At 41.8% G+C, this 112,946-nt stretch overlaps 7 protein-coding genes across 11 annotated transcripts; 2 read left to right on the top strand and 5 right to left on the bottom strand.

Moving 5' to 3' along the window:
* Window positions 1–20,499: 20,499 nt before the first annotated feature.
* On the bottom strand, window positions 20,500–27,363 carry c12h15orf40 (chromosome 12 C15orf40 homolog). The gene is made up of 4 exons (XM_055939916.1): window positions 27,013–27,363; window positions 21,307–21,436; window positions 21,007–21,134; window positions 20,500–20,915 (listed from the first exon to the last, which is right to left on the bottom strand). The coding sequence occupies exons 1-4, from the start codon at window positions 27,208–27,210 to the stop codon at window positions 20,823–20,825; spliced, it is 549 nt and encodes a 182-aa protein (XP_055795891.1). The 5' UTR covers window positions 27,211–27,363; the 3' UTR covers window positions 20,500–20,822.
* A 16,326-nt stretch (window positions 27,364–43,689) lies between these two features.
* Window positions 43,690–60,086, top strand: LOC129866896 (protein NEDD1-like). Its single transcript, XM_055939914.1, has 16 exons — window positions 43,690–43,879; window positions 44,816–44,959; window positions 45,181–45,275; window positions 45,386–45,502; window positions 45,703–45,843; window positions 46,053–46,282; window positions 46,552–46,756; window positions 47,384–47,558; window positions 47,729–47,839; window positions 47,974–48,027; window positions 48,393–48,494; window positions 48,795–49,027; window positions 53,971–54,160; window positions 56,079–56,214; window positions 56,325–56,391; window positions 57,667–60,086. The coding sequence occupies exons 2-16, from the start codon at window positions 44,824–44,826 to the stop codon at window positions 57,769–57,771; spliced, it is 2,097 nt and encodes a 698-aa protein (XP_055795889.1). The 5' UTR covers window positions 43,690–43,879; window positions 44,816–44,823; the 3' UTR covers window positions 57,772–60,086.
* A 464-nt stretch (window positions 60,087–60,550) lies between these two features.
* Window positions 60,551–63,198, bottom strand: LOC129866897 (zinc finger MYM-type protein 1-like). Its single transcript, XM_055939915.1, has 2 exons — window positions 60,937–63,198; window positions 60,551–60,798 (listed from the first exon to the last, which is right to left on the bottom strand). Exon 1 carries the CDS (start codon window positions 63,102–63,104, stop codon window positions 61,272–61,274), a length of 1,833 nt encoding a protein of 610 aa, XP_055795890.1. The 5' UTR covers window positions 63,105–63,198; the 3' UTR covers window positions 60,551–60,798; window positions 60,937–61,271.
* Window positions 63,199–70,631: 7,433 nt separating this feature from the next.
* On the top strand, window positions 70,632–73,481 carry LOC129866894 (LYR motif-containing protein 5A-like). Of its 3 annotated transcripts, none has more exons than XM_055939913.1 (3): window positions 70,632–71,636; window positions 72,217–72,308; window positions 72,771–73,481. In XM_055939913.1, the coding sequence occupies exons 2-3, from the start codon at window positions 72,264–72,266 to the stop codon at window positions 72,981–72,983; spliced, it is 258 nt and encodes an 85-aa protein (XP_055795888.1). In that variant the 5' UTR covers window positions 70,632–71,636; window positions 72,217–72,263; the 3' UTR covers window positions 72,984–73,481. The 3 variants fall into 3 exon arrangements, with proteins under 3 accessions (XP_055795888.1, XP_055795886.1, XP_055795887.1); XM_055939911.1 differs by having other exon boundaries at window positions 70,641–71,641; XM_055939912.1 differs by lacking the exon at window positions 70,632–71,636 and adding an exon at window positions 71,656–71,882.
* On the bottom strand, window positions 72,399–90,261 carry si:ch211-59o9.10 (uncharacterized protein LOC561841 homolog). Of its 2 annotated transcripts, none has more exons than XM_055939909.1 (11): window positions 90,090–90,261; window positions 83,637–83,866; window positions 83,428–83,482; window positions 82,751–83,297; window positions 82,371–82,495; window positions 82,078–82,167; window positions 81,862–81,955; window positions 81,627–81,736; window positions 81,311–81,432; window positions 73,917–74,016; window positions 72,399–73,691 (listed from the first exon to the last, which is right to left on the bottom strand). In XM_055939909.1, exons 2-11 carry the CDS (start codon window positions 83,813–83,815, stop codon window positions 73,635–73,637), a joined length of 1,479 nt encoding a protein of 492 aa, XP_055795884.1. In that variant the 5' UTR covers window positions 83,816–83,866; window positions 90,090–90,261; the 3' UTR covers window positions 72,399–73,634. The 2 variants fall into 2 exon arrangements, with proteins under 2 accessions (XP_055795884.1, XP_055795883.1); XM_055939908.1 differs by having other exon boundaries at window positions 90,095–90,260.
* Window positions 90,262–90,433: 172 nt separating this feature from the next.
* LOC129866893 (ADP-ribosylation factor-like protein 1) lies at window positions 90,434–94,657 on the bottom strand. Its single transcript, XM_055939910.1, has 6 exons — window positions 94,549–94,657; window positions 92,884–93,021; window positions 92,604–92,685; window positions 92,339–92,450; window positions 91,966–92,144; window positions 90,434–91,742 (listed from the first exon to the last, which is right to left on the bottom strand). The coding sequence occupies exons 1-6, from the start codon at window positions 94,550–94,552 to the stop codon at window positions 91,712–91,714; spliced, it is 546 nt and encodes a 181-aa protein (XP_055795885.1). The 5' UTR covers window positions 94,553–94,657; the 3' UTR covers window positions 90,434–91,711.
* A 5,690-nt stretch (window positions 94,658–100,347) lies between these two features.
* On the bottom strand, window positions 100,348–112,011 carry LOC129866891 (uncharacterized). Of its 2 annotated transcripts, XM_055939906.1 has the most exons (13): window positions 111,448–112,011; window positions 109,992–110,085; window positions 109,816–109,903; window positions 109,145–109,496; window positions 108,847–108,940; window positions 108,469–108,556; window positions 107,953–108,277; window positions 102,713–102,806; window positions 102,523–102,610; window positions 102,028–102,352; window positions 101,777–101,870; window positions 101,596–101,683; window positions 100,348–101,413 (listed from the first exon to the last, which is right to left on the bottom strand). In XM_055939906.1, exons 1-13 carry the CDS (start codon window positions 111,497–111,499, stop codon window positions 100,805–100,807), a joined length of 2,391 nt encoding a protein of 796 aa, XP_055795881.1. In that variant the 5' UTR covers window positions 111,500–112,011; the 3' UTR covers window positions 100,348–100,804. The 2 variants fall into 2 exon arrangements, with proteins under 2 accessions (XP_055795881.1, XP_055795882.1); XM_055939907.1 differs by lacking the exon at window positions 109,992–110,085 and having other exon boundaries at window positions 111,448–112,010.
* Window positions 112,012–112,946: the final 935 nt, after the last annotated feature.

Genomic DNA, 112,946 nt, shown 5'->3' with positions numbered 1-112,946 from the left:
TCGGTTCCCTCTATGATCAAATGGCACCTTTACATTTTGCACTTCCACTTATGTGAACATTGAAAGACATGATTAAATTCCATTATTTACAATTATTTGAAAAACATGACTAAGTAGTTTTAGATCAATGAAGTTTGTGAACCTTACACTTTCACTTAGTTCTTCAGCTTGCACCCAGCCTGAGGACTTTGCTTTAATCAGCCATATTTTGAACATATACTTTTTTATATATCATGACAGAAAACCATGACAATAAATTAAAGGCCCAGTGGTTTGAGGTATGGTTGTTGAAATGCTCCAAAAGATCTTATCACAAGAACAGCATAATGTAAAGACATTTCCTATTTCTATATTACTTTGCCTTTATAACATAGGCTTCATGATGCATTTATAAATACATATAATATTTAGCAAAAATCAAAAGTTTTAATGAGAAACGGAGAATTCAGAGACCAAGAAGAGACGAAAGAAGTTATGACACTTTAATGCACAATATGTAGAGTTTGTTTACGTTTAGGTGACACTAAAATGTTTCTTTAAACTCAACGTACGTCTAAGCGCGTCGCTATCTCATTGGTGGTCCCTTCCCACCATAACATTGAATATAGTCCAACTGTATTTGAAAAATAAAATCAATAATGGCTTGTTACATTTTTCTGCCCATTAAATAGCAGTGAAAGATCCAGTAATCTACATTCACAAGCACTTCAACCGAAATTAATGTCGCGCTGAAAAAGCTAACGTTACATTTATTTTATTTAACTAGGCAAGTCAGTTAAGAATACATAATTATTTACTATAACGGCCAAGTGGGTTAACTGCCTTGTTCAGGGGCAGGACGACAGATTTTTTCAGTTTTGGGATTTGATCTAGCAACCTTCCGGTTACTGGCCCAAAGGCTCTAACCACTAGGCTACCTGCCCTCCCCAAAAAACTGACCATCAGCAGACAGCGCCACATTAAAACAATGACGATAATGTAGGTTCCAATGTTATCATGTAAAGCAGTTCGCATTTATGAAATAATCCAACAACATATTTGAGTAGACTTTACAATAGCCTAGTTAAGACTACTTACAGAACACCATAATAAAGTATTAATGTTGTCATTATGCATTTCGTAATTGTTCGTCATTTACCAAAAATAGTACATTGCATTTAAACTGAAGAGAAAGACTGAATCCTTCCGTGGTACCATGGCCAAATTTATTTTCCCATGGATTAATTATTTTGGTCTGCAGTTTTTCTAGAACACCATGTAGAGCCCCAAGATGTCGAAACAGTATAAAATGCACAACCTATTACAGGAATTCAAGTTCTGTCTGGTCTGTCTTTCATTGTGTAGTTTACGTAATAGTCCTTTAAACGATATATTTCACAAAGATAAATTACTACCAGTAAATTACACCAATTATGGTCTCTGGAACAGTGTGCTTTTCATTTTGTTTGTAGAATAATTTAGCCCACTATTTATCGAGGTAGTCCTGAAGAATGTAAATGCCAAAAGCTGTATGGCGACATCAGCATATGCATCGTTTAGAGAAACAATATTGCTAGATTTACAAGACGTTTTTCTTTCGGTAGATTCGGTTTTTGTGTATAGAAGTCGTGATTGTTTCTTGTTTCCAAATCCACTTCTATTTCACAGTCGCTCGTTTCAGCAGCACACATTATAAACATCAGCAAAGCGCAAACTACCGTTCTCGTCAACAGCATGAAGCTCACCATGGTCCTGATCGGGAAAAGTGCTTCACAAACCAAGCGCCCTAAATTATATTTCCTCTTTGGGATATAAAATTCAAATGACCAATCCTTGCAGTTTTCTATCCTTTTGTTTGCTCTTCTGTGATTGTATTCACTTTGATATTGAATTGCTCTGCCTTGATCTCCTTGTATATGTAAGATAAATTAACCTACGTAGGAAGCCCATATCCAGCAAGTGCCTTACAGAATCATATTTGCTCTATTGGTCTTTGCTAGTGCATAGAATACAGCCATGGGCAGTTTAATATTGGAATATATTATCAATAGTCAAGTTTTTCCACACCGATCTCGACAAAGCATTTCTGTATGGACTTCACTTTGTGCACGGGGCCATTGTCATGCTGAAACAGGAAAAGGGCTTCCCCAAACTGTTACCACAAGGTTGGAAGCACAGAATCGTCTAGGATGTCATTGTTTGCTGTAGCGTTAAGATTTTCCTTCACTGAAACTAAGGGGCCCAAACCATGAAAAACAGCCCCAGGCCATTATTCCTCCACTAAACTTTACAGTTTGCACTATACATTGGGGCAGGTAGCGTTCTCCTGGTATCCGCCAAACCCAGATTGGTCCGTCAGACTACCAGATGAAGTGTGATTCCTCACTCCAGAGAACGTGTTTCCACTGCTCCGGAGTCCAATGGCGGTGAGCCGGTGAGCTTTACACCACTCCAGCCGACGCTTGGCATTGTGCATGGTCATCTTAGGCTTGTGTGTGGCTGCTCGGCCATAGAAACCCATTTCATGAAGTTCCCGAGGAATAGTTATTGTGCTGACATTGCTTCCAGAGGCAGTTTGGAACTCAGTAGTGTTGCAACCGAGGACAGATGATTTTTACACGCTAAAAGGTGGGTGTGATTGTCATCTCATAACTTTACCAAAATGGTCAAGAGAGTGTGTCCTCTTGGCAGCGAAAGCAGTGTGCTAGGCCAATCACAAAATATCCATACAAATACACATCAGGCTGGGTTAGTTTGGTTTTCAATTTCCAACCTGGAAAAAGCTATTAAGCTGAGCCAAATGGGAAGCACACTTTAAGCGGCACACAAGGAGTTAATTCAAATCTGCTTGGCAGGAGCACAAGCCACACAGATAGAGGTATAATTGTTGCAGGCACTTTCGCTAGCAGAAGTCAAGTCAGCTCTACACATGGGCTCCAGCCAGCTCACTCCAGCTCATTGACCAAAAATGACAGCCTTTCATTGACTTAAATGTTCTGATTATTTCAGCCTTTACGATATCAACATTCTGGGATTCAAGGCATTTGCAATGAAAATGTGATATCTGCCATGAAGACAAGATAGTTCAGGAGTTGTGGCATCGGTCAGGCCACAAAATGATTTAGTCCCTGAAATGATTCAGTAAGACCTATTGTAAACCTTCTCGAATTCAATGACCCCTGAAAATAAGGCTAGGTAAACATATTACACTCAGCAAACATAGCATAATGGGAAGCTAGGGTGACATCTGCGCACTTCAGTCAACCATCTAGAGAAAATCACCCAGAAAAATATGTCTACTACTACTTGAGAAGACTTGGACGACAACAGACTAGTAGCGATACCACCTTCTATCCCACTGCTGACTTACCTCTGAAGCTTAACAGATTTGGACTTGGTCAATCCATGGATGAGAGATCAGATATAAGTGATGTTAGAAGGCGAGTAGGGGTGACTCTTTCCTCTGGTCTCTGTGGTTTTTATTTTTCCAGACGCGTCTATATGATAGTCTTCAAGCTCACAGATAAAAGGCCCCATTTCATGCTACATCCCTTTTTTTCATGGGCTGTGATGGATAGCGTACCCTTGTGTCCACTGGCAGGTTATGGGTCTGGTTAAGTGATGTGGATTTGAAAGGAGTGCACCAGGCCCATCAGTAGAGATTGAGATAGGGGGAGGCGGGGTTATCAGACCATATCTGAAATTATAGCAGACATAAACCACAATACCCTTGGGATCTGGTTTTCATTTCCCTTCTGCACTCTATTGAAACTTTGGTGGAACTATATTGTATAGCAAATACCAGGTAATCACTAAGAATATGATATGACATGGTAAAATGGTTATTACACAGTTAAAGTAGCCTATTTTATACTTTTTTTATTCAATAACACAAGCACCACTGGTAGCAGGTAGAACTGCAGTGATATAGATATTGGACTGTTCAACAATGTACTATGATCTCTGTCACAGCTGGCTGCGACCGGGAGACCCATGGGGTGGCGCACAATTGGCCCAGCGTCGTCCGGCTTAGGGGAGGGTTTGGCCGGCAGGGATGTCCTTGTCCCATTGCGCTCTAGCGACTCCTGTCGTGGGCCAGGCGCAGTGCACGCTGACACAGGTCGCCAGGTGCATGGTGTTTCCTCCGACACATTGGTGCGGCTAGCTTCCGGGTTAAGTGGGCAGTGTGTCAAGGTTGGGTTGTGTTTCAGAGGACACACGGCTCTCGACCTTCGCCTCTCCCGAGTCTGTACGGGAGTTGCAGTGATGAGACAAGACTGTAACTACCAATTGGATACCATGAAATTGGGGAGAAAACGGGGTAATAAAGTAGTACAATGTACTATGATTGGGATATACAGTGTTTGATGTATTTTTCATCCTTGCATAGGGCAGATTATCAACTTGAGTCATAAGTACATAACTTAAACTGGTAAAATCATGCATTGATATTGACAGTTTGTGTTTTAAAAAATCTGAGTTATTTAAAGTTTGGATTCGGCATCATGTAATCTCATCTCAACCAAGCGCATCAAGGATGAAAGCCAAATCTTATTTTACAGTTCTGTGTGCCCGGGGCACAATAAAAATGGGTTTTGCACTATTCAGTGCTGTGAAACCTCCTGCTATAAATATCCATCAAAAGAGGGGCAAGTTAAAGGGTTTAAAATCCTCCCCTTGTTCCAATTTCCGCTTGGCTATTGGCCACAATTTGGTTCCCGCTTGTCTCCCTTTGAGGTCTGTTTAGTGCTGCCTACGTAGCCCGTCTTCAAAACTCACTGCGCTCACACCCCATCCCTCCACCCCCATTTCCCCAACACACCCACCATCCTCCAACAGCTTCATCCTTAATCTCCTCTGTGTTGAAAAAAGTTTAGAAAATGAGCCAGATAACCAGGAAAATCTCACAGAAAATTCTTGCCTTACCTATTCTGAATCAAGCAGTCAAGCAGTAGTGATTGAGGAGGACCAATGTCCCTGCCAGATGAGAGGACTTAAATAACACCAACTGACCCAATCAATCTCAATTCATCCCCAGGAACAGAAATAGCAATTCACCTCCGTACAACCTAAATCAATCCTCCGTACAACCTAAATCAATCAATGACTTCCTCCATTGTTCAAAACAAGGTTATCAGTTAAGACACTCATTAAATGTTTGTCTCCTAATTACTTTTTGGTTGTGCTTTAATGTTACATTTAGTTTACTATAGAGTTTGCTACAAAGTTGACCTCACCGCTCATCTTAATTAAACTTTTGACATGCTTGCAAACTATCAAGGATTACAAAGGGAAACCCAGACGATGAGCTAAATGCCTTCTATGCTCATTTCGAGGCAAGCAACACTGAACCATGCATTAGAACACCAGCTGTTCCGGACGACTGTGTGATCTCTCTCTCCATAGCCGATGTGAGTAAGACCTTTAAACAGGTAAACATTAGCAAGGCCGTAGGGCTAGACGGAATACCAGGACGCGTACTGACCAGCTGGAAAATGTCTTCACTGAAATGTTCAACCTATCCCTGACCCGGTTTGTAATACCAACTTGTTTCAAGCAGACCACCCTGAACGCCAAGGTAACCTGCCTAAATGACTATCGCCCCGTAGCACTCACATCCATAGCCATGAAATGCTTTGAAAGGCTGGTCATAGCTCACATCAACACCATCATCCAAGACACACTGGAGCCACTCCAATTTGCATACCACCCAACAGATCCACAGATGATGCAATCTCTATTGCACTGCACACTGCCCCCACCCACCTGGACATAAGGAATACCTATGTAAGAATGCTCTTCATTGATTACAGCTGAGCATGCAACACCATAGTCCCCTCCATGCTCATCACCATGCTCAGGACCCTGGGACTGAACACCTCCCTCTGCAACTGGATCCTGGACTTCCTGACGGACCGCCCCCAGGTGATGAGGGTAGGCAACAACACATCCGCCATGCTGACCATCAACACAAGGGCCCCTCAGGGTGAAGATGAGGCATCCTATAGGGCGGAGGACAGATACCTGACAGTGTGGTGCCAGGACAACAACCTATCTCTCAACATCAGCAAGACAAAGGAGCTGATTGTGGACTACAGGAAATGGAGGGGCGAACACGCCCCTATCCACATCAATGGGGCTGTAGTGGAGCGGGTTGAGAGCTTCAAGGTACACAGCGTCCACATCACTGAGGAATTAACATGGTCCACACACACCGACACAGCTGGGAAGAGGGCATGACAACGCCTCTTCCCCCTCAGGAGGCTGAAAAGATTTGGCATGGGCCCTCAGATCCTCAAATGGTTCTACAGCTGCACCATTGAGAGCATCTTAATTGGCTGCATCATCGCTTGGTACAGTAACTGCAAGGCACCCGATTGCAAGGTGCTACAGAGGGTGGTGAGTACGGCCCAGTACATCACTGGGGCCAAGCTCCCTGCCAACCAGGACATCAGAGGAAAACAAGGCTGCTAAATAGCTAATCAAATGGATTGACCTTCTTCAAGCGCTGTCAAGTTGCTTGTTGATCATTGCTAGACAGACATTTTCAAGTCTTGCCATAGGTTTTCACGCCAATTTTGAGTCAACTGTACCTAGGCCACTCAAGAACATTCAATGTCGTCTTCGTAAGCAACTCCAGTGTAGATTTGACCTTGTGTTTTAAGTCATTGTCCTGCTGAAAGGTGAATTTGTCTCCGTGTCTATTCCGTTTCTTTTTATCCTATTCCTTATCTATGACAAGCATAACTATAACATTACACAGCCATCACCATGTTTGAAAATATGACGAGTGGTACTCAAACAAAATTCTTTGTATTCAAGACAAAAAAGTGCATTTCTTTGGTAAATGTTTTGCAGTATTACTTAATTGTTTTGTTGCAAACAGGATGCATGTTTTGGAATATTTTTAGTCTGTTCAGGCTTCCAACTTTTCACTATCATTCAGGTTAGTATTGTGGAGTAACTACATTTTTGAAAAATTTGTTTAACTAGTCAAATCAGTTAAGAACTAATTCATATTTACAATAACGACCTACGGGGGAACAGTGGGTTAACTGCCTTGTTCAGAACTACATATTTTTTTACTTTCTCAGCTCGGTGATTCAATCCAGCAATCTTTCAGTTACTGGCCCAACGCTCTAACCACTAGGCTACCTGCCGCAACAACAATGTTGTTGAGCCATCCTCAGCTTTTTCATATCCCAACCATTAAACTCTGTAAATGTTTTAAAATCACTGTTGGCCTCATGGTGAAATCCCTGACCAGTTTCCTTCCTCTCCGACAACTGAGTTAGGAAGGACATCTGTATCTTTGTTGTGACTGGGTGTATTTTTTAAAATGTATTTCAGTTAAGAACAAATTCCTACCCCGGCCAAATCCTAACCCGGACAACGCTGGGCCAATTGTGCGCCACCCTATGGGACTCCCAATCAAGGCTGGTTGTGATACAGCCTGGAATCGAAACAGGGTCTGTAGTGACACCTCTAGCACTGAGATGCAGTGCCTTAAACCACTGCGCCACTCGGGAGCCCCATATTGATACACCATCTAAAGTGTAATTAATAACTTCACCATGCTCAAAGGGTTATTCATCGTCTGCTTTATTAAATGTTTTTACACATCTACCAATCTGCAACATTCTTGCGATTGGTCTTTGTGGTTGAATCTGTGCTTGAAATTCACTACTTGATTGAGGGACCTTACAGATAATTGTATGTGTGGGGTACAGAGATGGGGTAGTCTTTAAAAAAATCATGGAAACCACTATGATTGAACACGGAATGAGTCCATGCAGCTTATTATGCGATTTGTTAAACACATTTTTACTCCTGAACTTATTTAGGCTTGCCATAACACAGGGTTTGAATACTTACTGACTCAAGACATTTAATCGTTTTTTTCTAAAAACTAAATTCCACTTTGATATTATGGGGTATTGTGTGTAGATCGGTGACACAAAATCTCAATTTAATACATTTTCAATTCAGGCTTTAACACAACATCATGGAAAAAGTAAAGGGGTGTGAATACTTTCTGAAGGCACTGTAAATACATATTATTTTTCCACATTTTGTTGTGTTACAGCCTGAATTTAAACTGGATGAAACATATTATTTTCTCACCCATGTACACAGAATACCCCATAATAACAAAGTGATTTTTATTTTAGCAAATGAAATACAGACATATCTCATTTACATAAGTATTCACACCCTTGAGTCGATACGTTAGTCACCTTTGGCAGCGTTTAAAGTTGTCTTTCTGGGTGAGTCTCTAAGAGCTTTCCACAACTGGATTGTGCAACATTTTGCCCATGAACCTTTTCAAAATTCTTCAAGCTCTATGTCCAGATGAATCTCTGATAAGATGTCACTGTTATTGAAAGGATTGTGAAATTTTGCCAGATTAAAGAGGACAACTATGTTCATTGATGTGATTGATGTTCTTACTCTGTTAAATTGAGACTAAGTGAAATGGTGACTGAGGTCAAAGGCCACACAGTCCTCACGGGGCCCAGGAGGACATTTTGTTTTTGTCTTTCTTCCAGATAGGCCTGTCTTCATGACTGAATCTGTCACATGTCTCTTTGTCCACATTAGACACGAGAGGTGCTTTTTATGCCTAAAATATTTTCCCAGACACAGAATAGGGCCTGGTGTTCTCACAGCCTGAAATGTAAAGTCCATGTCAATCGCAGCTGCCTGCACTATCCTGACAAGCATCTGAAGGCCAAATGCAGTGGCCACGAAAAAAACATGTTTACACAGCCACCCAAGAAAAATACCAGAAATTGTATGTGTTATTAATTTCAGTTTAGTGGCACATTATGTGGAAAGTATGTTTGAAGGCTGTAACCCACACAAACTGGATGATCTCACTTGCTCAGCCAGCATCTAGAGAATGGGTGTGTTGACTGAAAAAGGAAAAATGTTGCCTAATGACACAGTTACAGATAGACATGAGGCAGAATTTACGAGTTGAACCACCTTGTAGAGAAATTATCCTTATGTCCAAAGTTAAGAGTTTTATCTGATGTCCCTGTTCTTTCTAAGTTGAGGGTCAGGTGAGCGGTTTGGTGTTCCTTCCGGTCACACAGAGTAGTGTAGTCTGCATGGAGAACATGTCACATCTCTTTGCTGTACTTTCAAATCTTAGGTCTTCTTCCACCAGTGTGTATGCTTCACCCTTTTGAAGCCGATTCCCAGATGAAATCACTTTCACTCTGATTGGTACTCTTGCCTCATTATTTTCTCAATGATTCATTAGCTGCTGCTTGCTCTTTCAGATATTTTTGGATGTTCCAAGTCCCCCTTCGTTATGCAGACCCCTCTACACCGACACACTTACTTTCATATACCGACCTCAAATCAGTTGAGATGGTTATGGTTTGGGATGAGTTGGACCGCGGAGTGAAGGAAAAGCAGCAAACAAGTGCTCAGCATATATGGGAGCGCCTTCAAGACTCTTGGAAAAGCATTCCAGGTGAATCTGGATGAGGGAATGCCAAGAGTGTGCAAAGCTGTCATCAAGACAAATGGTGGCTACTTTGAAGAATCTAAAATAGATTTGGATTTTTTGGTTACTACATGATTCCATAAGTGTTGTTTTATAGTTTTGATGTCTTCACTATTATTCTACAATGTAGAAAATAGTAACAATAAAGAAAAACCCTTGAATGAGTAGGTGTGTCCAAACTTTTGACTGGTACTGGTGTATATATATATATATACATACTTTTTCTTGCCACTGTACATACAGTATGTGAACCCTTTGGAATTACCTGGATTTCTGCATAAATTGGTCATCAAATGGTCATCAACAATAGACAAACATAGTGTGCTTAAACTAATAACACAAATTATTGTATTTTTCTTGTCTATTTTATTTATTTATTTCACCTTTATTTAACCAGGTAGGCAAGTTGAGAACAAGTTCTTATTTACAATTGCGACCTGGCCAAGATAAAGCAAAGCAGTTCGACACATACACACAGTTGCACATGGAGTAAAACAAACATACAGTCAATAATACAGTAGAAAAATAAATCTATATACAATGTGAGCAAATGAGGTGAGATAAGGGAGGCGAAGGCAACAAAAAAAGGCCATGGTGGCGAGGTAAATACAATATAGCAAGTAAAACACTGGAATGGTAGATTTGCAGTGGAAGAATGGGCAAAGTAGAAATAGAAATAATGGGGTGCAAAGGAGCAAAATAAATAAATAAATACAGTAGGGGAAGAGGTAGTTGTTTGGGCTAAATTATAGATGGGCTATGTACAGGTGCAGTAATCTGTGAGCTGCTCTAACAGCTGGTGCTTAAAGCTAGTGAGAGAGATAAGTGTTTCCAGTTTCAGAGATTTTTGTAGTTCGTTCCAGTCATTGGCAGCAGAGAACTGGAAGGAGAGGCGGCCAAAGGAGGAATTGGCTTTGGGGGTGACTAGAGAGATATACCTGCTGGAGTGCGTGCTGCAATGGTGACCAGCGAGCTGAGATAAGGAGGGACTTTACCTAGCAGGGTCTTGTAGATAACCTGGAGCCAGTGGGTTTGGCGACGAGTATGAAGCGAGGGCCAGCCAACGAGAGCGTACAGGTCGCAGTGGTGGGTAGTATATGGGGCTTAGGTGACAAAACGGATGGCACTGTGATAGACTGCATCCAATTTATTGAGTAGGGTATTTGAGGCTATTTTGTAAATGACATCGCCGAAGTCGAGGATCGGTAGGATGGTCAGTTTTACGAGGGTATGTTTGGCGGCATGAGTGAAGGATGCTTTGATGCGATATAGGAAGCCGATTCTAGATTTAATTTTGGATTGGAGATGCTTAATGTGAGTCTGGAAGGAGAGTTTACAGTCTAACCAGACCCCTAGGTATTTGTAGTTGTCCACATATTCTAAGTCAGAACCGTCCAGAGTAGTGATGCTGGACGGGCGGGCAGGTGCAGGCAGTGATCGGTTGAAGAGCATGCATTTAGTTTTACTTGTATTTAAGAGCAATTGGAGGCCACGGAAGGAGAGTTGTATGGCATTGAAGCTTGTCTGGAGGGTTGTTAACACAGTGTCCAAAGAAGGGCCAGAAGTATACAGAATGGTGTCTTCTGCGTAGAGGTGGATCAGAAACTCACCAGCAGCAAGAGCGACATCATTGATGTATACAGAGAAGAGAGTCGGCCCAAGAATTGAACCCTGTGGCACCCCCATAGAGACTGCCAGAGGCCCGGACAACAGGCCCTCCGATTTGACACACTGAACTCTATCAGAGAAGTAGTTGGTGAACTAGGCAGGGCAATCATTTGAGAAACCAAGGCTATTGAGTCTGCCGATGAGGATGTGGTGATTGACAGAGTCGAAAGCCTTGGCCAGGTCAATGAATACGGCTGCACAGTATTGTTTCTTATCGATGGCGGTTAAGATATCGTTTAGGACCTTGAGCGTGGCTGAGGTGCACCCATGACCAGCTCTGAAACCAGATTGCATAGTGGAGAAGATGCGGTGGGATTCGAAATGGTCGGTAATCTGTTTGTTGACTTGGCTTTCGAAGACCTTAGAAAGGCAGGGTAGGATAGATATAGGTCTGTAGCGTTTTGGGTCGAGTGTCCCCCCCTTTGAAGAGGGGGATGACCGCAGCTGCTTTCCAATCAATTTGGGAATCTCAGATGATAAGAGAGGTTGAACAGGCTAGTAATAGGGGTTGCAACAATTTAGGCAGATAATTTTAGAAAGAAAAGGTCCAGATTGTCTAGCCCGGCTGATTTGTAAGGGTCCAGATTTTGCAGCTCTTTCAGAACATCAGCTGACTGGATTTGGGAGAAGGAGAAATGGGGAAGGCTTGGGTGAGTTGCTGTGGGGGGTGCAGTGCTGTTGACCGGTGTATGGGTAGCCAGGTGGAAAGCATGGCCAGCCGTAGAAAAAAGATTATTGAAATTCTCAATTATAGTGCATTTATCGGTGGTGACAGAGTTTCCTATCCTCAGTGCAGTGGGCAGCTGGGAGGAGGTGCTCTTATTCTCCATGGACTTTACAGTGTCCCAGAACTTTTTTGAGTTTGTGTTGCAGGAAGCAAATTTCTGCTTGAAAAAGCTAGCCTTGGCTTTTCTAATGGCTTGTGTATATTGGTTCCTAACTTCCCTGAAAAGTTGCATATCACGGGGGCTATATCTATATTGAATACATAATTTAAACATTCACGGTGTAGGTTGGAAAAGTATGTGAACCACTAGGCTAATGACTTCTCCAAAAGCTAATTGGAGTCCAGCTAATTGGAGTCCAGTCAATGAGATGAGATTGGAGATATTGGTTAGAGCTGCCTTGCCATATAATAAAAACCTCACAAAATGTGAGGTTGCTATTCACAAGAAGCATTGCCTGATGTGAATCATGCCTCGAACAAAAGAGATCTCAGAAGACCTAAGATTAAGAATTGTTGACTTGCATAAAGCTGGAAAGGTTTACAAAAGTATCTCTAAAAGCCTTGATGTTCATCAGTCCACGGTAAGACAAACTGTCTATAAATGGAGAAAGTTAAGCACTATTGCGACACTCCCTAGGAGTGGCCGTCCTGCAAAGATGACTGCAAAAGCACAGCGCAAAATGCTCAATGAGGTTAAGAAGAATCCTAGAATGTCAGCTAAAGACTTACAGACATCTCTGGAACATGCTAACATCTCTGTTGACAAGTCTACGATACGTGGAACACTAAACAAGAATGGTGTTCATGGGAGGACACCACGGAAGAAGCCACTGTGTCCAAAAAAACATTGCTGCACGTCTGAAGTTTGCAAAAGTGCACCTGGATGTTCCACAGCGCTACTGGCAAAATATTCTGTGGACAGATGAAACTACAGTTGAGTTGTTTGGAAGGAACACACAACACTATGTGTGGGTAAAAAAAGGCACAGCACATCAACATCAAAACCTCATCCCAACTGTAAACTATGGTGGAAGGAGCATCATGGTTTGGGGCTGCTTTGCTGCCTCAGGGCCTGGACAGCTTGCTATCATCGATGGAAAAATGAATTCCCAAGTTCATCAAGACATTCTGCAGGAGAATGTTAGGCTATCTGTCTGCCAATTGAAGCTCATCAGAAGTTTAGTGATGCAACAGGATAACGACCCAAAACACAAAAGTAAATCAACAACAGAATGGCTTCAACAGAATAAAATACGCCTTCTGGAGTGGCCCAGTCAGAGTCCTGACCTCAACCCGATTGAGATGCTGTGGCATGACATCAAGAGAGAAGTTCACACCAGACATCCCAAGAATATTGCTGAACTGAAACAGTTTGGTAAGGAGGAATTGTCCAAAATTCCTCCTGACTGTTGTGTAGGTCTGATCCACAACTTCAGAAAACGTTTAGTTGAGGTTATTGCTGGCAAAGGAGGGTCAACCAGTTATTAAATCCAAGGGTTCACATACTTTTTCCACCCTGCACTGTGAATGTTTACACAGTGTGTTCAATAAAGACATGCAAACGTATAATTGTTTGTGTGTTATTAGTTTATTGTTGTGACCTCAAATAAAATAGGTTTATTTGTCACGTGTGCCGAATACAACAGGGTAGACCTTAGTGAAGTGCTTACTTACAAGCCCTAACCAACAGCGCAATTTAAGTAAAAAAATGGTATTAGGTAAACAATAGATAAGTAAATTTTTTAATTAAAAACACAGTAAACTGACAGTGAAAATAACAGTAGCGAGGTTATGTATAGGGGCTACCGGTACAGAGTCAATGTGCGGGGGCACCGGTTAGTCGGGCTAATTGAGGTAGTATGAACATGAATGTATAGTTAAAGTGTGTATAGTTAAAATAATGTATAGTTAAAAGCTGTTAGAAAGCCTTTTGGTCCTAGAATTGGTGCTCCGGTACCGCTTGCCATGCAGTAGCAGAGAGAACACTCCATGACTGGGGTGGGTGGGGTCTTTGACAATTTTTAGGGCCTTCCTCTGACACCGCCTGATCTAGAGGACCTGGATGGCAGGAAGCTTAGCCCCAGTGATGTACTGGGCCGTACTCACTACCCTCTGTAGCACCTTGCGGTCAGAGGCAGAGCAGTTGCCATACCAGGCGGGGATGCAACCAGTAAGGATGCTCTCGATGTTGCAGCTATAGAACCTTTTGAGGATCTGAGGACCCATGCCAAATCGTCTCCTGAGGGGGAATAGGTTTTGTCGTGCCCTCTTCACGACTGGCTTGGTGTGTTTAGACCATTCTAGTTTGTTGGTGATGTGGACACCAAGGAACTTGAAGCTCTCAGCCTACTCCACTACAGACCCTTCGATGAGAATGGGGGTGTGCTCGGTCCTCCTTTTCCTGTAGTCCACAATCATCTCCTTTGTCTTGATCACGTTGAGGGATCGGTTGTTATTCTGGCACCACCCGGCCAGGTCTCTGACCTCCTCCTTATATGCTGTCTCGTCGTTGTCGGTGATCAGGCCTACCACTGTTGTGTCGTCTGCAAACGTATTGATGGTGTTGGAGTCGTGCCTGGCCATGCAGTCATGAGTGAACAGGGAGTACAGGAGGGGACTGAGCACACACCCCTGAGGGGCTCCAGTGTTGAGGATCAGCGTGGCAGATGTGTTGCTACCTACCCTCACCACCTGGGGGCTTCCAGTCAGGAAGTCCAGCATCCAGTTGCAGAGGGAGGTGTTTAGTCCCAGGGTCCTTAGCTGAGTGATGAGCTTTGAGGGTACTATGGTGTTGAACACTGAGCTGTAGTCAATGAATAGCATTCTCACGGAGGTCTTCCTTTTGTCCAGGTGGGAAAGGCCAGTGTGGAGCGCAATAGAGATTGCGTCATCTGTGGATCTGTTTGAGCGGTATGCAAATTGGAGTGGATCTAGGGTTTCTGGGATAATGATGTTGATGTGAGCCATGACCAGCCTTTCAAAGCACTTCATTGCTACGGATGTGAGTGCTACGGGTCTGTAGTCATTTAGGCAGGTTACCTTAGTGCTCTTAGGCACAGAGACTTTGGTGGTCTGCTTGTATTACAGACTCAATCAGGGACATGTTGAAAATGTCAGTGAAGACACCTGCCAGTTGGTCAGCACATGCCCGGAGCACACGTCCTGGTAATCCGTCTGGCCAGCGGCCTTGTGAATGTTGACCTGTTTAAAGGTCTAGATGGACCTAGATGAAGATCGGATCAAATTTTATGAAGTTCAGGTATTTCCAAAGGGTTCACATATTTTTTCTTGACACTGTCCTAGCCTACGTCTTTCAGGTAATAAATGAAATGCAGTATTAGCCTATATTTAGCTAAAGAACGTAGGTTATGCGTAAGCTTCTGACTTATTGCCTCTGCCTCTTGCACAATACACACCTGCACTCTGGCCACCCTCCTTAAAAAAGGAGTCAGCAATAGGGGAGGGATTGCTTCCTACAAGAGCACAAAACGTATACATTTCCAGACATCTTTGAAAAGCGAGTCAGGTAAAGAGCTTTTTTTTTTCTTAAATGGGGCAGTGTTGTATTTCGAGACAGGGTTAAATAAGCCAAGTAGCCAATAGGCAGAGTGTAGCATAATTTGTGTGATTCTCTGTAATAATGATATGGGAATAATAATGCACTTTTATTTTGTAAAGTGGTTTCTTGCATCAAACAACACAACATTTTCAGTCACGTTGCCTGAAGGACTAGTGGATAACCTTGTTAATGTCGAGCCCTGCATGTTTTTTTCTTCAAAAGTCTCATGGAATGTAGGCCTGCAATGAACACCACACACTGGATGCTACTGTAGGCTGAATGATAGAATAGCTATTTCCATGTTAAAATGTTATGGGATACATTTTCTCCGTTGTTTTTGATGGTAGGACAGTCTGGTAAGTCTACATTATGATCAAATAGCCACATTAACCTACATGGCCACTGTTAAAACTATAACTTAAAACAGGTACACCCTCCGTGTTCACAGTAAACAAGAACTGGAAGTTGCACAGAATTTTCAATGTTCAAGTTTGCGCTCAGCAGACCTGACATTTTCTCAGTGCTGCAAAAATGTTGAGGGAACATTGGTCATGAATACATGGAGTGAAGCCAATCGACATGAGCCTTCAGAAGCAGGATGATGAAATCAACCTCTATCAACACCTTTACTTGGAGACAATCGAGCCTCCTACTTTACAGAGAAAAGCAGCAATATTTACAAATCACTAGACACAAACTCCCAACCCATTGGAGAACTCGGCTCATGGCGGCTCATGGCACCCACTCTTCTGCTCTTTAATTAGAGTGCTCTCTAATCTACCGGACATGAGTGTGGCACAGGTGTACTCCTGCCAGCGACTGCTCAACCTGGGCCAGTACTGCCAAGCTTTTGAGAGGGAGCAGATCGACGGGGAACTGTTGTACACAGTGGAGCCCAGCATGATGAGGGAGACCAAGGGAATGGAGCGCCTGCACGTGGCAAGCTGCTCGGTTTCCGACAGGGCTGGAGGCCCTTACTTGGGTCCTCTGGAGCTGAGCAGGTTGGGTAGTAACGGATTACTGTACATGTTATCTGGACTATGTAATCAGATTTAAAAAATGTAAGGGGGAAAACAACAATATAGCAGTCATCCTGTCACTTTTTTGGTAAGCTGCTGCATGAAAGTAAATAAAAGGACATTTAAAATAAAGGTTAATTCCTGCTGTGAATCAAATATTAATCCACAGCCTGATTAAAAGTACAGGATTCAGGCAGACTGCCTTGTCCCGCTGTCACACCACAGGGGAGAGGGAGTCACTGAGAATTCACTGCCATTTCATTTACCACAACTACAGCAATAAGATACAGAAATAAAGGGCCTCCAGAGTGGTGCAGTGGTCTAAGGCACTGCAATGCAGTGCAAGCTGTGCCACTAGAGATTCTGGGTTTGTCCAGGCTCTGTCGCAGCCGGCCTCGACCGGGAGACCCATGGGGCAGCACACAATTGGCCTAGCGTCATCCAGGTTAGGGGAGGGTTTGGTCGGCAGGGACGTCCTTGACCCATCGCGCCCTAGCGACTTCTGTGTCGGGCCGGGCACAGTGCACTCTGACACGGTTTCCAGGTGGATGGTGTTTCCTCCGGCTTCTGAGTTAAGTGAGCATTGTGTCAAGAAGCAGTGCGGCTTGGTTGTGTTGTGTTTCGGAGGACGCATGGCTCTCTCTCCCGAGTCCCTACAAGAGCTAAGACTGTAACTTCCAATTGGATACCACGAAGCGGGGTAAAATAATGAGAAGAAAAACAGATACAGAAATAAATACTGGTAACTACATGAGGTCAAAGAAAATAAACAAAACATACACTGAGTATACAAAGCCTTAAGAACACCTGCTCTTTCCATGACAGACTGACCAGGTGAATCCAGGTGAAAGCTATGATCCCATATTGATGTCACTTGATACATCCACTTAAATCAGTGTAGACGAAGGGGGGGAGACAGGTTAAAGAAGGATTTGTAAGCCTTGATACAATTGAGACAAGTATTTTGTATGTGTGCCATTCAGAGGGTGAATGGGCAAGACAAAAGATTTAAGTGCCTTTGAACGGGGTGTGGTAATAGGTGCACCGGTTTGGTCAAGAACTGCAACACTGCTGGGTTTTTCGCGCACAGCAGTTTCCTGTGTGTATCAAGAATAGCCCACCACTACCCAAAGGACATCCAGCCAACTTGATACAACTCAATATTAGGAAGGTGTTCCTAATGTTTGGTATATTCATGTAAGTTTTAGGGGCAACATATAGAATGCAGGGAAGACATTTTACTGGCAAAAGGATCTAAACTATTTTCTAAAAGATATAACTAATCAAATCAAATGTTATCAAATTTTATTCGCCACATGCTTCGTGAACAGTGTGAACTAACAGTGAAATGTTTACTGACGGGCCTTTTCCAACAACGCAGAGAAAGAAAATAGAGAAACATAAAAGTAAAACAAAGTAAAAATAAAAGTAATGATAGATACATATGAGAAACGATAAATTGGTTATATACAAGGGGTACCAGTACAGAGTCGATGTGCAGGGGTAACAGGTAATTGAGGGAGACAAAGTGACAGATAGTAAACAGTAACAGCAGCGTATGTGATGAGTCAAAGTTAGTGCAAAAAGGGTCAATGCAGATAGTCCAGGTAGCTATTTGGTTAACTATTTAGCAGTCTTACGCCGCCTCTGGATGAGCATTTTCCTGTTTGCATATGGCTCTATACAGCTCATTGAGTGTGGTCTTAGTGCCAGCATCAGTTTGTGGTGGTAAATAGACAGCTACGAAAAATATAGATGAAATATCTTGGTAAATAATATGGTCATCAGCTAATCATGAGGTATTCTAACTCAGGGAAGCAGAACCTTGAGGCTTCCTTAATATTTGAGATCGCCCACCAGCTGTTGTTAACAAAGTGACACACACCACCAACCCCCCCCTTTGAGCTTACCTGACGCTGCCGTTCTGTCTGCCGATGCATAGAGAAAAACTTGAATATTATCCATGTCCTTGTTCAGCCAAGTTAACAATAAACATAGGATATTACAGTTCTTCAGGTCCTGTTGATAGGAGTCTCGAACGGAGCTCATCCAGTTTGTTCTCCAGTAATTGTACATTCGCCAATAGAACAGAGGGTAAAGGTGGATTATTAACTCGCCGCCATAGTTTCATCAGGGTACCTGCACATAGGCCTCTATATCTCTTTCTCTTCCGAGTGTCAGGATTAGGGCCTGGTCCGGGGTGGGTAGTATGTCCTGCGCCGCTGACTGATTGAAGTAGAAATCTTCATCCAAATCGAGGTTAGTGATCACTGTTCTGATGTCCAGAAGCTATTTTAGGTCATAGGAAATGGTGGCAAAAACATTATGTACAAAGAAAGTCAAGATCAGTGGCAAAAAACACACAAAATAGCAGAATTGCACAGGAGCCCGTAAAACGGACGCTATACATTCCAGCGCCATTTCTACATACCGTGAGCTATCTCTTGCGCTGAAGGTAGATGGGCTGAAAAGGTGGGAACTTAAGATTTCAGTATGAACATGATACATCAATAATAATCAAATAAGTAACCACACCTGACATGCTGACCACACGTCGCATGCGCGAGCGTGGCAAAATAAATTTTGAAATCCATGTTATTCAATTATTGCACCCACACTGCTCGCGCGCGCCAACGAGCGTCTGCGATGCCAAGGGCTAAAATAGAACTCCTTTCTATTTGTGATGCAGATCGCGCTGAAAGTCCTGCCTTTCCCATCTCCTCATTGGTTTATAGAAGCAGGTACCCACGTGCCATCTCCTCATTGGTTATACCCACGTGGGGGATTGAAAGACGAACTGTGTTGCCGGTCGTTGTGGTAATACTGTAATGAAACAGCAGGGAGCAGGTCTCGAACCCTCGACCTTCTAGCCCGAGGTCCGGCGCGCTATCGACTGTGCCGCAAAAGCATGCTCCTTCTGACACCAATGTAATGAAACAGGAGGGGGAATCTAGCCCGAGGTCCAGCGCGCTATGGGCTGTGCCGCAAAAGCATGCTCTTGCGGCAGAGTCGATATCGGCGCTTATAAATCCAGGGTCGTTACAATACTATGAAAGTTTAGATGCCGATCACCATATAAGTTCAAAGATGAAAAAGCCTGGGAGGAGGAGAGATGACTAGAAACGATTCGGTTGGCCGTTTTATGTGTGGATTAATTGTCAGAGTTGAGGAACTTGTGCATTTCAGGTAAAATAACAACTCAATGTTTATGTCCCAGGACAAATTAGCTAGCAACAGCAAGCTTGCTAAATAGGATAAATTAGCTAGAAAGTGCAAGCTAACTAGCTAAATTGCCATACATGTTTAATGCTTTTCGACCTATCCTCAAATTAATGTCATTGGTTCAGAGTTTGATTTGATATTTTAACCTGCGTGTCGTGATCACGTTTGGTGTGGGGGGTGTGGTGGCATATTTCTGCTTTACCAGATGAGGCGAGTTACAAACTTCACACACCAGTCAGAGTTATACTTAAACTACATCTTTAATAATAAGAGCATTGCAAAAGCAATTTGACTTTCAATGATGCACCATTTCTAATGAACCATTGGAAGTGACTACAGAAAATTACAAAGATCTTTTATAGCCAACACCCCTCTCAACCTACATGACGAACCACAGATCTTAGGAAATCTTCACAAAGGGCCTTTATAATTGAGAAAGGAGTATCCCTTAGCCAGATAACATTCACTATAAATTATCGCTCAGTTTGGTCCATAAGACGAGGTTCTAATCTCGTTCCTGGTACTTCATAGCACAGAACCATTACCTCATCCAATCTGGAATGCTCTTTAGGTTTTATCACCCAAAGACATCGTAAATCTCCTCTGTCAGTGCTATCTCATAGAGGCCCATCCTCAGTGGAACACACACACAACAGACTACTCTATTCTGTCAAATAAAACAACCATTATAATGTAATACAAGCATTATAACATAATCTTGCAATTTTTCACGACAGGGGACAAAATAAATGTATGCACGATGGCGCACATGCGCAGCCGGTTTGGGTTCCGTGTAAGGCAAGACTCATTGTGATTCATATATTTTATTTTAACTATCACAGTGTAAAAGATGATAAGCTAATTATTTCTGAGAAAAGAGAGAGGATGGCCTCCGTAAACAAGGGTTCCTTCAACATTTTGGGAATCATTTCAGACCCCTATACATTTAAAATAATTGTAGAATGCTTCCATATAGGGCATGTCACATAGTGTATTTATTGGTGTATGTATCAGCTGATGCAAACACATAGCTACTATCTTGTTTTATCTGAGCTGTTTTCCATAGATGTCTTAAAATCAACCAATACTGTAAAGGTGCATAGAACCAGGAATACAATGTCCTCCATGATGTCATCCAGAAGCCTCTTGCTTTAACCTGTCCAACACCTGCTCCGGGGTTAGTGACCCAGTCACTTTAATTATCTTCTCTCTGGATCTGGAGCCCTGCAGAGAGACATAAGGACATGATGCAGCATTTTAGTTTAAATTGAAAACTGTTCTGTTATGGGCAACACAGTATGCTATATAAACAAACCTTGTCCAAAACGACTTCACTTCTCTTCAACTCCAGCACCTTGGAGAGATACCGCACAAGCTCCGCATTGGCCTCCCCATCTGTTGGCGGTGCGGCAATAGCGACACCTACTGCCTCTATAGACACATCTGGGAAAGATAATTTTGGTTTAAAAAAAATGACATAGCCTAGCTACGTTAAATGTATTACACACAAAAAATACACAAATAATGTGAGCACACAAATATGGGGCTAGCCCTCAATTAGTCTCATAGTTGAGTTTCTATTGCCATCATTTTTCGGCATACAAAAAGAGTGCACCTGTAATTGCGTTCTGTTTAGATCCAGGCTTCGCGTGCACTGAAATTGTCACCACTCCGTTCTTGTTTCGAGCTACTGGCCCAGAAGGTGAAGGTTTCTCCAACGGCTTCTGTAGGCCTACAGTTTTATTCTGAGGAAGTGATATGTGAAATACTTGTTACTATGGAATACTGAAGTATAATTACATCTGACAAAAATATCTAAAGACACTGAAGCAGCAAACTTTGTGGAAATTCATATTTGTGTCATTTTCAAAACCTTTGGCCACGACTGTAGAGTGGCCAGACAGAAGCCACTCCTCAGTAAAATGCACGACAGCCCACTTGGAGTTTGCCAAAGGGCACCTAAAGGACTCAGAACATGAGGAACAAGATTCTCTGGTCTGATGAAACCAAGACTGAACTCTTTGGCCTGAATGCCAAGCGTCACATCTGGAGGAAACCTGGCTCCATCCCTACGGTGAAGCATGGTGGTTGCAGAGAGAGGAGACTAGTCAGGATGAAGGGAATGATGAACGGAGGAAATTACAGAGAGATCCTTAATAAAAACCTGCTCAAGAGCGCTCAGGACCTCAGACTGGGACAAAGGTTCACCTTCCAACAGGACAATGATCCTAAGCGCACAGCCAAAACAGTGCAGGAGTGGCTTCTGGAAAAGTCTCTGAATGTCCTTGAGTGGCCCAGCCAGAGCCTGGACTTGAACCCGATCAAACATCTCTGGAGAGACATGAAAATAGCTGTGCAGCGACACTCCCCTTCCAGCCTGACAGCGCATGAGAGGATCTGCAGAGAAGATTGGGAGAACCACCCCAAATACAGTTGTGCCAAGCTTGCATTTTTTTTGTATACATTTGCAAAAATGTCTAAAAACCTGTTCTTACTTTGTCATTATGGGGTATTGTGTGTAGATTGATGAGGGGAAAAAATATTAAATCCATTTTAAAATAAGGCTGTAACGTAAAAATGTGGAAAAAGTCAATGGGTCTGAATACTTTCTGAATGCACTGTAAATCAGGATTCTACCTTGTTGACTGTTTCATAGGTTAAGCTCCTTGCAGAAGGATTAGCAAACAGTGCATTATGTAAATGATCAAGAGTTAATTCCTGACAGGCTGATTTAGATTCAATAGCAGCCTCAGAGGCTGGCAAGTCAGGATGCTGCCTTGTAGGCTGTCTGCAAGGAGCCTTACAAATGAAACAGCCTACAAGGCAGCATCCTGATTGAATCTGATCAGCCTGCCAGGAATAGAGCTCACCCACTCTGGTTTATATGCATCAGCCTATAAAGCACTGACAGTTAATCTACCTGCAAGGAGCTTTACCTATAAAACAGCCTAAAGCATCTAGACATCAGCCTCTGAGGCTGAAATTTAATCTGATCAGCCTGTCAGGAATGAAGCTCACCCACTGTGAGTGTAAATATTATACACAAAACATGAAGTGTCACTTATAATTACACACATATCAGTTCGTCACCAAACTGTTCCTGGAGGGTTGGGAGAAGTTGCTCTCGGAGGATGTGTTGGTAGCATTCTTTATTCATGGCTGTGTTCTTAGGCAAAATTTAGTGTGTGCCCACTCCCTTGGCTGAGAAGCAACCCCACACATGAATGGTCTCAGGATGCTTTACTGTTGGCATGACACAGGACTGATGGAAGCGCTCACCTTGTCTTCTCCGGACAAGCTTTTTCCCGGATGCCCCAAACAATCGGAAAGGGGATTCATCAGAGAAAATTACTTTACACCAGTCCTCAGCATTCCAATCCCTGTACCTTTTGCAGAATATCAGTCTGTCCCTGATGTTTTTCCTGGTGAGAAGTGGCTTCTTTGCTGCCCTTCTTGACACCAGGCTATCCTCCAAAAGTCTTCACCTCACTGTGCATACAGATGCACTCACACCTGCCTGCTGCCATTCCTGAGCAAGCTCTGTACGCAGCTGAATCAACTCTAGGAGACGGTCCTGGCACTTGCTGGATTTTTTTGGGCGCCCTGAAGCCTTCTTCACAACAATTGAACCGCTCTCCTTGAAGTTCCTGATGATCCGATAAATGGTTGATTTAGGTGCAATCTTACTGGCAGCAATATCCTTGCCCGTGAAGCCCTTTTTGTGCAAAGCAATGATGACGGCACATGTTTCCTTGCAAGCAGCAATATCCTTGCCTGTGAAGCCCTTTTTGTGCAAAGCAATGATGACGACACGTGTTTCCTTGCAGGTAACCATGATTGACAGAGGAAGAACAATGATTCCAAGCACCACCCTCCTTTTGAAGCTTCCAGTCTGTTATTCGAACTCAATCAGCATGACAGAGTGATCTCCAGCCTTGTCCTCGTCAACACTCACACCTGTGTTAACGAGAAATCACTGACATGATGTCAGCTGGTCCTTTTTTGGCAGGGCTGAAATGCAGTAGAAATTGTTTTTTGGGGATTCAGTTCATTTGCATGGCAAATAGGGACTTTGCAATTAATTGCAATTCATCTGATCACTCTTCATAACATTATGGAGTATATGCAAATTGCCATAATACAAACTGAGGCAGCAGACTCTGTGAAAATTCATATTTGTGTCTTTCTCAAAACGTTTGGCCACGACTGTACTATAAATGCCTGATTGGTGGAGTGCTGCAGAGATGATTGTCCTTCTAAAAGGTTCTCCCATCTCCAAAGAGGAACTCTGGAACTCTGTCTGAGTGACAATCGGGTTCTTGGTCACCTCCCTGACCAAGGCCCTTCTCCCCCGATTGCTCAGCTCTAGGAAGAGTCTTGGTAGTTCCAAACTTTTTCCATTTAAGAATGATGGAGAAACTGATAAAGCACACAGGTGCAAAATCAAGGTGACTTACAAAGATGAGGAGGACCAAGAGCAAGAGGGAATGCGGTGGTGTTGTGTCCACAACTAAATAATCATGGTGGAATCTGAAAATACATGTATCCTGAAAGCATGATGTTGTACTTACTATGTGTACAGAAAGGAAGAAAGTGGGTAGCTAGTGTGTGTCAAAGTATTTAGTTAAAAAAAAATCTGATCTCTTAAAAGTTTAGTTAATTTTTGTTCTATTATCTATACAATAGGCCATCATGCCTGGCATATTACCTCTTTCGAGTTTTCCGTTTTGACAGTGTTATTTAGCCTAAAAACCTTTAGTCCTACCTATCGAAAAAAAACTAAAACAACTCCGCATCCCTGCCCAGCCTGGAAAGAGTGGCCGAAGGGTGTTTAGCATCCCCAGTGGATCTGCAAGCACAGAGAGGATATTCTCCACTGCTGGCCTGTTGGCCAGGCACCATCGCATGAGCCTGAAGTCACAGATTTTGCCCAAACTCGTGTTTCCAAAAATGAATTCAAAAACACTGAGCCTAATAAGGCATTTTTCATTTAATTCTAAGTAAATCACAGTCTATATGCACAATTTATAGACCATAATGATTTAATACAACTAAATGTTGTTTAAATGCTGAGCGCTTAATGTCTCTGTCAGCCTAGTATGTCACACTCACAAATGCTCCACAATGTATTTCTTTGTAGGCTATAGCCTTGAAATGAATTAAATAATATGGCCTAAGTAATTAATTGTCCTTATTAGGCTCCCTGTCTGGCTCCTGACCTATTTAGAGTGTGTATATTCTGTTTGATAAGACATGTAGCCTATTTGAAATGATGAGTGCTTCTTTTCATTTGGTTTATTAAAATACTTTTCATTAAAATCATATGGTTTGGTTTCAATACTTCAAAACCAAATGGTAGGTCCAGCTAGTCACAAAACTAGATGGGTGTTGGTTAACTGGTAATATTTATGAATGGAGTGAATTTGGAGCTGTGGTTTTTAGCAGAGCCGTTGGAAACAACGTTGAGCAATGATCTTTTTTTCATATGTCCTATCTGGACTTCTGTACTGGCAAGCAAAGCTACACAAATCAAAATTGTAATTACATTTTAAAAATGTAAATGTAACCTTTATTTAACTAGGCAAGTCAGTTAAGAACAAATTCTTATTAGTCATGTACACATATTTTGCCGGTGTTTTGGCAGGTGTAGCGAAATGCTTATGTTCCTATCTCCAACAGTGCAGTAATACCTAACAATATAAAACAATACACGCAAATCCCAAAAATATAGGAATTAAGAAATATAGAAATATTAGAACAAGCAATGTCAGACTACGGAATATAAATATACATGTATATGATGTTGTGTATTGTAAATAAACAGGCAGGGAGCGCTTCCTTGCGCTAGACCTCAGACGCAGTCATACACAAGAGATCCACATAGCACATTTGGGGCGATGAAACAAAGAAACGTGAGGTACGTGAACAGGGTGGGACCAATATTGGGGAAAACTGAACTTTATGCAAATACTCCGTGACATCACGTTGCTATTGACCAATCGGAATTCACTACAGTTTCAAGCTACCGAATACCTAACAGCACTATCTAGCCTGCCTGCTTGCTAATTTCAACATGAGGGAAAAGTAAGCATTAAAAGAATATTGGGCTCGGTCAATGTGAGGTCCAATCACTTCCGACACCAATGTAATGAAACAGGCAGGGAGCGCGACTTGAACCCACAAACTTCTGGCCCGAAGCACCATTGACCGAGTCGATAACCGCCCTTATAAACCTGTGTCGCTACAGTATAGATATTATTTATTTTACCCTTATTTTACCAGGTAAATTGACTGAGAACACATTCTCATTTACAGCAACAACCTGGGGAATAGTTACAGGGGACAGGGGGGATGAATGAGCCAATTGTAAATTGGCAATGATTATGTGACTGTGATGGTATGAGGGCCAGATTGGGAATTTAGCCAGGACACCGGGGTTAACACCCCTACTCTTACATTAAGTGCCATTGGATCTTTAGTGACCACAGAGAGTCAGGACATCCGTTTAACGTCCCATCCGAAAGATGGAACCTTACACAGGGCAATGTCCCCAATCACTGCCCTGGGGCATTGGGATAAAAAATAATAGACCAGAGGAAATGGTGCCTCCTACTGGCCCTCCATCACTACTTCCAGCAGCATCTGGTCTTCCATCCAGAACCAACCCTGCTTAACGTCAGAAGAAAGCCAGCAGTGGGATGCAGGGAGGTATGCTGCTGGCCAGTATATGAATAGAAACGGTGTGTAGCCTACAGCAGTAGTTATATAGGATGAGCCTTAAAGGCTCTCCGTGGTCAATCTGTAATTGACGTGGCCGTACAGCATTTATTGCAATGCAGCCTCCGCAGACTTTAAGGCTTTCAAAGCTTAGTGGAGCAGAGCTATTGTGAAGGAAGTTAGTTTGTATACAGCACATACCACCCCACCTACTGTCAACCAAGCATGTCAATGCGGAGCTATACAGAGACCTCCGCAATGTTACAACATTTTAAAATGGAACAGAGTTTGATTTGGCCTCTGCATGCCCCAGAGGCTTCGTAATTGCGTCACAACATCCATAGGAAGTCTCCGACCACATTTCCAGATCAAGCATAAAGTGGCTTTTACAATACAGTATATACATGTGAAGTGGGTAAAACATTATGTAGACATTATTAAAGAGTCCAGTGTTCAATGACTATGCACATAGGGTAGCACTCTCCAAGGTGCAGGTTTGAGTACCGCAGGTGGTAGCCGGTTAGTAATAGTATCTAAATTCTGGGCAGGGTACTATAATGGGCGGAGGTTGTACTACACGGACATTGTTTTAGCACACCCCTACCGTTTTGTCCTTTTTGGGCATGTTATGGTTTCCAGAGTAATTTCTTCTTGCTGCCAAAGGTCCCTCGAGCTGGTGTGATGATGAGGACAGTCTCCGACAGAAGTAGAGAGACAGACGCTTTTGGATAAAGTTGCTCAAATGTAACACCTGAAATAATGTTATCCGGGTTAAACGAAGAGAACGGGTTTGGGTGAGCATCAAGGAATCTCAGTGACTATTCAAACTACAGTGCATTGTTTTTAAATGTATCTCCAGTAACGTCAAGGCACAGCGGTCAGAAAATGTTAACAAAGCTACTGCACACAGTGCTACCTGAGACCCATGTGAAGCTAGCCAGAATAAAGATTAGCAACAACAGTGTAATTTCCGGTTTGCTTTCAAAATAAAAGTCCCCATTGAAATAGTGGAATCATGCCATGTTTGGACTAGATAATACTTAAAACCTGTTTGGGCTGCAGGGGCAGTATTGAATAGCCAGATAAAAGGTGCCCATTTCAAACGGCCTCGTACTCAATTCTTGCTTGTACAATATGCATACTATTGGATAGAAAACACTCTCTAGTTTCTAAAACCGTTTGAATTATATCTGTGAGTAAAACAGAACTCATTTGGCACAAACTTCCTGACCAGGAAGTGGAAAGTCTGAAATCGAGGCTCTGTTCTAGGTCCTGCCTATAAATGGGCATGATACGTATTAGTATACATGCACGTCATACACCTTCCCCTAGATGTCAAGAGGCAGTGAGAGAAGAAATGGAGTGTTTATCTTGGTCTGAAGTGGAATAAATCCTCTTGGAATGACGTGTCACCCATTTCCTGTTTTCAGGAAGGGGCGAGAAGGAACCTGGATTTGCCTTCTGATAAGCTGCCGTTATGGACGACTAATATCTCCGGCTTTGATTTTATTTGATACATGTGACAATATCATCGTAAAGTATGTTTTTTCAATATAGTTGAATCAGATTATTGAATTTTTTTCGGGAGTTTTGCCGTGTTCCGTTCTCTTCCGTTTGTTGACATGGAGAGATTTGCGCCACTTGACAAGTGTGCTTGCTAAATCGAGAGGGAAAAAGGCCGTACTAAATCCAAACAACGATTGTTCCCGACAAAGGACCCGTTGTACAACATTCTGATGAAAGATCAGCAAAAGTAGGACCCATTTTATGATGTTATTTCATATATCTGTTGTACATGTGAACTAGTCGTTGGCGCCCAGCTTTTGGGTACTCTCTCGCTATACCTAAGCTGTATGTCGTAATGAAGTTATTTTTAGAATTCTAACACGGCGATTGCATTGAGAACTAGTGTATCTATCATTTCCTATACAACATGTATTTTTTTGTTATGTTTATGGATAGCTATTTGGTCAGAATATGTGTGTCAGAAAAAGTGTCAGAAAAATATCCGGACGTTGTGGGAAAATATGCTACATTAGCACAATGTATAACCACTGATTTCAGCTCTAAATATGCACATTTTTGAACAAAACATAAGTGTATGTATAACCTGATGTTATAGGACTGTCAAGAATTAGTCAAAAATTATATATCTTTTGCTGGTTTGTTACGAATGCTAACCTTTGCTACTGGGGAATGGCTTGTGTTTCTGGCTATTGTGGTAAGCTAATATAACGCTATATTGTGTTTTCGCTGTAAAACACTTAATAAATCGGAAATATTGGCTGGAATCACAAGATGCCTGTCTTTCATTTGCTGTACACTATGTATTTTTCAGAAATGTTTTATGATGAGTATTTAGGTATTTGACGTTGGTGTCTGTAATTATTATGGCTGCTTTCGGTGCAATTTCTGATTGTAGCTGCAATGTAAACTATGATTTATACCTGAAATATGCACATTTTTCGAACAAAACATAGATATATTGAATAACATGTTATAAGACTGTCATCGGATGCAGTTGTTTGTTGGTTAGTTTGTTTGGTTCTTGGTTAGTTAGGTTGGCTTTGTGCATGCTACCTGTGCTGTGAAAAATGTCTGTCCTTTTTTGTATTTGGTGGTGAGCTAACATAAATATACGTGCTGTTTTCGCTGTAAAACATTTTAAAAATCGGACATGTTGGCTGGATTCACAAGATGTGTACCTTTCATTTGCTGTATTGGACTTGTTAATGTGTGAAAGTTAAATATTTCTAAAACATATATTTTGAATTTCGCGCCCTGCACTTGAAGTGGCTGTTGTCATATTGTGGCCGGCCTCGGGCTTGCAGCCAGAAGAAGTTTTAACAAAGTCGGAATGTTGTTATATACATTCAATAAAATACAATAATTAGTTAAATTGACACAAAAAAAGTAAAAATCTGTTCATCTCACTGTGGATGTATTATACTTTAGAATTGCATTGGGTGCATACTTATATGCACTGTACAGCCTAACCTATTGATTGTGCACTCATGAAATGGGGTATCAGCAGAACACAAATCTCTAAACTCTGTGTAGAGTTTACACAAATATTAGCATTTCATGGGTGCACAATCCATAGGTTAGGCTATACAGTGCCTTCATAAAGTATTCATAACCCTCAACGTATTCCACATTTTTGTGTTACATGAGGATGGAGAAAACATGTTTTTAGAAAGTTTAGTTTATTGAAAATAAAATGGCTCATTTACATTGGTATTCACATCCCTTTGGTAGTGATTACAGCAAGAGCTTTGCACACCTGGATTGTATAATATTTGCACATTATTCTTTAAAAAATTATTCAAGCTCTGTCAAGTTCGTTGTTGATCATTGCTAGAAAGCCATTTTCAAGTCTTGCCTTAGATCCTCAAGCCAATTTAAGTAAACTGTAACTAGGCCACTCAGAAACATTCAATGTCCTCTTGGTAAGCACCTCCAGTGTATATTTGGCCTCATGTTTTAGGTTAATGTCCTGTCTGAAAGGTGAATTTGTTTCCCATTGTCTGTTGGAAAGCAGGCTGAACTAGGTTTTCCATTAGGACTTGTGTTTGGCTCTATTCCATTTATTTTTATCCTACAAAGCTCTCTATTCCTTGCCGATGGCGAGCATACCCATAACATGAAGCAGCCACCACCATGCTTGAAAATATGAAGAGTGGTATTCAGTAATGTGTTGTGTCGGATTTGCCTCAAACATAATGCTTTGAATTCAGGATATAAATTACATTTATTTGCCACCTTTTTTGCAGTTTTACTTTAGTGCATGTTTTGGAATATTTTTTTCTGTAAAGGCTTCCTTCTTTTCATCTTGTCATTTAAGTTAGTATTGTTGAGTAACTACAATGTTGTTGATCCATCATCAATTTTCTCATAGCACAGCCATTAAACACTGTAACTGTTTTAAAATCACCACTGGCCTCATGGTGAAGTCCCTGAGCGGTTTCTTTCCTCTCTGGCAACTGAGTTGTATTTGTATTTATTATTCCAAGGCAGCAGCTACTCTTCCTGGGGTCTATCAAAATTAAGGCAGTTATATATATTTTCTTTATATAACTAGGCAAGTCAGTTAAGAACAAATTCTTATTTTCAATGGCAGTGGGTTAACTGCCTTGTTCAGGGGTAGAAAGACAGATTTTTTACCTTGTCAGCTCAGGGATTCGATCTTGCAACTTTTCGGTTGCTAGTCCAACGCTCTAACCACTAGGCTACCCTGCCGCCCTACATACAATTTAAAAATCATTACAATACATTTCACAACAGATGTCACAGCAGTTAGTGCCCTCGGGCCACTACTGTACTACCACATACCTACAACACAAAATCCATGTGTGCTTGTGTGTATAGTGTGTGTGTGTGTGTGTGTGTGTGTGTGTGTGTGTGTGTGTGTGTGTGTGTGTGTGTGTGTGTGTGTGTGTGCATGCATGTGTCTATGCCTATGTGCCTTTTCACAGTCCCCGCTGTTTCATAAGGTGTATTTTCATCTGTTTTTTAAATCAGATTTTACTGCTTCCATTAGTTACTTGATGTAGAATAGTTCCATGTAGTCATGGCTCTATGTAGTACTTTGTGAAGAGACCCCTGGTGGTATGCATGGGTGTCTGAGCTGTGTGATAGTAGTTTAAACAGACAGCACAACTGCATTCAACATGTCAATACTTCTTACAAAAAAAGTAGTGATGAGGTCAATCTCTCCTTTCCTTTGAGCCAGGAGAGTTAGACATGCATATTATTAATGTTAGCTCTCTGTGTACATTTAAGGGCCAGCCATGCTGCCCTGTTCTGGGCAGCCTGTCCCTCTATGGCACCTGAACACAAGACTGGACAGTAGTCCTGGTTCGACAAAACTAGTGACTGTAGGACCTGCCTTGTTGATAGTTATGTTAAAAAGGCAGATTAGCTCTTTATTATGAAACAGGCCTCACCCCATCTTAGCTACGTTTGCATCAACACTGCTCAACTGAGGGACCTTGTATGTGTGGGGTGCAGGTAGTTGGGTAGTTGCTCCAAAATCATGTTAAACACTAATATTGCACACAGAGTGAGTCCATGCAACTTATTATGTGACTTCTTAAGCAGATATTAACTCCTGAATGTATTTAGGCATGCCGTAACAAAGGGGAATAATACTTACTGACACAAGACATTCAGCTTTTCATTTTTCATTCATTCATAAAGATTTCTAAAAACATAATTCCATTTTGACATTATGGGGTATTGTGTGTATGCCAGTGACACAAATCTCAGTGTAATCCATTTAACAATTCCAGCTGTAACACAACAAAATATGTAAAAAGTCAAGGGGTGTGAATACTTTCTGAAGGCACTGTAAGTATGCCCCCAATGCAATTATAAAGTCTAATACATGTGTGATTTCAACAGATTTTTATCAACAGATAAAATTAACACATTTTTGTCATTTGTTGAATTTATATAACAACATTCCGAACTTGTTTAGCATTATCTAGTCAAAATATGGCATGATTCCACTATTTGTATTCGTTTTAATCATTATCAATTGGGGACCTTTATTTTGAAGGCAAACTGCAATTGGCAGTTTTGTGGCAAATTTCACACAGGTCTGCCTGCGCATGGCAAGTTGCAACAGCGTGTCTCCATCGGTGTCAACTCTGCGCGTTATCTGCGCATGTTTTCTAAAAGTAGTATTTTTTGTAAAGGCATTCAGAAAATGTAATTCATAACAATTTGCCCACATAACAATTCGCTCACTTAACAATTCGCTCACTTTTTATGTCTAGTATACTTCAACATGTTCTGTATTACTTTAGTTGAAGGGCAGCTACATAATAACTTCATCCATTAGCCATATAACACACAGCAGTAGGTTACAAACAACATAAACATGTATGAAATGGAATAACTACAGTGTTAACAACTGCAGTATAACTGCATATACTGTGACATAGCTTTAAACATGCACTATGCAGAAATCGCTCCGCCATTTCCTGGTTGCTAAAATTCAAATAGTTTGCCTATTTTCAGTTTATGTGACAAAACAAGCAAATATAGTGTAGAGAATCATTGTACCATCTAAACTGCTGTGATATTTTCCATAAACTAAAATATTGTATTTTACAAAACCAAAAGTAAAAGATGCAAAAACGAAGCCTAAGAATGGGAAGCATAGAAATTGCGGACATAAAACAGATCTACCGCTTGTTAGACTTGCTTTCAATAAGAATGACAGATTGATAACTAACATTTCAATGTAAATTTGGTCAGGTCACCCCAAAAGTTACATATTGCAGCTTTAACAGAAATTTGCAGGCTCTAAAGTAAACATTTCGTAAATTCTTATGTATTGCTTGTGAATGTGTAATGCAGTCCTTTTTGGTGCTCCTAAACTTCAAGATGTTGCAGCATGTTCACATTCTATAATGTTTTCCCACCGCTGAAAAACACCTATGACTGCCCTTTCCTTGCAGTTGAGTGGTTCAGCATTCCTTCTGAATAATGTCCCACCCACTTTCTCACTGGGTCCCCTTTAAGTTCATCCCATTCTTTCAGAAACTTCAGAGCAAGCAACATAACACACAGCACACACACTCACATGTGGACCAAGTATCCAGTGACAGACTCATCCCTCAATGGAAAACAGTCCAAGCCAAGACACAGAGGGAAATCCTTATCTATTCTAAGTTTAACTCATATTTATCATAATAGTCAAATGTTAGGAAAAGCAATAGCTTACATATTTTCCAGTCTTAGCAAAAAAGGTAAATGAAATGTCACATTGCATGGAATTTAACTGAAGGCAAGGCAGCCCATACCAAAGGAAACATGCAGCCCAGGTGCTGCTTCAAGTGGAGAAGCTGATGATAGATTGACATGTCATAACTCACCTAGAGATGGACACTACTTATCCCCCACATAATGACTAGACTTGTCTTAGTGGAGTTACATTTACATTTACATTTAAGTCATTTAGCAGACGCTCTTATCCAGAGCGACTTACAAATTGGTGCATTCACCTTATGACATCCAGTGGAACAGCCACTTTACAATAGTGCATCTAGATCTTTTAAGGGGGGGGGGGGGGGGGGGGGGGGGGGGCAGAAGGATTGCTTTATCCTAGGTATTCCTTGAAGAGGTGGGGTTTCAGGTGTCTCCGGAAGGTGGTGATTGACTCCGCTGTCCTGGCGTCGTGAGGGAGTTTGTTCCACCATTGGGGTGCCAGAGCAGCGAACAGTTTTGACTGGGCTGAGCGGGAACTGTACTTCCTCAGTGGTAGGGAGGCGAGCAGGCCAGAGGTGGATGAACGCAGTGCCCTTGTTTGGGTGTAGGGCCTGATCAGAGCCTGAAGGTACTGAGGTGCCGTTCCCCTCACAGCTCCGTAGGCAAGCACCATGGTCTTGTAGCGGATGCGAGCTTCAACTGGAAGCCAGTGGAGAGAGCGGAGGAGCGGGGTGACGTGAGAGAACTTGGGAAGGTTGAACACCAGCCGGGCTGCGGCGTTCTGGATGAGTTGTAGGGGTTTAATGGCACAGGCAGGGAGCCCAGCCAACAGCGAGTTGCAGTAATCCAGACGGGAGATGACAAGTGCCTGGATTAGGACCTGCGCCGCTTCCTGTGTGAGGCAGGGTCGTACTCTGCGGATGTTGTAGAGCATGAACCTACAGGAACGGGCCACCGCCTTGATGTTGGTGGAGAACGACAGGGTGTTGTCCAGGATCACGCCAAGGTTCTTAGCGCTCTGGGAGGAGGACACAATGGAGTTGTCAACCGTGATGGCGAGATCATGGAACGGACAGTCCTTCCCCGGGAGGAAGAGCAGCTCCGTCTTGCCGAGGTTCAGCTTGAGGTGGTGATCCGTCATCCACACTGATATGTCTGCCAGACATGCAGAGATGCGATTCGCCACCTGGTCATCAGAAGGGGGAAAGGAGAAGATTAATTGTGTGTCGTCTGCATAGCAATGATAGGAGAGACCATGTGAGGTTATGACAGAGCCAAGTGACTTGGTGTATAGCGAGAATAGGAGAGGGCCTAGAACAGAGCCCTGGGGGACACCAGTGGTGAGAGCGCGTGGTGAGGAGACAGATTCTCGCCACGCCACCTGGTAGGAGCGACCTGTCAGGTAGGACGCAATCCAAGCGTGGGCCGCGCCGGAGATGCCCAACTCGGAGAGGGTGGAGAGGAGGATCTGATGGTTCACAGTATCGAAGGCAGCCGATAGGTCTAGAAGGATGAGAGCAGAGGAGAGAGAGTTAGCTTTAGCAGTGCGGAGCGCCTCCGTGATACAGAGAAGAGCAGTCTCAGTTGAGTGACTAGTCTTGAAACCTGACTGATTTGGATCAAGAAGGTCATTCTGAGAGAGATAGCAGGAGAGCTGGCCAAGGACGGCACGTTCAAGAGTTTGAGAGAAAAGAAAGAAGGGATACTGGTCTGTAGTTGTTGACATCGGAGGGATCGAGTGTAGGTTTTTTCAGAAGGGGTGCAACTCTCGCTCTCTTGAAGACGGAAGGGACGTAGCCAGCGGTCAAGGATGAGTTGATGAGCGAGGTGAGGTAAGGTAGAAGGTCTCCGGAAATGGTCTGGAGGAGAGAGGAGGGGATAGGGTCAAGCGGGCAGGTTGTTGGGCGGCCGGCCGTCACAAGACGCGAGATTTCATCTGGAGAGAGAGGGGAGAAAGAGGTCAAAGCACAGGGTTGGGCAGTGTGAGCAGAACCAGCGGTGTCGTTTGACTTAGCAAACGAGGATCGGATGTCGTCGACCTTCTTTTCAAAATGGTTGACGAAGTCGTCTGCAGAGAGGGAGGAGGGGGGGGGAGGGGGAGGAGGATTCAGGAGGGAGGAGAAGGTGGCAAAGAGCTTCCTAGGGTTAGAGGCAGATGCTTGGAATTTAGAGTGGTAGAAAGTGGCTTTAGCAGCAGAGACAGAAGAGGAAAATGTAGAGAGGAGGGAGTGAAAGGATGCCAGGTCCGCAGGGAGGCGAGTTTTCCTCCATTTCCGCTCGGCTGCCCGGAGCCCTGTTCTGTGAGCTCGCAATGAGTCGTCGAGCCACGGAGCGGGAGGGGAGGACCGAGCCGGCCTGGAGGATAGGGGACATAGAGAGTCAAAGGATGCAGAAAGGGAGGAGAGGAGGGTTGAGGAGGCAGAATCAGGAGATAGGTTGGAGAAGGTTTGGGCAGAGGGAAGAGATGATAGGATGGAAGAGGAGAGAGTAGCGGGGGAGAGAGAGCGGAGGTTGGGACGGCGCGATACCATCCGAGTAGGGGCAGTGTGGGAAGTGTTGGATGAGAGCGAGAGGGAAAAGGATACAAGGTAGTGGTCGGAGACTTGGAGGGGAGTTGCAATGAGGTTAGTGGAAGAACAGCATCTAGTAAAGATGAGGTCAAGCGTATTGCCAGCCTTGTGAGTAGGGGGGGAAGGTGAGAGGGTGAGGTCAAAAGAGAGGAGTGGGAAGAAGGAGGCAGAGAGGAATGAGTCAAAGGTAGACATGGGGAGGTTAAAGTCACCCAGAACTGTGAGAGGTGAGCCGTCCTCAGGAAAGGAGCTTATCAAGGCATCAAGCTCATTGATGAACTCTCCAAGGGAACCTGGAGGGCGATAAATGATAAGGATGTTAAGCTTGAAAGGGCTGGTAACTGTGACAGCATGGAATTCAAAGGAGGCGATAGACAGATGGGTAAGGGGAGAAAGAGAGAATGACCACTTGGGAGAGATGAGGATCCCGGTGCCACCACCCCGCTGACCAGAAGGTCTCGGGGTGTGCGAGAACACATGGGCAGACGAAGAGAGAGCAGTAGGAGTAGCAGTGTTATCTGTGGTGAGCCATGTTTCCGTCAGTGCCAGGAAGTCGAGGGACTGGAGGGACGCATAGGCTGAGATGAGCTCTGCCTTGTTGGCCGCAGATCGGCAGTTCCAGAGGCCACCGGAGACCTGGAACTCCACGTGGGTCGTGCGGGCTGGGACCACCAGGTTAGGGTGGGCGCGGCCACGCGGTGTGAAGCGTTTGTATGGTCTGTGCAGAGAGGAGAGAACAGGGATAGACAGACACATGGTTGACAGGCTACAGAAGAGGCTACGCTAATGCAATGGAGATTAGAATGACAAGTGGGCTACACGTCTCGAATGTTCAGAAAGTTAAGCTTACGTTGCAAAAAGATAAAAATAAAATACAAGATCTTATTGACTAAAATGATATAGTACTGCTGGCTGGTGAAGTAGCCTGGCTAGCAGTGGCTACGTTGTTGAAAGTGAAGCTGGCTAGGTAACCTCGACAATTTCACTAAATTTCTCTAAACTACACAATTATCATGGATACAAGGACAGCAAAGACAACTAGCTAACACTACGCTAATCAAGTCGTCCCGTTGTAGTGTAAGTTTCTACAGTGCTGCTATTCGGTAGAAGTTGGCTAGCTAGCAGTGTTGGCTAGGTAGGAGGACGGCAGCGCGGCAGGCGAAAAATAGCTGGCTAGCTAACCGATAATTACTCAAAGCTACACAATTATCTTAGATAAAAAGATAGCAAAGAAAACTATGTAGCTAGCTAACACTACACAAGTCAAGTCGTTCCGTTGTAATGTAATCGTTTCTACCGTGCTGCTAATCGGTGGCTAGCTGGCTAGTTAGCAGGGTTGACTACGTTACGTTACGTTAGGGCGAGAATACCTGGCTAGCGAACCTCAGCGAACCTTGATAACTACACAAGTATCACCGATACAAAGACGGCTATGGAGCCAGCTAAGTAGCTAGCTAAGATCGAACAAATACAAATCAAAGATAGCAAAGACAACTGTGTAGTCAGCCAACACTACACTGATCAAGTCGTTCCGTTGTAATGCACTCGTTTCTACAATGCTGCTATTCGGTGGCAAGCTGGCTAGCTAGCAGTGTTTGCTACGTTGCGTTACGTTAGGGCGAAAATAGCTGGCTGGCGAACCTCAATAACTACACAATTATGTTTGATGCAAAGACGGCTATGTAGCTAGCTAAGATCAAACAAATCAAACCGTTGTACTGTAGTGAAAATGAAAATCAGACCGTTGTACTATAATGAAATGTAATGAAAAGTTTATACTACTATTCGGTGGACGTTTGCTAGCTGCTGGGCAGATAAGTGTGGACTACGATAGACGACGGAATACGATAATTACGCAATTATCTTTTATACACAGACGGCTAAGTAGCTAGCTAAGAAGAAATTGCTAAGGTTAGACAAATTAAACCGTTGTACTATAATGAAATGTAATGAAATGTAATGAAAATGAAATGAAAAGTTATACTACCTGCAGAGCGAATGCAAATGCGACCGCTCGCTCCAAACCGGATGCCGTTCAATGCATTTGGAACATGGTTAGTTATGCACAACGTTGTTTAAAACCAAGTAAATGGTTTGATGTTTATTTGGACCCCCATTAGTTGTTACCATCACAACATCTACTCTTGCTGGTGTCCATTCAAATCAAATCAAATGAAATTGTATTTGTCACATGCGCCGAATACAACAGGTGTACACCTTACAGTGAAATGCTTACTAACAAACCCTTAACCAACAATGCTTTAAGAAGTTAAGAAAAAAAAGTGTTAAGTAAAAAATAGATTTAAAATGTCTAAATAGAAAATAAAAGTTACAAATAATTAAACAGCAACAGTAAAATAACAAGCGAGGCTATATACAGGGGGTACGGTACAGAGTCAATGGGCGGCGGCACCGGTTAGTTAAAGTAACTATTCATAGATTAAAAACAGAGAGTAGCAGCAGTGTAAAAGAGGGGTCTGGGAAGCCCTTTGATTAGCTGTTCAGTCTTATGGCTTGGGGGTGGAAGCTGCTAAGAAGTCTTTTGGACCTCGACTGACGCTCCCGTACCGCTTGCCGTGCGGTAGCAGAGAGAACAGTCTATGACTAGGGTGGCTGGAGTCTTTGACAATTTTTAGGGCCTTCCTCTGACACCGCCTGATATAGAGGTCCTGGATGGCAGGAGGTTTGGCCCCAGTGATGTACTGGGCCGTACGCACTACCCTCTGTAGTGCCTTGGGTCGGAGGCCAAGCAGTTGGAATATCAGGCAGTGATGCAACCAGTCAGGATGCTGTCGATGGTGCAGCTGTAGAACCTTTTGAGGATCTGAGGACCCATGCCAAATCTTTTCAGACTCCTGAGGGGAATAGGCTTTGTCGTGCCCTCTTCACAACTGTCTTAGTGTGTTTGGACCATGATAGTTTGTTGGCCAAGGAACTTGAAGATCTCAACTTGCTCCCCTACAGCCCCGACGATGAGAATGGGGGCATGCTCGGCCCTTTTTTCCTGTAGTCCACAATCATCTACTTTGTCTTGATCCCATTGAGGGAGAGGTTGTTGTCCTGGCACCACACGACCAGGTCTCTGACCTCCTCCCTATAGGCTGTCTCATCGTTGTCGTTGAACAGTTGTGACATCGGCAAACTTGATGAAGGTGTTTTTGGCCATGCAGTCATGAGTGAACAGGGAGTACAGGAGGGGACTGAACACGCACCTCTGATGGGCCCCCGTGTTGAGGATCAGCGTGGCCGATGTGTTGTTCCCTACACTAACCACCTGGGGGCGACCCGTCAGAAAGTCCAGGATCCAGTTGCAGGGCTCTTAGCTTATTGATGAGCTTTGAGGGCACTATGGTGTTGAACGCTGAGCTGTAGTTAATGAATAAAATTCTCACATAGGTGTTCATTTTGTCTAGGTGAAAAAGGGCAGTGTGGAGTGCAATAGAGATTGCATCATCTGTGGATCTGTTGGGGTGGTATGCAAATTCGGGTGGGTCTAGGGCTCCTGGCATAACGGTGTTGATGTGAGCCATTACCAACCTTTCAAAGCACTTCATGGCTACAGACATGAGTGCTACGGGTCGGTAGTTATTTAGGCTGGCTACCTTAGTGTTCTTGGGCACAGGGACTAAGATGGTCTGTTTTAAACATGTTGGTTTTACAGACTCAGTCAGGGACAGGTTGAAAATGTCAGTGAAGACACTTGCCAGTTGGTCAGCGCATGCTCGGAATACACGTCCTGGTAATCCATATGGCCCTGCGGCATTGTGAATGTTGACCTGTTTAAAGGTCTTACTCACATCGGCTACGGAGAGCGTGATCCCACAGTCGTCTGGAACAGCTCTCATGCATGTTTCAGTGTTACTTGCCTCGAAGGGAGCATAGAAGTGATTTAGCTCATCTGGTAGATTCGTGTCACTGGGCAGCTCATGGCTGTGCTTCCCTTTGTAGTCTGTAATAGTTTGAAAGCCCTGCCACATCAAACAAGCGTCGGAGCGGGTGTAGTACGATTAGATCTTAGTCCTGTATTGACACTTTGCCTGTTTGATGGTTTGTCTGAGGGTATAGCAGGATTTCTTATAAGCTTCCGGGTTAGAGTCTGACTCCTTGAAAGAGGCAGCTCTACCCTTTAGCTCAGTGCGGATGTTGTCTGTAATCCATGGCTTCTGGTTGGGGTATGCACGTACGGTCACTGTGGGGACGACGTCATCAATGCACTTATTGATAAAGCCAGTGACTGATGTGGTGTACTCCTCAATGCCATCGGAAGAATCCTGGGAACATGTTCCAGTCTGTGATAGCAAAACAGTCCTGTAGCTTAGCATCTGCTTCATCTGACCACTTTCTTCTTGACCGAGTCACTGGTGTTTCCTGCTTTAGTTTCTGCTTGTAAGCAGGAATCAGGAGGATAGAATTATAGTCAGATTTGCCAAATGGAGGGCGAGGGAGAGCTTTATACGCATCTCTGTGTGTAGAGTAAAGGTGGTCTAGAGTTTTTTTCCCTCTGGTTGCACATTTAACATGCTGATAGAAATGAGGTAAAACAGATTTCAGTTTCCCTGCATTAAAGTCTCCGGCCACTAGGAGCGCCGCTTCTGGATGAGCGTTTTCCTGTTAGCTTTTGGCCTATATTCAGCTCATTGAGTGCGGTCTTAGTGCCAGCATCGGTCTGCGGTGGTATATAGACAGCTACGAAACATATAGATGTAAACTCTCTTGGTAAATAGTGTGGTCTACAGCTTATCATGAGATACTCTACCTCAGGTGAGCAAAACCTTGATACTTCCTTAGATTTCGTGCACCAGCTGTTGTTTACAAATATGCATAGGCCGCCGCCCCATGTCTTACCAGAGGCCACTGTTCTATCTTGCCGAAAAGCTTACAACCCGCCAGCTGTATGTTAATCATGTTGTCTTTCAGCCACGACTCGGTGAAACATAAGATATTAGAGTTTTTAATGTCCCGTTAGTAGGATATATGTGCTCGTAGTTAGTCAATTGTTTTATCAATTGATTGTACGTTGGCTAATAGGACTGATGGTAAAGGTAGATTACCCTCCCGGCGATGGATGGCACCCGGACCTTCGTCCACGATATCTAAATTTTTTCCTCCTACGAATGATAGGGATGAGGGCCTTGTCAGGTGTCTGGAGTAAAACCTTCCCGTCCGACTCGTTTAAGAAGAAGAATTCCTCCAGTACGGGGTGAGTAATCGCTGCCCTGATATCAAGAAGCTCTTTTCGGTCATAAGACATGGTGTAAGAAACATTATGTACAAAATAAGTTACAAATAACGCGAAAAAACATACACATAAGCACAATTGGTTACTGGATCATAAGACGGCGGCCATCTCCTTCTGCGCCATTACTACTTTTTAACTGTGCTATTCAAGTGTTGTCATTGTCCTTCTCTTGATCCATTAATTATAAATAGGAAATAATTTGCTTGTTTCATTTGGTAGTGACACTTTGTAGCCCAATCTATTGAGAGAGACAATGTAATATGCTTACCAAGATAAACAATCATATTTATTGACAAAAATATACCAACTAATATACTGAAAATCTTTTGTTTTTCCAGTTTCCAGAGAACCCATTCTCTATGACGCACATGGAGGAAGAGGTATGGAGGTTTGGATGGAAACAAATTACTTGAGCCAAACAAGGAGGAGGGCATGAGTGGTAGGCTGCATTTTTGGCCAATGGAGCTTTTTATTGTTGGCGTTGCCTTATTGTGATATAATAAGGAGCTGAGAGGGATGGTGGAACTGAGGAGTATCTACTCTTATCCATTAAAACTGAGCTTTTGGTCAGCGTTAGCCAATGTTCAGTCAATGTTCACAACACTCTATTTAAACATGACATAGGATATTATGGCGTTCCTTCCACCCCAGTAGCCGGACGCTGCTCTGGTCTGGTGGAAGAGTTGCTGCCGTGTCGGCTCTCCACAGCCGAATGGCCGGGACTCTGCAGGGATCCCTCCCCGAAGAAGTCTCCCCTTTCCCTGGAGAATGGACTTAGGGGATGTTTCTGTTCTCGACCCAACCAACCAGCCATGGAAATATGTTACGCGCCGTGGAAGTCGAAGAAAGCTTCCTCTGGCAACGGGTGCCTCCTTGGAGATGTTAAGCCCGGACTGGACACAGACCAGAACTGGCTTTGCCACCCTGGATCCAGAGGTTCCAGCGCCTTCTTCCTTAGGGGCTTCCGATTCGAGATCGGATCCGGAGGTACCTGAGCCGGAGGTACCTGAGCCGGAGGTACCTGAGCCTTGATCCTCTGTTCTGTCTCCTTCTCCGGTGGCTTCTACCTCGGGTTCAGATCCTCAGAGCTCCCACCCTCATCAGACCGTGAGGCTGCCAATGACACCCGGCCCATTCATCATCCACGATGGATACTACAGCCGGCTCAGGTCCATCGGGCCCCACCGCCCTTCGGTCCTTGAGGGGTCTTCTAAATCACCCGAGGCGAAAGAACGGCCGGACCTCCTCGGCTGTTTCACCAGCTGTCATCATCGACAGCTCGATGGTGAGAAACATCTTGGTTCTCAGTGCAAAAACCCTGTGCTACCCAAGAGCACGAGTACAGGACATTACAAGGCTGCTTCCGACTGTTCTACGCCAGATGCCGGGAGCTGACACTGTCGTAGTCCATGTGCGGTCAATCAGGAGGGCTAGCTCAGAACTTCTAAAAATGGACTCAAGACCAGTTCAGTTAATCGCTACCATTGTGACACTGAGTTGTCATAATGCTGCATCAAATGTACATTATCCCAGGGGTGTTGGCAGACACAATGTAAGTAATTTAATGTATGTCCCCCTAACTGCCCTGAATAACTCTGTTGATCCTACAGCTATTGTTTGCAGTAATCATGTGCCTATGAACCAGAGTTACACTGTTAGCACTGAGGTGGTGTGCCCTAGTAGGAAGTCCACTGTGTGCAGCTCCCCGTGCACTATTAGCTCCAATATAAATAACATGAGCAAGTCTACTTCTGATAACCTTCCCAATAAAGCATTAAAAACAATCAAGTAACCCAGAAAAGTGCCACAAATAGCCTATATTAACATATGTAGGTTAGTAAGAAATAAGGTTAATGAAGTCAACAACTTGCTTGTAACAGATGGCATCCATATTCTGACTATCTCTGAAACTCACTTAGATAATACCTTTGATGATACAGTGGTAGCAATACATGGTTATAACATCTACGCAAAAGACAGAAATACCAACGGGGTTGTGATGCAGTCTATATTCAGAACCACATTCCTGTTAAGCTTAGAGAGGATCTCATGTTAAATACTGTTGAAGAAATATGGCTACAGGTTCATCTGCCTCACCTATAGCCCATTCTTGTGGGAAGCTGCTACAGACCACCAAATGCTAACAGTCAGTATCTGGATAATATGTGTGAAATGCTTGATAATGTATGTGATATCAACAGAGAAGTATATTTTCTGGGTGATTTAAATATTGACTGGCTTTCATCAAGCTGCCCACTCAAGAAAAGCATTTAAACTGTAACCAGTGCCTGCAACCTGATTCAGGTTGTCAGTCAACCTACCAGGGTAGTTACAAACAACACAGTCTGAATAAGTCTTAACTTATTATGGATCCCCAGCTACTCTTCCTGGGGTCCAGTGAAATTAAGGCAGTTTATACAATTTTTAAAACATTACAGTACATTTACAGATTTCACAACACACTGTGCCCTCAGGCCCCTACTCCACCACTACCACATACAAAATCCATGTGTACCTGTGTATAGTGCGTATGTTATCGCGTGTATGCATGTGTCTTTGCCTATGTTTGTGTTGCTTCACAGTCCCCCCTGTTCCATAAGGTGTATTTGATCTGTTTAAAAAATATATAATGTTACTGCTTCCATCAGTTATCTGATGTGGAATAGAGTTCTCTATGGGGGCGTCTATGAGTTGTCTTTCTGGGCTCGGCGTCAGTTAAACTGCAGTTCTGCCAGTGTCCTCTGTATACATGCGATGGCTTGCTTCCCAACTGGAACCCTGGGGACTTAGGGGGGCCGCTGTCCTGGCTGCAAATGCAGGAATGCCCACATGCAGGATCGCCGCCAATTGCGGGTTGTAATTGCACACTATTGAAATTGTTTATGACAATTCCCGTCATTCGACAGACAATTCATAGGACAATTTCACAAGGAAATCAGTAACAAGTAAGTGAGTGCCATGAATTGACAAGCTCGTATTGACTAATGACGTTAGCTGGATAGAATAAGCAAACCCTGTACTTTAAACATTATTTAGCTAATCTAACGTTTGCTAGCTAGCAACTTGATCAAATTTAGCCGCTGGCTAACGTTTACATGCTAGCTACTCTTTCTTCGCAGAAGTAGTCTCAACTAGCTAACGCTAGCTACCTGTGGTTAACTAGTTAATTAAAGTTAGTAGGTTCACTAACTATCCATTTAACTTAGGTGTTTATAGCAGCTTTGTTGCACATTTTGATAATTTTGAATAGTCACAAGAACCACCAACTCGCTTGCCAATTCAGGCTAACTAATTTATCTACTGTAACTTAGCTAGTTGTTTACATTTTAGCTTAGTTGGCTAACGTTAGTAAGCTGTTTTGCTAATGGTGATAGCTAGCTAATGTTCTTGTGACTTGATAAACATAGCTAACGTAACTAGAAGCTGACTAGTTAGCTGATAGTGCATGTAACAAAGTTTGATAAGAACATTTCTCAGCTTTGCTCAAATCTCCATTTGGGCTAGCTAACCTAAATAGCCTGTTAACAATTTAAATGCCATTTGAACTTGTTTTATTATGCATTTCTTCTGTATAGCTTGCTCATTTATTAGCTACGTCATTAACGTTATTTGTTTTCGCTTCTCTGAAAATTTGTTGTGAAATAATTATGTTAACATGGGCTTTCCCTCTATAAGGGAGGTAGTTCTCTGTCATTGATCACTCAGAGTCTTTGTCATATCAGTCTCACTGCAGAGAAAAGACACCCACTGCAAGCTCAAAACATCTTTGCTTCTTGGCAGCAGCGTTATTTCTCAGTAAACGCATCTCATTTTGCATCCACCTGACAACGGGGGAGTGTGTGTGTGCGCCATCACTCACAGCGGTCCTTGTGTCTTTGCAGCCGTTGCTATGGAGGAGGTGACGCATCTGGTGTCGTCCGGCGACTGTGTTAAGATCTGGGACTCAGCCTCCATGACAGTTTTGGAACAGTTCAACCCGCACAGTAATACACACCCTGTGGCCCAAGTGTGCTGGAGCAGCAACAGTATCCTTCTTACTAACCCTTTGGGCATGTACCTATGTTATAATGTATTCTTTTTTGTTTTCCCTTTGCTCTTGTCACATTCTAGTTTAACCATAGTGGTGAGCAGCCCCCACACCTTCATGTAAACAATTTATTTTTTAGGTAATTTTTCTCATCCACCCAGTTCTGTTCTGTGACATAAATGACTATATTCAGTCAGTTGCCTTGACTTGATTCCTCAGATCAGTATATTGTAAGTGCCAGCAGTATAGGAGACAAGCTGGTGGTATCCAGTCTCAAGTCCTCTCCTATCCCAGTGTTGGAGCTTGCAGAGGGGGTGAGTGTATGTGGCCTGACAGCCAGGGCCAGTAAAATATTCTCAGTTCCATTCTAATTCATTACCCTCCCGCATGTTGTCACATTATTATAATATTTTTTTGTCCTCAGAAAAAGCAGACACGTGTGAGTCTGAACTCAACGTCCCAGTACCTAGTGAGTGGGGGGCTTGATAACTCTGTTAACATCTGGGACCTAAAGGCCAAGAGGCTTCATCGCACCCTCAAGGTACCCTCAGTCTTACCAGGACCTGTGACCCTATCCATGGGAACTATGTTCTAGTACTTATATTTTGAACACATCTCACCTGAACACCTGGTCCAAGCTTTCGGTGTAGATATCAAGGCATTTTAGTGTAACCTGTATTACTAGCACAGAGACTCAAGGCGCAATTTCCATCCTCACCTGTCCCTCCTCTCTCTCACCAGGACCACAAAGAGGAGGTGACGTGCGTGTCCTTCAATGGCAGTGACAGCTACATCGCCTCGGGCTCCACCAGTGGTGACATCATCCTGCACAGCATCACCACCAACCTGTCCAGTAATGCCTTTGGACACGGTACCAACCAGGTGAGAGTTCTGTTGGACCTGACACACTTAACACTGTAACCATGACCCTTTGCTTATACTTAGCCAATTCTATCCCAGTGCCTGAGTAGTAGGGGCTAGGGGTTGTTACTGGTCATCAAATCAATGTGAGACTGAAGGATAGACGACAATGACAAAATTTGGGACAATTAAGATGCCTCAGGTCTGAAATTACGTTCCTCCCACCTTAGCCCATCCACGACCTGAAGTACTCTGTGGTTAAGCGCTCCCTACTGGGCAGTGTGTCAGATAGCGGATCGGTGGTCCTGTGGGACGCCAACACTCAGAAGGAGCTGCACGTGTTTGATGGAGCCCACAAGGCCCCCGCCTCGGGCCTGGCCTTCTCTCCTGCCAACGACCTGCTCTTTGTCACCGTTGGCCTAGACAAGAAGATCATCTGCTATGACACCTCCAGCAAGATGTAAGAGCATTAGGTTTAGTATTGACCAAACAAGTTTAGAGATATACTGTTTGACTGAGAGAAAGCCTGTTACCTTGGTATTTTTTTACAAGCTTTGTTGTTGCAATTTTTTGGGGTCAAAACACATTCACATTATTTTGTACTTTGTCAATGATGCTGTCCTATACTAGTGATTAGTTCTTCAACAGCGCAAAGTGGACTTTAGAACTGGCTCTTGTGCTTTCAAGTACAGTGTTGACGTTTGTTTGTTTCCGCTCCTTCTCTCGCAGTATTCTCCGCAACATGTGTGTGGAGTCCCCGTTGACGGCCATTGACTTCACTCCAGATGGGGCAGGGTTGGTAGTGGGCTCCACCCAGGGCAGACTGTACCTGTACGACCTGCGCAACCTCAGCTCCCCTACCAAGACTGCCGCTGCACACAAGACCTCCATCACCAGCCTGCGCTTCCAGAGCTCCCAGAGCAGACACCTCAAGGTAGGCTACACACCTCCAGCGCACTTTTCAATTATTTCCAGTCACAAGATTCGAAAAGTTTAAAATAAACAGCACTCTTTAAAATCACTGAATTGGAATTTCCTAAACTGAGTTCAAATTTTATTTTTGTTAGGGACTGCAGCTGGACTGTGACTGAGACACTGGTTTTGAGGTTTTGGGATGACATTTGTTTGTGCAAGGGGGCACGCCAAGACCATGTGGGTTTTCTTTGGTCTGTTGTGCATGTTGTACGGAACAAACTCTTTTTAATTCCTTAATTTATGTAAATAGTTTGACACTTATTGTGACAAATGCTTTTGAATTGAGTGTTCTATTTCACTTGATGGGAAATGCTGTGCCCTTTTGTCTTTACAGTAAGCATTTGCCCAGAGTAATGCACTTTGTCAGTTCAGTGTGTATCTCTTGATAGCTTGCACTGTAAGCCCTGCATTGTATGGCTATGGGCTCCTGACTAATAAAGGACCAAAATGCTTCTAAACCCTTAAATACAGATCTCAATAGAGACAGTATTGTAGCTTGTAGGTATTTAACTGGCATGTGTTACCTGAGATCAATTAAACTTGACCTTTTCAAGCTAACCATGTCCCTTGGTTTTTCCCCTGTTAGTCCAGTAAAATAGCGTCCAGCAAGTCTTCCAGCGCCCAGACAAGCAAGAGGATCTCAGCCAGGCTGGGTAGTACCTACCTACCAGTAACTACCCCCAGCTCCACCTCCAATCCCCCCTCTAGCCTGCCTGCACCCCATGCAGTAGAAAGAGGGGATGGACAAGCCCAGGGCACAGGTCAGACTCGCTCTAGTACCTCAAATATACTCTGGCCAACATCCTGACCTGAAACACCAGCCGATTTCCAATTCATGGTCTAGACCAGTGGTAGTCAAACCTGAGCTTAGAGGTCCAGAGAGCAGATTGTGTGTGTGTGTGTGTGTGTGTGTGTGTGTGTGTGTGTGTAGGCACACACAAAGAGGCAGAGGGCCAGCTGGGTGTTGACTGCCTGCCTAGTCTGGACAAGTTCAGCAGCGTGGGTAGAAACAGCCTGGACATCTTCTCCCCCGTAAAAGACGGTGAGCTCCACACTTGCTTTGACTTCAATTTAGTTTCAACTTACTCTCTGGTATATCAAGTTTAGATTTGGTTGTCAGTCTCTCTCTCTCTCTGTTTTCTTTTCAAACTGACAGCTTGTTTTCTTTGTCTTTAGATTACAAAGCCCACAGGATGAGTGGTGATGCTCCTGGTGGAATCAAAGGGAATGGTAGGTGTATTTGCCATGTCCTCTTTTGGCCTTGTCCTCTTTTACAGTTCAAGTAGTTCTCTCGTTGAATGAATGGTCATGAGGACCGTGCACCGCTAACCATGAGTTGAAGACGTGCGTCTTTTTCAATTATCCCTCTGTAATAAACTTGATGCAACTAATGAAGGGCTTGGCAAGTAGTTGATTCAGGTGTGTTAGTGCTGGGCTAGAACAAAAATGTGCACCATGTGTGGTTCATCCAGGAATGGATTGAGAAACACTGCTATAAACATTCAACAAAGTTCACTGTCCACTGTACATCTCATATATATACTGGTGTATATGATTTAGACCACATTTGTGACTGTTGTTTGTATGTACCATAGCGATCAGTTTGGATATGTTCTCCAGAGAAGGGCAGCAAAGCATGGAGAAGTTCAGCAAAGTGGGACGCAACAGTCTGGACATTTTCTCTCCTGTTAGAGAGGGTGAGATTCCATTTGTGTGTCTCTTGACATTCAAAGTTCACATTGTTCTGCACAGCTTCACACACCTGCAAACTTTTCCAAATCCTTTCCACTTTAATAGAGGGATACTGAGAGTTTATTGCATTTACTTTGTTCTACTTACCCAGAGTCAGATTAACTTGAGGATACCATTTTTATGTCTCTGTCTGCAGTATGGAGGAAGTTATTGGTAGTTTCGTGAGCCAACACTTAACTAGCATTAGCGTAATGACTGGAAGTCTATAGGTACGGTAACGCCATTGATTCACTTGATCTTTGCAGATTACAAAACCCATGGAATGACTGCAGATGAATCAAATGGGAAGAAAGCAAACAATCTGGACTTCCTCCCTACCTACTCTGGTGGGCCCCCACAACACAAGACTCCCCTGGGCACCCTTGGAGGAGGGTGCTGTTACAGCCCCCTGCCTGTCTTCCAGACCCCTTCACCAATCAAAGAGGAGCTAGCCATGCCTCCTGCACCAGCACAGACAGATACACAGGACTCAAAAAGGGTCAGTCTACCTTATTCAATCAGCTGTTGTACCTTGACCAACTTGGAATGCTGACACAGACCATTTGAACCAGGAGTATTCAATTCTTGTCCTGGGGTCTTCCCAGCCCAACACTATCAGACCTGATACAAATACTTAAGGACGTTCATTACTTGAATCAAATGTGATAGTGTTGGGCTGCAACAAAAATGTGCCGATCAGGGAGGCCCCAGAACCAGAAATGAAACCCCTGATTTAGTCTCTGTTTTTCCTTTCAAAATGTGCAGTGCCTTCAGAAAGTATTCATACCCCTTGACTTATTCCACATTTTGGTGTTACAGCCTGAATTCAAAATGGATTAAAGATTTAAAAAATTACACACAATACTCAATAATGACAGTGAAAACAACATGTTTGTACATTTATTGGAAATTAAATACAGAAATATCTAATTTACTTAAGTATTCACATCTGAGTCAATACATTGTAGAAACAGCTGTAGTCAATGCCAAAGATGCAAGTCTCTAAGAGCTTTCCACACCTGGATTGTGCAACATTTTCCCAGTTTATTATTTTGAGAAGTCTTCAAGCTCTGTCATTTGTTGTTGTTTATTGCTAGACAACCATTTTCAGGTTTAAGTCAACTGTAACTCGGCCACTCAGGAACATTCTCTGTCTTGGTAAGCAACTCCAGTGTAGATTTGGCCTTGTGTGTTAGGTTATTGTCCTGCTGAAAAGTGAATTCATCTCCCTGTGTCTGGTGGAAAGCTGACTGAACCAGGTTTTCCTCTAGGATTTTACCTGTACTTAGCTCCATTCCGTATCTTTTTTTTATCCTGGAAAAACTCCCCAGTCCTTAATGATTACAAGCTAATCCATAACATGATGCAGCCACCACTGTGCTTGAAAATATGGAGAGTGGTACTGAGTAATGTATTGGATTTGCCCCAACTATAACACTTTTTTCAGAACCAAAAGTTAATTGCTGTGCCACTTTTTTTTCTTTCTTTTTTGCAGTGCTAGATGGCGCCGGCAGATTGTGTTTATTTGCATTGTTTGTTTCTTATTTTGTACATAATGTTGCCGCTACCGTCTCTTATGACCGAAAATGACTTCTAGACATCAGGACTGCGATTACTCACCACGGACTGGCAGAATCTTGTTTTTCCTTTCACGACTCTGACTGGCCCGACGCAAAGGGTATACTGCTTCCTCGGGAACCGGACCCGGTCCCCGTGATCTGCGTGAAGAGGAGGTGGAGAAAGAGGGGCCGAAGGGCGGCTGCCATCGGAGAGTTCGTAGGTGATCGAATAAACTGCCACTTCTCCATTCTGCTAGCAAACGTGCAATCCTTGGAGAATAAAATCGATGAGTTACGCGGAAGATTAAACTACCAACGGAACATTAAAAATGAACATCTTATGCTTCACGGAGTCGTGGCTGAATGACGACAATATCAACATACAGCTGGCTGGTTATACGATGTACCGGCAGGAAAGAACAGCAGCGTCTGGTAAGACAAGGGGCGGCGGACTATGTATTTTTGTAAATAACAGCTGGTGCACGATATCTAAGGAAGTCTCGAGCTATTGCTCGCCTGAGGTAGAGTATCTCATGATAAGCTGTTGACCACACTACCTACCGAGAGAGTTTTCATCTGTATTCTTTGTAGCTGTTTACATACCACCACAGTCAGAGGCTGGCACTAAGATAGCATTGAATGAGCTGTATTCTGCCATAAGCAAACAATAAAACGCTCACCCAGAGGCGGCGCTCCTGGTGGCCGGGGACTTTAATGCAGGGAAACTGAAATCCGTTTGACCTAATTTCTACCAGCATGTCACATGTGCAACCAGAGGGAAAAGAACTCTGGACCACCTATACTCCACACACAGAGACGCATACAAAGCTCTCCCTCGCCCTCCATTTGGCAAATCTGACCATAATTCTATCCTCCTGATTCCTGCGTACAAGCAAAAATTAAAGCAGGAATCAACAGTGACTAGATCGATTTAAAAAGTAGTCAGATGAAGCAGATGCTAAGCTACCGGACTGTTAGCACAGACAGATATGTTCCGGGATTCCTCCAATGGCATTGGGGAGTACACCACATCAGTCATTGGCTTCATCAATAAGTGCATTGGTGACGTCGTCCCCACAGTGACCCCAACTAGAAGCCATGGATTACAGGCTAGAGCTGCCGCTTTCAAGGAGCGAGACTCTAACCCGGAAGCTTCTGAGAAATCCCGCTATGTCCTCAGACGAACCATCAAACAGGCAAGCATCAATATAGGACTAAGATCGAATCGTACTACAGCGGCTCCGATGCTCGTCTTATGTGGCAGGGCTTGCAAACCATTACAGACTACAAAGGGAACCACAGCCGAGAGCTGCCCAGTGACTTGAGTCTACCAGATGAGCTAAACTACTTCTATGCTCGCTTCGAGGCAAATAACACTGAAACATGCATGACAGCACCAGCTCTTCCGGGAAGACTGTGTGATCATGCTCTCCGCAGCCGATGTGAGTAAGACCTTTAAACAGGTCAACATTCACAAGGCCACAGGACCAGACCGATTACCAGGATGTGTACTGCGAGCATGCGATGACCAACTGGAAAGTGTCTTCACTGACATTTTCAACCTCTCCCCGTCCGAGTCCGTAATGCCAACATGTTTTAAGCAGCCCAGCATAGTGCCTGTGCCCAAGAACACTAAAGTAACCTGCCTAAATGACTACTGACCCGTAGCACTCACATCTGTAGCCATGAAGTGCTTTGAAAGGCTAGTCATGGCTCACATCAACACCATCATCCCAGAAACCCTAGACCCACTCCAATTTGCATACCGCCCTAACAGATCTACAGATGATGCAATCTCTGTTGCACTCCACATTGCCCTTTCCCACCTGGACAAAAGGAACACCTATGTGAGAATGCTTTTCATTGACTACAGCTCAGCGTTCAACACCATAGTGCCCTCAAAGCTCATCAATAAGCTAAGGACCCTGGGACTAAACACCTCCCTGTGCAACTGGATCCTGCCGCCAGGTGGTTAGGATAGGTAACAACACATCCGCCATGCTGATCCTCAACACAGGGGCCCCTCAGGGGTGTGTGCTCAGTCCCCCCCTGTACTCCCTGTTCACTCATGACTGCACAGCCAGGCACGACTCCAACATCATCATTACATTTTCCGATGACACAACAGTGGTAGGCCTGATCACTGACAACAACGAGACAGCCTATAAGGAGGTCAGAGACCTGGCCGTGTGGTGCCAGGACAACAACCTCTCCCTCAACGTGATCAAGACTAAGGAGAGTATTGTGGACTACAGCAAAAAGAGGACCGAGCACGCCCCCATTCTCATCGACGGGGCTGCAGTGGAGCAGGTTGAGAGCTTCATGTTTCTTGGTGTACACATCACCAACTAACTAACATGATCCAAGCACACCAAGACAGTCGTGAAGAGGGCACAACAAAACCTATTCCCCCTCAGGAGACTAAAAAGATTTGGCATGGGTCCTCAGATTGTCAAAAGGTTCTACAGCTGCACCATCGAGAGCATCCTGACTGGTTGCATCACTGCCTGGTATGGCAACTGCTCGGCCTTCGACTACAGAGGGTAGTGATAACAGCCCAGTACATCACTGGGGCCAAGCTTCCTGCCATCCAGAACCTCTATACCAGTCGGTGTCAGAGGAAGGCCCTAAAAATTGTCAGACTCCAGCCACCCTAGTCATAGACTGTTCTCTCTGCTACCGCATGGCAAACAGTACCGGAGGGCCAAGTATAGGTCCAAGAGGCTTCTAAACAGCTTTTACCCCCAAGCCATCTGGCTACCCAGACTATTTTCATTGCCCCCCACCCCTCTCCCCCTCTTTACACCACTGCTACTCTCTGTTGTCATCTATGCATAGTCACTTTAATTACTTTGCCTACATGTACATACTACCTCAACTAACCGGTGCCCCCGCACATTGACTCTGTATCGGTACCCCCCTGTATATAGTCTCGTTATTGTTATTTTACTGCTGCTCTTTAATTACTTGTTACTTTTATCTCTTATTCTTATCCGTAATTTGTTTAAACTGCGTTGTCGGTTAGGGGCTTGTAAGTAAGCATTTCACTGTAAGGTCTAAACATGTTGTATTCAGCTCATGTGACCTATACAATTTGATATAGTGCCTTGTTGCAAACATGATGCATGTTTTGGAATCTTTTTTTATTCTGTACAGGCTTCATTTTCACTCTTAATTAGATTAGTATTGTGGAGTAATTACAATGTTGATCCATCCTCAGTTTTCTCCTATCACAGGCTTTAAACTCTATAACCGGTTTAAAGTCACTGTTGGCCTCATGGGGAAATCCCTGAGAGGTTTCCCTCCTCTCTGGCAACTGAGTTAGGAAGAACACCTGTATCTTTGTATTGACTGGATGTATCCAAAGTGTAATTAATAACTTCACTATGCTCAAAGGGATATTCAATGTCTGCAAATGTTTACTCCTGAAATTATTTAGGCTTGCCATAACAAAGGGGTTGAATACTTATTGACTGAAGACATTTCAGCTTTTCATTTTGAATTAATTTGTTTAAAATAATCTAAAAACATAATTCCACTTTGCCATTATGGGGTATTGTGTGTAGGCCAGCGTTACAAAATCAAATTTTAAATTCAGGCTGTAGCAAAACAAAATGTGGAAAAAGTCAAGAGGTGTGAATACTTTCTGAAGGCACTGTACACAATAGTCAACCTCTCATACAGATGAAAGTTGTCTCCCACCAATAAGTAAACCCCCTCTAAAATAGGCATTATTTTATGCCTGGCTTCTACTGTAAGGCTTCTCAAAATAGGACTATGGATGCAGGATTTAATGGCTTCTAAGCAAGTTGTGGTCCAGGCAGTACTGAAACTGGAGACAATGTTCAAGCTGCTCTTCACCTGTTGTCTGTTCGACTGACAGTATGAGAAGGACAGTGGTTCCAGTCTGGAGGGTGAAGCCACAACCACGCCCACGTCATCAGCCCAGACCTCACACAGCCAACCAGCACCTCCGTTCTTCACCCCTGAACCCGGCCTGAGGACCAATGATGTGCAGGCCCAGCTGAGCTACAACACGCCCCTAAATGGTGCGCTGCCCATTATTGTACCAGGTGAGTTTGTGTTGTTATTTGTCTATGTGGGTGAGAGCTGTAGATAATATGCTATATCAATGAATTTAGCATAACACGTATTATAGCATACATAACTACACCGAACAAAAATATAATCGTAACATGTAAAGTGTTGGTCCCATGTTTAATGAGATGAAATAAAAGACCCCAGTATTTTTCTAAATGCACAAAAATGTTTTTATATCCGTTAGTGAGCATTTCTCCTTTGCCAAGGTATGCCACACCTGTCAGGTCGATGGATTATCAAGAAGCTGATTAAACAGCATGATCATTACACAGGTGCATCTTGTGCTGAGGATAATAGAAGACCACTCTAAAAAGTGCAGTTTTGTCACACAACACTAAGCCACAATGTCTCCTTTTTGAGGGAGCATGCAATTGGCATGCTGACTGCAGGAATGTCCACCAGGCCTCCCGAGTGGCGCAGTGGTCTAAGGCACTGCATCGCAGTGCTAGCTGTGCCACTAGAGTTCCTGGTTCGAGTCCAGGCTCTGTCGCAGCCGGCCGCAACAGGGAGGCCCATAGGGCGGCGCACAATTGGCCCAGCGTCGTCCGGGTCAGGGGAGGGTTTGGCCGGCATCGTGCTCTAGCGTCTCCTGTGGTGGGCCCGGGTGCATGCACGCTGATACTTTTGCCAGGTGTACGGTGTTTCTTCCGACACATTGGTGTGGCTGGCTTCCAGACACATTGGTGTCAAGAAGCAGTGCGGCTTGGTTGGGTCGTGTTTCGGGGGACGCGTGGCTCTCGACCTTCTCCTCTCCCGAGTCCGTACAGGAATTGCAGCGATGAGACAAGACTGTAACTATCAAATTTGGATACCACGAAGAGAAAAAAATAGCAATTAAGGAATATCCACCAGAGCTGTTTCCAGATAATTGAATGTTAATTTCTCTACCATAAGCTGCCTCCATTTTTCAGAATTTGGCAGTATGTCCAACCGGCCCCACAACTGCAGACCACGTGTATAATGTTGTGTGGGCAAGCGGTTTGCTGATGTCACCGTTGTGAACAGAGTGCCCCATGGTGACGGTGGGGTTATATGATATGGGCAGGCATAGACTACGGATAACGAACACAATTGCATTTAATTTATGGCAATTTTAATGCACAGAGATACCGTGACGAGGTCCTGAGGGCCATTGTCGTGCAATTCATCTGCCGCCATCACCTCATGTTTCAGCATGATAATGTACGGCCCTATGTCGCAAGGATCTATACACAATTCCTGGAAGCTGAAAATGTTCCTGCATACTCACCAGACATGTTACCCATTGAGCATGTTTGGGATGCTTATTATCATCTTATCATCCTATTGACGTGTACTGCAGTGTGTTCCAGTTCTTGCCAATTTTAGCAACTTCGCACAGCAATTGAAGCAGAGTGGGACATCAAATCAAAGTTTATTTGTCACATGCGCTGAATACAACAGGTGTAGGTAGACCTTACTTACTGCTTACTTACAGGCTTACAGTGCAATTTTTAACAAAAAAATGGCTATTAGGGGAACAATAGATGTAAAGAAATAAAAAAAACAACAGCAAAATAACAGTAGCGAGTCTATATACAGTATTCCATAGACCACAATCAACAGCCTGATCAACTCTATGCGAATCAAATGGTGGTCACACCAGATACTGACTGGTTTTCTGATCCATACCTCTACCTTTTTTTTAAGGTATCTGTGACCAACAGATGCATATCTGTATTCCGTCATGTGAAATCCATAGATTAAGGCTTAATTTATTTATGAACTATAACTCAGTAAATATTTGAAATTGGTGTATGTTGCGTTCATATTTTTGTTCAGTATTGTAAAATATGAAATTATGTATGCACAGCATTACATGTACAGTTTGTGGTAGTGAGTTGATGAAACTAATGGAAAATACCCTGTCAGTGTCTTTGGCAGTGGCATCCTCGCTATCAGAGAGAATAGTGGAGGCTGTTGGAGCAGAGGATGGAGGCGCTCCCCTCACATCTCTGCAGATCCAGTTCATCCGCAACATGATCCATGAGACCCTGGAAGACTTCAGGTGGGTGCACCTTCTCACAGCATATCACTTACAGTTGCCGAACTGTCTTGTGCACTGTTTCTCTGTTCAATAGTTTTGTTGATTTTTGACTAACCCCGTTTCCTCCACAGGGACGCCTGCCACCGAGACATAGTGAACCTCCAGGTGGAGATGGTCAAACAGTTCTACATTCAGCTGGTATGTGACATGTCCCTCTGGTCTTACTCCACACGTGTCCACTGTGACACATAGGCCACTGCACACCAGTCATGGTTTTTAATTTTTAAGTTTATCAATCAAATAAAAATCGACAGATCAACCAGGATCCGAATGATACTTTAGGGCATCTGTGTTTGCGTGAATCACCTGCATATGTGCGATGCAGCCAATTCAAAACATACAGTTGAAGTCGGACGTTTACATACACTTGAATGGAGGTCACCCACTCTGTAGATGTTAATATTATCCAAAAAAGTATCAATTACAATTATACACATCAGTTATGTAAGCTAACAACCAGCATACAGTTGAAGTCTTAAGTTTACATACACTTAGGTTGGAGTCATTAAAACTCGTTTTTCAACCACTCCACAAATTTATTGTTAACAAACTATGGTTTTGGCAAGTCGGTTAGGACATCTACTTTTTGCATGACACGTAATTTTTCCTACAATTGTTTACAGACAGATTAGTTAACTTATAATTCACTGTATCACAATTCCAGTGGGTAGAAGCCTACATACACTAAGTTGACTGTGCCTTTAAACAGCTTGGAAAATTCCATAAAATGATGTCATGGCTTTAGAAGCTTCCAAATGGACAATGACCTAAAGCATACTTCCAAAGTTGTGGCAAAATGGCTTAAGGACAACAAAGTCAAAAGTCCTATAGAAAATGTGTGGGCAGAACTGAAAAAGCGTGTGAGCAAGGAGGCCTACAAACCTGACTCAGTTACACCTGCTCTGTCAGGAGGAATGGGCTAAATTCACCCAACTTATTGTGGGAAGCTTGTGGAAGGCTACCCAAAACGTTTGACCCAAGTTAAACAATTTAAAGGAAATGCTACCAAATACTAATTGAGTGTATGTAAACTTCTGACCCACTGGGAATGTCATGAAATAAATAAAAGCTGAAATAAATATTTCTCTCTACTATTATTCTGACATTTCACATTCTTAAAATAAAGTGGTGATCCTAACTGACCTAAGACAGGGAGTTTTTACTAGGATTAAATGTCAGGAATTGTGAAACTGAGTTTAAATGTTTTTGGCTACGGTGTATGTAAACTTCTGACTTCAACTGTTTAGCAATTATTAGCATGTATTAATGTTTTCGTCATGTCCCCAAAAAATGATCACGACACTCGCGAATAATACAATTTTAAGAAATCATAATTTAAACGATAATATTTAGTTTTATTCCTTCTGTCAAAATGTGTGTAAACCTTGCTCTTGGTTCCTTGCTGCCTTTCAGAACGAGATCCATGGTCTGATCGAGAAGTACTCTGTCAATGACTCGCTGGTGGAGGAGATCGAGAAGCTGAGGGAGGAGAACAAGCGACTCCGAGACAATTACTGAGAGGTTGACTTGATAGAGTTAATCACCCCTGGATACAGTTGTTGTCCCTTCTCAACTCGGACAGAAAGTCTTCCGCAGAGCTTAAGGTCTATGTGGAATAATCGTGCCAGAGAGAGAACTCTGAAGGCTAAAGGTGCCATTTTTTTGTATCCTGGTTTAATGCCCTCCATCTCTTTCCATGGCATGCAGGGACCCTTTTGTATTCTCACCAGTTTATTTTGTACATGTCAAATTGCCAAGGGCCTTGGAATGAATTAATTAAGAAGTGCCTTACTAGTTGTAACCCAAGGGCCGACCAGTATGTTATCAGTCACAAGGTATGACACAGTGGTTATCATGCTGGACTGGCCCGTGATGGCATGGCACTATTTTTCCCCAATAAAAAACCGGTCTCTCCTCTCGCAGGTCCTTGTTGACTCCACCAGTGGATCTAATATAATGGACAAGTGTAAGTAATGATGCAAACTCCGTTACAATATTGCTGATACCTATTCATTCCTTTTAGTTCTGTGAAGGAGAGATCAACAAGGACCTAGGGATTGGAAGATGCATTAGCTTGGGATTGCGCTTAAATACTTATCTTCAGTATGGTTGAAGTTGATAGTATCTTTTGGCTTTTACTGGAATACTGAAGATAAATTAGGGCATGCCTTTGTTGGAAGACATAATCATGATAGTGTTTGTTGTGGACTAAGTAAGAAAAGGCCATATCGGTCGGTCATCAATTTCTCTTGTAAGCAAAGTGGTGCCGAGCTCCCCTCTATGAAGGGTGCTTGCATCGCCAAGTTTCTGTTCCTCATAGTTGAGTTTCTTTTGTTATAGATTTTTTTATAAGAGGAAAATAAATACTCTATGTATACAATCTCTTAACCTGTTTGGGCTGCAAGCCCGAATTCGGTACGACAATGACAACAGCTGCAGGGCACGAAATTCAAAATCTATTTTTTAAAAATATTTAACTTTTACACATTAACAAGTCCAATACAGCATTTGAAAGATAAACATCTTGTCAATCCAGCCAACATGTCCGATTTTTTTAAATGTTTTACAGAGAAAACACCACATATATTTATGTTAGCTCACCACCAAATACAAAAGTGGACAGACACGTATGGATATGATTATGAAGTATGAATTATGATTCAAGTAGCATGCACAAGCCAACCGAAATAAACTAAAACCAACCTAAAGAGCCCAGAAAAAACTACCTCAGATGACAGTCATATAACATGTTACACAATAAATCTATGTTTTGTTCATAAAAAGTGCATATTTTAGCTATAAATCAGTTTTACATTGATGCTACCCAAAAATGCTAACACATAGCTAGAGTCTGAATCCAGACGGGAGTAGCCAGAGAAAATACATACACCAACGTCGGCTACTAATTACACCTCATAAAACATTTCAGAAAAACATATGGTGGATAACTAATGAAAGACAGATATCGTGTGAATAAAGCCAACATTTCCGATTTTTGAAGTGTTTTACAGCGAAAACACAATATATCGTTATATTAGCTAACAACATAAGCTAGCATAAGTCAGCACTAGCATTGGTCAAGCGCTAGCCTAGCACAGTTAGCCCACTTAGCACAGCACAGCTCAACAGATATATGAAAAAGCATCCCAAATTGGGTCTTATCTTTGTTGATATTCCATCAGAATGTTGTAACGGGGTCCAATGTCCAGTAGAGTCTTTAGTTGGGTTCCAGAACGAATTATTTCCCTCTTTGGTTAGCAAGCACGATAGCATTGCGGCGCTACACAGCGTTTCTTCAAAAAATTCTTCCGTCGTATCACATCTAAAGTCCAGAATAAATTGCAATAATATAATTAAAGTATATTGAAAAAACATACTTTAGGATGATTTTGTGACATGTATCAAATAATATCGTAGTCAGACATCATATTCACCGTTATCTACCTTGTTCCAGAAGCCGAGACCAAATTATCCTTCGCGCCCGGAATTTTTTTTTAACTGCGCAGGTCTCACAAGAAGGTGTGTTATTCAGTCCATGGACGAGATATTCGACTCCTTTCAATTCTCACTTCCGCATTACAGCCTGACGAAGGCCTGTGACGTGTCCCTATGGTCCCAAGTCAAAGGGCCTTTTATAGAGAAGGTCTTAAAGAGACACATCGCATTTTGGAAATCTCAATTCGGCTGGGAAAATGGCTGTAAAAATATTTCTGTTCGACTTAGAGAAACAATTCAAACCTTTTTAGAAACTATAGACTGTTATCTATCCAACAGTAGTAAATATATGCATATTGGAAAATAAAAAGTTTCTTAGGAGGCCGTTTGAAAATGTGCACACATTTTCCAGTTTTTTCAATATTCAGCTTGCAGCCCAAACAGGTTTTAATGTAACTCATTCTGATTTCAGTGAGACGCAGGAGACCGTTGAAAGTTTTCAGTTACAATGCACCATGAATGGTTCCAAAGAGACAGCATGTTAATTGTTTAATTTAACAATGAATACAGGTGCAACACTTACAAAATAACTTAAACATCTGTAATAGTATTGATTAAAACAAATCTGATGCTTAGAGCCCAAATACTTCCTAATGGAGGAAATTAAAAACTAGATCAGACTGCATCATTAAAATGGAGTAAAAGCAACTATAGGATCAGTACTATCTGGGATCCTTGGGACGTCCTTAACCACAGTAGCGTGCCGTGGGCCTGGGGCCTGGGCCTTCAGTGAGGTCCTACACAGTCCCACCCGAATTAATCCACCTCTTAATACAGAAACGCAGTATAACCAGGTGTTGCGTCACCTTGAAATTGACATTTTTATTCAGAGAATTGCAGGGGAAGAGTACAATACAGTACAGTTCAACTAATAGGCAAGAACATAGTCGAGTGCAACAGAGTTATATTAATATTCTTCTTCTATCCATTTCTGGTCCACAAACTTTGAGCTTTAAGTCCCCCAAAAAATAAATACAGTGTGTTCACTAAACAGCGCATTGTCGCACCCAAAGCAGTTTCACCGTGATGATAAAGACACATAACTATTCACTGAAAATAAAAGAAAACAAATAATTTGCAACATAGGCTATTTGCCATTTTATTTTGTTAATATATAGGGTATTTAATATTAACGAAATAAAATGCGAAACATACATACTTAATAAAATGCATTGTATGCCTAATCACCAAAGACTGATTATTTGAACACAAAATCCTTCCTCCTTTCTTTCCTCAAGAAGACTTCAATGACTCTGTTGTACAGTCTATCTGTGCGTTTTAGTTCCACCAATAAGTCCTTTTCTATCGACATGGAGGCTAATGCTGAAAGCCGAGTCTGTCCAGTAGCATTTCTGGAATACGTTTTGATTCGCTTTAAGGCCGAGAATGACCGCTCGACAGAAGCCGTGGACACAGGGATAGTCACTGTCACACATGCCAATGTGTAAAGTTGCCCCATGTCCTCATTCAGATTTTTCTGCTTAAGGAAATCAAGGAGATCAGAGGGACTTTTCCCTTCAAAATCAGTCATAGCATACATTACAGTCAGTTCTGTTTTTAGCTTGGATAGGTCGAACAGTGTTCCGTGACTCTCTGTTAAGCTGGAGAAGGCTGTTTGCGGGAATTTTTTCCGGTAGGTCTGAAAGTGCCGGGGGTCCAGGAGGGAGAGAAACATACATTTTTCGTGGTCTTGAAACCTGTTTCGTATCTGGCAAAGAATGTTGTCCAGAATATTGCTGTGGATTATTGCTGTGGAGTTGTTGATAGTATGTGCGAGGGTCTCCTTGTGCTGGGCCTCTGCGTGCGCTGGGTGAACTTGAGATGCGCGCTGTGTCATCGTAGATTTGACTGAACCTGCACCTCTCTCGCTCAATTGTGTCACAAAACTCGTTCACCCTTATCAGGCAGAATTGTACATCCAAAGTTTGTTTCTGTAGAATTCCAAAAAGCACATCCGAATAATTAAAAATCCCATTGAATGTTTCAAGCAAAAAACAAAACTCAAAATCATCCAAACGTGCATTAAATCCATCAGCCATAAGCACAGTATCCCCGTCATGGTCATCATGATGTTCCAGTAAGTGGTTAAACAGCTCCTTTAGGGCAACTCTCTTTTCAAAGACTGCATTGACCAATCTAGATGTATATTGCCACCTCGTTGGTGCAACCTTAGGAAGACGACGCTTGCAGATGTCATCCAGCAGTTGCGTGCGTTTAGGGGATCGTGAGAAAAATGCTGCAAGGCCATTGAGGTTGGCAAAGAAGACCTTGCATTCTTTAAGCTTTGAGGCTCCTTGAGTCAGTAGTAAATTTAGTCGATGTGCATAGCAGTGAATGAATAAGGCCATCGGTGCCCTCTCCTTAACTTTAGCCTGCACCCCATTGAGTCCAGATGCCATGACTGCTGCGCCATCAAAACGCTGTGCCACAACTTTATCCAGACTACATTCATTTTCCTCCAAGAAACGGAAAATAAGAGCGGCAATGTCATCAGCTCGCTTGCCGCTTGTCACATCTTCAAATCCGATAAATCGCTCCTTGACTCCTGTGTCCGTCACATAACGCAGGACGAGTGAGAGCTGTGCTGCATTTCCCACATCTGTTGTCTCGTCCACCATAACAGCAACAAAGGGAGCTTTTTTAATCTCCATTTTGATCTCTTCTCCCATCACTTCAGCAATAGCATAAATTAGGTCATTTTGTATTTTGCCGGACGTCCCAATGAACACTTTGTTAGTGGACAGGTGGCATTGTAAATCTGTGTTGCTTTCAGAAAGAAAAGAAAGAAGCTCCACGTAGTTCCCTTTGTTTGTGGAGTCAGCACTTTCATCGTGTCCCCTAAAAGAAAGTTCCTGTTTACCTAAAAACATGACACAATCAATGAGTCTTTTCAATATTTCCCTATTTTTCTTCACCTTTTCATTGTGCAGCTCCGTTGCCCTGCGCGTGTGTTCATTGAGCTGTAGATCCACTCGGGTGTCCCCAAAAGTTTTCAAAGGCACCATTGCTTGTAAGTGCCCAGCCGTACTTTGGTGTCTCGTTGCTGCCTTGGTTAGACAACTCAAGTTTGCAAAGCCAGTGTGGCTCCAAACACCAAATCGATCACTTGCAAATAATAGGCATTCCCAGCAGTACAGTTTGCAGTGCTTCTCGGAGCCTGTGAGCCATTGATAGCGCTCGTAGTTGGAACTTTGAAAGTGGCGAACGAACCCCTTTCCCGCCTGTGACAGGCTTTGTAGCATCGGCGTCGGGTGACCTCTCCTTACAATGTCTAACTTTTCTTGATAAGTTCGTCTTGAGAATGGCGTTATAATTATATCCTCGACCAAATCGATATCTTCTCCTCCTTCCGCCATTGTGGGTTGAAAAAACAGCTTAGTAGTACGCAAATTAATTCGTTTATCAAATTCAGTTTCCTAGATCTGCATATACCTGCCCATAGGACCTGCCTCTCAATATTGGTAATCCAATCAAAAGACGTATACGCACTACGCCTGCTAGCTGGCTCCTGTGTAACACTGGAGCCAGCCAGCAGGCGTACAATAGCCAACTCTAAAGCTGATTGGTTGACACTAAATTTTCATTTCCATTCACTATAAGCTACAAGCGCCCGCACTGTTGATTCTGAAGGCCCGAGGGCAGATTTTAGACCCCTGGCAACACATGATGGCTGAATATGATTGGATAAAAGATCTAACATAAAGACCAGCCCTCCAAATCTCAACCTGGTGCTGGAAGGAGTGCAACCAAGAGGAAAGCTATGAAATGAAGAGTATAACTCTTACTCTGGGGAATAATTTAATACATATTTGTGGGGAAATATATATTTTTTTAAATATTATATTCTGATGATGTTTAGGCCAGCAGAGAAGGCCTTGCAGGCCCTGACGGCCCACCACTGTGTGAAATGCATGTGATATCAACAGAGAAGTATATTTTCTGGGTGATTTAAATATTGACTGGCTTTCCTCAGGCTGCCCACTCAAGAAAAAGCTTCAAACTGTAACCAGTGCCTGCAACCTGGTTCAGGTTATCAGTCAACCTACCAGGGTAGTTACAAACAGCACAGGAATGAAATCATCAACATCTATTGATAACATTTTTACTAATGCTGCAGAAATTAGCGTCCAGATCCATCGGATGTAGTGATCACAATATAGTAGCCAAATCTAGGAAAACCAAAGTTCAGAAGGCTGGGCCTAATATATTGTATAAAAGGTCATACAATAAGTTTTGTAGTGGTTCCTATGTTATTAATGTAAATAATATCTGTGCTGTGTAATGAGGAGCAAACAGACACGACACGTGACACATTTATGAAATTGCTTATCCCAGTTACTAATAAGCATGCACCCATTAAGAAAATGACTGTAAAAATTGTTAAATCCCTGTGGATTGAGGAATTGAAAAATTGTATGGTTGAGAGGGATGAGGCAAAAGGAATGGCAAATAAGTCTGGCTGCACAACCGATTAGCAAACTTATTGAGAAATCATGTGACTAAACTGAATAAAAAGAAGAAACTACACTATGAAACAAAGGATAGTAAAAAGCTTTGGAGCACGTTAAATGGAATTCTGGGAAGAAAGGCAAACTCGGCTCCATCATTCATTGAAACAGATGGCTCATTTCATCACAAAACAAACTGATATTTAATTAATTTTTGGCATAACATGGCAGTAACAAATGCTGACACTACGCATCCAAGTATATCTGAGCAAATTATTAAAGACAAATATTGTAATTTAAAATTCTGTAAAATGCGATTGGAAAAGGTGAAAAAATTGTTTATCAACAATGACAAGCCACCGGGGTCTGACAACTTGGATAGAGAATTACTGAGGATAATAGCGGACGATATTGCCACATCTTCAATTTAAGCCTACTAGAAAGTGTGTGCCCTCAGGCTTGGAGGGAAGCAAAAGTCATTCCGCTACCTAAAAATAGTAAAGCCCCCTTTACTGGCTCAAATAGCCGACCAATCAGCCTGTTACCAACCCTTGGTAAACTTTTGGGGAAAAAATTGTTTGACCAGATACAATGCTATTTTACAGTAAACAGATTGACAACACACTTTCATCATGCTAATAGAGAAGGACATTCAACAAGCACAGTACTTACACATATGACTGATTGGCTGAGAAAAATGTATGATAAAAAGATTGGAGTCTGTTTTGTTAGACTTCCGTGTGGGTTTTTACATTATCGATCATAGTCTGGTGCTGGCAAAACTTGTGTGTTATGGCTTTACACCCCCTGCTATATTGTGGATAAAGAGTTACCAATCTAACAGAACATAGAGGGTGTTCTTTAATGGAAGCCTCTCCAACAAAATCCAGGTAGAATCAGGAATTCCCCAAGGCAGCTGTCTAGGTCCATTACTTTTTTCAATCTTTACTAATGAATTGCCACTGGCTTTGAGTAAAGCCAGAGTGTCTATGTATGCGGATGACTCAACACTACATGTCAGCTACTACAGCGATGACTGCAACACTTAACAAAGAGTTGCAGTTAGTTTGAGTTGGTGGCAAGGAATAAGTTAGTCCTAAACATTTCTAAAACTAAAAGCATTGTATTTGGAACAAATCCTTCACTAAACCTTAAACCTCAAATCTTGCAATTAATAATAGGGAAATTGAGCAAGTTGAGGTGACTAAACTGCTTGGAGTTACCCTGGATTGTAAACTGTCATGGTCAAAACATATTGATACAACAAAAAAGGACTCAGGAAAATTGCAATTGGTTCAAGGCAGCACGGTACACAGAGCGCTAATATTAATAATATGCATGTCAATCCCTCCTGGCTCAAAGTGGAGGAGAGATTGACTTCATCACTGCTTGTATTTATGAGAGGTATTGACATGTTGAATGCACCGAGCTGTCTGTTTTAAATACTGGCGCACAGCTTGGACACCCATGCATACCCTCAAGAGAGGCCCTCATCCCTGAGTGTAGCTCCGAGGCCACAGCTACTCACGTCCGCACTGACCACAGTTGGTTTGCTTGGCGTCGTAGTATGCCAAGACCATCATGCTGTGGGGGTGTTTTTCAGCAGCAGGGACTGGGAGACTAGTCAGGATTGAGGGAAAGATGAATTGAGACTGTTTTTTTTTTCTTCACTAAAACATGCAAAAAATCCCTGCTAGGGGGAAATGCAGGTTTTAACTAATTAAACAACAAAGAAATATGATCTACATGATCAGTCTCTGTGTGTAAAATAAGTGGTTAATGTGAACCTAACTCACAGCTTAAAAAATGTAAAGAAAGCAAGCCAATGTTATTTGTTGTCTAGACTTTACTGCAAATGACACAAGTCTTGAGAAAAAAACAATACACTAATATTGCAGTTAGCCATGACAGCCTTTATAATAGAATGCTAATGACCACACACATCTAAACATTGCACTTGGGAAATAAACATCTTAAAGTAGAAAAAGAATGAAACCAACAGGCATTCTATTTTTGCTCAATTATAGAGGCCAATATAGTAGACATCGACAAGTGCACAAGGCTACATGTGTGCAAAATAACGTTCACTGAGTAAAAAAAGTAATAATCCCCCCCCTCACTCACGTGTTACTGTCAAGTTCAACACAACAAAAGCAATATATTTGGGCTACACTGCACATTACATTGTCTGTGGACATCTGTTCTTCAAAGTGTACAATGTGCCAGCAGAGCATGATACCCTTTGTTAGCAGAAGTGATCTCTTTCAGGCAGAGTACACTTGGCATACCTCTTTTTAACCACTGTATTGAAAAAATGAGAGAGGGAAAGTGTGTGGTGTTCCTTTCACCTCTATAGTGGCATCCAGCTTAAGCCAGGCCCAGCTCCAGCTTCACTTGATCCCTGAATCCATTTGTATAACAAGCAATGCCTCATTTTCACCTAATTCTCACATTCTGAAAATATACCACATACTGTAGAGGAAAAACAGTTCACAGATGATAGTAGTTAGTTTGTTAACATTTCACACAGATTGCCATGGTCCAGTAAGCAACTAACGCGTTATAACTTGAGGAACGGCAAGGAGTCGTATACCAGTTAATACTATAGGGAAATTGTTAGGTTACTAACGTTAGCTCATCTGATGTTAGCTAGCTAATGTTAACTGTCTGACTTTATTAGCCATCTTATTTTCACACAAAATCAATCATTTGATCAGCTAAGTTGGCTAATGTTACTCAACATTTTTCTGGCCAGCTAACGGAGAATTCGATCCAGCTAGCAAGATGATTGGTCCACCACACTTTCTTCATCACCTCAAACTTTCCAAATGCCAGTTTTTCAGTTACAGCTTATGAAGTATGCTTCATCACCTTCTCACCCCTATCTCCATGGTCAGGCTGCTCACCTACCTCTTATCGTTCAAGTTGTACATACTGCTGTAACTGGCAAACTGCCTTTCCACTCTGTCTTTCCAGAGCGCGCACTGATGCTGTAACTAGCAAATTGGTTGTCTCTTCTCCAGTTGTGTGCTGCATTCTGTTATGTGAATGATTGGTTGAGCCTTGGATACAGCCAGTATTGCTCCAAATGAGCATCACTCGTTCGCTTACAGCCAGTAGTGGGGGAGAGGAGACCATTGTCTGCACACAGGCTGGATGACAGAGGAGACACGCAACGATGCAGACCTCCAAATGGTCATGGGCTACATCCGAAAAGGTTGGTTTCAGAGAATGGTGCAGCTACCCTACTCACTACAGGGATACCACACAGCGAGAGCACATCTATCGGAGCTGGATGGACTTGTGCTATATCAAGACAGGATTGTCGTTCTAGTTTCACAGAGAGAAGAAGTTCTACTAGTGGTGGCCGGGCATCAGCACCCACAGAATTAGAGGGAGCATACTTAGTCACACAGGACAACAGATAGGACAGGAGAATTACACAAGATAAACAGACTGACCCTAGCCCCCCCGGCATAAACTATTGCAGCATGGATACTGGAGGCTGAGACAAGGGGGGGGAAACCGACGATACACCCGGGCAGGGCCAACCAGGCAGGATATAACCCCACCCACTTTGCCAAAGCACAGCCCCCACACCACTTTGAGGGATATCCACAGACCACCAACTTACTACCCTGAGACAAGGCTGAGTATAGCCCACGAAGATCTCCACCGCACGAGCTGGAGGTGGCGCAAAACCAGACAGGAAGATCGTCAGACACATCTCTCCTAGGGACGGTATGGAAGAGCACAAGGTCAGGTCAGAGCCAGAGAATCCCAGTAGAGAGAGGGGAGCTGGCCAGGCAGAGAGAGCAAGGGCGGTTTGTCGCTCCAGTGCCTTGCATTTCACCTTCGCACCCATGGGCCAGACTACACTCAATCATAAGACCTACTGAAGAGATGAGTCTTCAATAAAGACTTAAATGATGAGACCGAGTCTGCATCTCTCATATGGATAGGCAAACCATTCCATATAAATGGAGCTCTATAAGAGAAAGCCCTGCCTCCAGCTGTTTGCTTAGAAATTCTAGGGACAGTAAGGAGGCCTGCGTCTTGTGACCGTAGCGTATGTGTAGGTATGTATGGCAGGACCAAATCGGAGAGATAGGTAGAAGCAAGCCCATGTAATGCTTTGTGGGTTGGCAGTAAAACCTTGAAATCAGCCCTAGACTTAACAGAATGCCAGTGTAGAGAGGCTAGCACAGGAGTAATATGACACATCACACTTTTTGGTTTTAGTGCTAAACGCGGCTGCTAGAATCTTAACTACCTGAAGTTTATTTAGTGCTTTAGCTGGAGACTAGTGCATTGCAGTAGTCTAATCTAGACGTGACAAAAGCATGGATTAGCTTTTCTGCATCATTTAACAGAAAGTTTCTGATTTTTTTTAAATGTTACGAAGATGGAAAAAAGCTGTCCTTGAAACAGTGTTGATATGTTAGTCGAGAGATCAGGGTCCAGAGTAACGCAGAGATCATTCAGTTTTATTTGAGACTGTACAACCATCAAGATTAATTGTCAGATCCAACAGCAGATCTCTGTTTCTTGGGACCTAGAACTAGCATCTCTGTTTTGTCCGAGTTTAAAAGTAGAACATTTGCGGCCATCCACTTTCTTATGTCTGAAACAGGCTTCCAGGGTAGGCAATTTTAGGGCTTCAACATGTTTCATTGAAATGTACAGCTGTGTCGTCCGCATAGCAGTGAAAGTTGACATTGTGTTTCCGAATGACATCACCAAGAGGTAGAATATATATAGTGAAAACTAGCCAGCAGGTCATCACCCGCCTCAAAGGTATGTTTGTAAGATGGGGGATACCTACCGAGATCGTTAGCGACAACTCTACTCAGTTTGTCTGCACTGAGTTGAAGGAGTTCAGAAGGAAGTATGGTTTCGCTCAAACCACCTCCAGTCCCCACTACCCGCAGGCAGTCTGAGCTGCGGAGAGCTGTACAGACAGCTAGGCAAATTCTTAAACAACCAGACCCACACATTGCACTGATGTGCTACGAGCCACGCGCAACAGGAGCAAGCCCAGCACAACTCATGACAGGACGTCTGATCAGAAAAGGGGAGATGTCTCCATCATGACATGCTCATCCTTGAAAAATGCCATAAGGTCTGAAATAATTGTACAAACAATTACCTGGTCTAAGTAAAATAAAATTTGATCTACTGCTCTGCTGACCAGCTAGCTAAAGTGTAGTCAGTGGCTATCTAAGACAGAAAGGGGACGGAAGAAGTTCAACACTTCATTCAAGTCATTTCAATAGAGCACATGGATTCATCATGGATTGGGCACAGAAGGTCTCTGATCGCGCTGGTGAACGGTAGCGAAGTGTCGCTAGAGATGACATGCAGGAGCTTCCTGCAAGAATTTATAGTCATGCTGAGGTCTTCTCTTGCTAATTAGCATTTCATTTTTTTGTTGTAAATTGAGGCTACTATATTGATAATTACACGGTTATCAAAACCTCATGCCAAGGTAAGCCTACTAATGTACACATAGTGAATTTTACGAGCACTTCAAATTAAGTATGTAAAAAATGTATGGTGGAAAGACAAATGGAACCATTTCTGTGTTTGACCGCTAGGTTTTATGGGTATTAGGAAGCATCCACTGTGGCAGACCAAATGGCACACTCTACCCTACAAAAATAAATTGAACTGTATTTTAAGACAGTTAAATACTCTAACAAAAAAGCTGTTAGAATTGTAAGTATGTCCCTTAAGGTCCTTGTGTAATTGTAATGTGATATTGTACACCCTAGCTCGATTGTCCATTATATATCATCTATATATACTTGTTTTCCCTTATGTACTTTCTGTATTGATTTGTTGTTAATAAAAATATATATTTTTTATATAAAAAAACTAAATGGCACAGATATAAAGATGAGTCCTCTCTCTCTCTCTGTTGCTCATTGGCAAGGTTGAGAAAATCGGACGTTGAGTGATGAGCAACAGAACACTGGTCAGGTTTCCAATAGATAGCACAGCCACAAAGTAAAAGTTAATGGGACCAACAATTAGCTTTTTGGTCTTAATTTAAAGCTGCAATATGTAACTTTTTGGGCTACCTGACCAAATTCACATATAAATGTGAGTTATTGATCTGTCATTCTCATTGAAAGCAACAACTCACATTTATATGTGAATTTGGTCAGGTAGCCCAGAAAGTTGCATACTGTTCATGTGCATTATTTCTTCATCCCGTTAAGTTTTGTTTTCATCTTTTACTTTTCATTATGGAAAGATATTTTACAGCAGTACATCTAAATGTACCATCTCTAATTCTCTACACTATACGTATTAGGCAAACTATTAGAATTTTTGCAACCAGGAAATGTCAGTGATTTCTGCATAGTGCATCTTTAAGGTTAGCAGTGTGGTTGAGGTTAGGTTTAAAATCAGATTTTAGAAATAGGCGGGTTTTATTTTTTTTTATTTTACCATTATTTTACCAGGTAAGTTGACTGAGAACACGTTCTCATTTGCAGCAACGACCTGGGGAATAGTTACAGGGGAGAGGAGGGGGATGAATGAGCCAATTGTAAACTGGGGATTATTAGGTGACCACGATGGTTTGAGGGCCAGATTGGGAATTTAGCCAGGACACCGGGGTTAACACCCCTACTCTTACGATAAGTGCCATGGGATCTTTAATGACCTCAGAGTCAGGACACCCGTTTAACATCCCATCCGAAAGACGGCACCCTACACAGGGTAGTGTCCCCAATCACTGCCCTGGGGCATTGGGATATTTTTAGACCAGAGGAAAGAGTGCCTCCTACTGGCCCTCCAACACCACTTCCAACAGCATCTGGTCTCCCATCCAGGGACTGACCAGGACCAACCCTGCTTAGCTTCAGAAGCAAGCCAGCAGTGGTATGCAGGGTGGTATGACTTTGTATGTGATAACTAGTGACGACCAACTGGTCCGTGTTCATTGGTTATCACAGTCATAAATCCTGCCTGTTTCTACAATTTCTCTTCTTAAAATCTTATTTTAAACAACACTAACCACACGCTTAATCTTAAATTAAGACCAAACACCAAATATTTGTTTCCATTCATTTTTACTACATAGCCCATTTATGCTGTGGTAACTGTGGAAACCCTGATCCGGGTACAAATTAACGTAAAGGCTGCGTAAACTTTGTTTTGCGGCATTGCGCGAACGTTTACAGGAGTCTTTAAAAAAAAAACTTTTTCTCCCCAATTTCGTGATATTCAATTGTTAGTAGTTACTATCTTGTCTCATCGCTACTACTCCCGTACGGGCTCGGGAGAGACGAAGGTCGGAAGCCATGCGTCCCCCGAAACACAACCCAACCAAGCCGCACTGCTTCTTAACACAGCGAGCATCCAACCCGGAAGCCAGCCGCACCAATGTGTCGGAGTCAGGCGATGCAACGATGATCCAATGACACCTTTGTAAGGTAACTGTAATATCCATATGTGTGAACATACTGAATTGTAATTGGATGCATTTTACCGCCGTATCATACTGCGCTATGATTGGGTAAGACTACCCAGGTGTTGAGGTCAGTTCGGTTGATCAATGTATGAGACATGCCAGTTATAGCTAGCTAATAAAGAGCTACGTTTAGAAATATCCTGTCGTACTGCATTTTATTATTTTGTACAAAGCGTGAAAGACAGTAACTATACCCTGCTAATGTATGTTAAGCTACTTTTATGTGTTGCAGCTTGTTTTAACTTTACTGTAGGTTATTGTTTAGCTGTCTGCTGTGATCTACATAATATATTAGAGTAAAGCATTGGCTAACTGTTAGCCACAACACCAGCAGCTGTGTCTAGCCAAAAAGTAAACTAAAAGCTAAGTTAGCCAACTAGCTAGCGTTTTATGAGTATGTGCACGTAAGGACAACCGCAGCATAGGATGGCAATCGTGTGACTAGGCTAATTAATGCCGTGATTAAGCACCTTCTGTTTACACTTTGTTTTGAGTTCACCTTCTAGGCAACTATGTTAACGTAGTTATGTGTTTCAGCACTGAAAGTCACCAGTGCTGTCCAATTGTCCCTAGCCTTTGGGACCATGTCTTCTCCATTAAGGAGTGAAGTGGTCAGGCTGTATAAAAATGTAAGCATAACTTTGTCCCTTTCAATTTCTTCTTCGCGTGACCTTTTGTCTAAAGTATAACAGGACGTCCAGAAATCAAATGACCACTACTTTAAGATTAAGATAACTTTATTGGTAAATTGCACACAAGGTCCAATCATAATTTAACATCACCTTTTAACTGAACCCCTCCGAAAGAAACACATACAGACTGGGCGCCAGGGGGAGCTGTGTTGTGGGAGGTGGGGGCAAGTGCCTTGCTCAAGGGTACATCGTCAGGCATTTGATGCCAGATTCAGTCGGACCTGGGATTCGAACCGACAACCTTCCGGTTGCTGGCTCACCTCTCTCACCGCTAGGCTACCTGCACCAAAGCACTTTTTTTGGTTTTAAATATACATTTCTACCACCTTCTCTGGCCATTCGTAAGTGCATGTAACTTTTGGTCAATGGGTAATTGTCACTGTTCTACTCCTCCAACAGCTCCTCTACCTTGGACGGGAGTATCCCAAAGGCGCTGGCTACTTTAGGGATAGACTGAAGTCTGCATTTTTGAATAACAAAGATGTGAAAGACCCAAAGATGATCAAACAAATGATAGCCCGAGGGGAGTTTGTCATCAAGGAGTTGGAAGCACTTTACTACCTGAGGAAGTACAGAGCCATGAAAAAGCGGTACTATGAACCTGAGGAATGACTGGCCACACTTGACACCATTGCCTTAAAATGTGACAATAACAAAGTTATGGTGCCCTCTATGAAAATGTTTTATTAAGAAGGGTCTAAGAAGCCACCTGACCAGTCCATCAAACACCAGAATGATTGAAGGCCATATTAAGGTTGAATAGAAGCCATGACAGTGTATTCACTGTACAACAGTATATGCTGTTTAATATGCTTTCCTTGTACCAAGCATACTTGAAACAGCATACTGGCTTTTGTAGTCTTGTATTTTCCTTTTTATACAACATTTTTACAAGGATCAACTTTGCCAAAACCACCATAAAACCACCTCTAAGAATATTTATTTGAAACTATGCTGGAAAAATATTTTGGGGATCTGAAAAAACCTTCAATGTGGAATGAGAATACTAAAACATAGCAGCGATCCTGAGTTGCTTCATTCAAGTAGAATAACTTCATGTGGGTGGATAATTGAGGTTTTAATAAAAAAAAACAAAAAAAAACATTTTAACTCTTATCTGGTGAATGTTATTGTAGGATGTCGATCTTCAGAATATAAAATTAAACTTCACAGTCTTAAAGTCTTGTAAACACCTTAACACATGAGAGGTTGTCGCGTTGTACATCCGGCGAGGTCCAGGTCATGTTCCGTGGTCACTTGGGCTCAGTCACCACTGCACTCGGATATGTCAATTCGGCAGATAGGGCACGTGGAGTTTTCCTGCCAACAGCAAACAACCAGGTGTATTTTTTCCTAATAGATTTCATCTTATCTTATAGTTTACCATTTACCTTGTACAAACTCAAGGTTTGTTCAATTAGTTAATGACATTTTAAATGGTGAGAACACCAACTGTTGTGTAACTGCATTGTAACACAGTGCTGTCTAAATATGTTGTGTTTGTGTGTTGGGGCCGGCTTATTTTGCACCACAAAAAAAGTGTACCTTTAACCAGCGGTCGATGCATTGCATATGGTAGTTATGGAGGCATGGGAGCATCCTCAGCAGTTCCCCCTCTGTATAGTCCGAGAAACAGATCTGACACCTGTACACAGAGGAAAACATTATCACTGGAGAACACAGTAGTAGTAGTGTTGTCACTAAACCAGTATTTTGACTTCGATACTGTCTCTTTAAACCCATTAATGACATTTATGACAGCACAAGCTCCCACAGTCAGTTGAGTTAGGTGAGGAAGAGATGTGACAGACGAAGGGGGACAGTATCTATAGACGTGACAGACGATTAAAGGTGCACTATGCAGATATCGTTCTGCCATTTCCTGGTTGCTAAAATTAAAATCATTCACCTAATTACAGTTTATATGACAAAGCAAGCATAGTGTAGACAGTGTACCATCTAAACCGCTGTGAAATATACTGTATGTAATATATAGTGCCTTCGGAAAATATTCAGACCCCTTAACTTTTTCCACATTTTGTTACGTTACAGCCTTATTCTAAAATGTATTAAATTGTTTTATTTCTTCATCAATCTACACACAAGGCTACAGGAAGGCCAAAAAGATCATCAAGGACATCAACCACATCCTGTTCACCCCACTATGATACAGAAGGCGAGGTCAGTGCAGGTGCATCAAAGCTGGGACTGAGAAGCTGTTTCAGTCTCTATCTCAGGTGCCAGGTTTCCTCCAGATGTGATGCTTGGCATTCAGGCGCTCCAAGCGGGATGACACTCCAAGCAGGCTGTCATGTGCCTTTTACTGAGGAGTGGCTTCCGTCTGGGAACTCTACCATAAAGGCCTGATTGGTGGAGTGCTGCAGAGATGGTTGTCCTTTTGAAAGGTTCTCCCATCTCCACAGAGGAACTCTGGAGCTCTGTCAGAGTGACCATCGGGTTCTTGGTCACCTCCTTGACCAAGGCCCTTCTCCCCTGATTGGCCAGGCGGCCAGCTCTGGGAAGAGTCTTGGTGGTTGAGTGCGGTCCATGGCACTATACCCTAGACACCCACCTGAATGACCCAGATACTAAGGAGAAGTCCCTAACTGTTTTATGTGCCCGCTGTAAGCGGTCTGTATGCAGCTAAAATGAGGTCAGAGACCAAGAGCAGCACTGCCCCCTCAAGATTCTGAGCCTGCTTGGCAGGGTTGGTCCTGCAAAGCCAAAGCCCCATAAAGGGAGAGCATAATATACAAGGAAATTCTCAAAGCTGCTAATGAGAACCTTGACGACCTTGTACCTAGCCGGTGGGTATTCCGGTGGGGTGCCCCCACCCAGGCAGTGGCAGTGCTGGCAACACTAGCTGCAGTAACCCATGGGGAGGGGGTCACACTCGGACATTCAGAGAGGGGGTATATTATTGTGGCCCTGGCGGCACAAAATCAAAGTCGGACTGCATGGAGATGCGTGGGGACATGGTCATGACGGGTGGCCGTATTGTGGGTGTTTCAGGAATAAGGTGTACATTTGACCTCCATTATCTAGGATATGACAATGGTAAATAAATCTCTCAATTTTTGCTAATTTTTTGTGCGGTCTTGCAGGCCTTCTCATGCAGCTGCAAGTGCATTTGTAAATCATGACCCATCTTGAGTTGGGCTCTGGGATGGTGCAATTGTTGAGAAAGTGAGCTTATGGTTGTGTGGGGGTAAGGGCTGAGTGTGTGTGGGTGTATGTGTGTATCCCACAACTGTTGCGAAGGAAGAAGTAAAAGATGTTAGGGACAATAGAGGATGATCCACAGATATATATAATACAAATCGAGGTGAGGGCAATGGAAATGCATATGGTAATTGATCTTCTTCAATTCGGTAAATGGCACTGTATGCTCTTTTCAAAGAATGGATCCCAGTCAGTTCAGGGCTATGGGATACAGGGGGTCGAGGGTGGTCTACCGGGCATTGGGATGACAAGCCATCTCGAGATGAGGCCTTTTAGCGGGTGGAATAGTAGGGACCAATTGGAGGTTTACTTAGTAGAAATGCAAATATCATGGTACAACTATATAGACACTCAATCATTGTTACTTTTTAATAGTACGTTTACAAAAATATATTCTGATTAAAAGAATGAAAGGTGTGTCTCATTATGGTAAGTGGTGAAATAAGTATAGCCAGTTACAATTGTAATGGCTTAGCAGATAATAAGAAAAGACGATCAGTATTTACCTGGCTAAAAGAGAAGGATTATAATATCTATCGTTTACAGGAAACCCATTCAACAGTTTTAGATGAAGTTTTGTGGAAAAAGAACTGGGGGGGGCAAAATATATTTCTCCCATGGGCAAAGAAATTCAAAAGGGGTGATGGTTTTAATTAACAATAATTTTGATCCAAATGTGCAAATTGTCCAAACAGATCCTCAAGGTAGATGGATTATTTTAAATATGTTATTGGACAATAAACAAATATGGCTTGTTAACCTATACGGTCCGAATAATGATGATCCAAGCTTCTTTGAAAATATATATAAGAATTTATCAACTCTACAAGCAACACTAGACTCTATTATTATAGTGGAAGATTTTAATACGGTCTTAAATACCTCTATAGACCGGAAAGGAAATCACACTACAAACTATCACCCTCAGGCACTTAAGGAAATCATGAATGTCATGGATATATTGGAATTAGTGGATATATGGAGACTTAAATACCCTGATTTAGTGAGATATACATGGCGGAGGCTGAATCAAGCTAGTCGTCTTGACTACAAAAAAGTGTTGATAGGGGACAGAATGCGGTCGGATCATCACATAATTGGCATATATATTTCTCTTACAGAATTTCCACGTGGGCGAGGATATTGGAAATTTAATCAAAGTCTACTAGATGATAAATTGTTTAGAACTAGGACAGAAGATTTTATAACTGACTTTTTCAGACATAACATAGGTACAGCAGATCCCCTTATTGTATGGCACACTTTTAAGTGTGCCTTTAGAGGCCATGCAATTCAGTACTCATCTATAAAACAAAGGGAATTTAGATCAAAAGAGTCCATATTAACAAAGGAAATTGAAGGACTAACAGTACAGTTAGATAGCAATAAAAACGGTACCATAGAGGCACAGAATAAGTTAGAGGAAAAACAAAAAGAAATGGAGGAACTTATTCAAGAAAGATCCAGTGTAATATATTATAAAAATAAAGCGAACTGGATGGAATATGGGGAAAAATGCACCAAATTCTTTTTCAATCTTCAATATAGAAATGCTACCAAAAAAAATGTATTAAAACTTGTTACAAATGATGGAGTCACGCATGATTCACCAAATGATATTTTGAAAGAGGAAGTAAAGTACTTTAAGAATATGTTTTCGTTTCAGGCTCCTCCATCTCCACTAACTGAAACTAATTGTATGGATTTTTTTCCTATTAATAATGTAAAATTAACATCTGTACAGAAAGACTCATGTGAAGGCCAAATTACAGAGGAGGAACTGCTTGATGCAATTGGGGCCTTTAAGGATGGGAAAACTCCAGGGCTGGATGGCATACCAGTGGAAGTATACAAAACTTTTTTTGATATACTCAAAGGACCATTATTAGCTTGTTTTAACCACTCCTATATAAATGGTAGATTATCAGACACGCAACAAGAAGGTCTGATATCGTTATTACTGAAACAGGACCCAAGTGGTATATATAAAGATCCAGTCCAATTAAAAAATTGGAGACCTCTTACACTTCAGTGTTGTGATGCAAAAATCCTAGCAAAATGCTTGGCGCATAGAATAAAAAAAGTTGTCAGATATTATTCATCCTAATCAGACAGGTTTTTTACATGGACGATACATTGGAGATAATATAAGGCAAGTACTGGAAACAATAGAACACTATGAAATATCGGGGACACCAGGTCTGGTTTTCATAGCTGATTTTGAAAAGGCTTTTGATAAAGTACGACTGGAGTTTATATATAAATGCCTAGAATATTTCAATTTTGGGGAATCTCTTATAAAATGGGTTAAAATTATGTATAGTAACCCTAGGTGTAAAATAGTAAATAATGGCTACATCTCAGAAAGTTTTAAACTATCTAGAGGAGTAAAACAAGGTTGTCCACTATCGGCATATCTATTTATTATTGCCATCGAAATGTTAGCTGTTAAAATTAGATCAAACATTAATATTAATGGATTAGAAATCCGTGGCTTAAAAACTAAGGTGTCATTGTACGCTGATGATTCATGTTTTCTTTTAAAACCACAACTAGAGTCTCTCCACGGCCTCATAGAGGATCTAGATACCTTTGCTATCCTCTCTGGATTAAAACCAAATTATGATAAATGTACCATATTACGTATTGGATCACTAAAAAATACACATTTTATATTGCCATGTAGTTTACCAATTAAATGGTCTGACGGAGATGTGGACATACTCGGTATAAAAATCCCAAAAGAAAGAAATTATCTCACTCCAATAAATTTTTATAGAAAGTTAGCAAAAATAGATAAGATCTTGCTACCATGGAAAGGAAAATACTTGTCTATTTGTGGAAAAATCACCCTGATTAACTCTTTAGTCATATCACAGTTTACCTATTTGCTTATGGTTTTGCCTACACCTAGTGACCTGCTTTTTAAATTATATGAACAAAAAATATTCCATTTTATTTGGAACGGCAAGCCAGATAAAATTAAAAGGGCCTATTTATATAACGAATATGAATTCGGAGGGCAGAAATTATTAAATATTAAAGCATTAGACCTCTCACTAAAGGCATCAGTCATACAAAAGTTATACTTAAATCCAAACTGGTTCTCTAGTAAATTGGTACGAATGTCTCACCCTATGTTCAAGAAGGGCCTTTTTCCCTTTATTCAGATTACACCTGCTCACTTTCGGTTGTTTGAAAAGGAAATAATCTCCAAAATATCCTTATTTTTTAAACAAGCCTTAGAAAGTTGGTTGCAATTTCAGTTTAATCCACCTGAAAGGACGGAACAAATAGTACAACAAATATTGTGGTTAAATTCAAATATAGTAATTGATAAAAAAACTGTATTTATCGAAGAAATGTTTAAAAAAGGTATAATTTTTGTGAATGATATCATAAATAGGACTAGTGGAGTTGTCACACATGCAGCTAACACAGACATATGGAAATGTCTGCTCTACCCAAAATTACAACCAATTAATTGCAGCATTACCACAAAAATGGAAGAGGCAAGTAGAAGGGGAAAAAAGTAAGGAACTTGTATGTCGGCCCTGTATTAAAGAACATAAATGGTTAAAGAAAAGTGTGATAAATAAAAACATATACCAATTTCATTTAAGGACCAAAAAACTGACAGCTGTGCCATATAAATTGCAAAATAGTTGGGAAGAGATTTTCGATGTACCCATTCCATGGCACATGGTTTATGAATTGATACGCAAAACAACGCCGGATTCAAAACTTCGAATTTTTCAATTTAAATTACTGTACAAAATTCTTGCAACTAATAGAATGTTATATATATGGGGTATACAATCTTCCCAGCTCTGCAGATTCTGTTGTGAGGAGGCAGAGTCATTAGATCATTTATTTTGGTATTGTCCATATGTAGCTCGTTTTTGGTCACAGGTCCAGGAATGGCTGAAGAATTGCAACATTTGCCTAGAACTAACGCTACAGATAGCAATACTGGGGGATTTGAAAAGCCATAGTCAATCAATCAATAATATAATAATTATTTTAGCAAAATTTTTTATTTTTAATTTACAATCTGTAGAAGCTATGAGAATAGGAAGGTTCAAATCTTTTGTGAAGCATCACAGCACAGTTGAAAAATATATGGCAAATAAAAATCCGAAATGGATGATGTTGGAAGATAGATGGGAAGGGTTGAGTGGAACTGAAGGGTGGGACTAATAACAAGATAATGTATGGCATACGGGATCTGTGAAATGTGTATAGGTGCGGAGCTTTTGTGAAATAGCACAGTTACAAGTGGAAATAAAATTGGATGGACAACAGAAATAGAGGAAGGACTAAGAACAAACAAGAGAGAACTATTATAAAGTAGTCTGTGTCTGTAAAATACGTATAAGATGTATAAATTGAAGGTAAAAGCAGAAGTGTTTATTAGTTTACTCCAATTGGGGGAGCGGTGGTAGGGTTGCGGGGAATAATAATAAAGGTATATTCTTTAAAAAAGTATGTATGTCTATATAGGTATGTGTATGTATATCTGTATATATGTATGCATGCGTGTATGGATATAAATATTTATATATATAAAAAAAAAAAAAAAAGAGTCTTGGTGGTTCCAGACTTCTTCCATTTAAGAATGATGGAGGCCACTGTGTTCTTGGGGAACTTCAATGCTGCAGAAATGTTTTGGTATCCTTCCCCAGATCTGTGCCTCGACACAATCTTGCCTCGGAGCTCTACGGACAATTTCTTCGACCTCATGACTTGGTTTTTGCTCTGACATGCCCTGTCAATTGTGGGACCTTACATAGACAGGTGTGCGTCTTTCCAAATCATGTCCAATCAATTGTTTTTCGCACAGGTGGACTCCAATCAAGTTGTAGAAAAATCAAGGATGATCAATGGAAACAAGATGCACCTGAGCTCAATATCGAGTCTCATAGCAAAGGGTGTGAATACTTACGGAAATAAGGCATCTGTTTATTTTTAATACATTTGCAAAAATTAAAAAATATATATTTTTGCTTTGTCATTATGGGGTATTGTGTGTAGAATGACAAGAAAGGATTTATTTAATCAATTTTAGAATTAGGCTGTAATGTAACAATGTGGGAAAAGTAAAGGGGTCTGAATACTTTCCAAATGCACTGTATACACACACATTTTGCATGTGTTATTGCAGTGGCAGAGAAATGCTTGTTTCTAGCGCCACGCGACCAATAAAATTGTTATTTGTATTCCTATTAACTTCCAGTTTAGTGAGAGCGGCTTTATCGCAATGCTAAGTCATACCGGCCAACTTACTGCCTGCTTGAACGGCAATAACTCAGATAAACATGAAATGACCCTGGGAATCGAGACAGAGCTCAGATGCACAAAAGCAATATAACATTCAAAATGGGTGAATCTTTAACTTCTGTGCAGCATGAGTGGGGAGCTAACTTCCAGTGCTCTAGCAATAAGTGGAGCAGGCAAAAGGCATGAACTTTGGCCTTGTTGTTCATGTACTAATGAAAAAGTACTGAACTATATACTGCTACACTAATCTGAAGCGTGCTGATATTCTGAGCAAGTAAATTGATGTATTTTAATTAGAACTGGTGAACTGCACTGCTTCATCTTTATTGGAAACTATGATGAGTTTAATCAATGTGTCACTGCTTAGGCTGGAACAATATCCTGTGCTCAGACAGCCCCATCTTACATTATGGAAAAGGTACTCGTTTGTGACTTACTGTGTCTTTCCTGCACTATGTGCTGGGTCGTAGGTTTTCGTAGGCAGCCTCTCAATCTCTCTTTCACTCAGGGTTTTCTTGGCCACAACAGCACCCTGGCCCTCCTCAAAGGCCAGTAGAGCCTGAGAGATCAAAACAGAGCATACACACATGAACCAAAACCCACATTATTAAGACAATAATGGGGTTACTAGGGATGTAAGAACAATGCTGGAAAACCTATGTAAGCGTTTGACTGCAAAACAGAAGGTGTGATGCCTACATGGGGAGGACAAAAGCTTAGTTTGTTTCACAAATGGACCCAGGCAGGTTGTACCTCATAGTCGTCTCCCTGACTGTCATCAAAGAGAGAAGAGACCGCATGACGGGGGTTTCTGCGACGAGGAGTGCGAGATCGGCCTCTTCCTCTGCGCCTTCCCATCAACTCTGAATGATTCAACACACACTTATCACACACACACACCACAGCAACAAAACTGTTTTCTAACTAAGTAGTGCATCAAGCATACCAGTAAATTTCACACTACTGTGGTTGTTGTTCAGTAACATACCTTCCTCTAATCCCGCGACGAGAGGCGAAAACGCTGCGTAGTTCACTGCTGAGGGCCAGGGTGACATCCAGTTCATCCCTAAATGAGGATCATACTGGAGGGGGACAGAACAATAATCAGACCAGTTCACACAGCAGCGCAATTCAAAATAATAACAGTGGAATCCCCATTCAGTGTCACATTGAGTGTGTACGTGCTTTTGAACATAATACTCACTGGGTAGTTGTGGTGGGGTCTGTTGGGCGGCATGGCTTCCTGCTGTCTCCTTTGTTCCTGCTGCAGTTGCTCCTCTCGGTCAAACTGTTCCTACAGAGAAAAAAAATCCATCATCACACAGGCTAATCAGGAGACTGAAGCTTTTATGGTTTTATGTGAAAGTCATTCATTCAGTTCCAATCCTGAATGTACTGATTAAGATTGAATTAGCCTGAAGTAGAGAACCCAACAGTGTGTTGTCAACCAGTGTTGACTTAAAGCAAGCTTGTTTTAAAAAGATGAGTTATCCCTACCTGAAGACTGCGCGCAAATGCCTCATCTTCCTTCAACTGCACCGCGCGAACCACAGCCTCTACAATGACATCATCATCGTTGTCACTGATGACCACCTCGTCATATTTGGGCGGCATTGCTTCGGCTGTTGAGAGAAGAGTAGTCAGAGGGTCCAGAGACACACCAAGGATAAGCTTATGGTTCTGCTGTTGTCTGTGAATTCTGTTTGAGTCAGGTTGGTCAATGTGTAGTGAGTCACTTAAAAGTGACCTAGAATCTACTCTGCAGTTAACTTTTAGGTAGGTTTACATAGTCTATATCGGACCCGTAACATTTCGAAGTAGCGTCCTATTAAAGAGCTAAACTTATTTTCGCCTTAGTATGTGTGTCATCTTCTTACCCGTAGAGAAAGGAACCTCCCAGCCAGCAACATGACTCTCTTTCTCTGTGCCTGGCAGGAATGACACGGAGTCTGTGGTGAGGTTTGTTGGAGCTCGGGCAAATGTGGAGGCCTTGGAGGTGGACTTGGTAGAAGCTGCTCTTTTACAGGTCCTCTTCCTGCCTCTGTTGTAACTAGGGAGCCCAGGTTCCACTGTGGATTCTGCCACAGGAGCCTGAGACGATGCGTTTCTGCAAAATCCTTCCCCGGCTGTCATTTCCTGCGAGGCAGGGGGCGCACCAAGGGAGGATGAGGGTGATGATGATGAATAAGAACATGGCATAGAGGAAGGGAGAGGAGGTTCCAGCCAGGTAACCAGAGAAGAGTCTGTTGTCATGAGAGATGAAGCAGCAACGAAACCACTGGTTGCCCACGAGGTGCCTGGTTTGGCTTCACCTCTCATGCTGGTGGCTGGCATTGACAGCTTTTTGCGTTTTGACATCTGATGAGAGGTGGGGGTCATGATGAGAGATTTGTCCTCTCGACTGGGAGGTGGGCTGAGAGAAACCTGCAAAAAAAGGGCAAGGTCAGGCTGTGGCGACATTCAGCGACTCAACTTTACATTTCTGTTGCAAGACTTGAGATGTCACACTTGGATTTTATAGTAAATTGTTGCCTTCAGAATGTATTCAACTTACCGATCCAAAGTTTTCAAACCTATTGTACCGCCGTCTCCTTCTGAGGCACTGAGGGCTGTACAAGCAAAATGAGAACATTTTTAGGAATATAGCTCTACAGTCTTGCTTCGTAAGGTACAGACAGAAACGGGAGCTGGATCTTTATTGCACCGATGGTAGTAAGTGTTCCTAGTAAATACAGGACCATAATATGCTCAGCAGAAGTGTACCTGGGCGTCTCAAGGATGACGACAGGGGGCTCGTTGAGGGTGCCAAAGTCATTAAGATCACCAAAGAGCAGGTCTTGCTCATCCAGTAGGCATGCCTGATTCAGGGGTCCCATGGTATCTAGTTCCTCCAAGTCCTGAAGTGGACTGCTGGGCTCCAAGTTCTCCAGTGTACTGTCCATGTCTATGAAGATGTAGCTACTAGCTTGTGTATGGTCCACACACTGTCAAAGCTGCAATGTGCAAACCAACACACATTCACACCATTTTATGTTGTAAATGACAAAGTTAGAGCAGTCTACTTGTTCATAATCAAGCAGTCTTAACGAGGTTTGCTACTGTATATCATTAATCCTAAATTACATAAGGTGCCTCTGGAGAAGTTACTAGCTGGGTAGTCCAGTTAATCACTTAATTGGTATATACAGCCTGAAACTAATGGCTGCAAAAGTGTGTAATTGTTCCTTACAAGCCAGAATGTTAAAAAAAAAAAAATTAAAAACCATTTAAACTTACTCTACCGATTGTTTGTGTAGTTTGTACTTCAGCTGCTCATATTTGAGATAAAATATTCACAGGAAAGTATTGTTAGGTGTATGGTTTGGTTCCAAGGTAAAAAAGGTTTTAAAAAAAAATGTATACTGAATATTTGGCTCCCTCGTCAATCGCTATTGAACCAAGTATGCCATGACAATTGAATATTCTGAATTAGGGGAGGGAGAACAATCCACACCTTTTTGTTGAAATTGTTTTGGGAAGACTGAAATCCCCCCCAAAATGAAATAAAATGAAATTCACACAAAAAATGGTGTTGATTGTTCTCCATCCCCCCTGGTTTAGAATATACCATTTTCATGACCATTGCATGCTTGGTTCAATAGCTATCGAAGAGAGAAAAAAAAAGAATGGTTCTCTAAAAAGTTGGGTAAACAATACTTTCCTTTGGATATCTCGTCTCAATTTTAAGCAGCTGAAGGACAAACCGCATAGACAACAGGTATAGTACATTTACATGTAATTTGAGTCTACATGCTGGCTTGTAAGGAACATTTATACAATTTTGCAGGCATTAGTTTCAAGCAACATTGCCTTTGGAAAGTATTTACACCCCTCTACTTTTCCCACATTTTTTTAGATGTTTTATTTTGAGATTTTATAAACGATACAAAACATACACACGAAAACATCACACCTGCCCAGACACACTAGCCGCCATCCCCATCTCCATATCACTTTCTGCCACATGGCCTCAAACTGCACAGTTGTTTGTCTCCATCGCCCAGATAATAAAGCTTTTGATCTTTCCATTGCGTGAACGACAGTATATTGGCTGATTTCCAGTTTTTGAGAATACTTTAAAAAATAATAATAATAATAATAATAATAATAATAATTGATGAGAAGAGTATTGTTCAACCCCTCGGGTAACATACTGCAACCTCATATGTCAAGCCTTAAAATATACAAACAGACGAATTAAAAACAAACTTATATTGTAATACTTTTTTTTTTATATTCCCAGAAGGCATGAATTATTGAGTCAATAGTAGTTTTACACTTCAGACGACTGCCATTGTGCTGTACAACTTGCAAATTGTCTCTTGTATAATACATTCTATACAAACTAATCTTTTTAGTTATGTTCCAACATTCCCTCTATTTGGTGCCAATACCAGTTATTTTTTAATCTTGATTCCAATAGTTTTTTTTTTAAGAGATGATCAGTATTATAGGATCTCTGCAAGGTTTTATAGCTTACCTTTAATATGAATATCATTTTCTGACTCAAATAGGATTCTCTCAAGATTGCTCGGATGTCCAAAAGATTTAAAATCAACATTGAGTTAAAAATTACAACTTACTTAAAGGCTGAATTTTAAATGGATTAAATTGAGATTGTCACTGGCCTAGACACACAATAACCCATAATGTCAAAGTGGAATTATGTTTTTAGAAATGGTAACGAATTAATAAAAAATTAAAAGCTGAAATGTCTTGAGTCTAAGTATTCAACACCTTTGTTATGGCAAGCCTAAATAAGTTCACGAGTAAACATTTGCTTAACAAGTCACATAATAAGATGCAATGATAGTGTTTAAAACCTCTACAGGACCGGTGTCCTCCCCCGCGGGACAGTTGAGCTAACGTACGCTAATGTGATTAGCATGACTTAAGTAACAAGAACATGTCCCAGGACATAGACATGTCTTATATGGGCAGAAAGCTTAAATTCTTGTTAATCTAACTGCACTGTACAATTTAGAGTAGCTATTACAGTGAAAGATTACCATCCTATTGTTTGAGGAGAGTGCACAGTTATGTACTTAAATGTATCTATAAATCAATTAGGCACATTTGGGCAGACTTGATACAACATGTTGAACAGTAATGCAATGGTTCATTGGAGCAGTCTAAAACGTTGCACATACACTGCTGCCATCTAGCGGCCAAAATCTAAATTGTGCATAGACTCAAGTCATATAATGGCCTTTCTCTTACATTTCAAAGATGAAAAAAATAAAACGCATGTTTTTTTCTTTGTATTATCTTTTACTAGATATGTGTTATTCTCCTACATTAATTTCACATTTCCACATACTTCAAAGTGTTTCCTTTCAAATGGTATCAAGAATATGCATATCCTTGCTAGCTTTGGGTATGTTATTTTGGACGAAAATTGAAAAAAAGGGTCCGATCCTTGAGGTTTTTAACATGATTTTATATATAGATATATAGATAGATAGATAGAGAGATAGAGAGATAGAGAGATAGAGATAGATAGATAGATAGATATATCTATATATACACACACACACACATTTGAAGTCGGAAGTTTACATACACTTAGGTTGGAGTCATTAACTTCTCTAGGATAGGGGGCAGCATTTTCATGTTTGGATGAAACGCATACCCAAATTCAACTGCCAGCTACTCATCCCCAGAAGATAAGATATGCATATTATTAGTAGATTTCGATAGAAAACACTCTGAAGTTTCTAAAACTGTTTGAATCATGTCTGTGAGTATAACAGAACTTATTTAGCAGGCGAAACCCCCGAGGACAAACCATCCAGATTTAATTTTTTGGGGGGGGTCACTCTTTTCAATGGATTTTCATTGGGAATACAGATTTCTAATTGACCTTCTTGCAGTTCCTACCGCTTCCACTGGATGTCAACAGTCTTTAGAAATTGGTTGAGGGTTTTTCCTTTGTGTAATGAAGAAGTACAGCCATCTTGATTGAGGGTCACTCAAAGTGTCCTGTTTGTTAGAGGCGCATGACCAGAAGGCTAGCTACAGTTTGTTTTAATCCTGTAATGAACACAGATCATCCCGTCTTCAATTTGATCGATTATTTACGTGAAAAAATACCTAAAGTTGTATTACAAAAGTAGTTTGAAATGTTTTGGCAAAGTTTACAGGTAACTTTTGAGATATTTTGTAGTCACGTTTCACAAGTTGGAACTGGTGTTTTTCTGGACCAAACGCGCCAAATAAATGGACATTTTGGATATATATCGACGGAATTAATCGAACAAAAGGACCATTTGTGATGTTTATGGGACATATTGGAGTGCCAACAGCAGAAGCCCGTCAAAGGCATGAATTACATATTTTATTTCTGCGTTTTGTGTCGCGCCTGCAGGGTTGAAATATGCTTCTCTCTCTTTGTTTACTATGGTGCTAACTCAGATAATAGCATCGTTTGCTTTCGCCGAAAAGCCTATTTGAATTCTGACATGTTGGTGGGATTCACAACCAGTGTAGCTTTAATTTGGTATCTTTCATGTGTGATTTAATGAAAGTTAGATTTTTATAGTAATTTATTTGAATTTGTCACTGCATTTTCTCTGGCTTTTGGCCAAGTGAGACACTCTTTGGCTGGAAAAATGGCTGTGTTTTTCTGTGGCTATGTACTGACCTAACATAATCGCAAGGTGTGCTTTCGCCGTAAATCCTTTTCGAAATCAGACATGTTGGCTTATTTAAAAGCATAATTGAGAAATAATTCATCTAAGTTGACATACTTATGACATTTTGGCCTTTCCACAGCCACCGTTAAGACTCCATAATGTTTCATCTGTAGATGCTATACCGCTTGCTCTGTAATGAGTAGTATATATATATATATATATATATATATATTTTTTTTTTATGTAAATAAATGAATATTGAAAAAATAGAAACAATTTTTGGAGGATTTGGCTATTTTTGTTTTATAAGTTGTTGAATATAATATACTCTACAAGCATATTTAAGGTCTAGAGTGGATCTATGCTAGATTGAAAGTTATGGCCCAATTTGTAGAGAGAAAATGGAATACTAGGCAATTTAACCAATCACAGCCTTCCTTTTACTTGTATCACTGCACATCCTGCAAATGGGTTACCACATTTACTGTTGGTAATGCTGACAAATTGGAACATAACTCTAAAAGTAGCAGACAGCCCACTCTGGAACGTCGATATGTCCATTTAATATATTATGTTCAACAATACATTGAAACATTTGCCAAATCAAATTGTGTGTTTTCAATATTCATGTTTTATATTCTTCAATATTCATAAATTAATGTAAAAAAAGTTGCTGAAATCTAAATAATACGTATTACAGAGCAAGCCGTAAAGCTTCATATGACACCAATGTTTGCTGTGTAGCACCTACAGATTAAACAATATGAAGTCTTAAAGGAGGCCCGGGTAAGGCCAGAATTGAATAAATATGCCAACTTTGATAAATTATGCTTTTAGATTAAAACATTTAAATATACAGTTCCTTCAGAAAGTATTCACACCTCTTGACTTTTTCCACATTTTGTTGTTACAGCCTGAAATAAAAATGCATTAAATCAAGATTTTGTTGTCACTGGCATACTCCAGAATGTCAAAGTGTTAAGTTTTTTCTCCATTTTTACAAATTAATTAAAGATGAAAAGCTGAAATGTCTTCAGTCAATAAGTATTCAACCCCTTTGTTAGGGCAAGCCTAAATAAGTTAATGAGTAAAAATGTGCTTAACAAATGATATAAGTTGCATGGACTCACTGTGTACAGATCATTGTATGTGTGGGGGTAAAGAGATGAGGTAGTCACTCAAAAATCATACTAATTTAATGACTACCTCATCTCTGTACCCCACACATGCAATTATCTGTAAGATCCCTCAGTCGAGGAGTGAATTTCAAACACAAAGACCAGGGATGGTTTTGAAATGCCTCGCAAAGGGCACCTATTGGTAGATGGGGGGAAAAAAGCAGACATTGAATATCCCTTTGAGCATGGTGAAGTTATTCATTATAGATCAATATTGTAGTTATTCCACAATACTAACCTAAATGACAAAGTTAAAAGGAAGCCTGTACAGAAAAACATGTATCCTGTTTGCAATAAGGCACTAAAGTAAAACTGAAAAAAATGTGGTAAAGAAAGTAACTTTATGTCCTGAATACAAAGCGTTAAGTTTGAGGTAAATCCAACACATCACTGAGTACCACCCTTCATATTTTCAAGTATGGTGGTGGCTTCATCATGTTATGTGTATGCTTGTCATCAGCAAGGACTAGGGAGTTTTTTTTAGGATAAAAACAAACAGAATAGAACTAAGCACAGGCAAAATCCTAGAGGAAAACCTGGTTCAGTCTGCATTCCAACAGACACTGGGAGACAAATGCACCTTTCAGCAGGACAATAACCTAAAAACACAAGGTCAAATATACACTGGAGTTGCTTAGAAAAGGTGTGCAAAGCTCTTAGACTTACCCAGAAAAACACTGACAAAGGTGATTCTAACATGTATTGACTAAGGGGGTTCGAATACTTATCTAATTAAGCTATATTAGTGTTATTTTTCTATGTATTTTATTATACAAATGTTACAATTTTTCTTCCACTTTGACATTGCAGAGTACTTTGTGTAGATCCTTGGACAATTTTTTTGTCCAAGATTTTAATCCCACCTTGTAACACATTGAGAAACTCTAGGGGTGTGAATACTTTAAAGTCACTGTACTGTATATACCAATTAATTGTCTATTACAGCCTGATTAAATCCGACTACTAGCTAGGCAGCTAGCTTAAACGATAACTAGGTTAGTTAGATAACTACCTGTATTTGACCAAAGAATTAGAATAGTTCTATAGGATCCCTATTTATTTGACTCTGAAATTACTATTTGACGGCATAAGGATATGACTCATTCGCTTCATGATTTAAATAGTGGGAACGTAACGTCTTAACGTTACATAAGCATATTGATGAGTGTACCTAGCAAGATATTCCCTATTTGAGGTGTGAACCTGTAAACATTAGCTAATTTACTGGCAAGTATGTACTGCACTCTGTTGGTATGCGTTGGCTAGCTAACTGTGCCTGTGGCTACCCGGTGGTATGCTAGCTAACGACTGTTGACTGATCTAATATAAATACAACAAAACTAATACTTTCACATAGATCACACCTTACTTCGTGATTACGATTCAATTGGTCCTTGTTCTCGAGAACCCTCTTGTTAATCCATCTCACAAAATACAACGACTAAACATTCTAGCCAGCTGCTAGTTTCCTTTCTCTTCCAGCGCCAAAACCACAACATTCAGTTTTATTTCCGTTTGTGACGTGTAATGTCCTGTGCTCACTTCCGACATCACTTCATAAAAAATTAACTTACAAGAAGTGGTTTTGAAGAGACCATAATATCAAAGGTAATGACAACTCTGTGGTAATATCAGAGTATACATGTTTGAAAACTGTGGTTAAATTCTCCCGTACTCAATATGTAAATTAAAATACCAGTAACCGCCATCACTTGCAAATACGATGTAGATTTATTTAATTCATAATTTTGTATTTACATTATCATTAACGCCATTATCAAGGTACATAAATAATTATAAAAAAATCAATTAACCAAACTTATCAGGACCAATAATGAGTGGCACACAAAGAAAAACACAGAGACAACCACATATCCATAATTTCAACAACAACAAAAAAGATATATATATACACACACTATACACTCAAAAACGAGTCCACCTAGCTGAATATACTAGGAATAGAAAAGGGAAACTGATAGGAACTAAATGGAAGCTAGGGGACTCAGGGACAGCAATAAAAAAAAAGTCCATCTTTAGGATGTCCCCTGCAACAAGGCAAACCACTCAGTCAAGGGCCCGGTTTCCTGATAGCTATGGAACTTGGTTTAGGAGTGTTTTAATGATGCCTCATTCTTACAACGGCCGAAGATGTAACGTCCGTTTCTCAAAACAACATGCAGAATGAACGTTCACTAAAAGCGTTGTTTAGAGCATGTGTTGACACTGATAGGATCGAAACAAAAGCAGCGCTGCTCTCAAATCAATTTTCTCCTTTCAAATCTTACTCCAAAATCCTGATGATGGATCAGCTCCTAGAGATATTACCACCTGTGGCTGGCTGCAAATATTGAGGCAACTTATAATGCTTACCCAATAATGCACAAAATCACATATTGAGCACATCATTGTGCACATGTTGTTACACATCGAAATATTTTGAGGCAAAAATTACAGATACAGACAATAATAGGCAAAATAGAATTCAATTGATTGAACATGACATTGATTTCAATATGATTGAAATATATAGACCCATGTAGCCTATTTATCTTTTAATGCAGTCATCTCGGTTTTAATTTGAAGCATATTTTTATCCTTCACTTGTTTGTAACAATTGCAAAGACTTTAGCAACTTTGTATTTGTAGTCAACTTTGTTCTGAAGTTATCGGCAGTCACAATCAGAGAGATGAACATCTTGATTCTATGTTTAGCAGAGATCTTCTGTAAATAAAGTGACACAAAAGGTCAAAAACATAACGATGCACTTAGCTGTTCTACGAGTGGTGAGGCAGTCGATAAATAATGAGCGTTTTCAAGTGCAACTTCAGTAACGAGGGTTTTGGGAAACAGCTCAGAGATTTAACAATGCTCCTACGAAGATTCTAACGATGAATTTAGCCTTAAGATGCTTTTGGGAAACAGGCCCAGGAGCATAAATATGCGGCGGGAAGTCACATTTATTTGCATGGTGTTAGGCTGAGGTTACTGTCCGCTCTTGAGAGACTCCACCAGCCTAAGGAGTAAGAAGAAACAGAAAATTATACAGTTTTGTTGTTGTATATTGAAAGACTCCTCAGCTTGTCTTTCATATTTTTTGTTCCTAATGCAAACCATGTTATTAATTTAATGATAAGTTAAAAATGTCATCATCTTAACAGCTGAAAGACACACACACAAAAAAAAACTGCCTTACTCGTAACTAAACAGCCTCATTCATTTGGTTCCTATTCCATTACCATTCCATGGCCTCGTCCAACCCTGTTCCCTTGGTGGCGGAGGTCTTGAAGATCTGCCACTTTCTGTCTTTGAGTGCTGGCAGGCCCAGGGAATTGGCGACCTCAGTGGGAGTCATGGCCTGCTCCATGTCTTGCTTGTTGGCAAACACCACCAGTATAGCCTTCTTCAGCTCCTCCTCCTGCAGAGAGAATACAGACAGAGCCCTCTATATCTGGAAACCTAGTCTGTGACTGCACATGCTGTTTAGCTCACAATTCCATCAAAATATAGCAAGTACATGGATAAAAAGAGCTAGTGTGAGCCATGGGACCAGTAAACATTTTCAAGTATGAACGGCTTTTATACAAGCTACTAAGGCCACATTACTCATACCTCAAGCATAGCCACCAGTTCAGACTTGGAGATTCCCATCCTGTCCCTGTCACTGCTGTCCACTACATAGATAACAGCATCAGTGTTGGAGTAGTAGCAGCGCCAGTAAGGCCTGAAACAGAGAGAGATGCAAGAAGAAACATTAGGGTAAACAATACATTTGTTGGTTGACTCTTGACAAACTGACTGCTGATGGTTGCAATATTCAGATGTGTGTGAGACATATGCTACAATAAATAAGTTGAAGTCAGGAATGTCTCAATACCTAATACTGGTCTGCCCTCCAAGATCCCACACCTGGAACTTCAGATTCTTGTATGTCACTGTTTCCACGTTGAAACCAATGGCTGAAAAAGAAGAGAATGGTAAGTCAACAAATTTCTAGTACTGTAGGTTAATCATAACTGTTTGCATGTCATTCTCTGCATGAGCCATTTCAGTGACCAATTTATCTGTTGCAAGACATACCATTGTATTGGCATGCAGGAGTTAGGCCATCAATGTGAGTGTTCCTCAGCACTGAGAAGTTCAGTATTTTCACTCACTGGGAATAGTGGTGACGACCTCCCCAACTTGAAGTCTGTAAAGGATTGTGGTTTTCCCAGCTCCATCCAACCCCAGGATCAGTATCCTCATTTCCCTGGTGCCAAACAGGCCAGAAAAAAGACTGGAGAAGAACCCACCTAGATTTAACAAGGCAGGAGGGATAAAGAAGATTAAAGTGGTAATACTTTACTCATATCATTTGTCAAACTATACAGATAACTTCAAAGGACAAACACTAATGTCAACTGTCAGGTCTGCTAAATGCATCACACTGTGAAAGGAATTCTACTAAAGACATAATAGCACTGTCTGGTATGCATTCACTTTCACGTGTCAGAAAGTTATTCTTTTCTTGAATATGTAATACGAGATGCCTGCAGAGCGAGGGTCAAACCAGTAATTCAGGTAGATAGCTGGGTGTTTCCCTTAGATATTTTAAGTAGAAATTGTACACCATTATTGGCGTGCCATTTAATATAGACCATATGGAAAATTCTCTAAAATCAGATTTTTATATGAATAAAGACTTGCTAAAGTGGCAAGAATCTGCCTTTTGACATGTCCCTCGTCATGTTTTTCAGACTTCTAGGAAGATCACTAACCCCAGCCTTGCACCATTATTGCAAAGCCCTAGTTATGTTGTTGCCATTTTCTTTTGTGGTGGAAAACGGAGCCCGTCGAGCATCACGTTAACCCTGTTGTCCATAGATAGATTAGCTAAAAATGTTTTAACAGTTTCAATTTGTGTGAAGCTTGCATTCAATTGCCCCTCCCTGTTGCACACAAGCTTACATGAAAACCTCAACCCTGTTATGGTCAACACTGTTACTTCAAAGGCACTTCATAGTCTTTTTTTACATTTAAATAAATAAATAAATTGCAAGTAAAACAAAAAAGACCAAATGCCAATAAAGTGCCTTTAAAGTAAAAGGGTTGATGTTTTCATCTTAAATCACGCATAAATCCCCTCGTGACAGGGGGAATATAAGCGTGTTGTGTGCAACTGGGAGGGGCAATTGAATGCAAGCTTCAGCAGATTGAAATTGTTAAAACATTTCTATTCAATCTATCTATGGGCAAGAGGGTTAACGTGTTGCTCGACTGCTCAGTTTTCCACCAAAAAAAACTACAGAAAATGGCAACAAAATAACTAGGGCTTTGCAATGATGGTTAAAATGTTAGGAAAGGTTGGGGTTAAGTGGATTCAAATATTCCTATAAATCTGAAAAACATGAAAAAAAAATTCCCATCTTAACCCTTTGAGATGGGAAAACATAATTTGCTTTTTATGATAGAATGTTAGGTGAAATTAATAGTTTTCTTGGACAAAGTTACACTACCCAAAATGTACTCTACTAGTGGAACGACCCAGCTAGGAGAGCAACATTTCGACATCTGTATTTTAGACATTGACTGGATAGCAAACGTCCGTCTGGCATACCTCAAAGAATAACCAAATAATCATAATTTATTCATAGGAAATCGTACATTTACCATAACAGCCTACCTAGCTAGCTAATGCTAACACTAAGGCATACAACCAAATATTAAGATAAAACGTTGGCAGAAGATGGTCAGACATTAATCAGTGGCTAAACATTGATTTCATGTACAATTTTGTCGATAACTCTAGAAGCAAACTGTAAAGTAGCAACGAATCTTACCCATTTTTGACTAATAACAGTCCCTGCTATCAATCAGTATGCAAAGCTTTTTGTAGGAAAATATGTATTGTATATTGAGTGGCGTCTCTTCTTCTTTCTTTTGGGTTTGTTTACATTGACAGCGCAGTTATTAGGACATTATCGCCACCTATTTTCAGGGATGTACTGGTGATTTGATGGTCTACTCTTTTACATTACAATCATACATTATACGGTACAGTCCCAACATTGTAAATATGAAAAAAGTACACATTAATGTTTGGAGAAAATAACTTATAGCACAAATTGAAGACCACACCGGCAGAGCGGATCAAAGTTTTGATATGGCTGCCTGCATTGACACATCGTGAAATACTCCTGTCTATATTAAAAATAACTGCTACTCATAATAGTTTCAATAAAAAACATGACATATTATTTAGTGCGAATTGTTTTATAGTCACATAGAATATTGAGTACAATCACACTTCAAAAAACAGATAAATATATAGGTTAATATACAATAACAGATAAATTGGCTAACAAATATACAAATAAGCAACATGTTAATGAATAAATACAGCATACATATATACAAACAAAAGCTTTAAAAACCTATCCCTGGCTTTCATTTCCAGTGTCTAACTGTCAGTGGGTACTTAAGAACAAATACTTAAGAACTACGTAAGTAGTTTGAGGTATCTGTACTTTACTATTTATATTTTTGACAACTTTTACTTTACAACAATCCTAAAGAAAGTAATGTACTTTTTACTCCATACATTTTCCCTGACACCCAAAAACACTCGTAAAATTTTGAATGCTTAGCAGGACAGTAAAATTGTCTAAATCTAGCGGGCTCACTAAATACATGCTTTGTTTGTAAATTATGTCTGAGTGTTGGCGTGGCTATCCGTAAATTTAAAAAAATAAAATTGTGCTGTCTGTTTTGCTTAATATAAGGAATGTGAAATTATTTATACTTTTACTTTTGATACTTAAGTATATTTAGCAATTTAATTTACTTTTGATACTAAGTATATCTAACACCAAATACTTTTACTCAAGTAGGATTTCACTGGGTGACTTTCACTTGAGTCATTTTCTATTTAGGTATCTTTACTTTTACTCAAGTATGACAATTGGGTACTTTTTTCACAACTGCCCACATGCTAGAAGTTGCACTGGAATAGAGTATCTACAGTGCCTTGAAAAAGTATTCATCCCCCTTGCCATTTTTCCTATTTTTTTGCATACATCCTGTAATTTAAATGTTTTTTTTATTTGGATTTCATGTCATAGGCATACACAAAATAGTTCAAAGCTAAATTTAAAAAATAACTTGTTTCAAAAAAAATCTAAAAAACAAAAAATGGAAAAGTGGTGCGTGCATATGTATTCAACCCTTTGCGATGAAGCCCCTAAATAAGATCTGGTGCAACCAATTACATTCAGAAGTCACATAATTAGTTAAATAAAGTCCACCTGTGTGCAATCTAAGTGTCACATGATCTGTCACGTGATCTCAGTATACATACACCTGTTCTGAAAGGCTCCAGAGTCTGCAACACCACTAAGCAAGGAGCACCACCAAGCAAGCAGCACCATGAAGACCAAGGAGCTCTCCAAACAGGTCAGGGACAAAGTTGTGGAGAAGTACAGATCAGGGTTGGGTTATATAAAAATAATGAACATCCAAAGAGCACCATTATATCCATTATTATAAATTGGAAAAAATATGGCACCACAACAAACCTGCCAAGAGAGGGCCGCCCACCAAAACTCACAGACCAGGCAAGGAGGACATTAATCAGAGGCAACAAAGAGACCAAAGATAACCCTGAAGGAGCTGCAAAGCTCCACAGCGGAGATTGGAGTATCTGTCCATAGGACCACTTTAAGCCATATACTCCACAGAGTTGGAGCCAGAAAAAAAGCCATTGCTAAAATAATAATAATAAACAAACACGTTTGGTGTTCGCCAAAAGGCATGTGGGAGACTCCCCAAACATATGAAAGAAGGTACTCCGGTCAGATGAGACTAAAATGTAGCTTTTTGGCCATCAAGGAAAACGCTATGCCTGACACAAACCCAACACCTCTCATCACCTCGAGAATACCATCCCCACAGTGAAGCATGGTGGTGGCAGCATCATGCTATGGGGATGTTTTTCATCAGCAGGGACTGGGAAACGGGTCAGAATTGAAGGAATGATGGATGGCGCTAAATACAGGGAAATTCTTAAGGGAAACCTGTTTCAATCTTTCAGAGATTTAAGACTGGGACGGAGGTTCACTTCCAGCAGGACAATGACCCTAAGCATACTGCTAAAGCAACACTCGAGTGGTTTAAGGTGAAACATTTAAATTGGAATGACCTAGTCAAAGTCCAAACCTCAATCCAATTGAGAATCTGTGGTATGACTTAAAGATTGCTGTACACCAGTGGAACCCATCCAACTTAAAGGAGAGGGAGCAGTTTTTTCTTGGAGAATGGGCAAAAGTCCCAGGGACTAGATGTGCCAAGCTTATAGAGGCTTGCAGCTGTAATTGCTGCAAAAGGTGGCTCTACAAAGTATTGACTTGGGGGGTGAATAGTTATGCATGCTAAAGAAAAGTTTTTTTTCTTATTTCTTGTTTGTTTCACAGTAAAAAATATTTTGCATCTTCAAAGTGGTAAGCATGTTGTGTAAATAAAATGATACAACCCCCCCAAAAAATCTAATTAAATTCCAGGTAGTAAGGCAACAAAACAGGAAAAATACCAAGGGGGTGAATACTTTCGCAAGCCACTGTATAATGGGATTTGGTTTGTTTGGTTGATGTGAGGACTGTTCATGTTTGCTGTACTAAGGATTCTTATGTGCCACTTGAAACACAATTCTGGAGAAATTGGTTTACAAACAGCAAAATATTTTTTTAAGTAGAAACTGTATTTAAAAAAAAAAAAAATCTGTTTTTTGGGCCCACCACAGCATAGAGACAGCCTTAAAGTGGTAACACTGAAGCCAAACAGCTCTCTGTCCAACTCTTGTATTTAAGTGCTACATTTGACACTGTTGGTCCTAAATTGGTTTAGGACCTATTGAACCTTTCGAGAGTTTGTCACCCTTGGTGAACATAACTCAAAGAAAATAAGTATCACATGTGGGGTTCCACATGGTTCAATTTTGGGTCCGGTATTGTTCAGTTTATATGTTACCTCTTGGCAGAGTTATCAGAAAGCACAGCATTGATTTTCACTGCTATGCAGACGATACACAACTTTACTTTTCTGTGTCACCAGAGGATTTTAGTTCCACTGATAAATTATTAGACTGTATTAGTGATTGAAATACTTGGATGGGTCAAAATGTCCTCCAGCTAAAGACCGAGGTACTTATTGTTATAGCCAAAGCACAATGAGAGAATCTGAAAATATGGCCCCACATTTTAATTAATGGGCAATAAAGATTGCCAAGGTGCAGCTGTTTCTCTCTCAGGCTGGTACAGAAAGACTCATCCATGCTTCTATAAGAAGTAGTCTTGACTACTGTAATGCTCACCTGTCTGGTCTACCCAAGAAAGCCATTGGTCAACTGAAAAACATACAGAATGCTGCAGCACGGGTACAGACAGAGAGAACACATTACACCCATTTTAAGGTCTCTGCACTGGCTGCTTGTGAGTTTTAGAATTCATTTTAAGATTCTTATATTGGTTTTTAAATCAATTCCCAATTGTGCACCACAATACATGTCAGACATGCTTTTAAGTTATGTACCCAGTAGGTCTCTCAGGTATACTGTCACTGGCCTTCAAAGCCTAGGACCAAGAGGCATGGAGAGGCAGCCTTTAGTTATTATGCCCCCAGCCTCTGGAATACCCTGCCAGAGAACCTGAGGGGGGCCCAAACTGTGGACAAATTTAAAAGAGATCTTAAAACACACCTTTTTAGCTTTGCTTTTCCTCAGGGTGCTTTTTAGTCATTCAGTTGTTATTCTTTAGTTTTTATCCTCTTATGTTTTTTGTGTTGTAAATATTTGTTTTTATTTTGATTGTTCATTTTTTCCTGTGAAGCACATTGTGTTGCATTCCATGTCTTGAATGTGCTGTATAAATAAAGCTTGATTTGACTGAGTAATGTCATCATTTCATCCACGCTGGTATGAGGGGAAGTCTCCCCTGTCCCCTCTCTGTCTGTCATGGCCCATTATGCTGCTACTCGCCCGTGGGCAGGGGCCCCTTTCATAATGGAGGATTTGTTGGACTTTTACAGATTCTGAACTGATGTTCTCATATTAATTACATGTTTCTGTTGCATATTGTATATGAATAGCTATTCTTGGAAGATGTTAAAATACTGTTACTTTGAGGATCTGACGCTGGAAAATGAATTGTCAATTTCTCTCTGAACTATGGAAGAAACATTTATCTTTTCAAATGGAAGGGTCATATTCCTGCCCTTATAGCCCAGGGTTGGATTTCTACTAAGCTAACATATTGAATTGTTTTAAGATGGTAATACCAAGGATCATTTAGACATTAGATTTAGAATTTTAATAAGTTTTAGAATAAGGACAATAACCTAAAACCCAAGGCCAAATATACACTGCAGTTGCTTACCAAGACTACATTGAATGTACCAGAGTTGCGTAGTTACAGTTTTGACTCAAATTGGCTGGGAAATCTATGGCAAGACTTGAAAATGGCTGTCTACCAATGATCAACAACCAACTTGACAGAGCTTGAAGAAATTTAAAAAAGAATGTGCAAATATTGTACAATCCATATGTGCAAAGCTCTTACAGACTTACTCAGAAAGACTCACAGCTGTAATCGCGGTCAGAGGTGATTAACATGTATTGACTCAGGGGTCTGAATACATATGTAAATTAGATATTTTTGTATTTAATACATTTGCAAAAATGTTGAAAAACATGTCTTCATTCTGTCATTATTGGGTATAGTGTATAAATGTGAGAAAAACATTGAATGCATTTTGAATTCAGGCTGTAACACAACAAAATGTGGAATAAGTCAAGGGGTATGAATACTTTCTTCAGGCACTGTACATGGAAAAAGTGTCAGGATCATGCTGTGGGGATGTTTTTCAGCGGCAGGGACTGGGAGACTAGTCAGGATCAAGGGAAAGATGAACGCCGCAAAGTACAGAGAGATCCTTGATGAAAAGCTGCTCCAGAATGCTCAGGACCTCAGACTGGAGCGAAGGTTCAACAGGACAACGACCCTAAGCACACAGCCAAGACAACAGTAGTGGCTTCGGGACAAGACTCTGAAAGTCCTTGTGTGGCTCAGCCAGAGCCCGGACTTGAACCCGATCAAACATCTCTGGAGAGACCTGAAAATAGCTGTGCAACAACGCTCCCCATCCAACCTGACAGAGCTTGAGAGGATCTGCAGAGAAGAATGGGAGAAACTCCCCAAATACAAGTGTGCCAAGCTTGTAGCGTCATACCCAAGAAGACTTGAGGCTGTAATCGCTGCCAAAGGTGCTTGGCTGCGCAAAGGGTCTGAATATTTATGTAAATGTGATCCGTTTAATTTTTTATAAATTCGCAAATAAATTGTAAAACCTGTTTTTTCTTTGTCATTATGGGGTATTGTGTAGATTTGATTAAATTGTTTTTCCATCATTTTAGAATAAGGCTGTAACGTAACAAAATGTGGAAAGTCAAGGGGTCTGAATACTTTCCGAATGCACCGTACATTTCCCTTGACTGAGTGATGCTAAATGTAAAACAATGGCTCAACTTAACCCTCTCCCCTACCGTGATTAGATTTTTCAAACAATAATTCACTTCCATACTTTTTTAGCAGTACTTTACAGCATTTTTATTGTTTGAAAGTGAAAACAGCTTTCACAGAGACATTTTAAAAGTTATAACTTTTATAAGCATCCAGTTCTCTCACTTATGGTGCTTATTTTTCTTTTATTACAATATACTGTAATTGCTACCAAGATTGAAAAGACAGTATGAGGTCATTGGAATAACTTTGAGTCAAATCACAAAAACTTTTAAGGCTTATATCATTAGCCTTTTCTGTCAAAAGAAAGACAACAGACAAATTTCCAAATATCATTCAAAACAAGTGAGCAGTGTCACAAATTGAAATCTCTCACTGGTTTAGTTGAACAAACCATTAAGTTTAGAGATAGTGTAAAAAGAGATTAATCTCGAGCCAATAAGGTGAAAACATGCTGAAAAGTCTGTTCTCCAAGTAACTTGAAAGCTCTTGATCAGTCCTTGGCTTCCAATCAGTCTATAACATCAGTCTACATCCCCATCCCACAGTGGTTGATGTGTCCAGTGTGCACCACTGTAGCGCTGTTCATCACCACTGCTGCCCTCTGGCTCTCAAAGGCCTCTCTCTCTCTCCCCAGGACCATCCTGTCCTGTTCCAACAGCATCCTCTCTCTTGCCAAGTTGGCTCTCTCGCTCTCCAGCCACTGCCGCTCTCTGTCCACTGCCGCTCTATCCCCCTCTATCGCTGCCCTCTCCCTCTCCACCATCTCCCACTCTCTCTCCAGTGTCACTCCCTTGTGAGCAGCAGTGGCACCAGCTGGCCCCCTACCCAACCTCTCCTCTCTCAGGGCCCTCTCGCACTCCGCTGTGGCCCGGTGGCACTCTTCTGTGGCGGGGTCCGCATACATCTCTTGGTCGTACTCCAGTGTGGTGTCGCCCCTGTCCAGCAACGGGCGTCCTCTACTTCGAATGGGCTGCGAAGGGGAAGGCTTTGGGTCGTCGCCATCCGTTATAGGGGTCAGGACAGGTCCGCTGGCAGCGAGGCGGCCCTCCATGGCCTCGTTCATGAGGTAGAACCATGGCCAGGAAGCAGCATTGTCTGCCATGCTCTCCATGCCCACAGGAGGGTACTTCAGGTCCTGTTCAGAGAACAACAGGGGACAAACTATAGAACACAAACACAGAGCAGACTACAGTGTTTGAGCAATGCATGTGCATTAGGAAGGATTGGTCCTTCACTAAAGACATTCAGATTTGTATCCACTTACAGTTTGGTTTATTTCATGTTGCACACATTAACAGCAAACACTTGATCGTTTACCTTATATCTCCTCTTTAAGTTGTCCCACTTCTTGGCCACCTGGTAAGTTGACACCTTTCCCAGGAGACCCAACTCTTTTAAAATGGCCCTGCACACAAACATGATCAATGAGTTTTGATAATGCATATCTGACTTCATTGCTTTGTCGTTGACATTTATTTTCATACTAAATCCTACTAACTTCCATGCAGTCTTGGCAGCATTTCGCCTCCCAGTGAAGAGAACCTCATTGGCAGCCCGCAACTTGATCAGCCTCCTCGTATCCTGCTCTGTCACTGTCATCAAAACAAAAATAAAGTGGATATTTGTTTACCTCATATCTTGTCAACATTCATACATTTTTAACTCCTGAAGTTTTACATTTTAAAAGTCTATTTTATCCTCCTTAAAAAGTACATTCTGAGACATGAAGAATGAAGGAATGGTACTGACTTTTATAGGAGAATTCCAAAGGTGTGGGGCACTCCTCTCCACTGGCATCGATGAACGTAACCGTTCCATCCACATCTGTGTCCCCTGGTCCCATTGCCTCTTCCAGCTCCGAAATCCCACTACTCTCTGGCATGGGACACGGGTCTCTCTCTGTAGGCATCGGTGAGGATACAAACAAGTAGTCTTCCTCACTCATCCATACAGGCGTTATTTTGGGGGCTCTCCCGGCCAGTCGGCCCTCGAAGGCATCGTTCATAAGTTGGAACCAAGGCCAGGAGGCAGGGCTGCTCTGGTTCTCCATGCCACGTGGCGGGTACTTCAAGTCCTAAAGGACAAAAGAAGATCTAAACTTATTGGGAGATAAAACTTAGAGACTTACCCATCCTCCGGTACTCATCCTCCGGTACCACAAATAAGCATGGATGTTTACATACATGCGAAAGTAAACACACAGGCTCTGACAAACAAGGTGAGATTGTACACTAGTTACATTACCTTGAATTTTGTCTTCAGGTTGTCCCACTTTTTAGAGACCTGATCAGCAGACAACTTGCCTGCGAGGCCCATCTCTTTTACTATTGCCCTGCAGAGAAATAAGGGATTTACAAAATAAACCGAGTACATTGACTGGAAATAGCAGATTTTTATTTAGCCAAATACTTTCTTCCAACACAAGCCAACTCACCTCCATGCAGGCTTGGCAGTATTTCTCTTTCCTGTGAAAAGAGCCTCATTAGATGCACGCAGCTCTATCAATCTCTTGGTGTCCTCCTCGGTCACTGTAATGCAAGCAAGTATAACTAGTGTTATTCTTCACAAATACCTGTTATCGAAGTAACTTGTTCAAATCAAAGTTAATCAGTCACGTACAGTTTAGCAGATGTTATAGTGGGTGCAGCGAAATGCTTATGATAATAACTCCTAACAATGTAGTAAAATGTAAATCAAGTACACAAATAATAATACATATCAAAAACAAGAAAATTTCCGAATTAATCCAATTAACAACCCAAATAGCACTGTAACCCAAATGCAATCTATACGCATACACACACACACACACACACACAGGATGAATTTACACAGTAGATATATTAGTGAGCCTTGTTAAAATTACAGTATACACATAAATACGCAGTGTTTAAACTGTAACTAAAATGCAATAGAATGAGCTTTTGAGAATACAGTATTTAAATACACAGAACAAAACCCCCTTGGCAAAATGGATAATATTACAGGAAATTTGCATCAGGACCAGAGACCAGAATATACACTGAGAATACCAAATATTTGGAAAACTTTCCTAATTTTGAGTCACGCTCTGAATGGCACACACATACAACCCATGTCTCAATTGTCTCAAGGCATAAAAATCCTCCATTAACCGTCTCCTCCCTTCCTCTACACTGATTGAAGTGGATTTAACAAGTGACATCAATAAGGGATCATACCTTTCACCTGGTCAGTCTGTCATGGAAAGAGCAGGTGTGCTTAATGTTTTGTATACTCAGTGTAAATGTATAAAGCACCAGCTTTTTTTTTACTTTTTTTTATATACTATTTTCTACATTGTAGAATAATAGTGAAGGCATCAAAACTAAGAAATAACACAAATGGAATCATGTAGTAACCAAACAAGTGCTATATTTGAGATTCTTCAAAGTAGCCACCCTTTCCCTTGACAGCTTTGCAGTCTTGGCATTCTCTCAACCAGCTTCACCTGGAATGCTTTTCCAACAGTCTAGAAGCAGTTCACCAGTAATCTGGGCACTTGTTGCCTGCTTTTCCTTCACTCTGCGGTCCAACTCATCCCAAACCATCTCAATTGGGTTGAGGTCGGGTGATTGTGGAAGTCAGATCAACTGATGCAGCTTTCCATCTTGGTCAAATAGCCCTTACACAGTTGGGTCATTGTCCTGTTGAAAAACAAATGATAGTCCCACTAAGTGCAAACCAAATGGGATGGCGTAATGCTGCAGAATGCTGTGGTAGCCATGCTGGTTAAGTGTGCCTTGAATTCTAAAGAAATCACTGAGTGTCACTAGCAAAGCACCCCCACACCTTCTCCTCCATGCTTAACGGTGGGAACCCCACATGCGGAGATCATCCGTTCACCTACTCTGCAAAAATCTCAAATTTGGACTCATAAGACCAAAGGACAGACTTCCACCGGTCTAATGTCCATTGCTCATGTTTCTTGGCCCAAGCAAGTCTCTTCTTATTAGTGTCCTTTTTAGTAATGGGTTCTTTGCAGCAATTTGAACATGAAGGCCTGATTCATACAGTCTCCTCTGAACAGTTGATGTTGAGATGTGTCAGTTACTTGAACTCTGAAGCATTTATTTGGGCTGCAATTTCTGAGGCTGGTAACTCTAATGAACTCATCCTCTGCAGCAGAGGTAACTCTGGGTCTTCCATTCCTGTGGCATTTCTCATGAGAGCCAGTTTCATCATAGCGCTTGATGGTTTTTGCGACTGCACTTGAAGCAACACTGAAAGTTCTTGACATATTCCGCATTGACTGACCTTCATGTCTTAAAGTAAAAAATATTTAACCTTTATTTAACCAGGTAGGCTAGTTGAGAACAAGTTCTCATTTACAACTGCGACCTGGCCAAAATAAAGCATAGCAATTCGACACATACAACACAGAGTTACACATGGAATAAACAAAACATACAGTCAATAATACAGTAGAAAAATAAGTCTATATACAATGTGAGCAAATGAGGTGAGATAAGGGAGGTAAAGGCTAAAAAAGGCCATGGTGGCGAGGTAAATACAATATAGCAAGTAAAACACTGGAATGGTGGATTTGCAATGGAAGAATGGGCAAAGTAGAAATAATGGGGTGCAAAGGAGCAAAATAAATAAATAAATAAATAAATACAGTAGGGGAAGAGGTAGTTGTTTGCTATATGTAAACTATAGATGGGCTATGTACAGGTGCAGTAATCTGTGAGCTGATCAGACAGCTGGTGCTTCAAGCTAGTGAGGGAGATAAGTGTTTCCAGTTTCAGAGATTTTTGTAGTTCGTTCCAGTCATTGGCAGCAGAGAACTGGAAGGAGAGGCAGCCAAAGGAGGAATTGGCTTTTGGGGTGATCAGAGAGATATACCTGCTGGAGCGCGTGCTAAAGGTGGGTGTTGCAATGGTGACCAGCGAGCTGAGATAAGGAGGGACTTTACCTAGCAGGGTCTTGTAGATGACCTGGAGCCAGTGGGTTTGGCGACGAAAATGAAGCGAGGGCCAGCCAACGAGAGCGTACAGGTCGCAGTAGTGGGTAGTATATGGGGCTTTGGTGACAAAATGGATGGCACTGTGATAGACTGCATCCAATTTGTTGAGTAGAGTGTTGGAGGCTATTTTATAGATGACATCACCGAAGTCGAGGATCGGTAGGATGGTCAGTTTTCCGAGGGTATGTTTGGCAGCATGAGTGAAGGATGCTTTGTTGCGATATAGGAAGCCGATTCTAGATTTAATTTTGGATTGGAGATGCGTAATGTGAGTCTGGAAGGAGAGTTTACAGTCTAACCAGACACCTAGGTATTTGTAATTGTCCACGTATTCTAAGTCAGAGCCGTCCAGAATAGTGATGCTAGACGGGCGAGCTGGTGCGGGCAGTGATCGGTTGAATAGCATGCATTTAGTTTTACTTGCATTTAAGAGCAATTGGAGGCCACGGAAGGAGAGTTGTATGGCATTGAAGCTCGTCTGGAGGTTAGTAAACACAGTGTCCAAAGAAGGGCCAGAAGTATACAGAATGGTGTCGTCTGTGTGGATGTCTATCAGAGAATCACCAGCAGCAAGAGCAACATCATTGATGTATACAGAGAAGATAGTCGGCCCGAGGATTGAACCCTGTGGCACCCCCATAGAGCCTGCCAGAGGTCCAGACAACAGGCCCTCTGATTTGACACACTGAACTCTATCAGAGAAGTAGTTGGTAAACCAGGCGAGGCAATCATTTGAGAAACCAAGGCTGTCGAGTCTGCCAATAAGAATGTGGTGATTGACAGAGTCAAAAGCCTTGGCCAGGTTGATGAATATGGCTGCGCAGTAATGTCTCTTATCGATGGCGGTTATGATGTTGTTTAGGACCTTGAGCGTGGCTGAGGTGCACCAATGCCAAACTCTGAAACCAGATTGCATAGCGGAGAAGGTACGGTGGGATTCGAAATGATCTGTATTCTGTTTGTTAACTTGGATTTCGAAGACCTTTGAAATATATAGATAAAGATAGATATAGGTCTGTAGCAGTTTGGGTCTAGAGTGTCACCCCCTTTGAAGAGGGGTATGACTGCAGCAGATTTCTAATCTTTGGGAATCTCAGACGATAAGAAAGAGAGGTTGAACAGGCTAGTAATAGGGGTTGCAACAATATCGGGCAGATCATTTTAGAAAGAGAGGGTCCAGATTGTCTAGCCTGGCTAATTTGTAGGGTCGAGATTTTGCAGCTCTTTCAGAACATCAGCTATCTGGATTTGGGTGAAGGAGAAATGGTGGGGGCTTTGGCGGGTTGCTGTGGAGGGTGCCGGGCAGTTGACCGGGGTAGGGGTAGCCAGGTGGAAAGCATGGCCAGCCGTAGAGAAATGCTTCTTGAAATGCTCAATTATAGTGGATTTACCGGTGGTGATAGTGTTTCCTAGCCTCAGAGCAGTGGGCAGCTGGGAGGAGGTGCTCTTATTCTCCATGGACTTTACAGTGTCCCAGAATCTTTTGGAGTTAGTACTGCAGGATGCAGATTTCTGTTTGAAAAAGCTAGCCTTAGCTTTCCTAACTGCCTGTGTATATTGGTTCCTAACTTCCCTGAAAAGTTGCATATCACGGGGGCTATTCAATGCTAATGCAGAACGCCACAGGATGTTTTTGTGCTGGTCAAGGGCAGACAGGTCTGGAGTGTACCAAGGGCTATATCTATTCCTAGTTTTTTTTTTTTTTTGAATGGGGCATGCTTATTTAAGATGGTGAGGAAGGCACTTTTAAAGAATAACCAGGCATCCTCTACTGACGGGATGAGGTCAATGTCATTCCAGGATACCCCGGCCAGGTCGATTAGAAAGGCCTGCCCGCAGAAGTGTTTTAGGGAGTGTTTGACAGTGATGAGGGGTGGTCGTTTGGTCGCAGACCCATTATGGATGCAGGCAATGAGGCAGTGATCGCTGAGATCTTGATTGAAAACAGCAGAGGTGTATTTGGAGGGCGAGTTAGTTAGGATGACATCTATGAGGGTGCCCGTGTTTACGGATTTGAAGTTGTACCTGGTAGGTTCATTGATAATGTGTGTGAGATTGAGGGCATCAAGCTTAGATTGTAGGATGGCCGGGGTGTTAAGCATGTCCCAGTTTAGGTCACCTAGTAGCACGAGCTCAGAAGATAGATGGGGAGAAATCAATTCACATATGGTATCGAGGGCACAGCTGGGGGCAGAGGGAGGTCTATAGCAAGCGGCAACAGTGAGAGACTTGTTTCTGGAAAGGTTTTTTTAGAAGTAAAAGCTCAAATTGTTTGGAGTAGATGACCTTGTGCATTTCAGGTAAAATAACAACTCAATGTTTATGTCCCAGGACAAATTAGCTAGCAACAGCAAGCTAACTAGCTAAATTGCCATACATGTTCAATGCTTTTCGACCTATCCTCAAATTAATGTCATTGGTTCAGAGTTTGTTTTGATATTTTAACCTGCGTGCCGTGATCGCGTTTGGTGTAGGGGGACAAAATAAATTTATGCACGATGGAGCACGCGCTTGGGTTCCGTGTTAGGGTCACAAGATGGTGAACGTAACTAAATAACTCAAACATGCACTTTAAAAACTGTCTGGGTCAACCAATACCAGCCTAAGTGGGAAATCATATTGATTTTGTACAGTCATATTGTATTTTGAGCAAATCATCCCTTTAAAAAAGGCAAAACATCACTTACGCTTATATGAGAATTCCGTGGTCCTGTGATACTCCCCTATGGTGGCCCCTGGGAACATGGCTGCACCGTCCCTATCCTCCGTTTCTACAAGCTCATCCATTTCTGACTCTGTCAAGAACTCCGACATCCCCCCCCTCCCTGGTGTGCGACGAGCTCTCTTCCTTGGTGGTGGAGAGGGCTCAAACTCCTCATCACCCTCCTCTACTACTGGCGTCAGGATGGGGGCGCAGCCGGCGAAACGCCCCTCGACAGCATCATTCATGCGGTAGAACCAGGGCCAGGAATTTGGGTTGCTCTCCATGCCGCGGGCTGGACATTTCAACTCCTGCGCCAAAAGAGGAACAACACAGTGGACAGAGCAGTGTGGAGTGGAATTTGCGAGGAGATTTGTGCAGGACGTGATGCGAGATACATTGTGAATCAATAATAACTTCAAGAGATTAGGAGAAAGTTCACTAATACAAGTTACATACACAAATGCACTAGTTGAGTACCGCCATCACTCTCTCACACTACCTTATATCGCCTCTTGAGATTATCCCACTTTTTGGCTAGCTGGTCAGTAGTCACCTTTCCCTGAAGACCCAACACATTCAAAATAGCTCTGCAGGAAAACATGGAGACAAACAACAATGGTTAACTTGAGACAATAATTTGCAAAACAATTCTCAGTTAAGACACTAAACGAAATCTGAAATGATCAAATAGGTGTAAGCAATAGGGTAATAGCACCATTTTGCCTTCCGATAGGTAAAAATGTATTCCTAGCTAGCCTGTCCAGTCCCTTTAGACATATGTAAGTGTGAAAGAGCTAGGGGTGGATTAGGGACAGACAATAACAGAATTTGCTGGGCAATAATATGGTCTGCATCTGTCCATCCCAGACATATTCACCTCCAGGCTGGCTTCGCAGTATGTTTTCTGCCTGTGAAGAGGGCCTCATTCACAGCACGCAGCTTTATCATTCTCTCCGTCTCCTGCTCTGTCACTGTTGAGCAAAAAACTATGTCAGTAATATGAATGATTACTTTGTATCAAGTAACACTATTTTTGCAGCAAGCTTGCTAACAATCAATAACTACAATTACTAAAGACCTAGACTCTAGACAGACCTCCTGGACAAATAAAGGTTGAATAAATCATTAACTGTCAACCTATCAACACAATCACAGAGTATGCTCAGCTCACTTACTTTTATATGAGCATTCTGACATTCTTCGCCAGCCCATAGTAGTAGGGGCCCCAGTCTGAGTTGCATCAGTGTTAACTGTTGCATTGTTTTCCAAATTCCCTGTCCCTGCACTGTCCTCCATCTCCGTTTTGATCAAGAACTCCAAAATGTCAGCACCCTCGGTCCCCTGTTCTCTCTCGTTGGTTAATGGCGAGGGAGCACCTGGATCCTCACCACACAAAGATTCAACTGCCAAAACGTGGGCGCTGTTGAAGAGGCGTCCTTCCATGGCCTCATCCATAAGTTGGAACCATGGCCAGGAGGCTATGCTAGTAGAAACCGTGTCCTTGCCAAGAAAAGGGTATTTTAAATCCTAAAGGAAAAAGACAAATACAGACGTGGGACTATGACTGGGATGCAGAGGAGCCTTTTTGAGGAGCTATAAGAGGACAGGCTCATTGTAATGGCTGGAATGGAATTCATGGAACGGTATCAAACATATGGAAACCACACATTTGACTCTGTTCCATTAATTCCATTCCAGCCATTACAATCAGCATGTCCTCCTATAGCTCTTCCCACCAGCCTCCTCTGCTGGGATGAAGCTTTTTTATTTTGACGACATGATCAGTAAATATTTACAATATCAGTAAACACCCAACTTCATTATTCCAAGTGCAAACACACTTTACCTTGTATCTAGTCTTCAGATTTTCCCACTTTTTGGCAATCTGGTCAGCTGTCAGCTTTCCCTCAAGACCTAATCCCTTTAGAATTGCACTGCACAGTTAAAGATAGAAAACAGTTACAACCCTGATTGTGGTATACTAGTGTATACAATTTCATACATATGACAACCCTCACATACTTCCAGGCAACCTTGGCAGCATTTCTTTTTCCTGTGAAAAGAGCCTCATTGGAGGAACGCAGTTCTATTAACCTCTTGACGTCCTCTTCAGTCACTGTAAACAAAACACATTGGATTGTAATCACCTAATAGTCCATAGCTTGCTGCAACTAGATACACCACATGGCAAAAAGTAACCTGAAAGTCAAACATCTCATTCCAAAATCATGGGCATTAATATGGAGCTGGTCCCCCTTTGCTACTATAACAGCCTCCACTCTTCTGGGAAGGCGTTCCATTAGATGTTGTTACATTGCTACGGGGACTTGCTTCCATTCAGCCACAAGAGCATTAGTAAAGTTGGGCACCGATGTTGGGCGATTAGGCCTGGCTCACAGTCGGCGTTCCAATTCATCCCAAGGGTGTTCGATGGGGTTGAGGTTAGGACTCTTTGCAGACCAGTCAAGTTCTTCCACACTGATTTTGACAAAGCATTTCTGTATGGACCTTGCTTGTGCACGGGGGCATTGTCATGCTGAAACAGGAAAGGACCTTCCCCAAACTGTTGCCACAAATTTCAAAGCACAAAATCGTCAAGAATGTAATTTATGCTGTAGCGTTAAGATTTCCCTTCACCGGAACTATGGAGCCTAGCCGGAACCATAAAAAAAACAGCCCCAGACCATTATTCCTCCTCCCCCAAACTTTACAGTTGGCACTACACATTTGGGCAGGTAGGTTCTATTGGCATCTGCAAACCCAGCTTCCTCCATTGGTCTGCCTGATGGTGAAGCGTGATTCATCAATCCAGAGAACGCATTTCCACTACTCCAAGCTAATGGTGGAAAGCTTTACACCCCTCCAGCCGATGCTTGGCATTGCATATGGTGATCTTAGGCTTGTGTGTGTGGCTGCTTGGCCATGGAAACCCATTTCATGAAGCTCCCAATGAACAGCTCTAGTTCTTGTGCAAACGTTGCTTCCAGAGGCAGTTTGGAAATCGGTAGTGAGTGTTGCAATAGAGGGCAAACGATTTTTACGCACTACAGCACTCGGCGGCCCCGTTGTGTGACCTACCACTTTGCGGCTGAGCCACTTCACAATAACAGCACTTACAGTTGACCGGGGCAGAAATTTGACAAAATGACTTATTGGAGAGGTGGTATCCTATGACGGTGCCACGTTGAAAGTCACTGGCCATTCTACTGCCAATGTTTGTCTATGGAGATTGTATGGCTGTGTGCTCGATTTTAAACACCTGTCAGCAACGGGTGTGGATGAAATAGCCAAATCCACTAATTTGAAGGGGTGTCCACGTACTTTTGGCCATGTTGTGTATCGCTACAACGGAAGCAGAGGGGATAAAAACAACTCATTCAATAAATGACTTCACTAGCACAACAGCCTGCGACAATTTACCTTATGGTAGGTAACAAAATGAGACGAAAGAAATTAGCTAATAACATTTACTACTTACTTTTATACAAGTTATCTGTGACATTAGGCGTTGGGTCCATCGTTGACTCCATTTGCACCAGCTAGAGAATAGAACGTACAGGAAGGAAGCGTGCTCATGCACACAAGCTTTCCATCCAGGAGGATAAGAATAGCTTGGTAGGCAGTGGTAGTTAGCTATCCAGCATCCACCAGCTCCTTAAGTTTGATAGTTGGTATTTTTCCTCTTCAGGAAATGGTTATTTCTCAAATGTATGGGGCAATTTGCCAAAAAAGAATGTAGGATTTGCCAGCCCTTGATTAGTTGTTTAGCTAGCTAGCAGCTAACGTTTGGTATCAAGTAGCTAGTTACGACAACCCAACCACCTAGCAGGATAAGTCAAAACAAATTTCCTATTTTCAACACCCAGTAAATTCGTCTGTTTTAAATATTTCGAGTTGGTACCAAAGTGAAAGGGTTACTCAAACTCAAATTTTGAACAAAAGTTGTTGTGCAGTTTTTCTTCTGTATTCCTATCTGGTTAGGGTTGTGCACGATCCAAGAAGGGTGCACCCTATTACAATCCGGGGGAGGAGTGTCATGTATTTCAACGAATATGATTGGGTTTTTCCTGTGGCGTAACCCTGTAGCATGGGGTACAACAACGGCATCAGGAACCAAACGTTTGTTCCCACTTTCACAACCGTGAGGTCGACACATCGCTTCATCGTTGTTTGAGTACAAGCTAGCTTTTTCAACAACAACAAATCTAGCATATTCCGAGGATAAGAAAATCTTTTCAGTTTGTGTTAACGATAACATTTTCTGTACTAATTGTCAATGCGGTTTACAATATTTCTTTCAACTCAATCTTAAAATATAGCTAACGACTAACAGTAGCTAGCCACCTGAAAGACGTTAAGGACCACGCTAGTAGACAATGGACCTGATGGGACAGCTCAGCGCTTCTGCTCTTTTCTGTCCATAAGAAACAATTGGATTGGTGGAAGAGGCAGGGCAGGCCAGGAGCAAGGAAGGAGGGTGTGGTCAAGCAAGGCATCCCCCAAAACTAGATGCCCTAAAGTTTTAATCAGAACGGGCGTAGATTAGTTTCGCCCATTTCTTTCCCCGGCATGAAAAACTAGAGAATAAAAATGGAGTAAAAATAAAAAAGATAAAAACGTAATTCAAAGTATAGCTCACAACTGTGCAGGGGGAGAGGGGTGGGGGCGCTAAGGAGTGCATTCACATATCTACACATTTTCATACACACACGATTGATTATTTTTTTATATTTCTTTTTTTGTATTTTTATTTATTTTTTTGTATTTTTTCTCTTCTAGGTCAGTTTCAGCATTATGGACATGGGTGTATCTGTGGTCCATTTGGCCTGTGCCACGGCTTCCTTCAATGATGGTTTGTGAGTGGCTCTGTTGATGAACTTCTGACCAATGATTGACTGTCTGTTGTTGATTGATGTCAGACCAGATATGCTGTTAGCGTAGTGATTGTTGATGGATCTTGGTAGTCTGTAAGCCATT

The sequence above is a fragment of the Salvelinus fontinalis genome, chromosome 12 (assembly GCF_029448725.1).
Source record: "Salvelinus fontinalis isolate EN_2023a chromosome 12, ASM2944872v1, whole genome shotgun sequence".
NCBI lineage: Eukaryota > Metazoa > Chordata > Actinopteri > Salmoniformes > Salmonidae > Salvelinus > Salvelinus fontinalis.
This window is presented reverse-complemented; position numbering and strand designations above follow the sequence as displayed.

Coding starts and splice junctions, on each gene's coding strand:
- si:ch211-59o9.10 (XM_055939909.1), bottom strand. CDS start 83,815: ATGGACAGTACACTGGAGAACTTGGAGCCCAGCAGTCCACTTCAGGAC. Junction 82,168..82,370: donor CATTTGCGCGCAGTCTTCAG/GTAGGGATAACT, acceptor TTTTCTCTGTAG/GAACAGTTTGACCGAGAGGA. Junction 81,737..81,861: donor CGTCGCGGGATTAGAGGAAG/GTATGTTACTGA, acceptor TGAATCATTCAG/AGTTGATGGGAAGGCGCAGA.
- LOC129866891 (XM_055939906.1), bottom strand. CDS start 111,499: ATGGAGTCAACGATGGACCCAACGCCTAATGTCACAGATAACTTGTAT. Junction 101,684..101,776: donor GCTGCCAAGACTGCATGGAA/GTTAGTAGGATT, acceptor GTTTGTGTGCAG/GGCCATTTTAAAAGAGTTGG. Junction 101,414..101,595: donor ACTTAAAGAGGAGATATAAG/GTAAACGATCAA, acceptor TTCTCTGAACAG/GACCTGAAGTACCCTCCTGT.
- LOC129866897 (XM_055939915.1), bottom strand. CDS start 63,104: ATGGCGGAAGGAGGAGAAGATATCGATTTGGTCGAGGATATAATTATA.
- c12h15orf40 (XM_055939916.1), bottom strand. CDS start 27,210: ATGCTCACCCAAACCCGTTCTCTTCGTTTAACCCGGATAACATTATTT. Junction 21,135..21,306: donor TAAACAGAACGCAATTACAG/GTGCACTCTTTT, acceptor TATCTTTCCCAG/ATGTGTCTATAGAGGCAGTA. Junction 20,916..21,006: donor GTGAAGTCGTTTTGGACAAG/GTTTGTTTATAT, acceptor GTCTCTCTGCAG/GGCTCCAGATCCAGAGAGAA.
- LOC129866893 (XM_055939910.1), bottom strand. Junction 92,686..92,883: donor GGTCGTCACCACTATTCCCA/GTGAGTGAAAAT, acceptor CTTCTTTTTCAG/CCATTGGTTTCAACGTGGAA. Junction 91,743..91,965: donor TTGGACGAGGCCATGGAATG/GTAATGGAATAG, acceptor CTTACTCCTTAG/GCTGGTGGAGTCTCTCAAGA.
- LOC129866896 (XM_055939914.1), top strand. CDS start 44,824: ATGGAGGAGGTGACGCATCTGGTGTCGTCCGGCGACTGTGTTAAGATC. Junction 45,276..45,385: donor TGTTGGAGCTTGCAGAGGGG/GTGAGTGTATGT, acceptor TTTTGTCCTCAG/AAAAAGCAGACACGTGTGAG. Junction 47,840..47,973: donor CTTCTCCCCCGTAAAAGACG/GTGAGCTCCACA, acceptor CTTTGTCTTTAG/ATTACAAAGCCCACAGGATG.
- LOC129866894 (XM_055939913.1), top strand. CDS start 72,264: ATGTCTTCTCCATTAAGGAGTGAAGTGGTCAGGCTGTATAAAAAT. Junction 72,309..72,770: donor TGGTCAGGCTGTATAAAAAT/GTAAGCATAACT, acceptor CTCCTCCAACAG/CTCCTCTACCTTGGACGGGA.